Raw genomic sequence first — 121,222 nt, 5'->3', positions numbered from 1 at the left:
GGGCAGGGTGTTCAGTTTAGTGCTCACTACTACCCTGGCACCCACCCTGCCTACTCTGGACCAGGCTTGTGGTTGTCCTTGCAAAGATGTTAGATGGTGTAAAATTAGTTTTCACCTTAAACCTGGATAATTCTCTTTCAGCATCAACTTTAAACACAAAGTTAACCCAAGTATCCATAATCAAATGGAAGAGTTGGGAAGGATACTATTTTCTGGAAGTACTTCAAAGCAGTCTGATAGCTTACACAGTTTTCACAAGTGCTGATGCTTCAAATTCTGTCCTCTGCACCTATTGCATAATATTTGCTTTTTGAAACTAAAAAGATCACCGCCTGATGTTGGTGTTCTAACTCTTTAGTTTGATTTCTTCTGATTCTGTTAGAATTGGCAGGTCACCTCCAGGGCCCGCGTTCGCCCTTGGTGGCTGAGCCATCCAGATTCTACACACTGAAAAGCTGCATTATGTGACCTATATTAATCATGCAAATAGCAATGATTCCTATCTGCATAACTGTCTTTTGACTGTTTTGCAGAACTGATACCCTATAACTTGGTCGATCTGCAAGACACCTTTTGGCTATGGGGAAATTGATGAATAGTGTTGTTTCTAATAAGTTGGTCAGAGTCATCTTTCTCTGTGCCACAGATTGTCCCTTCAGTGCAGGGTGTGCTATTGCACCCCTCCCCCCCTTTCCTGACTGCTGGCCTAACAGATGGCTTCTCAGGGATGATGTTATTGATGCATTTATTAGCAGTGGCCCAATGGGTGGCCCACAGGATGCTTTTATTATTGGTGGTGGTTTTGTTTTGTTAAGGGATAGCAGGTGTTGGACCCTGCACCCTCCCTGCTTTTGGGCTGCTTATGATTAGTTGGAGAGCTAATCTAGTGGAGCAGCTGGCCTGCTGGAGCTGTGAGAATGGAACTTGCCAAGTGTTCACCGCAGCCGTGAGTTCACTGCATTGCCATTGGTAAGTGATCATTCTGCATCTATACCCCTCCTTTCCAGTATGTAGATAATTTTGCCAAAGTGCACTGAGTGCAACACAGTAGGTGTTGGGAGTCTGATGCAGCACAGAACCCTGGTGGGGTAGGATCTGTTAACCACTGGCCTGCTGCAGTCTCAGCACAGATTGGCAATGGAAGTCTCAACTGCAATAGCTTACCTTCCAATGCAAATATCAAGTGGGGCAAAAAAAAAAAAGGCTGTAGTTTGAGACCTTGCCACCAGGTGTGTGTGCCCCACCCCCCCGGTAGCATTATAAAATGGTCCCTTTTGCTTCTATAAGTGAGTGGCTGCCACTTCAAGAAGTAAAGCACAACACTTGGACCAGAACTGTGTTGAAGCTGAAAATGCCCACCTCTCCTAACAACAGGCACCCTAGTCTCTGCTCAGAGGGGTCCCACAAAGCGCAAGTGCAATGTGAGCCAGTGTGGGGTCAGGCTGTCAGACAAGGACTTGGGAGACCAGGGATCACATCCCCACTCAGCCATCAAAATTCACTGGGTGGCTTGGGGCCAGTTACTGTTTCTCAGCCTAACCTACTTTACAGGGTGGTGAGGATAAAATGGGGAGGGCTGTGTATGTCAAGCTTTACAAAAAAGGTGGAATACAAATGTAATAAAAACAATAAGTAATGTAGCTCTTCCTATTGCACCAAAACTTTCCCAAAGTAATCCTTGCAGCAGATGGGGTCTTTCATCAGCATAGATCAGGGGTAGGCAAAGTAAGGCCTGGGGGCCAGATCCGGCCCAATCGCCTTCTAAATCCGGCCCAAGGACGGTCTGGGAATCAGTGTGTTTTTACATGAATAGAATGTGTCCTTTTATTTAAAATGCATCTCTGGGTTATTCGTGGGGCCTGCCTGGTGCTTTTACATGAGTACAATGTGTGCTTTTATTTAAAATGCATCTCTGGGTTATTTGTGGGGCATAGGAATTCGTTGTTGTTCTTTTTTCCCAAAATATAGTCCGGCTCCCCACATGGTCTGAGGGACAGCGGACCGGCCCCCTGCTGAAAAGGTTTGCTGACCCCTGGCATAGATATTATTATTATTTTGATGTATAAAAAGCCGACTCCACTCTGTCTTCCTAGAACACAAGGTCAGACAGGTTGCCTAAGTGTATCCCATGGAGTTCTCTGGACTTTAGTAACTCTTGTCAGCCACTTGGTGCAGGAACAGATTCACACTCAATGATGGACAAGAGACAAGTTTATTTGGGTGGAGTGATCAATTATCTGCACTTCATCTAAGCAAAAGCAGAGCTTTTGTAGTGAACCAGAAGACGTCAGCTGGACAGCAGCACCTACTATTCTTGTCAGAATCAATTATTTAAAAACTTGATCCGATCGAAGATCTGTCAGATGCTTAAAAACAACTGTCTGGAGTGATTTTCTTTATTTTGGGATGCTGGAATGTGAAGCTGCTTTTCTGTATTTGTTTTCCTACATAAACAGCACTAAGAGCTCCCTAAATCCCAAGGGATGCTTTTTGTCTCTCTCTTATCTAATCAGAGGTATTTATGAAGCATCAATCATAGCTGTATCTTTTGCCTCTTTGTGTGGTTGGCGCTTAGCTCTATCAGTATTCAAATATTGAAGGAATGGTAAGAATTTAAATTGCATTGATGGCTGGTGGGAAGTGAAAAATGGTATGCCAGTTATCGCTGCGGGGTCAGCAAAACAAAATGGCTTGTATATTTTTCAGACCTATGTCAGTTTTGCATCTGCTCCGTGGAGATTGTCCAAGAGGATAAGGGACTCGAGAAGACTCTCATCAGTTTCCTGGGATCTTGGTTTGAAGCTTTGGGGCAGGGAAGGGTTAGGACCCATTCAGTCCCACAAGGGCTACAGTTTCTTTTGAGCAACTTTCCAGTGGATCACATGCAAGTGGTGGGCAAGACAAGAGACAAAAGTGTGTGGAGCAAAGAATAGAAATGCTACCTTTGTATAATCGGCCGGTTCACACACACACACGAGAGAGAGAGAGAGAGAGAGAGAGAGAGAGAGAGAGAGAATGAACGAACAGTGAATCCAGGCTGTGTTGCCTTAGATTGTGAGTGCCAGATGAAAGCTGAGTGCATAAGTAACTCATTCCCAAGCTGCATTCCACATTCAGGACAGTTTTTGGATTTTTTAAATACCTCTTCACACAGTACATAGTTGAACTATGGAACTCACTCCCACAGGACCAACTTGGATGGCTTAAAAAGAGGCTTAGGCAAAGGGTTTTTTTGGCTTGTGGTGTTAACCAATGGGGAGAATGGTGATTGTATTATATCAGGCCAACAAACATTGTAACCACCAAGTTTTAATGCAGCTCATCTACAGAAGGATGAAACTTCAGTTTTGTTGTATACCTAGGCAGCGCACATGACAGGAGGACACATGAAGGGTGGGTTGTGTTTGGTGGGTCACCTGGCCTGCACAACTGCCATCCATTTCACTGCTGGGCTTATGTGGAAGGTACTCCTGATTGCCTCTGCTTGTTAGTTTAAATCGGTCCATCCCAATATCCTTGCCTATCTTTTCTGAGCTTTAGAGTCATCACAGAGAAACCCAAGGCTTTCTGAATGCCTCCTTCCGGTGTGGGTTGAGAACTAATAGGTGATGAAGCAACACCTATATAAAATGTCATATTCAGTGGAAATAACAGTGAACTATGGTTGAGTGGGTTGGTGAGTTCAGAATGAGTCAAGTTGCCAGTTGCTAGAGATGTAAAAGAGATGCCATGAGAGTGGAATTGGTGTCACAAAAGTCTCAATGGCTTCCGAAAGCAGAAAGTGTCTGCTGTGCAGTAGTGACCTTTGAGGAGCGGGCTCTGCCAGTCCTCTAAACACAGCCCCTTCCCTCTCCCTCTTCTGGTAGGTAGAACATGCTCCAAGGCAGTTAAGGAGAAGGCAGGCAGAATTGTAGCTGTATAGGATCAAGCAAATTAAATGTCCTTTGGAAGATGAACTATACCCTTGTCTTCCAGAAGAGGGCTTTATTGGATCTGCCTGAATGTGTGAAGTCACATTTCTTTTACTAAATATTGAAGTTCCTCTTGGTCCACAAAAGAAAAAAATATGTAGCGCCGCTGATATCTGAGTTCCAAAGTTTATTCCAAAGCAATAAATAGATCAATATAATTCTATATTAGCATCTAGTGCCAGGAGCTGAAAAACAGGGCTGCTACAGCTGGTGTGGTTTAAAGTAGCCTGAAGGAATAAAAATGCTCTTGAGTATATCTTGCAAGAAGGGATGTCTTCATGCCAGGCCCTAAAATTAAACAAGGGAGCCAGCTGTACCTCCAGAGCAGCGCTGGGCAATCTTCTTTAGCTCAAGGGCCACAATCCCTTCAAGGCTGTCCCCAGCACTGGCTGGGGGTGGGTGGGTGTTGTGGTCCAACACATCTTGGAGGGCACCAGGTTGCTAAAGGCTGCAGACTAAACCGTTCAACACCACCTTCTTTCCACATTCGACTGGCCTTTCTGAACTTTGCTGTTTCTGCTTCTTAAAATGACCCACTTTGTCCAGACCTTTAAAATTATAAAAAAATCTGTATTTACTGAATTAATCATAATTTTCAGAACTCCACTAGTCTTCTATCGTTTCAGCAAGAGACCAAGGCTTCCATTGCATTAACAACAGCAACCCTTGCCTATGAGTCCTGCAGGAAATAAAATGTGTTCTTATACATGGCAGGATGGGAAAGATCGACTGGGCGCTATAATATTTTGGGCTCTGTAGTCTCACACTTCCTGACACATGAGGGTAAAAGAGCAGGACTCTTCATCCAACATCTTTCTCCACTGGGTCCTTGACATTTGTTTGTGACCTCTGGGAGGTTTTAAGCTGTGCTCTTCAAGAGCAAACTCGCATTCAATGTTTAATTAAGAATGATAACAGGATAAAATGTTATTGGCCTGGTACAGGGGTTGGTCTGGCTACACCGTGTGCAGGCAGCTGAGCAGCCAGCAACCAAATGGCACCATTTGTGCAATATCTTGCTCTGAGCGCAGGTGGGAGGAAGGGGTGCAGTCACTTTCTTCACAATTCCATAAGCAAAACCCCCTGCAGTTTGTGTTCAGTAGAAGAATCCAGGTGCTTCAGTCTGGACTTGGGACCAGACTTTTCAACAATCTATGCTTACCTTTTGGCATTTATTGCTTCAAAATAATGTATTATTTCCAAGAGAATTGGAACTTACAAACAGAGTTTATTATTTGCATTAAGAGGAGGCAAATTAATTACTAATATATATCACATTTTTTTTGTTATATTCTTATCCTGTCTTTCCAGCAAACGGAACTCAAGGGAACTAACAGCAATAACATACAAATTTAAAAAGTAATATAATTAAATGCCTTTCACTGCCTGAAACTAATACCCTGAGACGACTTAAACAATGAAATTATAAAACAATAACATTCTTTTAAAGCTCTCAAAATAACAAAGCGGCTGCAATCCTTAGGCTGTAATCTTATAGCCAAGTAGGCTGGGAATAAGTCTCAATTAGCTCCACAGGACTTACTTCTGAATAGACATGTATAGGCTTGTACTGTAACAGCACTATCTTAGGTACATCCATTCAGAACAAAGCCCCACCGAGCTCAGTTTTTAGGATTCCAACCTAAAAACTATATAATATCTGTATCAATTTCAGCAACATTGGGGGATTTATGCTGGAAGTCTTTTGCAACTCAGTTAGCAAAAAAGGGGTTCACATGGGGCTAAAACAGAGTGGGAGACCTCCAGATTCCTAAACTGTCTCTGTATATTTGACCTTAGATCTTTGATCTTAAGACTGACATTCTAAAGTTGCGTCTTCTCCAATGCCCCCCCCCCTCACTTATCTGACCTTGAACCTGAATCTATCCTCCTGACAACAAACAGGCCAGCATGGTTGGCTGCCTTTGTTCAGCTTTGTTAGCTGGCTTGGAACCAGAAACTTTCCTATCTAAGTTATGTACTTCCTATAATAAACAGTTTTGTTATTTTTCTTCAACAAGAGGTTGCAAGTACTCTCTTTAACCAGATCCCCCAACCACTACCCTCCACATTCTGCCCATCAATTCAAGAGGTTTCAGGCAAGTGCTTATTGCCAAGTAAATATGCATATGATGGGAGAACATTGGACTCAGCTGGCAAAAGGACATCTATCTGGGTAGAGGGGGCTGCAAATAGGTTCTCCTCTCAGGTGGGTGCCATCGCCATTCTAAGAGAACAATGGAAGTGTTTGTGGTGAGTTCTGGCACCTCTTTTTCCTAGGCCTAGTGAAAAAACAAAAAAGCTCAGTAGAAATAAACCAGGCCCACATTTATCTGGGAATTAAACCTTTTAAATTTGAAGGGATGGGCCCTGCCTTAGTCATGCTTAGAGTAGACCCACTGAAGTATTGTAAGCATGACTAAGACACGGGTCAGCCCAGCAGGAACATGCCCCAACAGGGACCTGGATTGGGTCCAGGGGCTCGTGAGCACGGCCGGGTTCTAGAAGAGGCAGCCCTATGGGTTGCAGCCCCGCTTGCTCAGTTCACACAATCCTGGGGCTCCTAGGGGCTGGTGTGGGAGTGTGACACGGCTGTGGGTTTCCCTTTGCGAGTATCTGGTTGGCCACTGTGAGACCAAGATGCTGGACCAGGCAGACCCATCCACCTGCTGGGCTCCTCTTACATCTGCAACTCGCAACAGCTGCTTCTTCATGTAGCACATGGTTAAACAATGGAACTTGCTCCCACAGGAGACAATGATGGCCACCAACCTGCGTGGTTTTAAAAGAGGATCAGACAAATTAATGGAGGAGAGAGCTATTGATTACTAGCTGCAATAGCTGTGCTCTGTCAGAGGTAGCAGAGAGCCAGTGTGGTGTAGTGGTTAAGAGCGGTAGACTCGTAATCTGGTGAACCAGGTTCGTGTCTCCACTCCTCCACATGCAGCTGCTGGGTGACCTTGGGCCAGTCACACTTCTTTGAAGTCTCTCAGCCCCACTCACCTCACAGAGCGCTTGTTGTGAGGGAGGAAGGAAAGGAGAATGTTAGCTGCTTTGAGATTCCTTAGGGTAGTGATAAAGCAGGATATCAAATCCAAACTCCTCCTCCTCCTCTTCTGAATGCCAGTTGCTGGAGGCCACGGGAGGGGAGAGGGCTCTTGTGCTTAAACCCTGCTTGCTGGTTTCCTACTGGGGCATCCAGTTGGTCCCTGTGAGAACAGAATATTGGCCTGACCTAGCAGACTCTCTTTTTTTGTTCGTATGAGGTGCTGCTCACAGGAACTGCTAGCTCCACGTGGAGGGTGGTTCATGTGCCTGCAGGACGCAGCACAGTCTTGTGGAGGAATGTGTCCTACCAGATTGAGCACCAGAAATGGAACTTACGTTTTGCCTCCCATACTCAAGGCTTTTTTTCCAGCCAGAACTCAGTTCCGGCCCCTCTCAGGTGGGCACCATTGCCATGATAAGACAACAAGGGTAAATTCCTGCACCTTTTTCTAGAAAAACAGCACTGTGTACACTCAATGCTTTTCTGCGGACCTAGTTCACGCATCCAGCCGCTACTGATCAAGGACATACAACTCAGCACAGATAAAGAAAAGGATGTATCTGTGTGAACTGGGAAGGTTGCTGTTCTCACAAACGGAGCCTCCCATGGGCCCTAACTTGTGTGAGGATAACTTGCTGCCATCTAGAACTGTGGATGCAATGAGAGAGGGATTCCTGGCAGATGCTCAAAGCAGTAAAAAAGGAAACCATGAGACACACCTTCTGAAGACCTGTATGGGGAAGGGGACTTTGGTAGGCCAGGCGTGGCCTTGCAGGTCAGCACAAGTGATGGAGGGAATGGCTGGCAGAAGCGGGCCAGTGTGCTTGGAAGCCCCCTCACCATTCCCTCTCTGACTTTTCCATGGGTCCTCTTGGCACAGGGCACACAGTCAGGGGTGGGTGGGAAAGGCCTTGTCCCATGCCGTGGGGGGGCGGCATTCAATGGGCTCTGGCGAGGCAGCATCCGGGAGCATGGAAGAGTGAGTAGTAGGGCCTTTCCCAAGGTGTGAGCGTGCAGCACAAAGAATCCCCCCCTGCTTTTAAGCGTCCTCCCTCCCTGCTAGAGGAGCGCAGTCACATGAAGGGAATGCGGGGGGGGGGGTGCAGCTCCTCCAGCGGCGGCTCCTCCCGCCCGGCGTCCCCCCCCCCCTCGGGGGCTGACTTGGTTAAAGTCATTGTTTGGCTTCGGCATTAACTACATTCCAGAGGGACGCAGCGCCCCGTCTCCTTCCTCCTCCTCCTCCTCGCATTCCTGCCCCACACAAAGAAGTCCCTCCCTCCCTCGCCGCACAAAGGAGCAGCCCGGCGCTGCCTCGGGCCCTCCCGCCCCGGATCTTGGAGCCCAGCCGGGCGGGGGAGAGCCGAGCCGAGGAGGAGGAGGAGGCCGGCCAGTCAGCCAGCCGGGCAGCCTCGAAGTGCAAATTCCTCCGCCGAGCGCGCCATTGACTGGCCCCAGCAAACTTCGCGCAGGCGGGCGGGGACGCTTCCCCGACAACGCCGCCTCTCCCTCCCGCCCCCACCCACCCGTCGGCCCGCCGGCCGCTCTGCCTGCCTGGCGAGCCTCGGTTCGTGGTGAGAGCCTCGGGGCGGGATGCCCGGGAGGTGACTCTCTTGTAGCCGGAGGCAGCGCTTGCGAGGCGGCACCGGGCGTCGGGCCGCGGCGGCTTCTGCTAAACTTTGCCGTCTGGAGCGCGCGAGGGCGGCGGCGGCGGCGCCTCTCCTCCTCCTCCTCCCGCCGGCATGGAGAGGTACGAGGAGGGCTTGGGGAGAGCCAGCAAGTTGATGGCGGAGCTGGCGCTCTACGACGAGGGGCTCGGCCGCCGCAGGAGAGACGACCAGCCGCCGTCGGAGCTGGACGGGCGGGCCAAGAAGCAGCTGAACGGCGGCGGCGGTTGCACCACGCTGGGCCCGCCGCCGCCGTACCCGTCGGCAGAGGCTCCTCAGTCGTCGTGCCTCCCGCTGCGCTCCCTCAACGGCGGCGCCGAGGACGGCTCGTGTCCGCGCTCCGAGGTAGCGCTGCCTTGCTACAAGCGCTACTCGGCCGAAGGCTACCCGCGCGGCAAAGGAGGCGGCGGCGGGGGAGCCAGCCCGCGGGCCTCGACGTGCTACGGTGGCGGCGGCCCGTTGGCCAGCCCGCGGGGCAGCTTGGTAGCCGGGGCCGTCGAGGCGTCTTCGGTGCTGAGCCCGCGCTCCAGCTACGCCAGCACGGCCAGCGACACGAGCAAGCACTCCAGCCCGCGCGCCAGCCTGACCAGCTCTTCCGACGGCGGCGGGGGTGGCAGCGGGAGCAAGCCGAGCAGCAACCGCACCAGCGGCATCAGCATGGGCTACGACCAGCGGCACATCAGCCCGCGCTCCTCCTTGGCCGGCGCCGTCGAGCTGGAGGTGGCAGCCTCAGCGGCTGGGCGCCACGGATCCGGGCCGGCTACAGCGGCGGCCATGGCGTCGGGGGCCATCGCGGCGGCTCTGGCCAGCCCGCGCTCCAGCATCTCCAGCCACAGCTCGCGCAGCTCCCGGGGCTCGATGGGCGCCTACCCGGAGTTCCAGCTGTCGTCGCCGCGGGCCTCGCTCCTGCCCGAGGAGGGCCTTCTGTTGCTGGCTGAGCAGGCGGCGGCGGATGCCTACCCGAGGCTGCACGCCCAGGCGCCGCCGGTTGCCCTCGGGGGCTCCGACGCCGCCGTCTCCTCGCTGACCTACGGCTCGCCGACCGCCAAAGGCGCGGCGGCCGTCTCTAAGTTCCGGCTCCCCTACCAGGTGACGCCGTCGAGGGAGAGCGGGCCCAGCCAGGTGGAGCGGAGGCTGGAGGCGCTCACGTTGGAGCTGGAGAAGGAGCTGGAGATGCACATGAAAAAGGAGTACTTCGGTGAGTGCCTTTGCGGGACAGGACTGCGGGGGGGGGGGTCTTCTTGCGACGGTGGCATTCAAGAGGAAGCAGACAAGAGGCTCTCCAAAGAGTTACAGCTTTAGGAAGTTATTAGGCCATGTTCCTATATGGAGCCTGTGTTGCCAACACAGACTGGCAGCATCTCTTCAGGGGTTCAGGCAGGAAGTCTCGCCCAGCCCTACCTGGGGACTGAACCTGGCGCCTTCTGCTTATTTCTTAACGTTTAATTCCCACAACAGTCCTGTGAGGTATGTTAGAATGAGAGGCAGTGACTGGCCCAAAGTCACCCAGGGAGCTTCATGGCTGAGTGGGCATTTGAACCCTGGTCTGCCAGGGCTTAGTATTCCAACACATTAACCACTACACCACACCGGTAGGCCTAGATGGCGTCTGTCTTTGGTCCATCAAATTCAGTATTGATCCTCCAGGGTTTTCCAGACAAGGAATTTTTACCAACCACAGCTGGAGATCCCAGGACTTGAACCCTGAACCTTCTGCATACAAAGCTGGTGCTCTAAAGTGTGCTCATTTTTTAAATTTGCTTTTGTGCGTGGGGGTGTAAATCCAGCATAGGGTCTTGCTAGACTCATTTGCAATTCACTCAAATCCTCTTCAATTAAAATAATAAGTGGGTGCCTCCTGAGGGCGGCTTCTGTCGCGCAATCCCAGCCATGTCTAGTCATGGTAATTCTCATTGAGAGCGTGTGGCTGCAAGCATGTTTCTTAATTTCACATTAAGTCAAATGAATCAGTTTGGGGTCATAGTATCATCAGCTGTGTTTGTTCCCTGCCCCATGGTGCTTACAGTCTAGGCTTTGATGCAGCTGGTGTGGGGGAGAGAAGAGAGGAGGATAGCAGAAGGTGAGAGTAAGCAAATGCAAGCTTAGTGCTTAGAAAATGTTTGGAACATGTTGCTCCCATTTCTGACTACCCGCATCCTTGTGTGCCTTGTTCTTGCCCAGGCAAATCTTGCAAGGGCTCCAGAAATTCCTCTTCCTTAATTCTTAGGTGCCGGAAGAAATGACTGTTGCATTCCACTGACTTTCTTCAGGGTTGCTGACTTTATTTTCTTACTTGAAATGTTTCACGTTTGTGTTTTGCTGAACAGAGACTGAAGCTACAACCAGGGGTGCAAATATCTACTTGCATGCTTGTCTTTGGGCAACTAGCAAGCAGATCTTTTGTTAGCTGGATGAGAATTTGTTTCCTCCCCTCCCTTTTTGGAGCTGTTGAGGCATAAACATACAAGAGTAGGTCTGCAAAGGCTAACAACCGGCTTCAAGTAAATAAGTAAATAAGCTGAGGGCTAGGAGCACCCATGATTTATTTGCAAGGCTGTGTGATAAGGGATTTTTCAAAAGAGGTGCTCCTGTCATCTCCAAAGGTTTCAAGTCCTTCTGTGGCCAGATGGAGAGGGGATTTGTGTAAAACCACATTTAGTGGATTCAGGGGTATAGTGGTCATTTCCAAGGAGTGGGAACTCTGCATGACAACCCCCATAGCCGCAGCATAAATTATTATTGGTGGTAATGGTAGGGGTAGTAGAAGTATCCTAAATTTGTCACCTGCCCTTCACCAGTGAGTCATGGGGTGCGGGGGTTGCAACAATTTAAAATTCAGAATTAAAAGCACATAAAACATGCTACATTCTCAAGAATAGGGTCCGACTCCTGGAAGCACACATTTCAGGTGTCAAAGGTCAGGGTTAAAGAAGTGCATCTTCAGCATTTGCTGAAAGCTATATAATAATATAAATAGCTATATAAAGCTATTTGCCATCACCTCCTGGCAAATAGAAGGGGAAGAAATGGAGGCAGTCAGAGATTTTACTTTCTTGGGTTCCATGATCACTGCAGATGGTGACAGCAGTCACAAAATTAAAAGACCCTTGCTTCTTGGGAGAAAAGCAATGACAAACCTAGACAGCATCTTAAAAAGCAGATACATCACCTTGCCGACAAAGGTCTGTATAGTTAATGCTATGGTTTTCCCAGTAGTGATGTATGGAAGTGAGAGCTGGACCATAAAGAAGGCTGATTGCCGAAGAATTGATGCTTTTGAATTATGGTGCTGGAGGAGACTCTTGAGAGTCCCATGGACTGCAAGAAGATCAAACCTATCCATTCTTCAGGAAATCAGCCCTGTGTGCTCATTGGAAGGACACCTCATGAGAAAAGAAGACTCCCTGGAAAAGACCCTGATGATGGGAAAGATTGAGGGCACAAGGAGAAGGGGACGACAGAGGACGAGATGGTTGGACAGTGTTCTCGAAGCTACCAGCATGAGTTTGACCAAACTGTGGGAGGCAGTGGAAGACAGGAGTGGCTGGCGTGCTCTGGTCCATGGGGTCACAAAGAGTTGGACACAACTAAACAACAAATATAGTAAAGGTGCCAGGTGACTTCTGCGGGGAGGGAATTCCACAATCTAAAGGTTGCTTCAAAGAATGCCCTCTCCTGGGCCACCCCCAAATTTTTGAGCGAGATGGAAGAAATGAACTTGTGACCAATGCAGTGAGGCATTCTGGATTCAACACCAAACAAAATCTCCCCTATGACCGCTGCTTAACTTTCAGAACTCTGCCGAAGAACTCTGGTTGGCTCAGAAGCTTGCTCACTATTATAACTATTATAATGTTCTGGTTGGTCATATTGAAACTTTTCAAAGTAAAAGTGATGGTTGGGCCTTTGGCCGTGCATTCCTCTTCTTTTGCTTAGCTTAGTTGGTGGTTTTCTTTCTTGCGTGCAAAAAGCTTACTTATGTGCTGGGCAGGGGATTGGCAAATGGTGATCTAGGCAATGATATTGCTGCCCCTGCTGTGAAATTGGTGGCAGTGCTTTGTCCCTACCCTGCTGCACTGCTGTTTGAGCTGTGCAGGAGCCACTTTTGGCCTCTGAAAAGTTGCAGGGCTTCATGCCTGCCTGGTCTGGTTGCCTGTGCCACTGCTGCTCTGCTAAGTGAAGGGTCCCTAACCTGAAGCAAGGTGAGGCTTGGGGCATTTGAGGTGGATTTTGTACTGTAAGCTAACTACACAGTGAATTCTTCATGAGTGCCTGGAGCTTAGGTCCTATACCGAAAGAGGCGTGTCTAAGCCTCTTGGTGAAGTTTTTACATTTTGCTTTAAAGGGGGTGGGGCAGGGAGATTCTTTAACATTCACCTGCATGTTGTTGTTGTTGTTGTTGTTTAGTCGTTTAGTCTGACTCTTGGTGACCCCATGGACCAGAGCACGGCAGGCACTCCTGTCTTCCACTGCCTCCCGCAGTTTGGTCAAACTCATGCTGGTAGCTTCGAGAACACTGTCCAACCATCTCGTCCTCTGTCGTCCCCTTCTCCTTGTGCCCTCCATCTTTCCCAACATCGGGGTCTTTTCCAGGGAGTCTTGTCTTCTCATGAGGTGGCCAAAGTATGAGTATTATTTGCAGAAACAGATTTAGAGGATGTACCTGATCTCAGATAAACCCACCACAGGAAAGAGGCATCCTGGTTTCTAGGAAGAAAAGGAGGGCAAATGAAGAGAGAATCTAAGGATTAGAAAATGTGACATTAGCAGAGTAGATAAGTACAGGCAACACCCCCCCCACCCCACCCCCATTTACAGGGGTGCTACGTCCCAGGTCATTGTGCACATCTGCAGAGTGTATGTAAGCCCACCACGTTCTGCCCTCTTCAGGGGCCAGACATGGCATGCACAGTGATGCGTGCATTGAATGCTACAAACTGAGAGTTGCCTGTACACTACAGGGGAGAAAAGCACGTCTTTGAAACCCTAGGGATACCAGAGTGTGGTGTCCAAACAACTCCTCTATCAGCTACAGCTCTGACGGCGCTCACTGGCAGGTGGGAGAAGTCAGCCTAGCTCACCTCAACTCACAGAAATTGTTTAGAAGGGTATATGCCCACTTTGCTTCCTTACTTTCCTTCTAGGAGGGCTTAGAGACCTGCCTCTCTCTCTTTTCATATAACCTCAGAGTCTACCCCCCTGCTGGCATGGGTCCTGGTGCAATTGCTGGCAGTCCCTCCGCCTCCCAAGCGCTGAAGCATAAGAGATTTGAAGCTGTGTTTCTCCATGTCCTGCAGCTCTTGAATGAAGATTTCATGCCCTGCCGTTCACAGTGCTAAAGGGGCATAATGCAAGCTTCCCCAACCTAGTGCCCTCCAGGTGTTTTATGATTCATTGACTTGGACCATTTGTCCCCCCCTCTTCAGCAGAAAAAGAGGCTTCTGGAGTGGCTTATATACAGTCAGTACAAGCAAGACAGTCCTTGCATTGAAGCTTACAATTGAAAAAGAAAACAACACACAAGGAGGAAGAGGGGAGGGAATCAAACTCAGGCAACAGTTCTAAAGCAGTTGTTCTTACAGCGACTGGCACAGTTCAAGGGTAGGAGGTGTCTCATGAAACAGCTTCCCATCTCCACCACTGAGGCAGCCTGATGGAATGATAGCTTTGGACTACAAACTCCCGTCATTCCCAGCCATTAAGGCATGTCTGAGAGGAACTGGTAGTCTTTTAATATCTGGAGGGCACCAGAATGAGGAAGGTTAGCCTAAGGTATGGCTGCAAAATCTGTAGAGCTCTCCCTCTTTCGATGAGGAAAGCAACCAAGCAAGGGAAGACTGTCGTGGCCCGGGGGGCCAGAGGCTAGATTAGCTACTCCATGGCAGGTGATGGGGCTGCCTAGACTTGTGCAACATGAGAAGTCATGCAAGGTCATTCAGCCAGGAATTGGGTAGATCGAGGCTTGGGTTGGAAGGTTTTTTCACTGCAGAAAGAGAAGTATTTGCGCATACTGGAAGTATAGGCCTGCTTGCATCTCTTAATGTGGTTCATGCGGTGAAATGAGATGTTGCATCTTCTGTGGAAGAGTCTCCCTCTGAATACCAGCTGTGGAGGGCATCTTGTTGTATAGTTTAGATGCAGGGAGCAGCTAAGCCAAAATTTGGCTTAGTGTGTTGTCCAAACCCGGGATCATGGTTAAGCTCTTTCCTCCTTAACCACGAGCTGTTGTCAAAGTTTGTTCTTGGCTGGGAGCAGCTCTCTGGGAGTATGGCATGGTTTTGTGGTCCTGGTATAGCAAGACTACCAAGGATTACTGTGATGTGGTCACTATGTTACTAATTGTATGAAACAGGTGTTCTTAAAAAATGGATTTTGTTTCTTATGGAAAAATATAGGAGTGGAAAGATTTTCACCCTGTGTTGCTGGATTCTGTGCTGAGAGAGCCAGTTTATGTGCTGCCTCCTGCAGCTTCCTGCTGGCTCTTACAGATTCTTTTCAACTTGTGCAAGCCTAAGGTTCTTGGAGGGAAGTGCATGGCTGACCCATGTGTACAAACTCAGTCCTTGCCAGTTCCAGCTTGTTAGGCTGGCCAGGTCAGAACTGGCAGAGAGGTCAGGGACAAATAGAAGAGGATGCCTTCATCCTGGTACGGCTCCCCTTTATTACATACGTATCCCAACAGGACAACAGCAAGAACCCACCGACAGCATACAAATCAATCAGTGTTAGAAACTGAGATATGAAAGCCAGGAGCTAAATGACACCTTAAATCTAGGTTATTGGCGCAACAACGGAATGTCTAGGCACACTTTTTTTAATAACAAGAATACAAAGCTGAAAATGAATGAGCTAAAACATTATGTTCATTTTTCACATGTTCTAGTCCTTCCCCTGCCCACCCCCCTAATATTCTTAAGGGGGTCTTTTCTCCAGTCTTCAGAGAGTAGATGTAAGCGGGGAGGCAGAAAAAGGTCCTCCTTTCCTTCCGCTCTGCAGTTTTAATCTGAAATCTTAGGTGCAGTACTGCGTCCAGAGCTCAGAAATTGCTCATGCTAATGAAATTCCCTGTCGCAAAATGCACCTAGCACAATGGGAGTTTTGAACACTGAAATCAGTATGGCTAATTTGACCCAACAATCCCCTCCCCCCACAAACAAATCTTAGTGCAGCCAACTAAAGACAACCAGCCATGCCCTGGGCCTCCTCCAACCTCTCTCACCTCCATAAGCAAGGAAGTTCCGCCATCTAGTTTGAAAGCTGAAGTTCATCCTCTGCTTTAAAAAAACAAGTCCTTTCTAGTTCCCACTCCATTGGGGGAAAAATCTTAATTTTATTTATTCATTCAGCTGATCTCCCTCCCTTCCTTTCAAATGGGCAGAAAAGATCAGCCATTATCCATTTTGGGGCAATGTGTATGGACTGTTGACTCAAGTTCAGGATTTTTGGGGTGATGCCAATTCTGTTGACCCATTTCAGTCTGCCATCCAGTCCAGTTTTGGGACTGAAATGGCTTTAGTTACCTTGATGCCAGGAATGGCTCAGAGGCTGGAGCATTGAACCTCTCAGCACCTTTCAGAATTGTAGATCACCCTTTGCCAATTTGATGCCAGCCTGAGGATCTGAACTGCAAATCTTGTCAGACTCTGCTGAGGCAATCTGCGGTAACTTTTTCTGAATTGTCCTGCCAGGCTAAGGGGAACTGTATTACATTGATTTGTTCATAGCAAATGCCTTCCCTTCTCTCCAAGAAACTCAAAAGTTATCCCTCCAAGTATATCCTCACAACAATCCTGTGAGGTAGGATAGGCTGAGAGCTAAGGTCACCCAGTGAACTTTGTGACTGACTGGGAAATTGAATGTGGCTCTCTCAAGTTTTAGCTCTAGTTGGCTGTACTTCTGTGTGGGGCTGCCCTTAGAAGATTGTTCTTTGAGGTCACCTGATGGGTTGGTTTCTGAGGAACTGATTGGAAAGCCAGGGGTGCTTTTCTGCTGTGGTCCCTGATGACAGGACTCGTATATGGAATTCTCCTTTCTGGGAAGTCAAGATGGCCCTTCACTCTGTCAGGGATTCCTCAGTGCGCATATCAGTTGAGAGCAGACAGAATTCCCTGAATGACAGCATCAATTGGCCCCTTCATTATTTGACTAAATGGCCCATGAAACCTAGAATGCCACCTTGTAGGTGGTAGCGTGCGTCTCTTGTACTTCACAGTGGTACCATTTGTGAGGTAAGCTGCTCTTCCTACCCTTTCCCCACATCATTTCTGAGGAGACAGACTATGGGGAGGTGGATGGAAGCCTAGGGCTCGCCAAGGGCCTCCATCTGTTGTCTTGGCTGTGTACCACTTCAGAATGTAGGTAGGGGCTTGTGTGTTGGGAGGGCTGGCCTGCAGGAAAGGAAAACACCTACCTACCTACACACACACACACACACCAAATTAGCAGGTAAAATAGAATTTTCCTCCCTGGCATGCTAGTCTTCCATATGAAAGGATTTTAAATACTATTTGGAGGAGCATTCCATCTTGTGGTTCTCCCCCCACCCCACTTGCTGCCTGAGGTGGTACAGCACAGACACAGGTTTTACCACCTTCACGAGAATTAGGAAATCAAATGTTCCTTCACGTAATATTTTAACAATGTTATAAAATGTAATGGGACTATTAGAAGCAACTTTAATTTTCATTGTTTCACAAGATTGGTTGCTTTTGTGGTGAACATGGGTGCCAAGCTTTGTTGATGATTAAAATACTCCTCCCCCGCCACACATATGGGTAATAGTTTTAAAAATATATGATCAGCTGGATAACTCAGTTGGTTAGAGCATGGTGCTGATAATGCCAGGGTTGCAGGTTGAATCCCTGTTTGGGACAGCTGCATATTCCTGCATTGCAGGGGGTTGGACTAGATTGTGTGACTCTATGACTGGTCAGTTGACCAAATCCTTTATAATTGGCCAAATACCAAGCCCCCCTGCGTGCCCATCACATCTTCCCCTATATTGCTGCAGTTAAAGGAGATTGCTTGGTATTCTAGTTTAGGCTGTAACCCAAGTTCACATGGGGGCAGTGAGGGCATTCAAGAGCATGCATTCCTTGTTTTTGTGTTTCTACCTATTCTTAATTGTTTTATATGTAAATTGCCTTGAGATGGTGGTTTAGAAGGCAATAAACAAAATAATAAGCATTAATAAACGAGTGTGAAGAAGCAAGAGCAGCAACAGCTGGGGTTGATGGCAGCACAGCCATGCTGATGGGAGTTGTAGTCTAAAACCAGAGCACCAGGTTTGATGGTGGCTGATCTTTAGAGAGTGCAGGACTTCATGGCAAACAAGTATCTGGGGAAAGTATGCCCTGGAGCTAAGTAGATTGAATGCCATTGTCCCAGGGCAGGGAGAACCTGTTCTCATAATTGCCTCCACCTTAATCAGACTGCTATAGCTTTAAAGCTGCAGTATAAACCTGCTTGGGTTTTGGCTTTTCATCAGTTGCATGAAGGACACATGTAGGCTTTCTATACCCATTTGCCCTAGGTGTCTCTAAGTAAAATAGTCAAATATTTCCTTGGATGTATATGTCAGCAATACGCAACTGTACTTCCTTCTTCCTGCCTGAGAAGGCAGGAGGTAAGAAAATGGGTGAGGGGGGTCTAGTGTTCCTAATGTTTACTGTAGGGCTCAGTCTGTGTCTTGTAAGTGTGGCCTTTCATGATGGAGAGGAGAAACTCTTGCACATGTAAAGATAGCATGTCAAGGATAATGGGTTCTCCTGGCACGCTAGTCTTCCAGATGAAAGGGCTTTAAATAGGTATTTGGGGGAACATTCCACTATGTAAGTCTCCACTTGCAATCAGAAGTGGTACAGCCCAAACTCTGGCTTACTGCCTTTGTGAACTAGGAAATTAAATGTTATTGGCTGCAGTGATGGTTCACAGAGTGGTTCTGTGGCTTGCAAAGTGTGAACTCTTGGTTAACTCTGAAGAATGACTGGTGCAAAATCGGCAATGGGAGAGAGACTGGCAGCCACACTCCTTGCCCCAGGTAGATCTTGCTTAGCTGGCTAGAAAACAATGACTCTGGCAGGCTTTTGGTTTCATGGCTGGTAACTCAGAGCAGAGCTTGTCAATCTGTGGGCTGGGCTTTGCTAACTGTCTGTTACTGGCTGTGTCTCGGCTGGCTGCGTGTATCACAAGAATATATCTTGCCAGCCTTGGCATGTTGACTCATCTTCCCTGTAGGTCCATCTCCAGAGATTTCAGTGTTTCCAATTACTGTGTTTTGTGGAAGCCATGCAGCTAATTCTGCAATCAAGCAATATACAAACACTGTTAAATAAGAATTATAAAAGCATTCTGGTAGCATTCTGAGTTTTGTGGGATGCTGCTGGTATTCATTCTGTGTCTGGAAGAGTATCTTGGCACCAGCTATCCTTTCCTTTCCCAAGGGAGGAAATTGCTGGGATGGTTTTCATCTTGCTGCTTCGCGTGCCAGTTTTGTGGAGGAAAATGTTGACCTGATGGTGCAAATGATGCTGTCGTTGTGATCTTCCAAAACAAATCGTAGTACTGGAGAGAACGCTCGACAGTTGTGTGTACTAGAGCAAATAAATTAAGTGCAGATCCATGGAAGCATTTACTTAATTATTTTCATTTATTTATTTAGGGTTTTTTGAATACAGCCTTATATCACAGGTAACCTTAAAGCAGCTTACATATATCAGTGCAATCGTAAAACTGCAGACCCAGGGGTGAAAGTAAACCTGTCTTGACCAACCTGCTGCTCCCATCTGCCAGCCAGTACCCTCAGTCAGCCTCACTGGTCTAATTGTTCCAGTTTCATACCTGCTAACACAAGATTTTGGTTACTTTTTAAAGCAAAGGCTGCTTTTGTTGAAGAAAGTATTTTTGTGGGGATCTGACCTTGGTTGACTTGTCTGCGGTAGCCAGTCCTGAGCAGCCGGACTGTTTGTAGGAAAATGAGAACCTGCCCTCTAGGCCCATCTGATCCAAGTATCCTGTTCTCACAGTGGCCACCCAAATGCCTGTAGGAAGCAGGCAAGCAGGACCTGAGCACATGAATGCTCACTCCTCCTGTGGCTTTCTTCCAGCAATGGATTCAGAGCCCTTACTGCCTCTGCCTCTGGATACCCAGCATAGCCATCATGGCTAGCAGCCGTTGATAGCACACTCCTCCATGAATTTATCTAACCCTGTAGAAGCAAATTCCAAAGTTTAACTATGCACTGTGTGAAGAAGAGGTGCTTCCTTTTGTCTGTCCTGAATCTTCCAACATTCAGCTTCATTGGGTATCCACAAATTCTAGCATTATGAGAGAGGGAGAAAAACATTTCTCTGTCCACTTTCTTCGTGCCATGCCTAATTTTATAAACGACTATAACCTCACCTGTTACTCTCCTTTTTTCTAAATTAAGAAGTCCCCAAATGCTGCAACCTTTCTTCCCTATGAAGAAAATCACTGCATCCCCTTAATCATTCTACTTGCTCATTTCTTAACCTTTTCCAACTCTGCAATATCCATGTTGAGGTTTGGTATCCAGAACTCCACACAATAATCTAAATGCTATTGAACCATAAATTTGACATTGGCAGTCTCCCCCCCCCCCCCCAATTCCTTTCCTAATGATCTCTAGCTTGGAGTTTGCCTTTTTCACAGCTGCTGCACATTGAGTTTAAAGGTTTAAGGCAGAGTTAACTTATCACATCTTACACTATCCCGTACCTGTATAAACATCCAAAAGTTGTCTTATGGGGAATTAGTCTAATAATCCATCTAGATCAGACTCGCCCACTCTGACTGGCAGCACCTCTCTAAAGCCTTGGGGGCTTTCTCATGCTCTGCCTGCTTGAGAACTTAAAATGTGGAGATGCTGGGGATTAAACTGGATTATCTGTGTGCAAAGTGTGTGCTCTGCTGTGGAGCTACAGTCTTTCATCACGTTTTCATAATGTGGTCTGCAAACCTGTTTTAGGGGGCTATACTGAAGGTAGGTGTCACTATGGAGAATGCCCTACTCTGCTCCACTATGAGGTGGGTATCTTCAGGCCATGTTAACAGAGCAGAGACTGGTCTGGTCTGGAGAAGGCATTCCCATTGATTCTGAGCTGCTGTCAGTACTTTGGTTGAATTAATTCAATATGCTATGTTAAATACTGGGTGTTGGCCTACTTAGGGGAGGTAATATCCCAAACCTTTCAAGATACAAGACTTGGATCTGGTCCCACTCTCCGTGCTGTCCTTGCACATGAGAGGATCTTCATAAAGCAGCCTTCCAGCCACCTGTCCTGAGGTTTTGGACTTCAACTCCCATTAGCCCCCATCATGGCCAATGGGCAGGGATGGAGAGAGTTGTTGATTTCAGCATCCGAAGGGCACCAGGTTGGGGAAGGCTGCCATAAGCAATAGTACAGCCCTACCACTCCCCTGGGTATGAGTACTTAGAACACCAGGCTGCTCCTGTTACAAGGAATGGCAGGCATGCAGGCTTAGTCATGGCCTGGTGTGTTGAATGCAGGCCTGCTGTGCCCTATGGGATTCCTCTGTGTGCAAGTGCCATGTCTGTGGTGGACTGGCTCAAACCTACAATGTGCATGTGGTGTGGCAGATCGGGCTTCTCCTACTGGAGTGCTTTCTTCCTGCTGATGTCTCATTCCATCTTTTTTAATAATAATAAAAAAATGAATTATGTTAGAATGCATCCAGTAATGGAATTGGTAGTGAGAGCCAGCAAACACTGGGAAAAGATGCTCTAACCCATCAGGAAATTTTTTTAAAAAACACCAAACCGCTAAGCCCAGCCCTATCCCAACAGTCATGTGGTTTCATTTAGCAATCAGCCAAAGCTACTGTGTTTTCTTTGTGTCTTGAAATATCCTTTATCTGAAGAATAACATAACTTGGGATGTTTCAAACATTTGGACTGTCTACAAGGAAACAGGAGGAGGGCATCTCCCAAGAGGATCATCTGACTGTGTCAGGGTTGTTGTTGAGGTTTTTTTATTTTATTTTTGAAAAATAAAAAACCTAAGTGGTTTGCTTTCCTTGACTTGCTGGAGCCAGGAAACATCTCTGTCTCCTGGGAACAGTGTGAAGCAGAGGAAAATACATGGGGTGTAACCCAGTTGGAACCCTATTCCAGGAAGCAGAACAGCTGTCAAAGGATTTTAGAATGGTTAAATTTATGTGGGAGCTGATCTAATATGAGGAGTCTGCCCTAGGAATCTGGGCTCAGACCCCCACCCTAGCAAAGGGGCCGTGGGGCATGTTTGTCATCAGTAGATGGTAACATGCAGCCTCCCCATAGAATATATGATGATGGGCAGCTGTAAACTAATTGTGGTCTCTGTGCATTGGGCATGCCTTGTTTGAGTGAGTAGCTTGCTTACATATCTGTAGTGTCAAATTTAACAAAGGAGGGGGACAAAGATTTTTAAAAAGACAGGAAAAACATCCTACACAGTGTCAGTTAACACTGATAATGCAATAGCCACCTGAAATGATACATGTTAAGGTATAAGCACTCTGGATGTCCAAACAGTATATACACATGAAATTAGTGTTTATACACTGGAATGTAGCAAGGTTGGTGAGGTGCTCAAACCATTGGTGGTGGATATTTATCCTTCCAGGCTTGAAGCACAAGTCTCTTGGCAACCGTAAGGGCTCACAGTGTCCACTTTTGCTGTACTGCTGTTAATCCCCATACCATAGGAACATAGCTTAAAAGTACACAAACATCTGCAAATACCAAATATTTCACTACTACAAAGTTGATACAGCCCCCCCCCCCCCGCCACCATCACAGAGCAAGCAAGTGTTTTATGATAACTCATTGAGGGTTAAAGAAGTAGGAACTTTCATTTGCTGAAATAGTTTGATATTGAGACCATGGGATGTTGTAGTCCCAAAATACAGAAACCAGACTTGGGCCAGCATCTATGCAGCTCTGCTCAGAGTTTCCCCAAGCTGTCTGTGCTCTCATGAATGAGGGAGGGTTCTGTGTCCACTCAGGGTGTCATAATCTCAAATTACACATTGAGAATGGAGTTGGGAAGGGAAGTAGCTTGTGCCAGAATTAGAGGCTCCAAAGCTGGTTTAGATCGTGATCCCTGGTGTGCTGTTCTAACTATAACTTCTTAGCAGTTTGGTGGAGCATGATTATCTGCTTTGAGCTTTTGTGGGGGTTGATGAGGGTAAAGTTGACCAACCTGGGTGGGTGAGTGTAAGTTTGGTAAGACCACCAGCATGGTGTGATTCTCTGCCAGGCAGCTGTTCCATCCCCATCAGCTGTGACTTTCAGAAATCCTATGAGTTGCTGGATTTGTTCCATTCATGTTTATGACTTTCCAACTGCATTATCAAGTGTCTAGTCTTGTCCGGGGCAAGTAGCACAAAAGGAGCTTTGACATTGCCCCTAACACAAAACCAGTGGAGGCTGTTCATGCCTTCACTACCGAGCCAAGCAATGTGGGATGAAGTGACATTCTTGCAGTTACAGAATTGAGTACCGCTGTATGTGAAATGTACTACCAACTTGGATGGTTGTAAAACGAAATTGGACAAATTCATGCAATGTAAGGCCACCATCAATAGCTGCTACTAGCCAGGATGGCTATGCTCTGCCTCCATGGCAATCAGAGGCAGTAATCAGAGAGAGTACAAGTTGCTGGAAGTCACAGGAGAGGAGAGGGCTCTCAAAGTCAGGTCCTGCTTGCAGGTTTTCAACAGGCATCTTGTTGGACACTGTAGGAATAGGATGCTGGCCTGATCCAGAAGGCTCTTCTTATGTGGTGAGGACTAGCAACATGGGTGGTTTTTCTGTGAATTTATGCAGGGTGTGTGTGTTAGTGGCTATTTGCTATGATGGCTCAATCAGGCCCTTGCATTCAGCCAGAGGCCCTGTACCTGCTTACCATATGATGGGCTCAAACAAGATGGCAGCTGCCTTAGTCATCCCCAACTTGTGGGCTTTTCACAGGCATCTCAATGGCCACTGCTGGAGAAAGGATGTGCTGTGCTAGATAGGCCTTTTGGCCTGATTCAGCAGGATACCTCTTATGCCATGAGAATGGGGCCCATAGCCTGCAGGCTAAATGAGGCCCTCCAATCTGGCCCTTGGGACACTCCCTAGGCTACACCCCCCCCAAAGGCCTTGCTGTGCAACTCCCTCGAGTGCCTTTTCCTTTGCTGGAATGTGCCCTTGGCACCCACAACTTCTAGACATTTTGCCCATTCATGCATATAAAGTTAGTGGAGAGATATGTTGCCTCCAGTCCCTGAGCCAGTGTGTGGATGATTTTATTTCATTCCTATGGGGAAGAGCAAGAGGCATCAGTGAGGAAATATGAATTGGGTGGGGAGGTTCATTATCTGGTTAGTGTCCTCTCTATATTTCTTTAGACCTGTTTTAGATCTGGCCTCTTTAGACTCCCTTGAGTAATGGTTTTGTGTGGTGCTTGTGCTGATGGAATGGTGGACATTCTTAGGGCCTTTTCTAGCCTGTGACTCATGGAAATTAATGGACATTATTAACTCGAGTCTGTTAATTTAACTGAGTCTTCTCTAACTTCAGTTAGCATAAGCTACAACCCAGTTATTGGGACTGGGTGGCACTGCGGTCTAAACCACTGATCCTCTTTGGCTTGCTGATCAGAAAGTTGGCAGTTTGAATCTACACAACGGGGTGAGCTCCCATTGCTCTGTCCTCCCTTTTGCCAATCTAGCAGTTCGAAAGCATACCAGTGCAAGTAGATAAATAGGTACCGCTGTGGCGGGAAGGCAAATGGCGTTTCCTTGTGCTCTGTCTTCCGTCACAGTGTTTTGTTGCGCCAGAACCGGTTTAGTCATGCTGGCCACATGACCTGGAAATCTGTCCGTGGACAAACTCCGGCTCCCTCAGCCTGAAGCGAGATGAGCGCTGCACCCCATAGTCGGCTTTGACTGGACTTAACAGTCCAGCGGTGCTTTACCTTCTTTACCTTACAACCCAGTTACAGTCAAAGATGTACTTGTTCTTGAGTAGTATGATCAATCACATACAGCCTGAGAACATCGGCTTCTACCTCAGTTTGAACTGTACTGCACTACGAAGTACCATCCTTTCCTTTAACTGCCGCAATCCTCAGTGGAATGGAGGATTGTGGCCTATAGTCCTGAGATTTAAGGAAGAATTTTAATAGCTCATCCCCAGAAATTCCCAGTTTTCCCAAATCTGGGTCACCCATGAGAAGCTACTGGGTCCCCAAGTCTTTCAGTGTTTTATCTTCTCACCGTCCCTTTATCTCTGTCAGGAATGCAGTGTTGTGTTATTCAGAAGAAGAAACTTAGATTGCTCCTGAAGCAAAGTTAGTGCCGGCTTAATAAGTATGTTAAGACTCAAGAGTCCTATTTAAATTATCAATAAACATTTTATTTATATAACTGTATGTGGTGTTATACAGTATATTGTAGACTTTTAAAAAAGGGCAGGTCCCAGCCACAAGGATTTTACTTTCTTTATCTTGACAGTGTGGGAAGTGGGTTGGGGAGTGGGGAGGCAGAGGAGGAGAGACAAAATAACCAATTTTCTATAAGGGTTATTCATGCAAAATAAGTTAAGACCTTTCTCTGTTTAAGTTCAAAAGCTCTTAACAGGGCCAGACGGTTTCTGCATTAATTCTAAGTTGTAAAAACCTGTTCCCTGGTTCTTTTTTTGTCTAAGTGAGCCTAAATGATTCTGGCAGATTATGCTTTTGTAATAGATTTAGAATAATTTCACATTGACTTCCCATATTGCTTGAAAGATGATGTCCCATTCTTCTGATGAGAGGTATATATGCTTATGAGATTTCAATAGTGCCACTTCTGTCCCTAATTCAGTGGTGGCCCAGTCCATCTATGGCCAAGGGACAGAGGCTGGCATTCTGGGAGGTGAGGGACCTAACAGTCTTCGTTTTTAAAAAAATCTGTTCTATTTCTAGTAGTTTAATCCACATTTTATTCCCCCGCCCCATCTCTGAGCCCTACAGCAGTTGGGAAATCACCTTGGCTTGAAATGTTTTCAAGGCATGGGTTGACTTCTCTTACTCTTTTGTGTTGGGTGGGGGGTGGAGGGAAACCTTTGTATTGCTCCACTCACTTGCTTGGCTAGACTCCCAGTGTGCTTTCCAGTACTGTATAAATTCTCTTCAAAGGGAATACCCAAATTCTTGCACATATAAACTTATTCTATTGTGTGCTCATCTATGTTTTGGTGAGCAGTGTCCAAATAACATTATTTTGGATTCAATATAATTATCTTCTTTGTAATATACTATAATTTTTCTTAAGTAGTTTCTTCACACCTAACCAGGTAAGAGAGATTAACACTAGTTTATCTGCATACATTAAATTCTAAACCTTTCTGCCGTATGTAACAGGTGAGCCCACATCCTCTGTTTCCAGTATATGGACTATGTCATTTATATAATTATTAAACAGGATAATTGCCATTAGGCAACCTTGTTCTATTCTTCTGATAGACTGTTGTTCAATTTCCCCAAAGTTTCCCTAACTCTTAGGTTTCCACATTATATTTGAACTAACAGGATGTTGCACATGTTCATTTCCATGTTATTTGATTCCAGAAAATATCCATTTGCAGTCCTCTTAACCCTGAAAATCATGGGAGTAAAATAGTGAAATTTGAGGTGGTATACCAGCATACAGTTTTTTCCTGCTGTTTTCATGGGTGAACAGAAGAAGCGTGCATGTGTGGAAGGGATGAGAGTGGGTGACGTTTTCCAGTGATGTTCATTATTGTTTCATACCACACCCACTGGTGTGGTGAAATTCAATGTGACATGCTGGCATACTAGTTGAACAGTCCCAGTTTCATATCACAATAGGTACTGCAGTGTGAGAGAAACATTTGTAAACAGGACGACAGAAGTGCAGAGCATTATCATCAGAAAACTAATGCAATATTCCCCACATCTGAATGCACCCTTAATTGATTTAGTAGTAAAAGATCCTTCTGTATAGTTGTTGAACTGACACAAATAATGTTTGGTCTATGGTTGTGCCTTATTCCAAAGACTGCCTCTGTTTACAGTATGAAATGCTGCCCAGAACTAAAAAGCTGGAAAACTGCTGCTGCTGTTGTTAAAGCCTATAACATGAATCAGTGTGAATATACAAGTTCTACAATAACCACCATGAGAGGGTTTTCTAATACCACATTTGAGATTACCGCCACCTGATCACTTAGGGAGGGTGTGCAGCAGGGTGGGCAGTACATCCCTGTTATATTATTTATAATACACCTTGCTTAAGCTACATAATTTTCAACCTGGCAGCTGTTCAGTGCTGTGTTTTTTGGTGAAATGAATTGAAATTCCCAGTGATCTGCTCCCGTTGGACTAATGGCTTTGGAAGCAGGGGTAATGGGCAACAGATCCTCATGCCACAGTGTTTCCCAGGAGAGAGAGCACTGTCAATGAATTTGCAAAAGGATGGGCAGCATCTAGCTGTGTTTGTGAATGAGCTCTCAAAAGGCAAGGAAATGGACTTCTGCCATCTTTGGAATGAGAACAGGAGAATCAAAGGGGTTGTTTCTCCTGGCTTGAAATGTCAGCAGCAGCAGTCAGTCAGTCACTGATGTGCTCAGATTCTGAAAGAGTGCAGATGGCGGCAGCGAGGTGCCAGAGGACTCTAAAAGAGCTGTTTGCATGGCCAAAAATAAACTTAGTTAATAGGGCAAAAACTTCAGCTGAGGCATTGAGCAGTGCTGCTTGTACACTACTGTGCTCCAGTGTAATTGTATGGTGACATTTCCTGGGCTGTTCTACACAGTATGTATTGCATATTCCTCTTTGGGAATTATAAACACCTCCTTTGGAAGATCTCATTTCCATTGCTTCCATTGCTACCTGGGTCTTTAGACATGATGGTAGACATGTGTAATGTAGTATTATTATTTTCTAAAATTGTAGAGTGGGGCAGTTTCTAGCAATACAGTGGTAGCTCGGGTTACAGACGCTTCAGGTTACAGACGCTTCAGGTTACAGACTCCGCTAACCCAGAAATAGTACCTCGGGTTAAGAACTTTGCTTCAGGATGAGAACAGAAATCGCACAGTGGCGCGGCAGCAGTGGGAGGCCCCACTAGCTAAAGTGGTGTTTCAGGTTAAGAACGGACCTCCGGAATGAATTAAGTACGTAACCAGAGGTACCACTGTACTTCAAATACACCACAATGGTGTAACCAGCCAGATAAACTACCAACAACAGCAACATAGGAATACTAAAACCACAGGGTGCTTTTACTATTTTACTCCCAACTTCATGGAACAAGAAGATTATTTTTACTTGATGGTGGAATCCCTTTAGACTCATCACCATCCGTCCTTCCAGGGTTGGGGAAGGACACTCCACAATGTAGAGAAACACAACAGCAAAAGCTCCTGTATGTATCAGTATATGTGCCAGTTGCATGTGCCAAGCTGTAAAGTGGGTTTCAACTGCAGTTTACTGAGTTTATGAACATTCAACTTGTATTGCAGTCAACTGTCAATTACTCTCTTTATAACAAGAGTCCACTTAGGAGCAATGGTGTCAACTGCACAAGTCTTTCACCTCCCACAGAATGGCTAGGGCTGCTGACGCCATACCTGATGGAAACTCCCTAAGGGCTCTTGGGAATCTGTTGGATTCAATTGGCTTCTTGGGATGGGTTGTTTCTAATAAGCCCACCACCCCTACAGAAAGGAACAGAACCAACCAGTGTCTTGGTAGCTTTTCCCAGTCATGCTTTCCCCAATATTTCTACCTTATACTCCTACAAAAGCCCTCCTCTCCTTCAATATTCTGACTCTCCCTTGGTGTCCCTTACGCCTAGAACTTCTCCCAGGACATCCATGTTCTTCCAGCCTTTCTTCAAAGCCACCTCTTCCATCCTTCTTTTGGCTGACTACACCTTTGCCCCTCCACCTCAGCTGAAATGAAGACCAAGCCCTCTTTGCTGCATCTGCTAATTCCGCCAGTGGCCTCTCCTACAGTTGGAATCTCAAGATAGGGCCAGTATGTCTTTGTTTATGTTAGCCTGAAACGCTCCATACATAGATAGATGGTGTTGCAAAATGACACAGCTCTGCCTCAGCCCTACTCCCCCATGTCTGTGGCGTGCAAGTTCTGTTTTGAGCAGATAGGCTGAGCCATGAATCATAGAATTGTAAGGGACTCCAGCCCCCTGCAACTAGATTATATATGCCAGATGGCCATCCAACCTTTGCTTTAAAAACTCCAAGAAAGTAGGGTCCACCACCTCTCATGGGTCCACTGTCAGAACATCTCTTCCCAGCAGAAAGGTCTTCCTGATGTCAGAATCTCCTATTGTGTAACTTGAAGCCATTGTCAACATCCTTCTTAAATTGTGGCACCCAGAATTGGACACAGTATTCCAGGTGTGGTCTGACCAAGGTAGAAGAGAGTGGTACTATTATTTCTTGATCTGGACACTATACTTCTGTTGATGTAGCCTAAAATAGCATTGGCCTTTTTTTGCTGCTGCATCACATGGTTGACTCACGTTAAGCTTGTGGTCTACTAAACCTCTGGATCCTTTTCACATTTACTGTTGGCATGCAAGGTGTCCCCCATCTTATTCTTACATTCGTCCGTATTGCAATTCATTTTGTTAGTTGGGGCCCAGTTCTCCAATTTCTTAAGATCATCTAGAATCCTGATTCTGTTTAGCGGCATTGGCTACCCCTCTCAGAATTCAATTTTTGGAAATTTAGCTTTAGTGTGTGTTGTGTTGACTTTTCTTTTCTTCTTAAGGAACAAGGGGGGGGGAGCAGTTTCTAGCACTTAATAGTTGCAACTTTCCATGCTGAAATACATGACTGAGAGCCTGTGTGGGATAGTGCAGTGTTGGGTCCCCATATGTTGTTGGATTACAACTCCCATAATCTCTGACCACTGGCTAAACTGGCTGGGAATGATAGGAGTTGTAGTCCAACAGCTTGTGGGGACCCAAGGTTGGAGAGCACTCATGTAGTGGTTAGTGTTGGACTAGGACCTGGGAGAAACGGGGTTTCAAATCCCTACTTGGCCATGAAGCACCCTAGGTGACCTTGGGCCTTGGGTCACTGCCTCTTAGCTTAACCTACCTCAAAGGGTTGTTGTGGGGATTAAATGAGGAGGGGGAGAACCATGTTGACCACCTTGAGCTCCTTGGAGAAAAAAGGTGGGATCAAAATGCAATTAAATATATAACTCCTGGCACCTATTGAGCAATAAGAACAACTGGCTTCATGGGTTGGTAGTGCCTGCTGGTTAGGCGTTTGCAGCTGTTAGCTGGATTTCTACTGGGTTCTAATTTTCCTTCTCTCTCTTCTCCATAGGCATTTGTATCAAGTGCGGAAAGGGGGTATACGGGGCCAGCCAGGCTTGCCAGGCCATGGGGAACCTCTACCACACCAACTGCTTTACATGCTGCTCTTGTGGTAAGTCGCGTGCTTTTATGGCCTCTTGCAAAAAAATGCCTTAACTTGTGTCCCTGTTGGATTTTGAGGCCTGCCCCTTGGGGTGCCTTCACTGCGTGCATGGCATTTTGACGAATTGAAGGTCTAAATGTGTAAAATGAAGGCGAAAATTTGGAATACTTGGGGAATCCGCAGGTTATAATGGACTGCAAAAGTAGTGATGCTGTGACTCACCAGAAGTGAGGCGACTGGTGCTCTACTTAACCCATTGTAGAGCAGAATACCTGTGGCGGTCAAATTTCAGCTGGAAAGTGATGCTTCATTTTTATTGCTATGTTTCAAAAGTGTCTGGGCAGGTCTCATTACATGCAGGGGTTACATTCCTGGCTATTCTGTATATAAGCAAAATTGTGCAAAGCCAGAATGACTCCTGGAACTCTATGTGTCTAAAGCCTGCACTGAGCAGGCCTTGCCCCCCATGCAAGACGGGGAGCTTTTTTAAACTGCCCTCCTTGCTTACCAGGAACTGGGAATGGTGTGCAGTAGCAGACTTTGGGCTCTCAAATTTCAGCAGTGCTCTGAGACACCTTAAAATTTGGCTCTCTCCCTGCTCCCGACCCTTTCTCGTGCTCCATGCTACAGCATTGTTGTAGCACCCCCTACAGTGCAGCATTCAGTGCGACTGAACCAATCATGCTACCCTAAAACCACCTCTGAGTTGCATGAGGACTCTGGAAGGTCCTGTAAGGCTCCAACGAGGTCTTGTGAGATTTTGTGAGATCTCAGATGACCCTTCCAGGGGGTTTCCCTGTTCTTCTATCCCATATATTTATTTTCCTGTTATTGGCATAAAGCTGTGATCACGCATATAAAATCAACCTAAGATGAGATCTACCTGCACAGATACTGGAGAATATTTAAGGTGATAAGGGCCTTCTCAGGAGCAGCCTCTCAGTTTTGGAGTACCTTCTGCAGAGGGGTTGTCCCAGCACCTATTTTAATAACTCTTTGACACAAGGAAATTTTTTTATTATTATTTTCACGGGCCTTTTAAACTCCTGTTTTTTAAATCTGTTGCATTTTGCTGGGTGGTTGCTAATATGGTTGTATAACTTTGTAGGACTTGCATGGCTGCTTGTCATGGTTTGTAGACTTCTCTGATTTAAAATGACTATGTATGTATGTATGTATGTATGTATGTATGCATTTATTTATTATATTTCTATCCCTTTTTATGGGAAAAACAATTTCAGAGTGGCATGCAATAAAACAGCATATAAGCATCAAAATCAAATGGCATAAAATAAAGCAGATGTTTTAGTGTTAGTGCTTCTAAAAAAGAATTTTATTTATGAAGATTTGTTGGGGGGGGTTGTTTGGTAAAAAGATTTAAAGAAGTTTTTTACAATTAAAAATCCATCCTCCCCCTTGTCTTGTTGATACAGTTTTACAGTGGTACCTCGATTTACAAACTTAATCCATTCCAGAAGTCCATTCTTAAACCAAAGCCGTTCTTAAACTAAGGCGCGCTTTCCCTAATGAGGCCTCCCACTGCTGGTGCCCTTCTACCGTTCAGCTTCCGTTCATAGACTGAGGTAAAGTTCGCTAACTGGAACACTACTTCCGGTTTTGCAGAGTTTGTATACCGAATAATACGTAAACAGGGCTGTTCTTAAACCGAGGTACCACTGTATATGGATTTTGTGATTTTTAACTTTTTAAAGCATGCTTTTTTCATTAGCCAGATAGCAGTTGTCACTGTGCATGGATAAATGCCTAATGAGTGAGTGAGTGGATGAATAAACGAATTAATAAATTGAGGCCACCTGTGCACATTGCTTCCACCATACACATCTCCCTAGTTTTGATCAGTGTGGCTTTGTGAACCTGGTGCGCTCCAGCTGTTTTGAACTAGAACTTCCATTAGCCCCAGTCACCATGACCATATGATGCTGCGGCTGATGGGAGTTGTAGGACATCTGCACATTCCATGAGCACTGGGCTTACTAGTGTATATTTGGTAAGGGACTTAATCAAAATGTTATTGGAAGTTCTATATATAGTATGTGGAAAAGCCAAAAGAGTGACACACATTCCTCCTAGAGGAAAGAGAAATAAGGAAAGGGGTGAGTTTTCAGATACCTGAACGGTTGGCAGAAGCCAATAGTAGACCAACGGTTTGCCTAAGACGTTTGTGCTAGTGTTGCGTTTTGATTAGAGTATGGGATTTGGACTGGGGAGACTTGAGTTCAAATCCTCCTGGTCTGTCATGAAGCCCGCTAGGTGATCTTGGGCCAGCCACCCTTTCAGCCTAGCCTGCCTCACAGGGTTGTTAGGAGGATAAAATGAGAGGGCATAGGGAGAGCCATGAACACCACCCTAAGCTCCATGGTGGAAGGAGAGGACATAAATTACTACATTTTTAAAGGTCCTGAGCAACCAGGTGGCTGAATTCTGTTTTTTCTTGCTGCAGGGTTTTGTAGTAAAATTAACCTTGAAGTGTTATGACTGCATTTCAACAGAAGCTGTAATCAGTTTATGCTGTCTCTGTTAGAAGGAAATATTTTGCTGTCTTTTATTGATTTTAACTATTGTGTTGCATTTTTGATACCATAATATTTGCGAGCCCCCCAGGGAATGTTTGTCGATGGGCAGTCATATGAAACTTACTACTATATTAATTTGTTACTGGATAGCTACAGAACTTTTTGTTTATAATGCCCTGGCATAGGGTCTGCTTGGGTGTGATTTGTGGCCCTTCTCTCTCCACATCCAGCAATGCTGTGTTAACTATTAATGAAAGGGTAGATGGAAAATACAAAAATTACCCAAGGGATTGCCCCCCCTCCCCCCTAGCATGACCTCCCACTTCCCACTGCCTTGATCATATATTTTTAACATTCCTAGGATGCTTTAAAAAAATAATCCCACATTATGTCAAGCGGTTGTGGGAACTGGAACCGATGTTGGGACATGGCTGCAGCTGAGTGGCTGATCTGAGAGGCTGGCTTGGCGCAAGGCCTGCTCAAACAGCCACCCTTCCGCCTTCTCCATGAGTTAGCCCAAAGTTAGCAGCATGGACTTGCCCATGGGGACCTCTGAAAGAGCACTCCTTGACCCTGGCTTTTGGCCTGAGCTCTGCATAGCAGTGTTTTTACTTCTGTTCATTCTTGAAATCACAAAATGGAACAAATGGTTATTTCCGGTTTAATGTTTCAGAGGGCCACAGTCTCCTTAAGAACATTCATTATACACCTTTAGGCGCCAGGCAAAAATGTTAACTTTTTAAACCAGGCCTTTGGTTGATCTGATTGACATCCTATACTCTTTTAAAATGTGGCTCTTTTGGGGAGGTGTTATTGGGTTATTGTTATTTTATATATTGTGATCTTTTCTGTGAGCCGCCATGAGACCTCTGGGTATAGGGCGATATATAAATTCAATCAATAAGAGAGAGAGAGAGAGAGAGAGAGAGAATTTCAACAGAAAGCTAGTTAGCAGAGACATGATTGTAAAAGCACCACCACTTTCCTTTTGTTTTTAAACTGTGTATCTGTTTGCTACCCTGGACTCCTTGGGGAGGAAGGGTGGGGTATAAATTCAGTAAAAAAAAAGAATTTTAATAAGAGAAATATCTTAAAACAGTGATTTTGCCTCCCCCCTCCCATAACTTTCTAAGGGATGTTTTCCATATATAATTGGGCTGAGGAACCCCAAGTTTCTGTCATGCCATCCCTGCATGTTTTCGAGGCTTCAGGATGCCCACTCAGTTCATGTGGGCCTAGCTAGGCCTTTGGAGCATCACTGGCACTCCATATGAACTGAACAAGTAGCTCCACTATGCTCCAATAGTAGGATTAGCAGTTACAGTCGTACCTCTGCTTACATATCCCTCTGGATACGTAAACTTCGGGATATGAACGCAGCTAACCCGGAAATATTTTTCTGGGTTTTGGTGTGCATGCGCAGAAGCGGTCCTCCGGAATGGATCCCGTTCGCAACCAGAGGTACCACTGTAGTTTCCAGTGTTTGCTGAAAGTGCAGTTTGAGAGTTACCATAGAAGTGGGAGGGATGCAACTGTTGTTTGAGGTCTGTTGGACATGACAGCCTCTCAGTGCAATTGCTCTGTATTCTGTTGCATTCGATCCTCCACCTCAATCCCGGAGATCCTCTGATGGGGCACTTTGGCCCTTGGGGTTCAGTTGGCCTTCGCTAGGGACTGAGTCCTTAGAGTAACAGTCCCTGCTGCCCTGTGGAACTCGCTGCCTGTAGAGATTTGTCAGGAACCATCCCTCCCTTCTTTTTGGAAGGTAAATGGCATTTCCATGCGGCTCCCTTGGCCAGTAAAGCGAGATGAGCGCCACAACCCCAGAGTCGTCCGCAACTGGACCTAATGGTCAGGGGTCCCTTTACCTTTACTACTTAGGCAGGACTTCTCATCATGAACTTTTATTTAAGCCAACCAATATCTACTGATGCTTTACTGATGCTTTTAGTTATGTTTTATAGATATTCATTAACTGATTTTATTGTATCTGGAAGGTCACCTTGGAATATTCTGTACATTTTCAAGTTAATACAGTGGTACCTTGGTTTGCAAACAGTCTGGTTTGCATACATTTTGGATTACAAACACGGCAAACCCAGAAGTGCGTGTCCCAGTTTGCAAACTTCTTTTGGATTACAACCCCCCTTTTTCTTCTTCTTTTTTCTTTTTGGAATACGAACAAAAAAATTTTGGATGCCCCATTAGCAAAAGCGTGCCTTGGGTTTAACCTGTTTTGGTTTACAAACAGACCTCCAGAACGGATTATGGTTGTAAACCAAGGTACCACTGTAAATACATTTTGGGCAGAATCCTGCCCTGTATGTGCTCAGAAAATGTTTCCTATTCAGAGCACTCATATTCAGCCTCCTCGTCCTGCTCAAATACTTTCAAGTGCATTTTCAGAGGTCCAAGATCTAAAAACATGCTTTTCTTAAAATAACAATAAAAATAAATAATAGCTGAGTTTCCCAAGAAGCTAAACTTGGGCCCAAGGCCATATTCTGTTGCCGACATACAGCCCCTGTGCTTGTTGATAGTGTGCAATGCAGCCAACGGATTTCTAAAAGAAATACTAACTGGTCGTACTTTGTCTCATGAATATAGATAAAATATACAGTAAATATAGTACTATTTGAGGTACCTATCTACACATACACAACATGGACACATTTTCCTAAACTCTGAATTGTGAGTGGCATTTCCTTTGTCCTTTTAGGATAATTTCACAAGCCTTTCATATCCTTAATTAAAATATTTGTGTCTTGCTACTGTCATAGGATGCCTCTCTTTAAAATTTAAAACTGTGCATTTAAAATGAAATCTCTCTCTCTGTGTGTGTGTGTGTGTGTGTGTGTGTGTGTGTGTGTACGGGGAGGGGGCTGAAGAGTGGCAGTGCCTCCCTCTCCCATACTTAAATTGTCAGATTCCAGACTGGGGTGAAGTAGAATAGAGTGAGTCAGTGACCTCAGCCAAGAAGAATGTTGCTTATTTACGTAGAGCTCCTGCTATTTTACCAGCGAGCCTTTTATTATGCAAGGACAATGTATGCCAGTTTCTGTATTTATTGGCTAAGTGAAGGCTTGCACATTTTGAGATTTGCATCCTAATAGTTTTAGTAACTAAATATATGCAAGCTCCCTGAAAAATAGCGCTGTGAGATTTTTGTTTTGTATTGCCCCATTTTCTGTGTTAGTCTTTCTTTAAAGGATCTCGTGCAAATATTGGAGACACTCCTTCTACTGCAATAGGGTCTGTTTGAAAGGAAAGAGAGTTACGTGTGTTACGCCCCTCCATTTGTGGGGCTTATGAGGGAAAAACTGTTGGTGAATTGTTCCCAGTCTTTGCAAAATTATTCCTGGGATTCAGCTGCTCTTGGAGCTTTATTTCATTTTGTTTTTAAATAGCGACTTTGCCTCCAGTTCCATCTTTATTAGGCAGCAGCAAAGAATTCTAAAATATTTCAGTGTCTTTTGATGCATTGGGGGGGCGGGGGGGCGGACTAGAATGCAATCAGTTTTAGTCCAGAAAATGTGAGTGTTTGTACAATTTATACTCCAGACATTTTTGCCCTCCATAACAAAAGGTCTTTTCAGCTTTTTCTGGCCTGTTAGTTGAAACTACAATTCCTTTTTAGAAAAAAATAAATAAAGGTATGTTTGTTCTCTCTGGAGTGGAGCCACAGGAACCTTAGCATAACAGAAAATGTATGTTTCGGGATCTGATCCTGCATTCCTCCAAGTCAAAAGGGAGTGCAGGTGCAAAAGGGATTCTGTGTTTGGGATCCCACTACGGAGAATATAAATTGGTGCAGCCAGTCCTGTGGTATCCATTTAGTGATTTGGGTTTCCAACACTGATGCAACGTGTGAATAGCAACTCCTGCCAAGGTGCAGTATCTCATTTTGAGAGGAATTTTGGCACAGAATTAATTCTCTCTCAACCTTTGTTTCTGGTACTGGGAATGTTTTTTGTTTTGTTTTTAAGGGCTGGCAGGGGTGGGGAGTTGAATATGTACAAGGAGGCTTGCTTCCTGCAGATATCTTGGTTGTAGGGCAGACCTCCCTGTTGACTGGTTCCTTCAGCTAGAGCTTAGCTTTCAAACTTCCTTACCTTTTGGAGCTTTTCCACCTTTCCCTGGAATCCCTGCATATTCTAGAACAGCCTCTGCCAACCTGTTGCCCTTCGGATCAGGGGTAGGCATCCTAAGGCCCATGGGGGTCATTTAACTGGCCCACGAGCCACCCCCGAACCGAGCCGCCCGCTCAACAAGTTACCACACTGCGCCAAACCAGTGCAGCGCGGGGACTCGCTTCCGCAGCACCGGAAATCACGTCTGTGCAGGCGCAGATGCCAGAAATCACGGGTGTGTCTGCAATCCAGCCCACGGAGAGATCTCTGCTGGAGTGAACCGGCCCAGGCGAGGTAAACCTTGCCGACCCCTGCTTCAGATGTTTTGAACTGCCATCTGTTCTACAAATCTGCTCAGCTCAAGGCTCAGTAGGCAAGGCATCTCAACAGGGCATTGTGTGTGCTGCCATTCCTCAGGAGCCCAGCAATACAATGAAATTATAGGTGCAGAATTCAGCTTCTGGAGAATCTCTGCTTTCATTGTAATAAGCAAGTTTCTAATCCTTATGGGCTGAAATGATACACAGTGATGTTCTGAGGTATTTTGCTTCCTGCAATGAAACCCCAGTTCTCTAACGACCACCTAAGCCAGGGCTAACAGTTTTTTAAACAAGCAAGCAAGCAAGCAAACCCCGAATTAAGTATAAAAATCTGACAGACATAAGAGAAAGAGGGAGTTTTGCCCTTCCAGACCTCCGACTTTATTACGAGGCAGCGTGCATCTACTGGATGAAAGAATGGATGGAGCTAAGAGATACCAACATTTTAGACTTAGAACGTTTTGATCTATGCTTTGGATGGCATGCATATCTGCATTATGACAAATCAAGGGTGCCCAAAGGTTTCCAAAACCATGTCATAAGTAGAAGTACATACATGGTTTGGCAGAGACACAAAGATCTTTTAGAGAGAAAACCCCCAAGATGGATATCACCAGCTGAGGTGGTTTCAGTGAAAAGGTTGAGCATGGATGAGAAGTGGGCCACCTTACAAGGTTTAGAGGAGGAGAGAGAAGAGATTTTAAATCATACTGTAGATTGATTTCAGTACTTTCAGGTGAACGAGTAATATAAAAGAGACAATAAGGAAAAGGTATTTGCGGAAATGAGTTCAGAATTTGAAAAAATTGCAATAGGAAAGGGTGATAAATTAATCTTGAAAATTTATTAACTGCTACTGGAGTAGGAGACCAAAGATGAGATGGTAAAGGTGTCAATGACAAAATGGGCCATAGATATTGGTTACAACATAGAATTGTCCTCATTGGAAAAATTATGGAGGGAAACCATGAATTTCTCTGCCTGTTATCTTAATAAGGAAAACCTACAAAAGATGATGTACTGGTGGTACTTGACACCCAGCAAATTAGTGAAATTTTTTTTTTAAAAGGTCTAATTTATGCTGGAAGTGCCACGAGGTAGAGGGAACCCTGATTAACATGTGGTGGTTGTGTAAATATGCTAGAGAGTAGCAACTCCTGATTTATCTTCCTGCCCTGTGAAGCCACCCAAAGGAGGTCTCCTCAGCCTTCCAGATCTGGAGAGATGCTTGAAAGGTTCCCTAAAGAAGTCTCAAATGTGGAATGAAGTTGGTTTGATTCTTTGTGTAGGGCATGGAATTTCCTTAGTCATCTTATGAAGCCTGTTAGGGCCGCAGTTTCCTGTCTGGGCTCACCCTGGAGGACCAGAGGCAACACGAGAATCCTCTTACTTTTCTTTCCCACACTCAAAAAATGTTATTCCTGAGGTTAAAGGAGCAAAGAATGCTGGGACTATCCTCCCTATATGAACCATTACTGAAATACTTTGAATTCTGTCTGCATCCTAAAAGGCTTACTCAGACACCCTTAAAATTCATGGGATTGAAAGCAAATACACTTATTTTGGAAGGAGAATGGAGTTTGATTCCCTCCTCCCACTACTTCCATGTTTGGATCTAGAAAGTTGGGAGGAGGAGAGGAAGAGTCAACAGAAACTAAAATTCTTGGTTGGCATCCATCTGTCTTGGGAGACAATGGAGGATTACACCTTTGGAGATGAAGTCAAAGGTTGCTGTGCCTGTAGAGATTGATGTGGGAGAGACATGTTTTGTTGCAGCTTGGGCAAATGAAGGTGACCGGTTGTGCTGCTGCAGATGCACCATGGAAATTCTTCCATCTGTGTTCCTCCCAGCGATCATTCCTCTGTAACCGCTCACTGCTATAGATACACAGCTTGACTGTTTTCAAGCCCTGCGGTTGACTGCAAGGGATTCTCACATGGCGGGGTTGATATTGCCAGCCTTGATGTCATGTTTGCAGGCATCTTTGTATCACGGAGTTGTTCTACCAATGGGCCTGGTGTTCCCTGTGGAGCATTTCCTTGGGGATCCTGCCATCTTCGATTCTGTGAACATTATCAAGCCAGTGTAGACGTCGCTGAAACAAAAGAGTGTGAACATGTTGGGAATGTGGGCTTGGGAGAGCATTTTTTTTTTTTTTGAAATTCTGCCCTGCCATGTGATTCCCAAAATCCTCCTGATGCATGTGGAAGGTGTTGAGGTGTTGCTACCAGACTACCAGTGAGATTCATAGCTGAGTGGGGATTTAACCCTGGGCTCCCAGGTCCTAGTTTGACACTTTAACCAGTACACCACACTAGGGGTACCCTAAGTCATCCTAAAGCTGGGGCCCTTCAGATGTTTTTGCATTTACTACTGCACTGCATCTTGGTGAAAGGAGAGTGGGACTGCTTTGTTGCTGCAGATGTGATTTGGAATGTAGGTCCCTCGGTTGTTCAACAACTGATGAATGCTTCTAACCTTCCAGATGATAAACTCTTGAGCCCCCCACGGGGCAGCTATAACCTTAGTCCCATGCCTGATAATTACACATTTTTGCCTCTTAATAAGCTGTTGTATGTGATGAGCAACTCATGATTTAACAGCACACTGAATGCATTTTTAAAGCACTTCTTAATAGTTCTATAAGGATCCCTCTTTGCCTGTGCCAGTCTTGAATGGAATTTTGCAGCCTGGCATTGCAAAATGAGCTATTGTTCTCCAAGTGCATGGGCAGGTGTGAAATGGAGAGCCACATCCTGGGCATTTCTGAAAACTAGTCCAACCAGGTTGCTGTGCCAGAGGGTTCTATCCAGGTAAAACCACAAGAGGAGGAAGGAAGGAAGGAAGCCTTGTGTTAGGGAAATACTCCTGAGGTGAGGGTCCCAAGAAAATCCTGCTGCAAAGAGTAAGGGAAAATGTATTTTATGTTGTGACACTATATCCTTTGCCAGGAAACTACTGCAGGTTTGTGGTATCTGCTTTATAAAGAGGCAGTTCTGCAGTTGTAGAAATTGTAGAAAGTTGTAGAAATTCCGGGTGAAAATTACCACTTTCACAGAATTCCTGACAGATTTAGGCTCTGAGACCGGCAGGCAGTGTATTGTGACAATGAATTGTTTTGAGATCTTTGAAAATACACTTATAAATACTTGCTCACCTATGATAAGACTCTTGTGGACTCTTTTGTGGACTTGATTCCAGGGCTACTTCAAGTATTGAGACCATCCTGCTGAACATCTTTTATAAAACTGAATTTGACACCTGGAGGCTTTAGGACAGTACGAAGAAAATCTGCGTTAATGTACTTCATATCTGTGTGCTTCATGCAGTTTGCAGATGAATTGCCCTAGCAGCCTTCTATGGAGGGCCATTTTACTTTTCCCCCCAGGTGTAGGAGTTTAGTGGGGATTTCCTGGAAGACACTCAGAAATGTATTGAAGATTATGGAGAAGTGAGGAGAATGGAATCAGGGCAGGATGGTCTAGGAACCCAGGGCATGTATTTAGAAAGCCTGACCACAAAAATTCTCTGTTTTCAGTTGTGCATGGTTTTTTATCAGCAAAAAAACAACAACTTACATTCTCAGATTTTTCTCTGAATCCCATGTGGGTTAGAAACTTGCTTTGTAGGCTGAGAGCGTAAAGAACCTGCCAATTTCCTAAAGAGACTGCATACTTCTTGCTCCACTATACTGATATGGCCTTGGAGATTTCCAGACCCCTTAATCATGGACACCAGAAAATACCTATTTTGCATCTTCTGTTATGGATTAAAATTCTTTTTATTGCCACCATGTAGCTAACTGTACAGTGAATGGAATAGGTGTCTTCAGCTTCAATTCCTAAAGTTTCAAAGTAAAAATCCACTGGCAGAAATACCTGTTCTGTCTTGTTTATTAGATGCCTTAATTTTAGTCAACTGCATGAATTCCTTTTAGGCAAAAGGATTGGCTGAGACAGAATTTGCCAACCTGGTGCCCTCCAGATGTTTTGGAACATCTGGACGGTGGCAGGTTGGCAAGGGCTGGGTTGATTCCCCTTCCTTTACTTTCTCATCAAGGGAGAATGTTCATTCAGAGATTCTGACTGGGTTGTTCTTTTTTTTTTATCCAGAATGTGTGAGCGTGAGTTTCAGTAAATTGAAGCTGAAAGAAGAGAGAATCTCCTTCTACATCCCTGCCCCATTCTTCCTCCGCTTCTGACCAATCCCACCAGGATGTCTCCATGGGGCTCCTGGCAACCACCCCTAGCTAGGCAATTGTAGTCCAAAACATCTGGAGGGTATCAGGTTGGGGAAGGCTGGCATAAGTGTACAAAGATGGGTCTCTGGCTCCAAGGATCTGTTTGAACCCTAATGTCAACGGTGGGAGAGGATGCAAACACTGAGAAGTTTAATTTACTCATCAGAAGTTTAATTTACTCCCTGTGCCAAAGCCCATGCATCTGACAAATGTCTGAATTATCTCTTGATTGTGAAAAGAAAATCTGGGGTGTCCGTGGTTCTTCCAAGTTAATTAATGCCTCATACAAGCATGTCACCTTTGTGCATTAAAAAACAGAACAAAACAGGTTACTCCCCCATCCTACCCCAAAATTTCTTTCTTTCTTTTACCATTGACTTGCAGGTTAGCTCTTGCTCGCTGCTGGCCTCCATTGGGTGTAGATTCTGAACAAGCTAGTACAAGCTGTTCGTGCTGAAGGGCATGGCAGAGCCTGGGAAAAGGAGCCATTTTTAAGTGAGTGAGAGGGATGCCAAAGCCAGCCCTTCCATCTCCCTTCTCCCCCCTGCCCCTGAAAATAGTCTTTGATGTAGCCCAAATTCCAGCGGCTTCTGTGATAGTTGGCAGAGGATTGCAGAGTACAAGATGACAACAAAAGGCTTTTGGAAGCTGTTGCACTTGGATGCAAAATTAGGGCTTCTGTGTCATCTCAAGAAAGGGGGGGGGGAGCCCTCCTTTCCTGCCTCCCTTCCTTGTGGTGGGTGTTGGAGAAAGGGGGCAGTTGCAGGCCCAGAAGCTTTTCTGTGTCTTTCTAAAGTTCAGGCTCAGGAGCAGTTGCATAGATTATAATGTTTTAGATTATGTGCATTTTGGGTTTTAGTTTACACATCCATGGCTTCTGTTGTTTGTCTTGAGATTATTATTTTTTCAATCCAGCAACAAAAATTTACAAAACAACTAATAAAAAAACAAGCCTATCTCCGAGGCACGTGAACAGAAGTGTCCTTGGAAGGTCTTACCTTCGTGTTATGTTGTATTGATCATTAGCATTTGCAGATTACTGAAGTGTCTCTCCAATACCTGAGAAAGATGAAAAGAAAGCATAGATGGAGACCAGGGTCCCCTGTATGTTGACCCTTTCTGCATAATTTGATATCACAGTTGTATTCATCTGGAATTTTTCAAATGTGCAAAATCTTTACCAACCCTTTGTAGGGGCACTCATTTTGAAAGTGTCATGTTTTACATCTTTGAAAAAAGCAGAGTTTGGCTCGGATTGTATTCATTATGCTCTTAAGTCGTTTTGCAAAACAACACATTTTTTTGAGAAATGCAAACCATTTCTGTGGAAAAATGCAGAAGCCCCGCATCATCACTACTAATAACACCAATACAGTGGTACCTCGGGTTAAGTACTTAATTCGTTCTGGAGGTCCATTCTTAACCTGAAACTGTTCTTAACCTGAAGCACCACTTTAGCTAATGGGGCGCTCTGCTGCCGCCGCGCCACCGGAGCACGATTTCTGTTCTCATCCTGAAGCAAAGTTCTTAACCTGAGGTACAATTTCTGGGTTAGTCGAGTCTGTAACCTGAAGCGCATGTAACCTGAGGTACCACTGTATCTTTCAAGGATGTGTTCACACTGAGCGATATCTCTGTGTGACTCTGCAATAAGGGGGTGAGTGAACAGGCTCATTCACTAATGCATTAATCCCCAAATAAGCAGTGATTTAAACCCAAATAAATGGACTTCATCATTTCCTAGATCTGTGGTTCCTAATGTGACCCCCGTGGTCATCCCAATGCCCTCAAGAGCTTGTTACCTGACAAGGGCCCCTGCTGCACCTCAATTTTTATTTCTAAAATTGAGTAAGTGTTTTGCATGTTAGATTGGAAATGTTGTTTTGGAGGTGGGGAGGGGCCTGTTCCCCCCCCCTGTTTTATTTGTAATATGTATATGAATGGTTTTGCCTGGTTTTTCTTTTTGTTTGGTGGTGGTGGTGGGAGGTCTGAGCATTTCCCATTTATTTTCTGTGAAATGGGTACTTTGTTGTGCTCACAAATGGTTCTTCGATGTCAAAATGTGCTCCTGGCCCCTAAAATGTTGGGGAGCCCTGCCCTAGATGAATGGAAGTGCCCCATGGGTACCACTGAAGCAACGGCATTGAATAAATTATCTCTGCAGTTGCACTAATTGGGGCTTTCTTCCTAAGATACTGTAGAGAATGTCATCCATAAAATTGTCACTCACCTCCATTTCTGTTCCTTATTTTTAACAACTTCTAAGTTGGGGTATTATGGCTCTGACTGTGCAATCTTTTTAACAGGAAGAAGATTACGAGGGAAAGCCTTCTACAACGTCAATGGAAAAGTCTACTGTGAAGAAGACTTCCTAGTAAGTAAGATTTTAGGGCTTTCTGTGTCTTTTTTGGCAGTGGGGGAGCAGGGGAGGGAAATGACAAAATATGGCAGCCCTCAGCTCAGACATCTGTGGTTAGGAGGGTGGGTGCCAGTCATAACAAAAGGGGAGGCCTGTGAAACTTCCATTTGTCCGTCATCACTGTGATCCCCAACGGTAGGGAGCTTAGCACAAGCAAAGGAAAATTTGCAGATTGACAGATGAGTAACCGTTTTATTTAAGTAGCAATTATGGTGTATACAGAAAAGCAAACAATAATGACAAGGATTCCAGAATCTTGCGAGTAGGCTGCTCTCAGCAATGATGCAACATCCCCACATCTGCCATCCTGACCTTGGGCTAGTCCAACAACCTCTCCCTTGGAATGTCTTCTCCCTCCATTTCATTCTGGGTTTCTGCATTTTGGGGGCCCTCGGGCACTATATACCGTCAGTGCAAGATGAGAGGCGGGCAGATTATTCTCGTAAGGCTGCACCTGATCTTCTTGAATACTATTTTGCAAAGTGGGAATGGGAGAGCAGTGGGGCCTCTGCTGGTCTTGGAGGGCCCTGGGAAATGCCCAGCCTCGCCACCCTCCGGCACCAGCCCTATTCTCTTTGTAGACCACATGATTAGTGAATATTATCCTTCTCCTGTCATAGAACATGGGCTGAATCAACTGCATGGTAAATAAGACCAATCACCTTTTAGGAGTTGTGTGTTGTACAACCATTAATGGATTTTGTGTTTATAATAATTGCTGCTGCTATTTTGGACTGAATTGTGCTTGTGTCCCTTGTGTCCCTTGGCCTTCTGGTGGATTATTAATGCAGAAACAAACAGATAACTTGGAGCACAAAGATTGTTTGTCTTGCTTCTTGGCTTTGGCGTCTGCAAACAGTCTATGACTGCATGTCGCCCTCATCCTGCTTCCAGCTTTGGGATGGGAATGGGTGATGGCTGTATTAGGGTGCTGCAAAGGTGTTTGAGATATCAGGTGGGCAGTGAAGAGCAGGCCGATGGAAAACAAGCCATGCTTTGCTAAAAGAAACTGCTGTTTCGTTGAATGTGGAACAAGTCATTAGCTTAGTGTTACATATGAACGTGGCTGCTATTGCCTGTTGTGGCTGCTTAGGCAGTTGGACCAGGCCTGGCATTCAGCAAGGGAACCATTCTTTCATTAGAGAGGGAAAAGAATCCCATCTGCCTTTTGCTCTCATAAATAATCCCAACTAGACATTCTTCCTCCATTTTGTCGATAAATTGCAGCGTAATTAGAGGCAAAGGAAATATGGCTTGCTATTTTTAATCAGGAACAACTTGGGTGCTCTCCACCCACTTGCCTTTAAATACCAGGTTAAAGAAAAGCCAAATAACTCACTGTTGATACTGGCAAAAGATTGAGGAGATGTTTTCCACACTGCACTGAAGCAGACAGAGTGTCTGGCAGTGAGGTCCATGGCAGGAGCTGGAGGACTAGAGCTCATTACCAGGCTTTCATGATGCTAGGAATAAAAGCTGCATCTCATTTACATTTTAAGTTGTCAGTACAGTCTGAGAGATGTAGTCAGCCAATTATAAGTTGGACTTGGAAGCTGTGAGATTGGAAATATCTGCAGAATTGGAGCTTCAATAAACTCTCTTGCCATTGGTCCATCACAAGTGGGACCTGCAACAGAATGTTGCAGCATGGACTTCAGGGTGCCAGCCGCGTCCCTTTCCAGGCCACTCCCATTCCCCACCCAATGGTGGGTGTCTCATTGTTTTTTCCCTCTCCTAAAGTTGTGTGTCTGGCAAAATTGGAGTTCCCCAAAGCCTATTGATACATTCCTTCTTCTGTATATTTTGGCTGCCTGTGGATCAGCATTTGGTGAACTGAGTTCTCTGCTACTATGTAGATTGTTCTGTAGTATGCTTTGGTATCCTTGGAGACTCATATATTGCAGTACTTTGTTTTTAAGCAGCTTTCTTAACAGTTTTCTTTATGGTTCTAGAGAAGAGTCAGGAAATACCTGGGGCCACATTGGTTGAAGTCTCAAAAACAAAATAATTTTTTTTGGCATGGCTTCAGGTAGTGTTAAGTAGCTCATGAGTAGGACCTGGGAAACCAGGGTTCAAATTCCCCTCCAGCTGTGAAGCCCACTGAGTCACTTTGGGCCAGCCACTATATCTTAACCTAACCTGCCTCACAGGGTTGTTGTTGTGAGGATAAAATGGAGAGAGGGAGAAGTGTGTTTGCTGCCTAGAGATCTTTGGAGAAAAGATGGGATACCGGTGCAATAATAATAAAGTAAATATATCTCTGTCCAGGAAGTATAAGAAGTGCAGCAAAATTCAACAAGCAGCGTCCACTCCAGCTCTTGGAGGAAGTATGCTAGTATGCTAACATACCTCTTTGGCTTTTTGTAAGTCGCGTCCCAGCTGTGCCGGATTCAGTGTGCTTGGTGGCTGTGCAGCCCACATTGTCTACTTTTTCATAGAGCTGTCATTTGATGACAAAATACACACCTGACCACCAGACAACTTTTTTGAAATGGACCAGAGAATAGTCAGCCCCCCCCCCCCGTCCTAAATAAAAGGCTCAAATCTAAACTTAGCCACCTCTTCCTTGCATCATCCTGTTTTGGATGAGCCTCCATAGCACACCTGTCTCTTTCTCCCAACCTCCATAAGAAACAGCCCCTTTTAAACCTTAAGTGCTGTGTGGTTTCTTTAGAGCCTGCTCTTTCTTATGCCACTTCTTGCCTAAGTACCCTTTGGCCTCCTGCCCTTTTCTTCAACACAAGTCCACTCCTTGCTCCTTGAGTTATAAACTCAAAACAAAAAAGCAGCTGGCCCCTTTGGGCCACCTTCTCCCAGCCATCTTAGCCTTCTGAGGCTCGGGGCAAGTGTACTTGGATTCTCACCCCACCCCACAGGCCTGCCCCCTTGTCTCAGGGGCCTGCTGCGTCTTGGCATCTCTACATCATGGGAGCAATTCCTGGTCTTAGCCTGCCCTTGTGTGAGGTTTTAGCCGCAGTCAAACTGGCAACTTTCCCTTCCCTCACAGAAGTCGGACTGCAAAACACTTAGCTTCATAAGCAACTGAACAATTCATGCCATCCATCCAGCTCAGTGTCAGTCTTCATCGTAAGAACACCTATAGCTAAATTCCACACCAGCAGTTCGCTACTTTCCTGGCTCCTCCGTGTGATCTCAATTCTCTTATACAGTGGTGCCTCGCAAGACGAAATTAATTCGTTCCGCAAGTTTTTTCTTCTTGCGAGTTTTTCGTCTTGCGAAGCACGGTTTCCCATAGGAATGCATTGAAAATCAATTAATGCATTCCTAGGGAAACCGCTTGCCAGGCTGGCGGTGCGGAGAAGGGCTTTTCTCCCCACCGCAAGCCTTCAGCATAGGTACGGGAACAGAGGGGAAGGCGCGCAGCGCTTTCCCTCTGTTCCCGGGGCTTGCGTGGGAGGAGGGTTTTTCCTCCCCACCGCCAACATTCAGAACAGCATTCTGAATGTTGGCGGTGGGAAGGAAAACCCTTCTCCCACCCCAAGTCTTCAGGACAGCCATCCGAAGGCTGGCGCGGGGAGAAGGTCTCTCCACTCCCCCCCCCCACGCCAGGCTTCGGTGCATCCTTCAGAGGCTGCTGCCATAGTCACGCGTCACTTCTCCAGCTGGGAGAGGGTCGCGGGGCTATGGCTTCTTTAGCCCCGCGCGCGCTCTCCCGGCTGGAGAGGTGACGGGCGCCTATGGAGGCTCCTGCCATAGGCCCCCTTCACCTCTCCAGCCTGGAGAGCGCGCGCGGGGCTAAAGAAACCCCCCGCGACCCTCTCCCGGCTGGAGAAGTGACGCGCGCCTATGGCAGGAACCTCCATAGGCGCCCGTCACCTCTCCAGCCGGGAGAGCGCGCACGGGGCTAAACCAGCCCCCCGCGACCCTCTCCCGGCTGGAGAAGTGACACGCGCCTATGGCAGGAACCTCCATAGGCGCCCGTCACCTCTCCAGCCGGGAGAGCGCGCGCGGGGCTAAACCAGCCCCCCGCGACCCTCTCCCGGCTGGAGAAGTGACGCGCGCCTATGGCAGGAACCTCCATAGGCACCCGTCACCTCTCCAGCCGGGAGAGCGCGCGCGGGGCTAAACCAGCCCCCCGCGACCCTCTCCCGGCTGGAGAAGTGACGCGCGCCTATGGCAGGAGCCTCCATAGGCGCCCGTCACCTCTCCAGCCGGGAGAGCGCGCGCGGGGCTAAAGAAATCCCCCGCGACCCTCTCCTGGCTGGAGAAGTGACGCGCGCCTATGGCAGGAGCCTCCATAGGCGCCCGTCACCTCTCCAGCCAGGAGAGCGCGCGCAGGGCTAAAGAAACCCCCCGCGACCCTCTCCCGGCTGGAGAAGTGACGCGCGCCTATGGAGGCTCCTGCCATAGGCACGCGTCACTTCTCCAGCCGGGAGAGGGTCGCGGCAGGCTGCTTTAGCTTCTTTAGCTTCGGAGCATCCTTCCGAAGCCTGGCGGCAGGAAGAGGTGTCCCCGCCCCGCTGCCAGGCTTCGGAGGAGGTCCGAGGACAGCGGGGAAGACGCGCTGCGCTTCCCCGCTGTCCCGGAGATTTCCCTATGGGCTTTCGTCTTGCGAAGCAAGCCCATAGGGAAATTCGTTTTGCGAAGCGCCTCCAAAACGGAAAACCCTTTCGTCTAGCGGGTTTTCCGTCTTGCGAGGCGTTCGTCTTGCGGGGTACCACTGTAGTTATATTAGGATTTATGGTAAGGAGCTCCAGGCAAATAGCAGCCACACCCCTCTTAACATCATCATCATCATTAATCAATTGCTTCAAGACAATAAATATATCAAAAGCAATTAAAATCCAGAAAGGTAGCTGATGCATTTAAAACAATACAAAACACAAACTCATGCAAAAACCTCTACTCTTCATCCTTACATACGTCAACATTCCTTTTAAAGTTCTAGTGGATGCAGGAAAGAACATGCTTGTTGAGGTTGTGGCTTTCTGAATATACAGTGCACAGATCAGGTCCAACTTTACCTGTTGGCCACAGAAATACGTAATTCAACATTATGTTAAATGCTGTTGGGTGACAGAGAAAAGGCGGAACTACTCAACACCTTCTCTGTCTTCACCCAAAAGGAAAGTGATGCCCAATCTCAGGCTTCCTCAAACTCGGCCCTCCAGATGTTTTTGGCCTACTACTCCCATGATCGCTAGCTAGCAGGACCAGTGGTCAGGGATGATGGGAATTGTAATCTCAAAACATCTGGAGGGCCAAGTTTGAGGAAGCCTGCCCAACCTGGTGATAACAGAATGAATGACGTACGGTGGGAGCTGCAGCCCAAGATAGGAAAAGAGGTAGTAAGGGAACACCTAGCTACTTTAAATGGATTCAAATCTCCAGGGCCTGATGAGCAGCATCCAAGGGTACTAAAGGAGTTTGTGGATGTAATTTCAGAGCCTTTGTCTATTATCTTTGAGAATTCTTGGAGAACAGGTGAGGTCCCTACAGATTGGAGGTGGACAAATGTTGTCCCCATCTTCAAAAAAGGGAAAAGGGAAGACCCAGGTAACTACCAACCGGTGAGCTTGACATCGATACCAGGGAAGGTCCTAGAACAGATAATTCAACTGTCGGTCTGTGAGCATTTAGCAAATGATGCTGTGATTACTAAAACCCAGCATAGGTTTCTCAAAAACAAGTCATTCCAGACCAATCTGATTTCTTTTTTTTTTTTTTGATGGAATTACAAACTTGGTGGTTCAGGGAAATGCTGTGGACATAGTGTATCTTGATTTCAGTAAGGCTTTTGACAAAGTCCCCCATGATATTCTCACAAGGATGCTGGTAAAATGTGGGTTGAACGAGGTAAATGTCACGTGGATTTGTAGCTGGTTGACTGACGGAACCCAAAGAGAACTCATTAATGGTTCCTCGTCATCCTGGGAAAAAGTGGCAAGTGGGGTGCTGCAAGATCCTGTCCTGGGCCCGTTGTTGTTTAACGTCTTTATAAATGACTGAAGGAATTGATGGGATGCTTATCAAATTTACAGATGACACCAAACTGGGAGGGGTAGCTAATGCCATAGAAGACAGAATCAGAATTCAAAATGACCTTAACAGATTGAAGAACTGGGCGCAAGCTAACAAAATGAATTTCAGTAGGGACAAATGTAAGGTTCTGCACTTAGGCAGGAAGAACCAGGTGCACAAATTAGGATGGGGGACACCTGGCTTACTAGCAGTACATGTGAAAAGGATCTAGGGGTCTTGGTGGGCCACAAGCTTAACATGAGTCAGCAGTGTGATGCAGCAGCAAAAATAGCTAATGCTATTCTAGGCTGCATCAACAGAAGTACAGTGGTACCTCGGGTTAAATACTTAATTCGTTCCGGAGGTCCGTTCTTAACCTGCAACTATTCTTAACCTGGAGCACCACTTTAGCCGCCAGAGCATGATTTCTGTTCTCATCCTGAAGCAAAGTCTTAACCCAAGGTACTATTTCTGGGTTAGTGGAGTCTGTAACCTGAAGCGTACGTAACCTGAGGTACCACTGTATAGTGTCCAGATCAAGGGAAGTACAGTGGTACCTCGGGTTACATACGCTTCAGGTTACATACGCTTCAGGTTACAGACTCCGCTAACCCAGAAATAGTACCTTGGGTTTCAGGTTAAGAACAGACCTCCGGAACGAATTAAATACTTAACCCGAGGTACCACTGTAATAGTAGCACTCTCTTCTACCTTAGTCAGACCACACCTGGAATACTATGTCCAATTCTGGGCACCATAGTTTAAGAAGGATGTTGACAAGCTGGAACGTGTGCAGAGGAGGGCAACCAAGATGATCAAGGGTCTGGAAACTAAGCCTTGTGAGGAGTGCTTGAAGGAACTGGGTATGTTTAGCCTGGAAAAGAGGAGACTGAGAGGAGATATATATGATAGCCCTTTTCAAATACCGTAACTTACGGGCTGTCACATGGAGGAGGGAGCATGCTTATTTTCTCCTGCTCTGGAGGGTAGGACTTGAACCAATGGCTTTATGCTGCAAGAAAAGAGATTTTGACTCAACATTCGGAAAAACTTTCTGACAGTAAGAGCTGTTGGCAGTGGAACAGACTCCCACAAGAGGTGGTGGACTCTCCTTCCTTGGAGGTTTTTAACAGAGGTTGGATGGCCATCTGTCATGAATGCTTTAGCTGAGATTCCTGCATTGCATTGGGGTTGGACTAGATGACCCTTGGGATCCCTTCCAACTCTTAAGATTCTACGTATTCTTTCCCCTTCTTTGGGACTACTTAATTTTCATTTTATTTTTACATTGCTATGTTCCATTTAACAAGAATGCCTCATAGGGTGTAAAACAGTGTTAAGGAGAAAGAGAAGTGAGCTCATCTGCAAAAAGAAAAGCAAAAGAAATGAAACTGCAAGAGATCAGATGGGGAGGCACCCTGTGGCTGGAGTAGATAACAGAAGAGCAGCCAGCCATGTAGTCAGTTTTTAGATTTTCAGTTCCTTTAGCCTCTGGGCAAAACTGGGAGGTCTGCCTATCAAAGAGTTTTTTAAAAAAGCATAAAGGGGGAATTTCCAGTCACAGAGGAGCTTGCCGATGACTTGTGCAGTGTTAAATCAGCCTAATTTTTTCCCCTGTACTGCAAAAACAAAACAAAAAGTCCAAGTGGGAAAAAGTAATGATGGAGGGCTGTGTACTGTAAGAATGCAGAAAACACATGAAGGAAAAGGTAGACTGTCCTGAAAAAGATGGGAGTTGTTTCTCTTTATGATGAAGGATTTATACTCAAAGCTGTGATTATTTTAGCAGAGCCTTTTGCAGATTGGACCAAACAATCCTTTATAAAACTGAGGTCCAAACACAGGGTGAAATGCTGATAAATGTAAGCTGGCTGAGGGGATGCTGCCTCTCTGTATTCTCTGGAGCAAAGTCTCGTTGGAGATTTCTGCTCAACAGTGAGACAGTCATGGGGTTTTCTTGTGAGAAGTTCTGAATTGTAAAGCACTTTGCATGTGCAAGCCTGCATTATCTGAATCATTATCCCAGGCTAGGTGTGTGGTGGTGTCATTATGGGTTTTGTCAAAGGTCTTTTAAATGCTGACAAAGCCATTCAAATAAATAGTGGTTATGCTGCGTCGAGCCTCAGAAGGGTTTATTGTTTGCACTCTGCATTTCACTTCACAATTCATAGACGTGGGATATGTTTGGGGTTGGGTGGGTTTATACAAGCCATCACACACAGAGTGAGGGAGAGCATTTTAGGCTTAGGTCTCTAGATCATGGGTAGACAAACTAAGGCCAGGAGCTGGAGCTGGCCCAATCGTCTTCGCAAACTGGCCCACGGATGGTCCGGGAATCAGCATGTTTTTACATGAGTAGAATGTGTCCTTTTATTTAAAATGCACCTCTGTGTTATTTGTGGGGCATAGGAATTTGTCATGTCCCCAAATATAGTCTGGCCCCCCACAAGCTCTGAGAGACAGTGGACCAGCCCCCTGCTGAAAAAGTTTGCTGACCCCTGGTCTAGATCATCTTCCCCAGCCTGGTGCCCTCCAGCTCTTTTGAACTACTCCTCCCATCAACTTCAGCATCACGGCTATTCCGGCTGGAGCTGTAGGCAGTTGTAGTCCAAATTGGTAGTTCTGGCCTAGGGAGTTGCAGTTCAGAATATCTACAGGGCACCTGGCTGGGGTGGGGGCTGATCTAGAACCCCAGGCAAGGAGGTAGAAAGGTTGCATGATAATGAACTGAAAAGGTGTTCTAGAGCATTTTCTCAGAGGAAATCCTGAGGTTAAGATACTTCCCTTTCTAGCCTCTGCCTTTTCTGTTCTTTACTAAATGTATGAAAATCCATGATTGTGTTCTCTCCTTTGTTTTGTTTTTAAAATAAACTTTATCCAACAATCAACATTAACTTACACAACAACCCACTCCAATATATACTATACAACAATACACAACAATGCAGTATATACATCACCAATCACAAATTTTCCTATGTATGCTTTACAGAAAGAAAAAGAAAAAGAAAAAGAAGAGAAAAAGAAGAGATTGTGTTCTCCCCTTTGAATACATGAATAATTCAATTTAAAAAACAAAAACAAAACACCATAAACAATTCATTCACAAAATGTAGAGGGAAGGAGTATGTCTTCTGTGTATTTTATTGAGTCTGTTTTAATATTAGACGATTAGATGCCCTGTGTTCATTTCACGTATAAACTCTATCAGATTATTTTTAGTTTGTTTAAAATACAGTGTGTTCAAAATTAGTACGTATATATTCAGGGCTAAATTTCAAAACAGTGATAGGAAATCCATCCATCCATCCATCCATCCATCAGATTTGTATAATGTTGCTCAGTAACATTGTTGCCTGAGTGGCTTACAGCCTAACACAGCAATCCAAAGCGCCCCCCCCCCTTATGCTAGGCTATTCAGAGTTTGTTTGATTGGAGGTGTCCTTCCAGTCAGCTCTGACAGCTGAGCCTTCTTCTGGCCACTAAATGGGTATACAGCAGGGAGATAGGTGTTAAATCCAGAACGCGGCAGAAAATCCCAAAGCAGTTGTTGAATTTGTGGCTATTTTCTTAAGTGGGAAAATCATCTCTTACAAACAACTTCCCCCCCTTCCCCCTCCTTTTACAAACTCAATTATTCCATTAAACACAAAATATGGGCTTAATGCAGTTGGTTTAGTCACATAGAAAATAGATTTTGTATCAGCTTCCCTCTTTTCTCCACTAAATAGCATAATTTATGGCCATCGAGGGACCATAAATGATTTCAACCTGCCTCCAAGGCCATTCGATTCTTCAGGAGTTCTGTCCTCTATTAATCAATAAATGGTCCTTTGCCTTTCTTATCAAATGACAGCCAGATGGTTCAGTTAAATTCACAGTGACAGGCCTGGAGAATTAGCTAGGCTTACACCATTGATAATCCTTTGCCGTCTGCCCTTCCCCACCTGTTTCTCTTCAGCCCTGAGGTCATGGCCTCATGAAACATGCTGGCCAGATGGTCACCGCTATAGCCAGAAGCCCATGCCTTCTGGAGGCTATTGCTTCATTTTCCTGGTGGGATAAAAGGAGGAGAGCAAAGCAAGAAGGGAAGACAGCAGAGAAGATCTTGATGATTCCTTAAAAGTGTAGGACAGCTGTGCGTTATTGCTTTCAATTTTTCAGGGAAACCTTTTCAATGGACTCATCTGCTGAAGGGCCCCAGAGCACCCTGGGTACTCAGTTCATGCTGGGCTATGGGAAAGTCTGTTGGGCCTCACCTGCCGATAGGCACCCCACAGCTGCCAGGCATGCTCTTCCCACCCCCGGATATTGGATTTGAGTTAAATCCCTGCTCACTGCAGTCTTGAATTCTAGCGCATTTTTCAAAAAGAACAGCTTCCCTGGCTAACTTGCAAAGATGTCATGAGGCCAAACACTCCCAGGTTCCTCAGTAGGAAGAGGACTACATCCATTTTAGCATGTTAGACTAAATAGATCTGGTCAAGATCTGTCTTTGTTTTTAAATCCATTCTCCATAACAAGGCTGCATATATAAGAGTTACAGCCACAGTTATGTATCTAGAATAAGCAAGCAGGCATTCAAAACTACTTGCTTAATTTACTTTTGATAACATAATTTGGGATTAGTTCATGGAATTGTAGACTCCAGCCCCCTGTAATTCAGGAATCTCAGCTAAAGCATCCATGACAGATGGTCACCCAGCCTCTGCTTAAAAACCTCCAAGGAAGGAGAGTCAACCACCTCCCAATAGAGTCTACTTCACTGTTGAATAGCTCTTATTGTCATAAAGTTCTTCCTGATGTTTATTCAGAATCTCCTTTCTTGTCATTGGTTTGGGTTCTAGCCTCCAGAGCAGGAGACAACAACCTTGCTTGATCTTCCATGTGACAGCCCTTTAGATATTTGAAGATGGCTGGAATATCTCCTCTCAGTTTCCTCTTTTCCAGGCTGAACATATCCAACTCCTTCAACCATTCCTCATAAGTCTTGCTTTCAGAAATAGGTGAGGGCATGTTTAGCCTGGTGCAGCGTGTGCAAAAAAACAAAATGGCACAGAATACAGTGCAGAGAAGCAACAGAGTAATAAAGAATAAAAATGGATAATAAGGAATAATTATTCCCTTGAAAACCCTTGTAGAATCTTGGATCCAAAATCAGCTTTAGGTCAAAAGCAATTTTGATTTGCTGCAATTTTTAAAAGATTTGTGGGGGCTTTAAGTGAATTTGTTTATTGAAACCCAGCTTGTTGTAGTTTATTTTAAAGTAGCTGCTCTTCTTTTGCATTCACCTCCTGCATTTTTGTATGTGTTAGTGTGTGCATGCAAGCACCTAGACCCACACACCTCTGTATGCACACTGACTGGACGCTTGGCCTCACACCCCTGCCTCCACCATGCTTTCAAGGCCATTTGATGTGGTCTAGACAAGTTCACCTCTTTTCCTGCCCTTGTACTGTGTTCCATGTCTTATCTACAGGATACACTTCAACACCCACACCCCACAGAAGTGATCCCTGCAATAGCCCCAAATTGGTTCAAATAATCAAATGCTGAACTAAGCAGTGGCTTAAGTCAGACCAGTGCATTGTTGAAAGGGTAGTGCTGTGCCAATAGTGGAGCACCCCTTTTGCATGGGAGAAGAGGGCAGTCGTGTGGCATTATATTTACATTGGACTGAAGGAAGGTGAGGTAAAGTCCATCCCCTAGCAAATAAGTGTTTAAAGATTAGCTGGCTGGAATTTCACAGAGGTTGTGGTGGCTCGGTCATTTTGGTGTTCAAAGCACTTGTCTGGCACACTCTGCTTACAAATGTATGTTTACATTTTGAGGCTGAGAAAACGTGATCTCTCGTCTTTAACTAGCCTCTCTCATTTTCTGCAACTAAACACCATTTCAATTGCAACAAAACATATCCTCTCCCCATATGGGAAGTACTCCTGTTTGGGGTTCCAGGCAACCTGGAAAGGAGCCTGATGATGCCAGACAAGCCTTCCAAAGATGGGGAGAGTGTTCAAGGGAAGGGAAGGGGCCCCTGTTTTCTTCTCCACCTCAAGGCCTTCCTGCACTATGTGGCAAGAGGGATCAGGCTTTGCTACCTGCCACTCAACATACCTGGTACTTGCTATTGTAAAATTGTGGGAGTGCAAAAGCAAAAATGGTTAATCCCACCCTCTTTCCCTTAGCTGGAAACATTATTAAGTGACATAAGGGGGGGGGTTAATAAAAAGAAAAATACCAGGGACCTGATACTCTTCCTCTTCCTCCTCCAAGATGCTTACTGTAAGTTGTCAGAGACATCAGCAAGCTAATCCCTTGGCCAAAAGTCAACATTCTGTATCTCCTGCAAGCTTCTTGTTGGGCTGTTTGTCTCTTTTTAAAATCTTTCTCATTCCTTTTTCTCAAAAAGATTTGAGAAAATACACTTACAACTATTGTTTGTCTGTCTGTCTGTCTGTCTGTCTGTCTGTCTGTCTGTCTGTCTAATGATAATCTGATTGTGAAATCTGCCCTGGAACAACGGCCATGGCAAGGATGCAACCATAAACAGTTATTAGGTACAGTTAGACCAGCCACTGTTTTTGTTTCACCACCACCATTTTACTCTGCTGAACTTAACTCAAAGATGCTCAGTTTTATTAGTTCATTATATGTTACTGTCAGTCTATCCTTCTTCTTTTTGCGTGCAATGTATTTATTATGTATAATCTGTTATTGTAAAAGTGTTGCTGCCCATCTCTTCTTCATTTCCAAGCTATATCAGCTACCTTTGGATTTACCTCCTGTGTGTTTTCAAAGAAACCCCCTGAGCAAAAGTCACCAAAAACTTGCTTTTTCAATATCATAATTCTGCATTAAGGGTCAGTTTCAGCTTGCAGAATCTCAGAATAATTATTCTCCCCCTGAAGATGAGTGTTTAGAGGGCTTTAGAGTGTTTAGAGCCAGTGTGGTGTAGTGGTTAAGAGCAGTAGACTCGTAATCTGGTGAACCGGGTTCGCGACTCCGCTCCTCCACATGCAGCTGCTGGGTGACCTTGGGCTAGTCACGCTTCTTTGAAGTCTCTCAGCCCCACTCACCTCACAGAGTGTTTGTTGTGGGGGAGGAAGGGAAAGGAGAATGTTAGCCGCTTTGAGACTCCTTCAGGTAGTGATAAAACAGGATATCAAATCCAAACTCTTCTTCTTCTTCTTTTGCGTCCATGTTTCCAGATTGGCAGTTGCCCTTCAAGATTTGGCCGGCTTACCTTATTGTTGGATTCGGAAGCTTTGGGAGGTAAAACAAAACAAGCAAGAGAGAGGAAGGAAGCAAGTAACCATCTTTCCTTTTCTCTCCCTTTCTTTCTTGAACAGTATTCAGGTTTTCAGCAAACTGCAGACAAGTGCTTCATTTGTGGACACCTCATAATGGAAATGGTAAGAGGAGAGGCTTCTAAAATGTGCAATATATTAGGCGGGTGGTGGTGGTTTCTATTCCCCTCTTTTACTTCCCCTCCACCCAAACATGTACACACACCTTAAGAAGTTTCCTTTCCTTTCTGAAATGCCAACAATACTTCAAGATAGAGTAAGGTGCCTTCATGTTGTTGGGATTTTTGCGGAGGCGGTGAGAGGAGAGACTTCACATATTAAGTGATGGAGTCTTAGCTTGCAGTAACTGACTAGAACAGAGACCTTGGGGTCACTGTGAAGAGCTCAATGAAAGCAGGGGAACAACACAGCAAGCTGCCTTTATACTGAATCAGACCATTGGTCTAACTCAGTATTGCCAACACTGGCTGGCAGTGACTTAGTTAGACAGGGAACACCACCAGCTCTACCTGGTAATGTCAGGGACTGAACCTAGGATCTTCTGCATACTAAGCAGATGTTTCACCACTGTGTTGCTGCTCTTCCCCCAAATGCCAACCCATTTTGTAGTAGCTGTTATGTAGGTAATATACCTCCAAGGGGATGAGAATTGATTTTGGGGCTGTCTTTGTTTCTTTTCCAGATTTTGCAGGCCTTGGGGAAGTCCTACCATCCTGGCTGTTTCCGCTGTGTGGTCTGCAATGAATGTCTAGATGGCGTCCCCTTCACTGTAGATGTGGAGAACAATATTTACTGTGTGAAAGACTATCACACGTGAGAACGCAGAACCTTGTATGTTGGGGGGGACGAGGAAGAGGGGGGACGGACTGTGCATGAGATGAGGAAGGGCTGGTTGTTGCTTTCAGGTATTGCAAAACGGCACCGAGAAGAAAGCATCATCCAGTCTTAAATCGAATTCAAATACCAGAGAGTAAATGGGGCGAAGGGAGAGAAGCCTTGCAATAATTTTGCACATTCCAGCTGGCATTAAACAAGGAGGTGTCCTGAGCCTTGAGTGCACCCTTTTCAATTAGGGAGAGCCAACATGATATCCTCCAGATGTTATTGGACTACAATGCCCATCCACCACAGACACCATGGCCCAGTGGTCAGGGATGATGGGAGTTGTAGTCCAATAGCATCTGGCTGCTCCAGTTTTAAAGGGCTTTTTTACAGTGCCAAAGAGGAGGCAAAGCATCAGTGGTCTTTGAAGGGCTTGATGCATCAGACCTCCAAAGTTGGGGCTCCCTGGGGGGCTTTGTACAATCTCCTTTCAGTCTCTGCTCAGAAAGAACACATGCAATGTCAGTTGCGGGGCAGGTTTTGTGTGGTTTGGGGGAAACTGCCAAACACCAGGTGAGCCAAGTTTACCCCTTCCAAACCAAAGGTTTCCCTACCTCTTCCAATGTGTGTGCATTAATTAAAATATTTGGGGCTTTTTAGTTTAGAGAAAAGGCACGTAAGAGAAGGCATGCTAGAGGTGTATAATAATATGTGTGGTGCAGAGAAAGTGGTTAGAGAAAGTTTTTTTCTCTCTCTCTCTCTCTCACAACACTAGAACTTTTGAGAATGCCCAACGAAGCAGAGTGTTGGAAGACTCGGGAAACATAAAATGAAACATTGGCTCATATAATACGTAGTTAAAATATGAAATCCCACCCCTATTCCCTCAAAATGCAGTGATGGCCATCAACTTGAATAGCTTTTAAAAGAGGACTGGCCAATTAATGGAGGTTAAGGCTACTGGTGGCTGGGTCCTGGTTGACCACTCCAAAAACAGCCTGATCCAGCAGTCTGTTACGTTCCTAGCCAGCCTACTCTAAGTTGGAGTCCTCCAGATGTTTTAGAGTGTAACTCTCATCAGCCCCAGCTAGTATGGCCATACAGTGCTGGGGCTGATGGGTGTTGTAGTCAAAAGCATCTTGGTTGGGGGAGGCCAGTTTAAACTATTGAACCCAGTACCTCATAAAAGTTTAGAATGCCAGCCCCTGAAACAGGTGTGGGGAACCTCTGACCCTCCAGGTGTTACTGAACTACAACCTCCATCTTCCTTGCCCATTGGCCATGCTTGCAGGGGCTGATGGGAGTTGTACTTCAACAACATCTGGCGGGGCCAACACCTGCTTACAGGCTGAGAAATTCTGCTTGCTCTTAGTGATGATACATTGTGAATTTACCAATAAGGGAAAGGGTGCCTCCTCAACCAGGTATTTGGGACTTGAGCCAAAAGAGAAGACTGCTTGAGCAAGACTTCTGCTATAGGGACCCCAAACTTTAGCTGTAGTTAAAATGCTGTCATATTCTCCCATCCTTCTCTTAAATTTATTTTGCTTTCTTTATTAAACAAGAGTGTGACATACTTTCTCTTTTCATGCTAGGGTTTTTGCACCAAAATGTGCTTCCTGTAACCAGCCCATTTTACCAGCACAGGTATGGTATTCCATTTGCATATACTTTGCAGCCTTCCCTATGTCTCCTTAAATTTACCAAGAAGGCGACACTTTAAAAGTGTTGTTTGAACTCTGCTGACATAGAATTAAGATGCTTGCACACATACAATGAAGATGATGAGATCATTCTAGGGCTACTTTGAAGCAAGCGACATGTGGTTGTCTCAAATGCAGGTTCTTCCACACCCCCTTCTCTGACTCACTCAAAGGTAGGTTAGCAAGGTTTCTAGTAAAATCCATCTGCCTGTTCACGGCAGAGATTATACAGCCTTTTAAGGTGGATCTGCTCCCTTCTGGACTGCAAAGAAAATATGTTGTTTACAGACCTGATGTTCTAACCACATCTCAACTCAGGCTGACTTTGGAACTGATTGGCAGGGGTCTGTTCTTTAAACAAAAAAGGCGCCCTCTTCCTCCATGAGATTTATCAAATTGTCCATAAGCATATCAAATTGTCTGAAGCATAAAGCCCCCAGCTACAACTGACAGCCAGAGAGTATTTGTTGAGTTTCTTTTTGTTTATTGCGTGGTTTATTACAATGTGCTGAACAGAATTGCTTATTGTTGGTGATGTGGAATGTGTTGACTACAAGGTCCTGACATGCTTTCCTGGGTACCAGTAAATGTGTGCAGCCTAAGTAAGTGCACCTGGCTAGCAGTCAACCACATCAACATCCGTTCCATTTTTCTCTAAAAGCCACTCCTGGGTCATTGGCGAAGAGGCAGCAACGTACTGGACACAAACTGTTAGGTGGTTCTCTTAGGTGAGACTTGTGAAACAGTATGATAACCTTTCCCTAGACCAACAGATAAAATATCTGCATGGCACAGAGCTCCTCTCCCCACTCACCCCGAGACTCTAGTATTTGCTCCTGTCCAGATGTGTGTAGCTGTAGGTCCCATTTTCTTTACAACCTGCAGGTGTATGGGGCCCTCCCTTCTTCCCTCTTGAGTGCCCCAACAAAGCTCTAATTCTGCGGGGGGGGGGATCTGCACCTCAGCCTTAAGTTGTACACTGTATTTTGCAAGGAATTATCCTTGCCTGACAGAAGAATGGAATAAAATGGAACAATTCTGCTTCCACTAGAGCCAGCCTCCAGAAACCCCCTCCCCAAATGAAGCAAAGAGTGGGTGAAGTGGAGAGACATTTTCTTGTTAAGTTGCAAAAATAAAAATGGGGATGGGATTCACTGAGGGCGTATGTTCATTGAGGGAGAAATTATAGAATTCTGCCATACCTTACTTGTTACCTTCCTCAAATCAGGGTTCCGAGGAGACCATCCGGGTGGTGTCGATGGACAGGGATTACCACGTGGAGTGTTACCATTGTGAGGTAAACCTTGGAGCTTCTCCGATGCTGAGTAAGGCAGGCTCTTTGGCCTTGGTCGAAGCCAGCCTTCTCCAACTTGGCGCTTGTGCCTTACCCGCCCGCCATTTTTATTTTTACAGTATTTTGATTAGAAAACATGTCAGGGTGCTTTACAATAGCTCCTAAAACACAATTAAACAGTAATCTATATCAGGAAAACACTTTACAGCAGTAAAATGCAACACTGGAAGCAGCAGCAAAAATTCATCAAAGGATAAAAGGCTGAGGAAATGAAATGGGCAGCTTTGCCAGTCACTTAAACATTAAGATAGGGCCAGGTGAGCTTCCCTGGAGAGAGTTCCAGAAGCTGGGAGCCACCACTGAAAAGGTTCTGTGCACTGCTTCCACCCTTTAGGTGGCAGGAAAATCTGGAGAAGGGACTATGAGATAGAGCTTGGTGTATGGTTGATGTGGGAGAAGACATCCCCTCAAGTATCCATGCCACAAGCCGGCAAGGGTTGTTGGGAGTTGTAGTCCAAAACACCTGGAGAGCCACCAGGTTGGTGAGGGCTGCCTAAATGTGATTCTTTTCATTAGGAGTTTTCCCCAGCTGTCTAACATGTGCATACTCTTGTTCCTCTTAGGACTGTGGACTCCAGCTCAATGACGAAGAAGGCCGCCGTTGTTATCCTTTAGAGGGGCACTTGCTTTGCCATGGTTGTCACATCAGGCGCCTCAGTATGACAGTGCCACCCCACCCTCCCCCTGGATACCCAATGCACATTACAGAACTCTGAGGTGTTTCGCGCCCCATCAAATTGCAACCAGGAGGGAGGCTGTTGTTGGCGGGAGAAGATTTCCACAGATGACTTGTCAGTTCTTCTTTTAAGAGACAAAGCAGCCAAGTTTATTTATTGCTTCTGAGACTGAAAAGAGAGGTGCGCCTCTCAGAGTGTGTGCCTAAATAATTCCTCCCAAGACACTGGGTACTTGAAAAATGATGCACCACGTGGATGTAACTGTAAAAGTGCAGCGAGAAGTGTTGTTTTCTGTGCTATGCTAGGCAGGGCCATCTGTTCGACATAGTTTTGTCCCATTGTAGTTTGGGTCCCTGCAAGAATCTTAACCGCTTGCAGCAGTGCTGCAGGAGAAAGCGGATAAATGCTACATTTTTATGCTGGGTCTCATTGCATCTTGGCTTGAGGCGTTTTGAGAAATGACCTCACAATATGAGGGTCTGGGTGGTTGTTGCAGGAGAGGATTGGGTTTTGTTTTGTTTTGTTTTTTAGTCATGGTCAGATTTAAACATGACTTAAGAGAAAGAAGTTGTTCTGTGGGGGAGAAATTCATTGTCTTAGCCCATGGTGCTTTCATACAGTGCCAACAAGAGAGATGTGGAAGAAGCTCTTTGTAGAATATTATATGAACTGAACCCACTGAGGAATCATCAATGCAACAAGCATTTTTGCAGGGGGTTTCTTAGATGTTTGGGATCCCTTGTGTGGGAGTTCTGGTGCCCATTATTTTACCAGTTTAGGGATGCAGGCCGGATCCAGTTACAACATAGACTCCAGGGCAAGTTGAAACCTCATAGCCTCCTTGAGCTGGCAGGCAGCTATATAGTTATGGGCATAGTTGCTTATAATAGTACTATTGGTGTGCTGGCAGGGACTAATGGGAGCTGTAGTCTAAAACGTCTGGGAGGAAGGCTGGTGTGATGGGATGCAGAAACCCGAAAGGCTGCCTAAGAGCTGAGATGTTCCCGCCCTGCCTTGTGATGCTCCCTTGCTCATTGGAGCCTAATAAGAGGCAACCAAGGAATGAGAGTCTCCTGTTTTAACATGTCTTTCCTCACAGTGACTTGGCCCTGGCACTCTGGACATCACTGCCTGCTTACCAGTGGCAGATAAACAGCCACTAGGGGTGGCTTCCCAGGTCCTCAAATTCTGGTGTATGTTTTTTGTTTTTGTTTTGGCTTTTACACCAATTTCAGCTAATAACTTCAGTCCTCCTGACTATGCAAAATTCTACTTGTTTTGCAATTGTACTAGATTATATGTTGCCTTTGTTGTGTGTGTGTGGTTTTTTAAGGGCAGCAGATTTATGGTGTGGTTTCAGTTGCAAGTGGCAGACATGCTTTTTCCAGAGAAGTCCTTTTGAATTGGTTTGCTCCATGCTGGATTTTTACAGCTTGCCTCTTGAGAAGCTCAACTCTGGAGGTCAAATTATTAATGATTGAATCCCCAGCATTTTCAAACTGATTTCAGGTTATTAGGAAACAAGTGGCCCTTGACAAACACATAGCAGTTTTCCAAGGAGGCCCTGATGGGCATTTGCTCCATCTCTCCCCTCACCCCACCCGACTGTTTTTTCAGGCTGAAGTGGGGGTCATGCCACATTCAATAAAGGCCATTTAAACATCGTGTAATCGCCTAGAATGTCTGGCAAGAGCAGCTTGTTTGGACAGTTCAGTAACAAGAACCAATCACCCTGGAAAACAGGGTGGCAGAAGATGGGAGTCACTGATAGATTTGCCAGTGGCACGCTGAAATTTTCATTTTCACCAAATCCACCTTGAAAGTCTTTACCCATCGCCTCTCCAGAGACAATTTTATGATGTGCAGACCTACTTGGAGATGTCCTTGGAGGCCAAGCGGAAGTAAAAACGATACTTAATAACAAACACAAAGAGTTCCTTGAAATGTGCATATTTTCCTGTTTTGCCTGAGCTCCTACAAAACACCCAGAACTCTGTAGACTCATAAGACTTTATCGACCTTAAGCATGTTTTAACTGGTTTTAAGTTTTACATGCGGGGGCCAGATTTCTGTCTGCTGTAAACAGTTGTATGCTCCAGTAATTTCAGCAAAACTAAGAATGTGATCCTTTCGTTTTCAAGCTGTCAGCCACAACAGCCAACAGAACATCAGTGTTATACGTTGAAAGCAAACCAAACCAAATCCCTCAAAGCAGGCTTCACACACCACGTCTGCTCTGACTGGAGTTGACGGAAGTTCTAGTCCACAAAACCTAAAAGGCATCAGTCAAGGAAGGTTGCCAAACTGTTTTGTTGGAATTATACAGGGGGGGGGGGAATGGCAAAGGAACAGTTTTGAGATTTTGCCCCCTTTTTATATTATAAAATATAATGGATTAAAAATATACCTGTTCTCTCTCCAGCAAGGAAGAAATGCCACCTTTTTGAACTGATGCAGGATAATGCTTGGGCCCTCTTGGTGTTGGAAGCAACAGTCTTGATCCAGTGGGCCCAGCTTGTTTCATGGGGTGTGGAGTCTAGTACATGCCACAACCTGGAGTGATGGATGCTCGTCGTATTTGGATCCCTTGTACAGCATGCTTTGTTTCTCAGAACATCAGAGGTAGCCATTGAAGTACCTTCAGATGTTGTTGGACTGCAACTCTCATCATCCCTGAACATTGGCCATACTAACCTGAGCTGGTGTGAATTGTAGTCCAACAGCATTTGTGTTGGTTATCCCTGCTGAACGCTCAACATTGTGCATGCTTTTCTCCTGTGATTCTCTGGATTGGGGCCAGTCCACCTAAAACCAACCTCCTTCCATCATTTAAGTTTAACTGTCTTCCTCTCTTCCCACCCTATAACCACAATGGGAGTTGCAGTCCAGAACATCTGAAGGCCGCCAAGTCAGGGAAGTTTGTATTACCCAGTGCCTTGACCATTAGTGGCAAACCTTTTAATTCATATTCCTGCCTTAATTTTCAGTGAATAGCACAACATCCACACTATGTACATACACTACTGTTTTTACTGTTCTAAACTGACATCCGTTGGAATGGAGTATTTAATTTCACTTCTTAAAAATGTTTCAGGTCTTTTTTTTCTTTTCTTTTTTTTTACGCAGTTCCGTATTGTTATATAGATGCTGAACCTTTTTATTTCTAGCAAGACCAAGTTTGCCCTGTCCAGAATGCAGTCATTTTCCATAAACTGTTTTTCCACAGAAAGCGGAATTTGATCACGGCTCAGTGGGTTGTGTCTTGCCAACTTTTTTCTTTCCGTTTTGAAAAACAGAGCTTGTTTAGATTTCCTTAATTATTTTTTGTTAAGAAGAAAGCATCCAGAAAGCTTCCCACAGCGACTCTGAAATGGTGTGCACTGAAATTAGAGTGAAACGTTTTACCTCTTTTCCTTGGAAAGTATAAAAAGAAACTCCCTTCAAGTTGTTTTTTTTGGGGGTGCGCATAGCTCAGTGTGCAGGCAGTCCCAGACTTCTCCAGTTGAAAGGAACAGGTAGCAAGTGATGCAAAAGGCCTGTGTCTCTGGAGAATTCCTGCCAGTCAGGAAGCAACACTGAACTAGAATAGCCTTTGCCAACCTGGTGCCCTTCAGATAGGAGTTATGGTCCAACATCTGGAGGGCACCAGAAGGCTGGATTAGAGGGACAAAGAGTTTGAGGCAGCTTTTTATGTTTGCTTCGAGAGAATTCTTATTTAACAGGGATGGAACACTTCTTTCATTTGTGCCATAATATTTATTGGTGATTTTTCCTATTCTTTCTACTTTCAGTTTCATTGCTTAGTCTTTGCATTAATGAAAAAAGCAGGAATTTTGCCTTCCACATTTCTCTGTTGTTGGAAAATGCAAAAGAACAGCCTACTTGGAAGTTCCACCATATCCCTTAAAATTATAAGGTTCCAAAGGAAAGACCAAAGTAGTTTTGAATTTGAATGAAAAGAGAATTGCTTAAAAATAGAGGGTGCACATTCTGAAATTCAGAATTTCAAGAAGTCCAAGAATTTAAACCAAAGCTCGAAGAAGGCACACAAAAGCTGCTTTCTCATGCCCTGAGGAAAGTTTGATTCATCATGCAACTAATGCCATAACTAGAGTATATAATTTGACTTAAATTAAGTTTTTTTCTTAAGAATTATTTTCATTTTCTTTAAAAGAATATAGTTTTTTTTCCAAGAACTTGGACCAATGTTGATTTTTATTTTGTAGGAAATATATTAAATGCCCAATTTGTATATTGTGTCTAGTTTACATGCTGCAAATATGTTAGTTTAACCTTGTTTGTATATATCATTCTAAAACCTTCGGCCTTTTAGTTAGTACATAGATTGACTTGCCGGGTTTTTGTCTTGTCATTTGGTTTCCTTGATTGTTGAAGAATTAAAGTTGGGAAATGTAGATTTATTTATCTAAAGAAGCTGCTTGCTATCGTCCTAAGTTATTTTAATATTAAAAGTCAGAATTTCATTTAACCTTAGATGTTATAATCTGCTTTTTTTCCCAATAAAGACATTTTGTAGTTACTTCTGATTTTATAGTGTGTTACCTAGAAGGAATTGATTGGTTATGGGAACAAACTGCGTGTTTCATGCCATGCTGCTCCAACACCTTTTTATTTTGTCATTTAACTTTTTATTTTTTTAAAAGCAAATAAATGGCAAAGCTGCATCAGAAAGCAGAAAAGATGGTACAAGCCTTTTCTCGCCCACAAATCCACACACACCCCTCCAACAGCTGTCCTTTGTACACTTTTAAATGTGCCAGTGGTTTGTGGTTTTTTTAAGGGTTACAGTGGCCACTTTCCAGTCCTCACTTATGTAAGCTGATCTTGGAGAGAAATTTTATATTTGTGTTAGAAGATCAGAATTTTCACATCTTGCGGTCTTTTAAGAACTTTCTGGTAGATGCCACCTGGACCTGGTGATTTGTTAATTTTTAATTTGTCAAAAAGATCTGCAGCTTCATCTCTTGTTACCACTATTTATCTCAGTTCTCCAGCTTCCTTCCTGGGATGATTGAATCAGCAATTTTACTGCTGGCAACTGCTTTTTGAAAGTTGGGAAGAAGAGAGGTTCACCCCACAGGAGACAAAATTGTAACGAGGCCCATTTTTAAGGTGTGGTGTTATGCACCTAAAGACAGAAGTCTATCAAGTATTCTTAAAAAATAAAATAAAAGTTAAATCCAGAATTCATTATCTGAACGGATTCAGAGCTTAAACTGCTAAGCTAGTTATACTGCTTTGACTTTCCTGCATACATCAAAGTCTTCTGTGGAAACCTGGGACTTTAAAAAAAATAAAATCTGGTAGTCATGGTTTAAAATCTACTAAAAGCAGCAGCAGCTTATCCCTAAATCCTCCCTTTTACCTTTATTATCAAAGTGATGCATCTCTGTGGGTGGTATTATTTTGACCCACCTCTGCAAATATCGGTGGGGGAGAGAGGAAATGAGATCATTGCTAGTCATGTAGAGGTGGTGAAGAAAGAGGATTTATTTTTCTGGCTTTAGAAAAGACGCCCTCATTTATAAGAGACTGGAATCTCCAGATCAGCAGGTGATCAGCTAGACTTTTCATCTTTTTTTTCTCCTAGCAATATTGGGTGTGCCCCTTCTGCAAAAGCTTTTCTGGCATTCAAGCCCCCTGATCAATATTTGCTCCAATGGCCTTTGCCGTGCATGAAGTGCTATTGTTCTTTGTGTTTGGAAATGCAGCAATTGCTCAGCTGCTTTTAAAAGTAGCCAAGGAGCAAAAGGAGGAATGTGAAGCAGGAAAAACAACTCCTAGAGATGCCTTAAACAAGCAAAGACTTCACAATAATTGGCCCAAAAGGTGCTTTCCCCCCTTCTTTTTCTTTTGGCAAAAACTCAGGAACAATGAAGTGTCTCCTAATCAAACAACACGATCCGTTAACAGCCCAGGGTTCACAAATAGATGCTCCAGATATTTTTGGACCGATAAAAAGGATGCAGGTAAGGTTAAAGATTACATTTAAATGCTGCTTACAATGCCGGCTGGGATATTCTGCAAGACTTGGGACACAATCCAGTGAGAAGTCGTGAAATGCACAGCAGCTGTGGCAAACCAAGTGCTTCTGGTTCACTTCAGCGACACTTGTCTTTTTAGAATTTGAAGCAAAGTTTAGATCAGGTTCTTTTTGTTTGCACTTCAAAATAATATATCCTGATTTCATTTTCTTTCCTGCAGAATCCAGTGTCGCAGGTATCTTCTGTTACCTACACCCAGCGTACAGGAGCACCCTAACAGGATTGTGAGAGACTTTCCCACTGGAAAGGCAAGGTAAGAGCAGTAACAAGTGGTCTTGTTCGGTGACTTTTTATTATTATTTTTATAAGATATTTATTAAGATTTTCAAAGTATTACAGAATAAAAATTAAAAAATAAAAAATATAAAAAATGCTTAAAATCAACTCCATCTTTCCATTACTTATTTTTCATTAGCTTATTTCCCGGACCTCCTCACGCCTCCCTTTTTTGCATTCCAATTCGGTTTGTTGGTTCAGCAAATCCCTACCCTCTTTGTGTATCCTAGTCTTTAATTTTAAAATATTATGACATTAAGTTTTTACCTAAATAATCCATTTTTCATATTCCCTTATAATATTACAGCTGAAAACCACTTAATTTCTATCCAACATCATTCTAACATTCATCAATTTTACAATATTTCTGTAGATAGTCTTTAAATTTCTTCCAATCTTCTTCCACCGACTCTTCTCCCTGGTCTCAGATTCTGCCAGTCATTTCCGCCAGTTCCATATAGTCCATCACCTTCATCTGCGATTCTTCCAGAGTGGGTAGCTCTTGTGTCTTCCAGTACTTTGCAATAAGTATTCTTGCTGCTGTTGTGGCATACATTTGTTCGGTGACTTTTCAAATCCCTGTCCTCAAACACCTTCAGAATCTCCTCCACTAGGATCTCTTAGCAGAACCACCAGCCCTGCCTTTGCCAAGTTGATGGATGTTGCAGCCCAAATCGCACCAAGGGCCTTAGATAAGGAAGGTGGTACAGTGGTACCTTGGGTTACATACACTTCAGGTTACATACGCTTCAAGTTACAGACTCTGCTAACCCAGAAATAGTACCTTGGATTAAGAACTTTGCTTCAGGATGAGAACAGAAATCGTGCTCAGGCGGCGCGGCAGCAGCAGGAGGCCCCATTAGCTAAAGTGGTGCTTCAGGTTAAGAACAGTTTCAGGTTAAGGACGGACCTCCGGAACAAATTAAGTACTTAACCCGAGGTACCACTGTATTTGAGTCATGAGGAGCTGATACTATGCCCCACTGTGACAAATTTGTGTTTGCTCCCCTCTCACCCCCCCCCGGCCACCAGTTGTTTGATCTTACCTGGCAGCATCTGGTGCCCAACCTTCTATGCCTCACATGCTGCCCAGCATTGAGAGCTGCTGCCTGGACTTGCCTGCTGAATGCGTGTCTCTCTTTCTTTCCAACATTGACAGACGGCATGATGAGTCGTCTGTGGTAACCCAACCCACCTTCTTCTTAAATGATGTTATTGTTCACAATTATCTTAATTATATGGTAGTTTACTCTAATAACCTTTTTGCTTTAAGCCCTGCCTCGGCGATCTGAGGTTTCTTGGCTGTAGGGAAAAAATGTGGGTCCCTAAGGAAGCAGTAAAGCACATGGTTCTAGAAGCTTCTATTAAGAATAAGATGGCTGGATCTCTTATTTATTGTGTGGTGCATTCCATCAAACTCCTACTCTTGAGACCTGGGAGGTTTTGCCACCATCTTCTTTCTCACTATCCCTTTCTCATTCTTTAGCTGCCTGTTTCTTCTGTTCTCTTCACTTACCTTTAAAGCCCTATACGGCCTAGGACCGTAAAGAGTGTCACTCACCCCAAACATCCACTCCAGTAGAATACGGTGGTTAATGGTACCAAATGCTGCTGAGAGATCATGGGGAAATAGCGGGGCATGTTCCCTCTGTCCTCCTCCTGACAGAGGTCAGCATACCTATTTACATACAAAGACCACAGGGGCCATCTTAGAGCACTTCTTCCATCTTGCTTCCAAAAAAAGGACAGCCTTGCATCTGTCTCCTATATTGTGTGGCTGCATCATATTAAAATCAAATAAATCCCCCCTCCTAAATGATTGATTATGCATATACATATTTATGAAGGTTTAATAGATTAATTAATTTCAAGTAATTTAATTTCAATGATACTCCTATTTTTAAAAATAGAAGCATGTGGTAGCTTCAGCTATTACTTTGTCTCTGAAAATAACTTCAGGTGCCTTGTTGGTTCCAAATAATGAACACTGTCTTGTACAACGTATTATTGCGAGTTTAGGGTGAGTGGTTAGGCTGTCTGAGTCCCTTCTAATTCCTGGATCCAGCAAGGGTTAAAATCATTGGATTCCATTGTTAGCTGGCCAGTTGTCTGATGAAGCTGAATGTTGGAAGATTCAGGACAGATAAAGTCCTTCCTCACGCAGGGCATAGCTAAACTACAGAACTCTCTCCCACAGTAGGCAGCAATGGCTGCCAACTTTGAATGGCTTTAAAAGAAGATTAGACAAATTTGTGGAGGCTATATAGGAGCCATGATTGCTATGCTCTGCCTGCACAGCTGGAGGCAGTAATGCTTCTGAATATCAGTTTCTAAAAACCACAGGAAGGACAAATGCTCCTTGCACTCATGTACAGTGGTGCCTCGCAAGACGAAATTAATTCGTTCCGCAATTCTCTTCGTCTTGCGGGTTTTTCGTCTTGCGATGCACGGTTTCCCATAGGAATGCATTGAAAATCAATTAATGCGTTCCTAGGGAAACCACCTTCAGGCCAGGTCCGGGGACAGTCTGTCCCCGGACCTCTTCTGAAGGCTGGGGGGGGGGGGGGGACAAGGGCTTTTCTTCCCACCCCCAGCATTTTAAAAAACCCTGGGACAGCGGAGGACTTCTCCGCTGTGCGGGGCTATCTTAAAATGCTGGCGGGCGGCATTTTAAAATCGCCCCGGACAGCGGAGGACTTCTCCGCTGTCCGGGGCGATTTAAAAGCCCCTGGGAAGGCAGGCAGGGGGGACAAAGACTTTCGCCCCCTGCCCGCCTTCAGAAGGTGTTCCCGCCCCCCTTCGGAACATCGTTCCGAAGTGGGGCGGCTGGGGCAGCTGTTCCCGCCCCCCGCCCCACTTCGGAACAGCTTTCCGAAGTGGGGTGGATGGGACAGGTGTCCCCGCCCCCCCCCGCCCCACTTCGGAAAGCTGTTCCGAAGTGGGGCGGCGGCGGCAGGTGTCCCCGCCCCCCGCCCCACTTCGGAACAGCTTTCCGAAGTGGGGCGGCGGCGGCAGCTGTTCCCGCCCCACCTCCCCACTTCGGAACATCGTTCCGAAGTGGGGCGGCTGGGGCAGCTGTTCCCGCCCCACCTCCCCCCTTCGGAACATCGTTCCGAAGTGGGGCGGATGGGGCAGCTGTTCCCGCCCCACCTCCCCCCTTCGGAACATCGTTCCGAAGGGGGGCGGATGGGGCAGCTGTTCCCGACCCACCTCCCCCCTTCGGAACATCGTTCCGAAGGGGGGCGGCTGGGGCAGCTGTTCCCGACCCACCTCCCCCCTTCGGAACATCGTTCCGAAGGGGGGCGGCTGGGGCAGCTGTTCCCGACCCACCTCCCCCCTTCGGAACATCGTTCCGAAGGGGGGCGGCTGGGGCAGCTGTTCCCGACCCACCTCCCCCCTTCGGAACATCGTTCCGAAGGGGGGCGGCTGGGGCAGCTGTTCCCGACCCACCTCCCCCCTTCGGAACATCGTTCCGAAGTGGGGCGGATGGGGCAGCTGTTCCCGACCCACCTCCCCCCTTCGGAACATCGTTCCGAAGGGGGGCGGATGGGGCAGCTGTTCCCGACCCACCTCCCCCCTTCGGAACATCGTTCCGAAGGGGGGCGGATGGGGCAGGTGTCCCCGCCCCCCTCCCCCCTTCGGAACATCGTTCCGAAGTGGGGCGGATGGGGCAGCTGTTCCCGACCCACCTCCCCCCTTCGGAACATCGTTCCGAAGTGGGGCGGATGGGGCAGCTGTTCCCGACCCACCTCCCCCCTTCGGAACATCGTTCCGAAGTGGGGCGGCTGGGGCAGCTGTTCCCGACCCACCTCCCCCCTTCGGAACATCGTTCCGAAGGGGGGCGGATGGGGCAGGTGTCCCCGCCCCCCTCCCCCCTTCGGAACATCGTTCCGAAGTGGGGCGGATGGGGCAGCTGTTCCCGACCCACCTCCCCCCTTCGGAACATCGTTCCGAAGTGGGGCGGATGGGGCAGCTGTTCCCGACCCACCTCCCCCCTTCGGAACATCGTTCCGAAGTGGGGCGGATGGGGCAGCTGTTCCCGACCCACCTCCCCCCTTCGGAACATCGTTCCGAAGTGGGGCGGCTGGGGCAGCTGTTCCCGACCCACCTCCCCCCTTCGGAACATCGTTCCGAAGGGGGGCGGATGGGGCAGGTGTCCCCGCCCCCCTCCCCCCTTCGGAACATCGTTCCGAAGGGGGGCGGATGGGGCAGCTGTTCCCGACCCACCTCCCCCCTTCGGAACATCGTTCCGAAGTGGGGCGGCTGGGGCAGCTGTTCCCGACCCACCTCCCCCCTTCGGAACATCGTTCCGAAGTGGGGCGGATGGGGCAGCTGTTCCCGACCCACCTCCCCCCTTCGGAACATCGTTCCGAAGTGGGGCGGATGGGGCAGGTGTCCCCGCCCCCCTCCCCCCTTCGGAACATCGTTCCGAAGTGGGGCGGATGGGGCAGCTGTTCCCGACCCACCTCCCCCCTTCGGAACATCGTTCCGAAGTGGGGCGGATGGGGCAGCTGTTCCCGACCCACCTCCCCCCTTCGGAACATCGTTCCGAAGTGGGGCGGATGGGGCAGCTGTTCCCGACCCACCTCCCCCCTTCGGAACATCGTTCCGAAGTGGGGCGGATGGGGCAGCTGTTCCCGCCCCACCTCCCCACTTCGGAACATCGTTCCGAAGTGGGGCGGCTGGGGCAGCTGTTCCCGCCCCCCGCTTCGGAACAGCGTTTTAAAATGCTGGGGGTCGGCAGCGAACGCTCCCGACCCCCAGCATTTTAAAATCTCCCCGGGACAGAGACTTCTCTGCTGTCCCTTGGAGATTTTAAAATGCTGGGGGTCGGCAGCGAACGCTTCGCTCCCGCCCGCCAGCATTTTAAGATCACCCGGGGCAGGCGGGGGGGAGGCAGGCGGGGGGGAGCAAAGACTTTTGCCCCCCGCCGTCCTTCAGAAGAGGTCCTCTTCTGAAGGCCGGCTGTGGGCGAAAGTCTTTGCTCCCGACCGCCAGCATTTCCCTATGGGCTTTCGTCTTGCGATGCAAGCCCATAGGGAAATTCGTCTTGCGAAGCGCCTCCAAAACAGAAAACCCTTTCGTCTTGCGGGTTTTCCGTCTTGCGAGGCATTCGTCTTGCGGGGTACCACTGTACTTGCAAGTTTCTTGTGGGCATCTGGTCAGCTGCTGTGAGAAGAGAACGCTGGCCTAGATGGGCCACTGGTCTTATGTTCTCATGTTTCTTGATAGCTTGCTTTGCCCCAACGAAAGGCAGCCCAGCAGTTTGCCTTGCGGTTGCCTCTTCCCTATGCTTGTGGCATCCGTCAGTCTCCCAGTCCTTTTCTTCACTGTCTCTGGGTGACCCCTACTGGAACGATCAGTTAACTCCCATGCAGCAGATACATCCTGCAGCTCTATCTCCCTTCTGCATTTAACGCTTTCCCCCTTGGAATGCTCCTCCTTGTGGCAGGCAGTGGCCTTGTGTAGCTATTAAGCAAGTGTATCCTGTAGGCCAGGGGTAGGCAACCTAGGGCCCGTGGGCCAGATGTGGCCCAATCACCTTCTCAATCCGGCCCGCGGACAGTTCGGGAATCAACGTGTTTTTACATGAGTAGAATGTGTGCTTTTATTTAAAATGCATCTCTGAGGTATTTGTGGGGCCTGCCTGGTATTTTTACATGAGTAGAATGTGTGCTTTTATTTAAAATGCACCTCTGGATTATTTGTGGGGCATAGGAATTCATTCATTTTTATTTTTCAAAATATAGTCCGGCCCCTCACAGCCCATGGCTGAAAACAGTACTGCTGTAGGCTGTACTGTTCTTGGCCCACTGAGATGACTGCAGAACACTGGCCACATACAGTTGCTCAGGGCTGGCCTAAGACGTTTTGCCGCCTGAGGTGAACCACCCAGCCAGGGAACAATGGGAGAATAAGGATTTGCATCGGAGAGGTGGGGGAAGGAAATCAAAGCAACTTTACCTGACGATTGAAGTGGGACTCAGAAGGAAACAGGCCTGCTCTGAATCAAACCAGGTAGGTGCAGAACCCAGGGGACCCAAAGGAAAGCCCCCATTTCCTCCCTGGGAGTGGAAGACCAGCAGTGCCTTCTATTCGTCAAGAGGCTTCTGTACAGGAGGCATTGGGGGGGGGGGGGAGCCGAGGAGGCAGCAAATCTGGCCTTCAAGGAGTGTGCAGCAGCCATCACACTCGCAGCAGCAGCAAATGCATTCCTTGGAGGCCAGATCTTCTGCTCCATGGATCTGCCCCCTGAGGCAATCGTATCACTTAGCCTCATGGCCTGCAGTCACCCATGCCACCAAGGGCAGGCCACAATTAATCAAGGACCTTCATGTGGTTTTTACCCCGTGTTTTGGGTTCTGTGGGACTATATTTTTCTTCTCAGCAGAAAGGGGGATGGCTGGCCAACTAGGGATGTTAAAGAACCTTCTCTGTAACGGACCAAAAACTGTACAACTCCGTGTCCTATAGATGCATGCCCACTGTCATCTCGTTTGCTTGTTTGTTTGTTTATTGCCTTCCCTTCAGCCTAAGGTCTCAGGTGAGGGGTTTATAGTATTAAAACACCATATTCAAAATGGTTTAAAACACCTTACAACCATAAAAATAAGATGGGTCCTAAAAACAAGTGTCAAAAGCCAGGGTAAAGAGGTTTGTACCAGAAGCTGTATAATGAAGGTGCTGGGTGCACCTCTGTGGGGAGGGGGCTTCACAGCTTAGGGGCCGCCACAGAGAAAGCAGCCAATTACCCAAATTCTAAGCCTCAGAATTGCTTGCAAAGTCCCAGAGCATGCCTGTCTGCTAGCCAAGTTATTATCCAAGTAGTTTTTGTTTAATAATTAAAAATAATGACGATTCAATTTATTTGTAGTACAAAACATTTGTTGTACAGTGGTACCTTGGGTTAAGAACTTAATTCGTTCTGGAGGTCTGTTCTTAACCTGAAACTGTTCTTAACCTGAAGCACCACTTTAGCTAATGGGGCCTTCCGCTGCCACTGCGCCACCGGAGCACGATTTCTGTTCCCATCCTGAAGCAAAGTTCTTAACCTGAGGTATTATTTCTGGGTTAGCGGAGTCTGTAACCTGAAGTGTATGTAACCCGAGGTACCACTGTAGTTCACATTCTTCAGGGAAATTTCAACAATCCTACGATGCTCCAATTTGATATACAGGTAAGGGAAGACTAATAACTAAAGACTACAGCAGCCCAGCCCTCCAGATGCTGTAAACTACAACTCCCATCAGCAAGCATGGCCACGTTGGCTGAAGCTGATGGAAGTTGTAGTCCAAAACAGCTACCGGGTGCTAAGTTGGGAAAGGTGGCCTTTGTTCTAGGGTATTACTACTTTACATATAAGCCAATTCAGTGGAAATGTCTATAAATTTGAGAGCAGGGCATAAATGGCCACTTTTAAATGGCTTTAAAAGGGGACTGGATAACTTCACTGACAAATGGCTTTCAATGGCTACTATCAAAGATGGCTATTTTCTGCCTCCATGGTCAAATGCAGTAATGCTTATACCAGTTGCTGGAAACCACGGGAAGGGGAGGGCACTTGTACCTGAATCCTTCTTGCTGGTTTTCCACAGCCACCTCATTGGTCAGTGTGAGGCCAGGATGCTAAACCAGATAGGCCAGGGGTGGCCAACTCCCAAGAGTCTGTGATCTACTCACTGAATTAAAAACTGGCAGTGATCTACCCCTTTTTGGGGGTTCAGATCAAAGTTGTTGAGCTTTTTTTAAAACAAGGAAGGCCATTGGCCATCTGATCCAGCAAGGCATTTTTTATGTTCTTATCTGTAACTCAGAATTAGCTTTTCCTCCATAATATCCATCGTCGTTTCACTGATAGCGAAATCAAATGAGCAAACACATATTTTCGTAAGTTAGCAGCATATACTCCTATAGTACGGTAAACGATGCTGTTTTAGGACTATCAGGAATATACAAGTCAGGAGGTATAAAACAAGCCACTGAATCAGGCTCAGTCATGGCAAGCCAACAACTGTCAGCTGCTCCCTTTGATCTGGTCCGATCTTTCTTCAGTTCGCTGAAATCTTTCTAATCATTTGTCTTTGATCCCTTTGTAGAATTCTTCAAAGGGCTTCCAAATTAACTAACACATAAGCAACCCCTACACACACAGAAATTGCATCTAGCCTTCGCACATACTTTTATTTTCACAGTGCCAGTGGGCAGCTATAATGCTTATCTTAGATGAAAATTTGGGGCAGGGAGACTTTAATGGTGCAGATGCAGCACAGCTGGGATAGGGAGAAAGATTTTTCTGACCTTTTATTGTGCACACGTTATGTACTGAAAGGTGCCAAAGAGGAATGTTTTAATTTCATTTGGGGAGGGCATTGAGGACCACCAAGGCTGTTAAAACTTAAACTGACCACTTTAAGGTCCTGTTAAGGTACTAGGTCATGGGCATAAATCATCCTTCATAGAAAGGGAATATCAATATCGCTTAGGAAGGACAAAATGAGATTTTGAGTGGAAGGGCTGGTTCAATTTTGCCCTTTGTTCCTTAGCAGTCACTTCAAGCCATATTCTTTTATTTGCTTACCATTCTAGTCCTGATTTAGGGTACAACCCTATATACCCTTACCTGGGAGTAAGTTGCACTGAACACAGTGGACCTTACTTCTGAACAGCACTACAGCTCCAGCAAGGATGAATGGTCAGATGTTGGGCGTTTTAGTTCAGCAACATATGGGGGGCTAGGTGCTCTTTTTCCTACAAAGTTGATGTCACCAATCAATTTTTGTCGATAATTTTAATTGCTATTTTAAATGGTCCTGCATTGAGATTTTGGTTTTAATGTTTTGTGCTGGCTCCTTGGGCTTTGAAACAAAAACCTCTACATTTTTCTTTCATGCATCTGAAGTGGGCTCTAGTCCACAAAAGCATATGCCATAAAGAGTATTTGAAATTTTAAACCTATTGTTGTATAGGTTGGAAGGACTCTCAATTTAACAGCCTCCAGGTGGATCTTTGTTCAAGCTTCACCACACTGAATGCCTGCAAAACCACTTGTCTGACTGAACCAAGTGTTTAAATGAGCTTTGTACATCTGTTTGTATTGAGCAGTAAAACTGCCTCACCATCCTTGAGCTGCGGTGTTTGTATAACGCACCCCTTAATCTCCAGCTCTCATCTCTGCAATTAATTCACGATAGGGGAATGGAGCGTGTCAAATGGAGAAAGAGCTTTTCGAGCAGCTATTCTGGAAGAAAAGCAACTTAGATGTGGCTCAAGTCATTTTGAGAAGCTACAAAAAGGAAGAGGAAGGGGCCCAGAAGCCAGCTTTCTCCAACCTGGTACCCTTGAGATGATTTGAACTACAGCTCCCATCATTCATAGCTGTTAGTCCTGCTACCTGGGGCTGATGGGAGATTTAGTCCAACACATCTGGAGGCCACCAGGTTGCAGAGAAGACTATCTGACCTGCTTTTGCCTCCTCAGCACTTCTGTTGCCTTCAGAAAGGAATTACAAGACCATGTGAGTCAATACACACAAAAATAGCAGAAGTAAATGGCTGGCTCTCCATGAGGTGCAGGCCCCCGTGAGAACAGGATGCTGGAGAAGATGTGCCTCCTTTGGCCTGATCCAGCTGCTGCAGGGCTCTTCTCATGTTCTTAATGGCACCCCTTTAATAAAATGACAGAATGGGCCTGAGGGATTCTCCCCCCAGCCCCGCTGCAGAATGAGGGCCCATCAAGCAGGACCATGCAACTTTAAACAGTTGTAGTTTGTTAAGGGTGCTGAAAGTTGTTAGGAGACCCCTCTTTGAGTTACAATTAGCAGAGAGTAGTGCAGAGCTGGAAGAGCTTCAGAAAATGGGAACCCAAACAACCAGAGGACTGGAGCAACTGCCCAATGAAGAACAATCATGACACGTGGTGTTTAATTAAGAGAAAAGAGGCATGGCAGGTATGTAAGGCAAGGAAAAAGTGGATAGTTAAGTTTTCTCCCCCTCTCATGATAGGAGAACTCATAGGCCTCCAAGGAAGCCAGATGCTGGAAGATTCAGAACAGTGCAGTGTGTGCTCCCACAAATCTGCTTGGCTTTAAAAAGAGGATTAGACAATTTCACAAAGGTTAAAGACTACTGATGGCTGTGTGTATGAGAACCTTCATATATGTATCATGTATATATTCAGCTCAGGATGAAACCAAAAGGTTAACTATGTCATGGGAAAGAGCCAACAAAACCATTAAGTGCTCAGACACCACATTCACACCTCAAAATAAAAGGAGAAAAACACAAAGCAGCCATGTTTAGTTAACTGTGGTATAATCTTGTACAAGTTGGGGTGGGGTGTCTCACAATGGCACCAGCTTCACAAGATACAGTGCAGGCAAAGGGGTTTTTTGCTGCTGCCTGTTGTGCAGCTTCCATCTAGGCAATACAGAGTGGAGCTGGAGCGGGGAGTGAGTGGGTGGGGGAACAGTACCCAACAGTTACAATTCAGCTGCCACGAACAGCAACTAACCAGCATTTTCCAGGTGTCACAAGATTAAAAAAGGTTTTGTTTGCAACAACGCTCAAAAAAGCAACAAGGCTAACCGTTAACAGCTAACAAGTGAAGAGAGGCCAGAACTGGTGAAAAAAGTGCTATTCCGGTTAAGAGTGGTTAATGAAGCACAGACTACAACATCGAACTGGGTGTTTGGCGGTTGGATTGTCGTCGGCACGCAGCCCTCCTGCCCTCAGATCAGGCCCGGTGTTTCTTGATGAAGCTGATCAGCCCGTTGGTGGAGGAATCGTGAGATGTCACCGGCGCATCAGATTCCAGTTCTGGCTCAATTTTCTTGGCCAGCTGCTTTCCAAGCTCAACGCTGGTTTTTACATACAAAGGGAAGGAAAAGGATGGATTTAGGCTAGAGGCCAAAGGCCTGGCTTAGACACTGGTTATAACCTGGTTTTCCTCCAAGAAGCTTAGGGCAGCATGGGTGCAAATCAGCAAGGCCTGCAACCACACAATCGGTGGTAGGCAGTACAACCTAAGGTGAACAAGGCAGGCTTTGTGGCTGAGCAGAGGATTGATCCGAGGTCTTCCCAGTCCAAATACATGCTAGCTAGCTGTTGAGCCACACTGGCAGGAACAGTTTTACTGGCTGAGAAGAAGCAATCCAGAATGTGTATTTTCATGGTTACTAATCTTGATGGATATTGCTTTGCCTTCAATTTGGAGGCAGTAATGTTCCTGAATGCGAGTTGCTGGAAACCATAGGAAGGGAAGAGGGTTTCTTGGGCTCAAATTCTGCTTGCACATTTCCCACAGGTGCCTGGGTGGCCACTGTGAGAACAGAATGTTAGACTGGATGAACCCCCTTTGGCCTGATCCAGCAAGGCTCTTCATAATAAAGGTGGGATCATTCCCCTTAATAAAGGGGAATAATGTATTCCCTTCAGTATATGTTTCCAACTATGTACGTTTAACTTTTGCTTTTTTAGGTGTTTTTATTTACAAAAGCATAACCAAAAAAAGCAGGAGGCTTTTCAGTAACTAAGTGCAGCTTGGTTGTCTAAAGGGGAAACTTCTCACACAATTGATGGCAATGAAGATCAGTCCAACCTGTCAAGAACATTACCTGCTGATCCTTTAGCAAAGTTGCTACAGCAATAGGCCAAGGTGCAAATAGCTTATTCTTCCACTATGAAACAAGTTTGACCTAGACTGATCTTCAAGTTAAGTGGGAGTCCAACCCCTAGGAAAGAGACTCATTTTGCAAGGAAAGCCCCTCCCCCCATATACATGAAAGTGACTTACCCCCACTGGTCATAACTGTTGATATCCCATACAACTCCTTGAACAAAGATCTTATGTTCATACATCGCTGTAACAGATTAAAGAAAAGAAGACAGGCAGGATGAGTAGTGAGTCTTATAGAAGACAAAGCAGCCTATGAATACAAAGACTCAAGAGTAAGATGTTTACCAATTAAGGCTCCAAGAATGAATGGGTTAAGCTTAGTAAACACAATGGAATTGGTTGGGCGGTTTCCTTCAAAGACCTATAAAGGAAACACAAGAGATAAACATTTATTATTACACTCTACTCTTCAGACACCTGTCAATAATGCATCTTATTTTTTCACAGCCAAATCATCAGTGAAAAACCATAACAGCTACAGGGTGTGCCACTTCTTCAAATCCTCCCTTGAACAAGCTTGTGTCTGAACATTTGGGTCCTTCCGGCTCATAAAAGCAAAAGCTCAAGCACCCATACTCATCCCTTGTTTGGTGCCTGGCTGTCACGGACAGGCTTAGATTTGTAGTGTCCTTGGAGCAGGGACCTGTCTTCCCCTGTAAGACCCTAAAGACAATAAATACTTCGATACCACTTCAAAACAGATGACTGTTCAGGCCACAGTATTTGTTTCTTTTCTTTTTTTAAGTGAAAGCTTTCATTTATATGAAAGTATTTAATTTATACAGGCAGGGTCAAATGAGTCTTTGCCTGTAGGTGGCTCAGTATCGTAAGAACATTAGAACAGCCAGCAGGATCAGACCAATGCCCCACTTAGTTCAGCATCCTGTTCTCAGAGTGGCCAACCAGATGCCTGTCAAAAACCAGCAAGCAAGAAGAGTGTTCTCCCCTGCTCTGGTTTCCAGCAACTGGTATTCAGAAACATAACTGCCTCTGACAGCTAATAGCCACTGACTGCCTTTTCTATTAATTTGTCCAAAACTGTTTTTTAAAGCCATCCAAGCTGCTGGCCACCACTGCCTTCTGTGGCAGCAAGTTCCACACTTTAACTCTGAGCTGTGTGAAGAAGTCCTTTCTTTAGGGAAGTTTTTAATCTTTGATGTTTTATCGTGTTTTTAATATTCTGTTGGGAGCTGCCCAGAGTGGCTGGGGAAAGCCAGCCAGATGGGCAGAGTATAAATAAATTATTATTATTATTTCTTTACTGTCCTGAATCTTCCAACATTCTGCTTCATTGGATGGCCTTGAGTTCTAGGGTTATTGGGGGACAGGACTTTTCTCTACCCATTTTCTCCACGGTAGCCATAATTTCATCAACTTCTATCATGCCACCTCTTGCTCACCTTTCCTCTAAGAGGCCCCTAACACAGCAACCTTTCCTCACAGGGGAGTCACCCTGGTTGGCCTTCAGTTTATCCAGTTGCAAACCACGGTGCAATGCCTGTGACCCACCCAGGTGCTTGAAACGGTACCTTGTGTGGAAGAATCTTCTCCAGGGCATCCCCGCTCAGCCCAGAAGCCTGCAGCTCTTTACGAGCTTCGTCTGTGGTCTTCCCTTTCATTAAGGCCTCAGTCTGGGCAAGGAAATTGGCCAGAAGGATCTAGCAGGAAAGGAGAGAGAGAGGCCTGTGTCATTTTCTGTGGTGACCAGGATTAGGACAGAGATACCCTGCTGCTGATTTTCTCCATCCTTTTTTAATACATAATAAAATAGATTTGCATATCACAACTGTTCATATTAATATTTTTATTTCTGTTGCCAAGGACTGGAATACCACATGGGCAAAATTTCCCTACAAAGCAATCCCAGCTTCATTTAAGGAAACTGCACTGAAAGCACTCCAGAAATGGCATCTTACTCCTCTATACCTGGCGAATATCAATCCAATTCATACTCCATGGTGTTGGAGGGGTGCAAAATGAAGGCGTACTTCTTGCACATGTGGTAGGAATGCAATGAAGTTGCCACATTTTGGGATTCCAGCTTTACAAAGATCCACAAAATTATTGGCCAACACCTAAAAAAAAGGCAAGTGAGCTAGCTCTGTTGAATTGATTTCAACTTAAATTCTCATCTTAAACTATTAATTGGGTATTTACTGGTAGTGCCAAGGTTGGCAATTGCCAGATTTTGGAAGGTGCCAGTTTCAGTTACTATTAAAATATAAATGGTTAGGGCAGGATTGCAAATACTATGATCGAAGGAAGTGAAATCCAAAAAGGAACAGATGAGGATAACTGCCTTTTTAACTGTGATTATTCACCCAACTCCACCCCACCGCCCACTTCCCCAAAACCAATAATTGATAGCACACCCTAGAACTGGTAAGCTGCTAAAAAACATGTATCTCTTGCTGGAGGCCTGTTGCCAAGTCCCTTTGCTAGCCACTGCCTCCCTTTAAAGCAAGGAAGATGGAACCTATTCACTTCTGATAGCACATGCTGAAATCTCAGAACCCAGAGACTGGGCTTCATTTCTTACAATGCTCATCAAAGCAAGTAGCTGAGCCAAGCCAGCTATGCTACACAAGGTAAAATATATACACATGTATATATACATATGTATGTATGTATACATATGTGTATATATTTTACCTTGTGTAGCATATCATAGAATTATGCCGAATAGCAATTTTGTTCAATGTACTTGTTTTATACACAGCTTTGCTTCAAAACCCTGTGCTGGCAGGAGCTGGGCTGGGCTCAACAGACATACAAACTGATTCAGTACAGTAGAACTTTGACTTACCACTGCCCCTATTCGTGAACAATTCGACTCACGACCGCGGCAAACCCGGAAGTAAATACTGGGTTTGCCACAATTCGTGCATGCGCAGAAGCAGCTGCCACCTTCTGCATATGCGCAGAATGACACAGCCGCCAAATGCGCATGCGCAGAACGCCGCTTCTCCCAGCGACCCAGATCGCCTCACGAACGGACCTCCGGAACGGATTCCGTACATGAGTAGAGGTTCCACTGTATAAGGGAACGTCTTGAGTTTGTATGAAAGCATCTCCAAAGAAGAATCTCTTGCAAGGATCTGCTTTCTCTGTGGTATGCAAGTTTTCCCACATGCAAGAAACTGCTTTGAAAACAAGCTATTCGTTGTTGGCCATTCACCTTGTGATGCAGCCCTTTCCTGATAGGATTCTGCGTCTGGACTGGGATGAGGAAGTCACACGGGATCATACGAGTTCCTACCAAAAAGGAAAGAAAAAGAAAGAGATTTTATGAGAGTCTCACTTTGATGCAGTTAGGTTTCATTAAGAAAACTTGTTCGACAAGGTTAACCGTAGGAAACTAGTTCTAATTTGCTGCTTTATTTTTAAGTGACCTGACCTCTCCGCTGCTGTAACACACTGACAGTGGCTTACGCAGATGCTTACTTCACATCAAACTGGAGCACTATTACAGTGGTCAGATTAATAAGTGCCTGAGATACATCAACTTGCTCTCTGCTACGCCAAAGGACAGAACGTGAACCAATGTGGTATGCTGGTGGAGGTTACAAAGTCTGGTCAGGACCTGGGAGACCAGGGTTCCGATCCCCAAATAAGCTGTGAAGCTCATTACATCACCTTGGGCCAGTCAACCCCCTCTCAGGCTAACCTACCTCACAGGGTTGTTGTGAGGGTAATACAGGGAGAGGGAGGAGAACTGTGCATGACACCTTGAGCTTCTCAAACGAAATGTGGGATGTAAGCAAAAACAAAACAAAACAAAACCCAAATAAATTTTAAATATGTGGAATTTGCAGATTTCAGCTGAACACGAGAAGACGATCTTTGCTGGGAGTCCTATATGACCTGCTCCCTGCTTTAACTGGTCTATTACCACCTGGTCACGGGGGGGGGGGGTGTATGTGGCTGACTGGCTCCTACTACAGAAGCTGGTGCTCAGATTTTTGTTGGGGGTCAAGATTTAATTTTGGAGATGTTTCATACTTGTGTATTTTTATTGTTAGACCTTATTACGACTCATGTGGGGATTGTTTAATTGTATACCTGCTGAGATGTTTTCATTTATTGATCATGACTACATAATCTGTGTGTGTGTACACACACACACACCTTTTGATGTTGTAAGCCACCTTGAGCTAGGTTTAACTATGGAAAGCAGGCATGGAACTCAACAACACTGAAGAAGTTGTTTGACAGTGGCATAGGCTGTCTGGATATGTGGGTTGCTCTCCTTTGGTGAAAGTTATTAGGTGCAGCCTGGCCAGGCACCTGCCTGGTCGTCCTATATTGTCCTTCCTGGATGAGACACCGCCTCCAAGGCCCCTTCCAACTCTGGGATAACTGGCTCTACTAAAATGCTCAGAATATGGGATCCACTTTTCAACATACCTTGATGGATCAGCTGATAGAAAGCGTGCTGCCCATTGGTTCCAGGCTCACCCCACACAATTGGCCCAGTATTGTAATCCACACGAGTGCCCTTCTTGGTGATGTATTTCCCATTGGATTCCATGTCTCCCTAAATGACAGCGGAGGTTCAAACTTAATACATAAATCACCACCAATTCAATTTATTAGTCACTTTAGAAGTCTCCAAGATACAGTGGTACCCCTCGGGTTAAGTACTTAATTTGTTCTGGAGGTCTGTTCTTAACCTGAAACTATTCTTAACCTGAAGCACCACTTTAGCTAATGGGGCCTTCCGCTGCCACTGCGCCACCGGAGCACGGTTTCTGTTCTCATCCTGAAGCAAAGTTCTTAACCTGAGGTACTTTTTCTGGGTTAGTGGAGTCTGTAACCTGAAGCGTATGTAACCTGAAGCGTATGTAACCCGAGGTAACACTGTACTTGCAAAAGTGTAACAAAGAAATAATAATCAGGAAATAAAACTCATTTCAATAAAAGACATACAGTAAAACAGCAGCAATGAAACCATATATAGTACTAGAATCAGCCAGAACAGAGGAGACACACACAGCTAATTGTGCACCACCAGGAGGGTTGGACAGTGGCCTGCACTCCGTGCAGCATTGGCAGCCTGTGACCCAGCAAGCCACAACTCTTATTTGGTGGAACTACCCACAGACTGCAATTAACGTGGATGCTTCCCTGCACCCAATGTGCCCAGTGGGCATTCACAGATCCTCATTCCGCTCCTAAGATTGCAAGCCCGGATTCAGAGAGCAGACCAACCGATAAGGAGCACAAGGGAATGACTCCAAGGACGACAACTCCTTACCTGCTGGAAGTATGCTGCAAAGCGGTGCATGTACTGGTCGTAGGGCAGAAGCGCATGGGTCTCAGTCCCGAAGCAGTTGATATACCAGACCCCTAGCATTGCCAGCAACACAGGCACGTTCTTCTCCAGAGGAGTGGTGCGGAAGTGATTGTCCTGTTAGGGAAATGGATGTAAAACACACCCATGTTCTAAAAACCAAACCTACAGCACACTTGGGCCATCCTGGACCCAATGTCAAACATACTCATGAAACTCCAGCTTCTTTAGAACAATGCAGAGCTGGCTTCTAGCAGTAGAAAGCAGACGTTTTTACTTTGTGAAAGCCAATAGTGCACTGGGCAGAGGGGAGGATAATACTAGAACCTCTGAACATACTGGAAAATAAGAACCCATTCAGACAGTGGTGCTTCTACCAGTTCCTATAACTGTGAATGGGAGTTGCATGGATTTTAACTGTGTATGACCAATGCTTGTGATCTACCAAGCCAGAGAGATGACTGATTAAGAATTGGGGGGGGGGGTGTTTCTTGCTTGCCCTACATAACCCCAACTAACAACCAGGTTAAAACCGTAAGAAGAGCCCTTCTGATCAGGCTGATGACCCATCTAGTCCAGCATCCTGTTCTCATAGTGGCCATTCTGAGGTCTTCATGGAAAGCTCTCTTGAAGGACCTGAGTTCAAGAGCAGCACTCTTCTCCTCCTGAGGTTCCCAGTGACTGGTGTTCAGAAGCATTACTGCTTCGGGTGCAAAGCATATCAGTATTGGCTAGTAGCTACTGATAGCCCTCTCCTCCATGACTTTGTCCAATCCTAGTTTAAAGTCACCAAATAGGTGGAGACACAGACACAATCATCTGTGAAGAATAACCAAATACTCACCATCCAATGGGCTCCAGCAAGCAGCTTCTCGAAGTTATCGTAACCTAAATAGATTTTTTTTTAAAAGCAAACACCAGTATTATTAAGTGGAAACGCCAGTTTGCAAACCACACAACTGCAAAATTCTATTCCTCATTGTTTCATTTGCTTGCTAGGTTTGTCAAACTCAAAAGCAGTTTGTGGTTTGGATTTTGATGATCCGAACCCAACGTGCTTGTACAATTTAACCCTACTGAGTCAACACAGCATTCAACTTGGAAAGAAGAGAAGGAGGCTGCTCCCTGCCCCCATTTTTATTAGATTTCTATTCTAGTTTTGAGAACCAGAAACAGCTATCTGTAAAGTTATGAGCCACTCAATTTTTTTAATAATAAAAAAAATAGTTAGCTTTTTAAAAGGTACTTGATCTTTTTTTTTTAAGCCCCCAAAACCAAAGGTATCAGCCCAGCATAGTAGCAGTAGAAGATATCATGCCAACAACTCTGGATACGTACCAATATGTAGAGCAATGGAGAGGCCAATGGCAGACCACAATGAATAACGGCCACCAACCCACTGCAAACAGAAAAGAGGGTAGGGTGAGAGGAAAGTCATTTGAGAAGATCAAGGTATTCTAGGCACAAACCACCAGGTACTCCTCTGCAAAGCACTCCAGCACAGAACCCCCAATTCACTTCAACTGGGTGCTCTCCAGATATTTTGAACTACAACTCTCCTTTAGCCCAACAGCCAGAGTCACTGATGGGGGATTTTCTAGCCCAAAATGTCTGGAGAGCAAAGGTGGCTGTAGATTGAATCCATGGCAAAAGCAGGCACTGTAACATCTCTATATCACTTGCGGGGGGGGGGGAGAGTTTACAGAAAAAGTCAGTCAAGTATTTTTATATATATATACTGCTTGATGTAATATATTATAATGTTTTATAAAATAAAACATTAGTTACTGATAGAAAACAGGTATTAAAAATTTCCAAAAGATGCAAAAAGTAGCAAAATAAAAATAAAACATGCAAGTTCTGAATGTCTGTATAGGTTTGCCTCAACAAAGTTGTTTTAACAGGCACCGAAAACACCTGCCTCAAATCAAGAGGCAAGGAGTTCCAAAGTGCCTGTTATTGTTTGTCACCAGTGGCCATTACAACAGAAATCACAAAACAGATGTTTAAAGCAAAATAATGTGGGTTGTAGCTACTCAGAGCAGATCACTGAAATTAATGCACCCACGTTAGTCATGCAAACAAATTTCAATAGGTCTACTATGAGTAGAATGAGCACTAGCTTTTGGATTCTTAGGACTTAGAAAAGAGGGATAAGGGGAAGTTTGACCCACCAAACTAGGGGGAAATGAGGCACCAGATGAAAGGGAGCAAGTGGGCATTCCCAGTGCCAGGGTATGCATCCCTCTCAGGGTATGCATTTGGGGCAGAGCTTTGCCACCTGAGCTTGGGCACCTTAAGGAGGAATCTGGCACGTGGGAAAGGGACACCTTTCTATGGCAGGAGGATGAGGTAAGGAAAAGGTGCAGCCAAATCCTTGGACGGTCATGAACTTTGGATTCTTCACTGCCAGTCAGTTTATGATAAGCTCAAAGATCGAAGTTCAGCCCCTGCACCACTTTCAAGATCTCAAGCAAGGCTGACATTTGACCTTTTTACTGACCTAGATTATATACAGTAGGCTCCCATCAGGCAAAATGTCACAGCTTATAATAACTCATGAAGTCCAGAAGTTGGGAGCAGCAAACTATCTCCTATTACCCAGCAGCTGTCTAGACTGAAATGTGTTCAGAGGCCTCCTAGCTTGACCTTTGACAAGTTCCTTAGCAAAAGAGCCAAAGAGGCCAGACTTTCTGCAGTGTATTCATGGTGGTGACCCCCAAAATCTGCCCTTCATCAAAGCTCCCCGGCACTGCAAATATTAGCAAAGGAGAGGGGGGTCAGCACATCGCTGCTGCTGCGGAACGGACTTTAATTCTATCCCAAACTCAGGAGGGAGGTTCACACCTGGAAGGCATATACAGTTCCTAGGAATTATCAGGTCCTGAGGCACTGATGCCTACCAACCTGTATGGCTTTAAAGATTGGGCAAAATCATGGAAGCTTTCATTCCCCCACTTGGTTAACACAAGAAGAAGAAGAGTTTGGATTTGATATCCTGCTTTATCACTACCCGAAGGAGTCTCAAAGCGGCTAACATTCTCCTTTCCCTTCCTCCCCCAAAACAAACACTCTGTGAGGTGTGTGGGGCTGAGAGACTTCAAAGAAGTGTGACTGGCCCAAGGTCACCCAGCAGCTGCATGTGGAGGAGTGGAGACGTGAACCCGGTTCCCCAGATTACGAGTCTACCGCTCTTAACCACTACACCACACTGGCTCTGGATGTTTAGGAGAAGACTCTGATCCGTTGGTGTGTATCTGTCTGTGTACATGCTAACGTATGTTTGAGCATTAATGGTTTGTTGTTTTAGTAAAAAAACAACAACTAAGAATGTAAGAAGAGCTGTCTGGATCAGGCAGATCCAGCTTCCTATTTAGTCCAGCTTCCTATTCTCACAGTTGTCAACCGGACGCCTCTTCTGGGAAGCCCACAAGCAGGAGCCAAGCACAAGACCTCTCCCCCACCCCGTGTTGCTTCCAGCAACTGGTATTCAGAAGCCTTGCTGTCTCACAACAGGTTCCTGGGTGCAGATGTAGGCTGCATGCAATGATTCCCTGTGTATCCAGAGGAAAATGTGTCTGTGGGGAGCCTGAATTCTAGAAGAGTGAGAAGCACTGTCCTATTGTCCAATGATGGACTTGCATAGCATGTTTTACTTACGTCCCAAAACTCGAACATGTTCTGAGTGTCAATTCCAAAGTCTTTAACTTTAGGCTAAAAAGAGGGAAAGTTGGGGGGGGGGGGAGAGAGAGATAGAGAAAGCAACAGTTAGAGATCAGATTGGTGCTAGGCAGAGAAGCCTGCAAAAATTACTAGGGCTGTGGCTCAATGGTGGAGCAGCTGCTTTGCATACAGAAGACCCCACATTCAACCCTCAGTGGCATCTCCAGTTACGGTTGGGAAAATACATATTCAAAACGCATTCAGTGGCTGAGAAGCCGTAGTAGGAATGTTTATCAAAGCAGAGCTTTCTTGGGAAAGCCTGAGCAACACTATTTACATCTATAGAGCAACCAATATATTATTGTGGCTGTATTTCTTAAAGAGAAGGAAGAATAAGGCCACATTCACACTATACACTTAAAGCATTATACCACTTTAAACAGCCAATGACATCCGCCAAAGAATTCTGGGAGCTGTAGTTTGTTAAGGGTGCTGCTGAGTGTTGTTAGGACACCCCACCCGCTTCAGCAAGGAGTGCCATTTTGGCAAGTTAAGAACCAGCACATGTAGCATCAATTCACTAAGTACAGTATGTAGAATATTTCAAGAGATTCCAATAGTATTGCTTTCTATTTCCACCATATATTTTCAGCTGTGAGCCAAACCAGAAGTGCCATGGGAGATTTAGGAATGGCAATGGAGGGGAGGGGTTCACTCTTTCCTTCCCGCCATGCAATTTCCTCAAATATGCTACAAACTCGGGAGGGGAAGACCTAAAGTCATCAAAATGTTCCCACATCTTCAAGGCAACAGCTGTTTTGTAAAACAACAAAAGCAACAGGAGACTTGGCATCACTGATCTCCGCATCACATTACTTTGATCCCAACACTGCTATTAAATTGTTCTAGAAGGGCAAAAAACTACAGAAACTTATAAACTGAAATACTCACCCCGTTGGTAGACAAGGCAGCAAAGTGCTTGGCCACAGCCGCAGGCTTGAAAGAAAAGGAAGGAAGGAAGATTGTTGGGTAACAAAACAATCAATATATTCTGAACTGCCATGACAGCCCTGGAAATCATAACTAAAGTTCAGAGACCACCACTGCTGCTCCGCCTCCCCAACCCAAGGCTAAATAGGTGTCCTATCAGGTTTGTTTGTTTTTTACCTTCATGGAACCTTTATTCAGCAAAAGCATACATCATTTTAAAAACACCAACAAAATTTAACTCATCATAAAGCCAGCAGTCTCAAAAAAAGGAAGTCCTTAATTCCTAAAGTTACTACCACAATAAACATTACTGAAACCACCAGGTGAAAGAAGAGGTTAAAACCTAACATACTAAAAACTGTTGCTACCACAAAAATTGGTTTTATGCCTGTTTGTTTTTACAGATTGTCACAGGAATCAATGATATCCTGTACCCTACAAAAGGATTCCTGCTATGCTTTACGTGATAGGCCTTGTCCAAAGGGATGCCAGACAGGCTGCCAAGTGTTACCAAGAGCCGGACTAATGAACTGAGTTTGCACTTCAGAGCGTTCCCAACACCAAAGGTGCAGCCAGGAGGGAAATAAGGTAGGAGGTGGGCAAACTGCCTTTTGGGAGGGAGAGCATGTCAGTCATTACTGAGCTTCTTATCAAGGAACATCAATACACTGAGGAAAGTCAATGTTTCTGAAAACACAACATGAAAGCCACTCCCTCAATTAAGAAATATTCAATTAAGATAAATATCCTGCGATAAACATCAACTCAGGTATGTATTCCCTTGGGACAGCATTTGCTGACTGTTCTCCAGAGTAGCTAAGCTTGCTTTAAATATTATTATTAACTGCCCAACAAAGTAGACTTGAGCTCCAGTTTATACATAGCAGGGGTACCCAACATGGTACCCCCTCCCCAAGTCTCTGGACAACAACTCCCATCACTCCTGACCTCTGGGGGCTGGAGGGGGTGGGTTGTACTCCAGCAAACCTGGAGGGAACTGTTCTTGCTGCAGAAATGAATTTGTCTGTGGAATGAGCACAACCAACTTCCTCCTCAAGACATTACAGCTCACCGCCATGCAGTGATGGCATAAGCACAAGGAGTACTTTTTACCAGCTGCAGCTCATACACCGGTTACAAAAGCACAGCGTTGGATCAAACCAACCTGGCATTTAACAGCAACACCACCAGACTTGTTGGACACAGTGGCAGAGCATCAAGCAATGCCAAGGATCCCCTCCTGGGCATTAAACAGTGTACTGTATCAATTAAACAGTGGTATATGGTATTCTATCACTCTAGAAAGCAAGTTTAGGGGTTGAAGATAGTTACACTTGTTTTAAAAAGCACAAAATGGTTTGGTGTGTTTTGTATGCTTATATTGGGAGTAGTATAAATAAAAATATTATAGTGTACCTACTGTAGTGTACCCACAGCTTGCACACTAAGCTTGCCTTGCTTTCAGTCCCCCAGAAGTGCTGGATCTAGCCCTGAACTTTCTGCCTTACTTGCCATGATGATTATTCCAACCCAGATTATGGCCCTCCAGATTCCACCCTATTGGAGCTGGGGTTTTTTTTGGGGGGGTGTCCTGGTTTCTTCCTAGCGATTTCATCATTTTTAGAATTGTAATGTGGTGGGGAGGCATTTTGCAAGAGCAACATGTGCCAGTATGAAAAGGCTGTTTAACTGCCCCATACCATGCAGCTATTAACAACCTCTCAACCCCAGCTTCTTCTGCAGTTCAGTGTCTGCACAGTGTCTTTTTTAGACTCCATTAAACAGGCAATTCTGCCCCTCCATCAGGATAAAGATAGTTATAGCAAAGAAGCAGCACATCCTTTTAGAAGTTGCTGGAGAACGCAGGGCTCCACTTCAGGGAACTTATTCATAGTTCAGGCATCTGCCTTTGAAAAGGCCAAGTCCTGTCTCAAGTACAACCTGGTTTCAGGCTGCAAAGGAGTTGCCAAATATCAAAGGGGCACTCGCTAGCTTGCCTTTACTCTCAGGTTTCCTTGCAGCCCAACTGGCTCCAAAACTTTCCCAGGGAGGAGTCTGCTAAGACACCTCAGGCCTGCGCAGATGGAACACAGGCTCTCCCTGCAACAACATTTGCAGGCCTGGAGTCTGCCTGAGGGGCATGTGCTCCCTTCTCATGACACAGGAAACTGCCTGCCCTCCATTCCTTCCCCACATTCAGTCATGTCCACCAACAGTCACCTGGCTCCCTCATAAACCAGACTACGAGGCAATGCTTTGAGATGCATTTGCAAACCATGGCTGTGGAGGTAACTGTGGTTAGTATTGCTGCAGAGGACCGTAGCTAAATGCCAACTAGGAAGGAAGGATGGGCAAACACATTCTGAAGACTGGCTCCCAGTTTGCAGTTTCAGCTGGAACTTTTGTAGAGGATTCCAGCTACAGTTCTATGACCACCTGGGTGAAAGCATGTAGCAGTTCCTAGCAGGAATTAAGACAGCAGAAACGGCACCCAACACTCTTGCACCAAAAATGTTTTAGAGATGGAGAAGGCTTGCCAACCACAAGTAAAAATTTGCTTCTAAGGGACAAGGCAGGAAATGTTCACTGAAGCTGACTCCAGTCTCTTTCCGGGCTACCTTTATATCTACATTAGTCATTTGCCCCTTTACAGATTAATTTATTTACACAACTGAGCACATAACCAAGGAACTTTCACTTACATCTTTAGCAGCATTTAGGAACCACTCTTTGGCTGTTTCAGCATTGGTAATAGTTTCTTGGGTGGTAAAAGTCTGTGCACCAAGAGAAGAGGGGGAAAACAGTTAAAGACTTAGACAAGCCACTTAGGCAACTTTTAAGGAACAGAAAGCACAATGAGGAAACTACAGGCAAAGTCCAAGGTGCTCCCATCTGCACACCTAGAGCTGCCTTGGCTCACACATTTTAGCAGTTTCTAGTTCTTACACACTTCTTCATAAAATATAATTATTTGTATTATCTTTACCTACATTATTATTTCTAGATCTGTATTTTGAAAAGTTTTTTGTCCGCCCATCCACATTCAGATAAAGATATCATAACCAAATCTAGCATGATTCCTGTGATTGAGAAGTGGGTTTTCATCTTACGTTTGGATCCAATTGGGTGCCATTTTGAAACAAGATGGCGGACAGAACCTTTAAAAACTCCACCAATTTTTTGGTTTCTTCAAATTCCCAAGCAATGCCAGCTACATAGCTTGCTAGTACCAACACAAACCATCTTGTGCACTTCTTTGCCTTTTTGACTTAATGTTCTCAAGAAGCTGAATTCCATCACATCTGCACTTTCCCCTCAAAATTGCAGCACACACAATCCTAATGACTACTTTTGATAATTTAAAAGTCATTTAGAACTCTCACACACTTTGGGTAATAGCCATCAGGACAACGACCTGTGCAAGCCCCATTCATTACAAAGAGGGCATGCACTGGAGAACATTCAGATTGATGGGGCCCTTCTTCTGATTGCTAATTTTAAACTTGCAGGAAGATTTGAAATCACTCAAGCCAATAATTGCTCTGACTGATCTGCTGTGGATCTAAACATGGGGCCCTTTGTTCCCCTTGATTTTCCAGACTGTCCCAATTTGCTCATCAGCAAAAAAATATTTCCCTCTTTATGAAACACGTTGACATGGCCAGTCATGCAGTTCCGTCAGTATCACCCTGCTCTATTGGAGTTTATTCAACCATTAAAATGTAGCTTTAAGGACCAACATCACGTCCTCCTCCTCTCCCATCCATCTCCAAAAAATTCTTTCATTATATAACAAAAGACTAGTTTATAAAGCAAGCTTTTTTAAAAAATGCTATTCATCCCTTTCCAAACCTAACCAATTGTCTAAAGGCATCCAGGCAAATGAGAGCCATGAGATGCTAGTCTTCTCAACAGCATTCAGGCAGGAAACCTGGATTTATTTCTTTTTCAATAATTCTTATACCACACTTTTACCCAAAAGCCGATTTCAGGGTAGTGTGCATAAATACTTAAAACCAACAATACAATATTAAATGCATCAAAAAAATTATTAAACATAAACCATTGCATAAACATACAACAAAATTCAGAGGAACTGGGGAGTTCCAGTTCACAAAACAAAGCCTATAGGTTGAAGTTCTCTTCCCACTTAAGCTTCCTAAACTCTTGCCTGCCTTTTCTTGCATTGCAGGGGGTTGGACTGCATGACCCTTTGGGTCCCTTCCAACTCTATGGTTTCTCAGATAAAATACTGAGGAACCCTAGCAAAGTACAGCTTGCATAAAAAGCCAAGCATCTGAAAAATCAGTGCATCATCTATTGTATTTTTCTCCTAGTTCAGCTAAGCCCAAAGCCAGCAGGCTTAACTAAAGCTACTGGCTAACAAATACTTCAATAAACCAAGGGCAACCTGCTCCCCCTGCCTAGTCACCAAGGCTGGCATGAGCAAAGGCAATGTGCAGCAGCCTTCCCAACCTGGTGCCCACAATTTGACAATGGTTACCATCAACCCCAGGCCATACGATGCTAGGGCAGACTGGGGTAAGCCTGGTCTAGAGAGGTCACCTTAGCATATTTAATCCTCTACTTAGCATGAGCTGCTGATGGATTAAAGGACTTGCAACGTACCTTGGATGCAATGATGAAGAGTGTAGTCTCGGGGTTCAGCTCAGCCAAGGTTTTGGCCATGTGGGTACCGTCGATGTTGGAGACAAACCAAACACGAGGACCGCCCTTGGAATATGGCTTGAGGGCTTCTGTCACCATGAGGGGCCCCTAAAGACAAAAGGCTGTCAGAGCAGCTAAACATTTAGACCAAGTGCTTCCTTTGCAAAGAGAAGTCACGCAGCAGAACAGCTCACCAAATCTGATCCGCCAATGCCAACGTTGACCACATCAGTGATGGCTTTTCCCGTGTAGCCTTTCCAGTCACCGCTGCGAACTTTCTGCAAGTACAAAGATGGCCTTTATACAGTGCTTTCCAGTAATTCCAGTGGTTAGAATGTAGGACTAGGACCTGGGAGACTAAATCCCCACTCAGCCATGAAGATGGGACAATCGTTGCCTCTCAGCCTAACCTACCACACAGGGTTACTGTGTGGACACATGGTGAGGAACTGGGTGTTAGATTTCAATTGCTTGGTGGACCACTTGCTTAGCTTAGTGGGGAGGATTCCAGGAAAGAGGGGAACAGGTGAAGACCATCTTGCAACCCGTGTCAGCTGGGTTATTCCTCTCCCACTTACCAGGCCATCTACCAACTGCCCTGTGGGAAGGAGCTGGGTGACTTTTTAATAAGTTAATATTGTTTGTTTAAAGTTAAAAAATTAAATTTAATACTACTTGTTTTCTGCCTTGGAAGGAATTGTACCCTAGAAGGCAGCATATAAGTAACTGTAATAAACAAAAAATAGCAGAGCATTCCAATTCTATTTAAAGTGGCGTTTTCCAACCTTGGTCCCCTCCAGATGTTTTGGACTACAAAGCAGTGTTGGCTGGGGTTCATGGGAGTTGTAGTCTAAAACATCTGGAGGGGAACAGATGATCAGGAACGCTGATCACATTCCTGAATACGAAGCCCAGTTATATGGACTGTGATCTCATACAACCTTTGTTATTTAAATCTATGGAGTTTTGTGTATACAGTATATGACAGTATAGAATCTATATTTAAAAAGTTGTTCTCTCAACCATACAGAGCATGCCAAAGAGTCTACAGCAAGGAATATTTTGCAGAGAGACAGAACTGGGCTATTTAGGACAGTACTACAGCTCCCATCATTCCTATAGGCCATCCAATGATCAGGGATCATGGGAGTTGGGATCCAAAAACAGCTGGGGAACCAAGAGTGAAGAGCACTGTTATATAGTATATATACCTATATATATGTTATATAGAAGACAATATTTTTGCTACACAATGAACATTGATTTGTTCCAACAGAAATATGTAAACAGCTGAGGGACTACTAGTCCGCATGACAGCCGACATGATACCTGCCTTATCCACAGAGCACAACCAGCAAATACTTGGATACCTGGCAGAAATTCTTCATTTTCTCCAAAACTTTGTTCACTTCTGGGACTACATCTTTGCCATCAACTAGTATTGGAGTATTTGAGCGATTCCGCAAAGCAATATGGAGCACAGCTCGGTTCTAAAACGAGAAGAGACGACAAGACAGTTATGGATAGTGCCAAGCAACAACTACTTACCAAAACCAAGAATCTCAGCAGAACTGATTGGCACTGATCTGAAGGAGCAAGACAAACTATTTTCTGTTCTCTTTCTGCTGGTTTTCTTCTATAGTTTGGGACACAACCCACTAGGAACTGCTTCTTCCGGTAGACCACAGTGAATGGGAACTCTGCAATGACCATAAGAGTCTGGCTACTGGATCAGGCCAGTGGCCCATCTAGTCCAGCATCCTGTTCTCAGAGTGGCCAACCAGATGCTCATTATGGGAAACCCACAAACTAGACCCAAGCACAAGGACACTCTCCCCTCCTGCAGTTTCCAGAAACTTCACAAGTACTGTTTGGTGGCACATATGAGCCGCTCAGGCAAAGGATGTTGGGCACTGAGTCTCTTTTCTAAACCAAAAGGTGCTTGGGCCAAGAGGACCAGAGGAATTTAGATTGCAGCAGCCAGGAAGGAGAAGGAAATGAGACCACTAGTTGCTGATTGCCTTTGGAACCAAGAAGACCCTCCTGTCCTTCACTCAGCCACTCAAACATCTTGTGCATTCACTTGTTTTATATCTCTCAAAGCAGTTTCACAGTAAGGAGTTGAAAACTGTAAAATAATGAAAAATCAAGTACTATAAAACATGCAAATAATATACAGGTGATATAAATGATCTTTTTTTAATATTTTGTGTGTGTGTGTGTGTGTGTGTGTGTGTGTGTGTGTGTAAAAACTAAAATAAGCAGTAACAACCACAACTGGGTCAGATGCCATAGACTAGAGTGTAGTCTGGGGTTTCCAAAAAGGCTTCACTGGGCAGAAGTAGGGGTGAGGGAAACAGACATTTTTAAACAGCCAAGAATCAATTTGGCGAATGACGGGAGCAAGAAACAGACTGTAGAAATTATTGTTAAAGGTCAAAAATTATGACAGACTTGCATGTTTACTTCCTACAATTCTTTATTTGTATTGCTTTTCAAAGAAACTACAGAGTCTGGGAAGTATGTGTTTTAGAATACAAAACCCGCTTCTTTGAATGTATGTTCAATTAGTGAGATGAGATGGGTAGCTTGCCCTAACACAGGTAGGCCGTTAAGCTGGGGCTTATTACTAAACAGCGATGACAAACCTATTTATAACAATCTGATGTTCAACAACAGCAGACAGAGTGGGAGGAAGTGATGGCAGCCCCTTACCCACAGGAAGGGACACACAAGAAATCAAGGTTGTTTGGCTAGATGGTCCAGCCACAGGATGCTGGGCTAGATGAACCACTGGCCTGATCCAGCTGCAGGCTCTTCTGATGCTCTTAAGGGCCAGCCTAGGGAAGAAATTTATTCTGCCACCTGGGGGCAGGGAAGACAGGAAGAGTGATGCTGGAAAGCACTCTGGCACAGCAGTGGCACGGAAGACCAAGTTACACTCAAGCCCTGTGGGTAGCCCCCCTACACTGTTCCCTGTGTGTGGGTGGTGCAGGATTTACTTGTTATGTCCCTGCAGCAGCTTACAAATACAGGAAAAGGAAATCTAAACACATACACATCGCCACAATTTACCAACACAGGAATTTTCTGTTGCAGCAACAGCTCCAGAAGAGCAACAAAAGCAGAAACTGCCAATAGCGTTGCAAAAAGCAACAAACAAAACACTCCTTTCTTTCCACCCGATTACACGCACTACTTGAGTGCCACTGAGGAAAATGGCAGCATGCCCCTCACTTTTGCGTTCTGCGTGTCACAGGGCAAATGGACATGCGAAGGGGCTTCTGGTAATCTTGGTACACAGCAGAGGCCATCCTTCAGATAGCATTGTGCACCAAAATAATGAACACCAAAACCACAGAAGGGGAGCTTCAGTTGCCATGAAGAGGAAGTGGCTTCTACACACTTGACACATCTCAGAGAAGTTCCTTAACATTTAATGTGAAGCAATTATAAAATTCCAACAAAAACTTGCGGCATTTCTGCTTTGCAGTGGCAAAGAATGTGTGTTGAGAATAATACTTAGTGCCCAGTATGCAACACGCTTCATGTTATGGGTTATTATATTATAACCAATAAAATACAGAGCTGATTCAGGAATTACTGAGACAGCAATCCTTCTATCAAGCTCTGCATTATATTGTGGATTTTAGATCCACATGGAGGTGATGGCGGGACTGTCAGAAAGGAGGTTTCTCCAAGGTCAATCAGCAAAGACAGAGATCCATAGGGGACTTCCTGGTTCATTTCACATCCTGTTCACATCAGGTCAGCTTGATCTGTAACAACTATAAGGCTACTATTAGCCCAGAAAGGGGGAGAGAAGATATGAAACCCGTTCAAGATCATAGAAGAGGCATGTCCCCATAGAGATGCAATACACTTTTTGACAGAATGAGACTATTCACACATTTAGCTTCATGTGAAGTTAAAAAAAACTAACACAAAAACAAACCAGATATATTGGAAAAACTATACAATTTATTCATGAATCTGGCAACTGAAAACCAGTCTAATATTTAATCCTTGGACTACATAGCAAAATATCTAGAGGATGGTGGCCAGATCATTGCCTTTATACCCCCCAAACCACAAAAACCCAAGCATACACTCTCTGACTCTATTTTCCAGAAACCCTATACAGCTGCTTGAAACCCAAAGAAGTCCAAAGGTAACTGCTTTGTGTGCTGAAAACACCTCCTCCCTGTTACTGAGCAGGAACCCACAGACAAAATTAAAAAGTAGGTATACCTCAGTGAAGTTGATCTTTTCTCCAGTGAACATTTGCTCCCTTGCTTTCTCAACGCCCCTTGATTTTGCCTGAAAGTAAAAGTTGATCTTTTAGTAAATACGACCATCAGCTTTCCAAATCCACCAGTCACTTAAGAGATGACCCCCTCCCTCGCTAACCCCCTCCAGTATGCCAGTAGCTTCCTTTTACACACACACAATGTCATTCTTCTCTGCCTGTTCCTAAAAGATCCTCTAAATCAGGAATGGAGAGCCTCAGCCCCAGGACTAAATGTGGCCCTCCAGGCCCCCCTGAATTCTTTCGCAGCCACACCACTTACTGGCCCAGCTCCTCCCACCCCCCAGTTCAAGTCTGGAATATGTCCTTCCAACTCTGTGGATGCCCTCTTGGCTTACTTGAATGGAAGCTAGAAAGGGGTGTGTGAATGTGTGTACAAAGTAGTCTATACAAGTGTAAAATCACTTGCTGCTCTGCCATTCCTCCCCACCCCTGGCCCAGCCCACCCCTAGCACGTGGCCCCTGGAAGCTTGCCCAGGTTGCTTCAAATCACCTTCAACCTGGAACCCTCCAAATGTTTTTGAACTACACCTTCCATCAGTACTGGTTAAGCCTGGGCTAATGGGAGCAGATATTCTAAGCATTTGGAGGGCATTAGCTTTGGTATAACATTTGGTGAAGCCCCCCGTCCAACTGGACTGCAGTTTTCAAGCGCGGGGACAAGACGGTTGCCCCTTACATTTGTTGTCAGGGCAGCTGGGCTCTGTGTAAGCATGCAGGGAGATCCTGGGCTTTATGAAACCACAGCAAACCAAGGCCATGATGTGAAATTGGAAATACACCTTTGCTCACAAACACTATCTTGTACTGACAGACATTTGTGGGCAAGAGTCCACTGTTGTTCTGGAGCTTGGTTTGCTTCAGGTGTTCTGTAAAGCTTCATGTACATTGAAAGTGGCAGACTACCAGCTGCACTACGCTTTTCCTGATTATTAAAAACATATTTATTTACATACCCAGTTTTAATGTTCTTGGTTAGGGCAATAACAAGATTTTGTTTTTCTCAATACATTATATTACTATATCAGCTTCACTGCTGTAAACAGCTTTGGACTTTCTGTAACCAGAAGCTCTAAATAAATAGGATTCGTGTTCAAGGTGAATTACCAGTTCTATCAGCATCTTCATCACTTCCTCTGTAACCAAGTTCTTTGAATAGTCCACCAAGATATCCCCATGGTCACTCTTCAAGGTCAAGCTGCCAAAAGAATTAAAAGCAAGCCATCATGTTATGTGAACATTTTCAGAAACACTGCACCACCACATGGGTGATTTTAAAAAACAAGATTTACTGGATATTAGCCAACATTGCTTGTTTGTATTCACATGCCCCAGGTCACAAGAGCATGATAAACATTCAAGGCAAAGAGCACCAAGAGACTTCCTCAGCTCACTTCTTGGGCTTCTGGGTAAGATCAAGTGTGGCATCAACCTGCAGTTTCCACTTTGCAACAGAGTCTGCTCGTTCCAGCATAATTTTTGCACCTTTTCATTTCTCCTACTCTCTCCACTTTCTGCTTCTGTAACATCTTCCCTGAAGAAGAGTTCCAAAAAACTCAAAAGCTTGCCATTATTTTGTGACACTTTGGTTGTTCCTAATAAAAGTGTTGTCCAACTCTGGACTTTGGAGCTGCAACTGTAGTGTGTGCCCCTCCCAAAAGATTTTTATCAATGCACCCACCCAGGTGAAGAGTCACATCTAATGCTAATCGCAGCACAGAAACATGCATGAATATTAATAGGGCAATGGATTTTAATTGCTTTTTAATATTTATTTTGTGTGGTTTTTAGTTGCATCTTTTATTATTTATGCTGTGAGCTACCTTGGGTGAGCTACTGGGAGAAAGGGCTGATATAAATTAATAAAGTAATGTAAATAATGATTTGTGAAGGAAGCATGTGGAATAGTAGGGTTTATATTTTTAAGGCAAAGGTAATTCATGGAGAAAGAAGAGTTCATCCCTTCTGCTTATTTACATACTAATCCTATTTGGGAGTTGTATAATCTAATCCTCAACTGTCTCCAAAATATGTGGGCTTAGCTAGCCAGCCAGCCCAAACATGCCCGTACTGCATCAGAGGCTGGAGAGTTCAGAGTAATATAAGAGAGTTAGCCCTTCCCACAGTGTGTACACACATTTGCAGATTTACAGTGTTCAAAGCTAGCCAGAGAGCTCAGGAAAACACCAATGGCAATGGCTACAACCCCACATTCTAACACTAGCCTTGGATTGCTGCAATACACAGGTAGGAAGGAATTGCTAATTAAGAAAACGCAAAGTTGACTCTCAGTGGGGCAGGCTGGAAACAAGACACTGGCCATTCAGGAACACAGGTAGGGAGAGGATGCCCCAGTTTTATTTCCACAGCTGGCTTTGCAGAACCTCCAAGATGTTTTCTGAAGCCTCCCTTGACAGAGCACCTTCTGCTTGAGCGCCCATCCTGCAGTGCAGCATCCAAGAATATACAGAGCAGCTACTCAGGTGGAAAGAGATGAGTCACGCAGGCAGCAGCCATGAGTCCACAGAAGCATAGACTTGGGCCAAGTTCTTGTGTATATTTTGCCTCCCCTGATATGACCAGAACCCTTGTCGCCACAGTTTGAGGGAAAGTAAGAAACACCTTTATGGTGCATTCGGATATGGGCCACAACCCACTGCAGGAATTTCCTACACACAGAGAGAGAGCCTAGGAGAAGTGAAAGATTCTGCCACACCAAGCTAAAAAAGTCCAAATGGCACACACACTCTGAACAGAACTTTCTGTTCATCCTCTTTCACAAGCCCTATTTCAGCTTCCCAGTGGATCATGTCCCTTCTCCCACATGCTACTTTTAATGGGGCTCAAAATCCACTATTTAGCTCCATCTCAGTTCTGCAGAGCTTGCACTGAAATGAATGGAGCCGCACAACTTATTTCAGAGTTGTGTGCAGCAGTGGCAGAGGTTGCTAGAATAAGGCTGTATGTCAGACATTTGGAGACACACACACACACACACACACACACACACAGCCAGATGCCAGGCCAGTTGGATTTACTAATTTATTAAAACGCTCAAAATCTATCAACCAGAGTCATATGCAAAAGGGCACACTGTTAGAATTAAATAAGCACGTTCTGAACTTAGGAATTCCTTTTCTGAACTTGTTCAGACGCTCGACACAACAGTCTGATCCTGGTTAGCCATATTTATGTCAACAGCCTGATTTAGGTGGGGGAAAACTGGTTTGTGGTTGCTACTGCTGAACAATTGGGGAGTCAGAAAGCCTATAGCAAAACAGCCAGAGATCTACCTTCTGCCCACTCCTATCTAAAAAAGTAGAATGTCATGCCTGCTACTGCCAATCAGTTGACAGGACTAGGCTAGACTGACTGTAAGTCTGACCCAGTACAAGAAATGATGCTCTTGAGCAGGGTGCTTAGGAACCTGTAATATTTTTCTAGCTTTTACAGTAAAATGTTTACATATCACAGAGCATTTTTTTAAAAAAATGATTTCCACCTGCAGTCTAAAGTGATAGTCTATTTTTTTTATTTTTCACACACACACAAAATTTCACAAAATAGCATGTATGTGGTTTACAATAAAAATTGTATAACTGTATTTTAACAAGCAGTTTACAATAATACATAAAGCCATACAATAAAAACAATGCCAATCAAAATAAGACATCAATCAACTCAGTGGAAAGATGAATTCTGAACTGCCCACATATAGTGGAATAGTGAAGTTTTCAGTGTTGCAACTGTTCTGAGGAGTGCAACACAGACAACGAACGAGGGTTAAAAAGTAGAGAAAAGCGTGCCATGTAAGAAGCCACAATCAGTGGTATCTAATCCCAAGGACGGCTTAGCTGGTCACATCTGTCAGCAGCTAAAAGTTCATGACAGCCATTTAGAAAGGCCATGATAGCTACAGTAGGAAAAGGGAAGTGCAATTAATTTCGTTTTGTTAGGACATCCTTGCTATGCTGAAAAAGAGAAGCAGCACATTGAAAATGGTCTCTGTCTAAAACTAGAGCACCATCATGCTGGCCTACCTCTGGTGAACCACTAAATGCAAGTCCAAAATAGGAAAGAAACAAGACCCAACAAGAAACAAATTTTTGATTTTGAGCAAATGGGGTTTGGGGACAGGGGAACATAACACACTCATGCACACGAAAGCTCATACCAAGAACTAACTTAGTTGGTCTTTAAGGTGCTATTGGAAGGAATTTTTTTATTTTCTCTGCACGAAGGTTGCTCTGGGAAGTCCCTGCTCCAAAAGCTTTCTCTGTAGACTAGTATCCATTAAGAGTAAGGCCATTTCAGTAGTTGCTGTTTCCTGAAGGCAGGCCATGGGGACTTAGCTTTTCAATGAGTTTAAGCAAGCAGAGAAAGGCTAGAATATCAAACAAGGCCTTTGAGACGCCTAGGGCATGTGTGTGTTCTGCATGCCCACACAGCTAAGAAAAGTAAACTACAGGTGGAATATAAGAGGAAATCAATCTTTTAGTGTGGCAGCTTCACACTTTGTTTAGACAAGCCTACCCAGATATTTAGAATGTTAACATGTGCTTGACTCTACTTTTAGCTTCTCGTGGATTTAAATTATTTTTCAACAGTAACTGTTTTTACATTTTTACTTATTTTATTGTTTTATTCTTGTTGCAAACAGCTTTGGAGGTTTCTTTAAGTGGTGTAACAAATTATGTGAAATACCAGCAGGTTGACATCACTCAAACCATCCTTCCCTAACCTAGTGCCCTCCAGATGTTTTGGATTACAATTCCCATCATGGCTGGGATGTGGAACATTTGGTGGCCACCAGGTTAGGGAAGGCAGCTGACTTAAAACAAAAGCCCTATACTGGCACTAATGGGTCACCAGAAGGGATAGCAATTCAGTGTGGTTTGAAGATTAAACTGTTTTGGTTTATTTTTCAATTATTCCAGAATGTATCAACTGCTCTATATAAGCCTCAAATGGTGCAGAAGGTGGCTTGAAGACAGGGCATCCTATAAAGCTTTTTCAGCTTCTAGGCAAGTTTCTAGCTCAGCTAGCCACCAATATCACTTTAGCAGCCCAGCTTCTTGCATGATGTTCAGCAGCATTTTATTGGTTCCCCAAAAACACCACACCCTGGAGGCAGTTGAGAATAATTCCAGGGATGGGCTCATTTCAGCCTTGCAGAGTCTATTTTTACTATCATCCCCACGGTGCACTGATGCGTTGTGACAGTTGAAAAGGAAGAATGCATACTCAAAGCCTCTTTAACATAACAAATCTGAATTAAGAGATCCCATGAATGCCCACCTCGCCCAAGAGCACAGATCCCTTCCAGACCAGACAAAGCTCCATCTAGTCTTTGCAAGAATCAGGGCAACCAGCCAGACAACCAGGTGATCTTAATACTGGGATGGGCAGGAAGCAGAACATGACCCACCTGCTACCTTTCAATGAACAGGATTATTGCACACAAGGCCCCAGAATTCGCAAGAGAGAAATGCCTCCATGGGTGTCTCAGAATGAAGCACTCACACAACATGGACTGATACACATTGGCACTCAAGCTTCCAACAGGTACCAAACAGTTACCTGATTAAATCCATTGCAATTCACCACCCATCTGCTTGTCTGCAGGAAATAGCCATAGTCTCCTCACCCCGTGCAGAAAACAAGCCAGTGGCAACTACAAAGCTACCAAGGGCTAGTAAACCTGATGGACATGCTCTGCCTACACAATCAGAGGCAGTAATGCTTCTGAACACCGCTTGCTGGAAACTGCAGGAGGGGAGAATGCTCTTGTGCTTGAGAGTTTCCCACCAACATCTCAGTGGCCACTGTGAGAACGGGATGCTGGACTAGATGGGCCATTGGCCTGATCCTGCCAGGGCTCTTCTTGTGTTCTTAAGGCACAGAATCACGGGCTACTAGATTCCGACAGTATTTTTTTCCCTTTTTAGATCTAAATGAAGGTAAATTACACTTTTGACTAGTCCTGCCTTAAAATATTTACAAGTAACCCCCCCAAAATAAAAATCAAAGTAAACATTTTCGACTTTGTTGACGTGTAACATTTAGGCAACACCAAGTCCACTTTATTGAGTTTTGTCCCTGATCAAGCATTTTTGTTAACTACTTTTTTTAATTTATTAAAGTTTCACAAATTTTATCAGACACAACAATACAAACAAAAACGAAAAAAAAGAAAAAGTATAATTTCAAAACCTTATTTTCTTAAGACTTACTTCACCGACCTCCTCATACCTCCCCTTTCTGCATTCCCATTTCAAATATTATGTTCAGCAAATCCTCACCCTTAATTTTATCTAATTGTCAACCTTTCTTTTCTTTTAACTTAATCTTTACAGCTGTACACTTAATTTCTAAAACCACATCATTCTAGCACTCATAAATTTTGCAATATTTCTTAAGATAATTCTTGAATTTCTTCCAATCTTCTTCCGCCGTCTCTTTTCCCTGGTCTCAGATTCTGCCAGTCATTTCTGCCAGTCCCATATAGTCTATCACCTTCATCTGCCATTCTTCCAAGGTGGGTAGGTCTTGTGTCTTCCAATACTTTGCGATGAGTATTCTTGCTGTTGTTGTAGCATACATAAAGAATGTTCTGTCTTTCTCTGGCACCAATTGGCCGACAATGCCCAGGAGAAAGGCCTCTGGCTTCTTAAGGAAGGTATACTTAAATACCTTTTTCATTTCATTATATATCATTTCCCAGAAAGCCTTAATCTTTGGGCATGTCCACCAAAGGTGAAAAAAGTACCTTCAGTTTCTTTACATTTCCAACATTTATTATCTGGCAAGTGGTAAATTTTTGCAAGCTTGACTGGGGTCATGTACCACTTATAAATCATTTTCATAATATTTTCCTTTAAGGCATTACATGCCGTAAATTTCATACCGGTGGTCCACAACTGTTCCCAGTCAGCAAACATAATGTTATGACCAATATCTTGTGCCTACTTTATCATAGCTGATTTCACTGTTTCATCTTGTGTATTCCATTTCAACAGCAAGTTATACATTCTTGACAAGTTCTTAGTATTGGGTTCTATCAGTTCTGTTTCTAGTTTTGATTTTTCCACCTGGAAGCCAATTTTCATTTTTGTTAACTACTTTTGGCACCTAGAGAAGTTATATGGCATGCATAAAAAGTCAGCTGAATAATATGTTACATTAGATTGCTACCAATTTATTGCAGCAGAATATTTCATGAGGATTCAAAAAATTTCCACAAGACTCCACCCCAATCACAGTTCCTTACTCTCGGCAAAACTGAGGCACAAAAAATCACCCATATTTCCATTTTACAGATGAAGAAACTCATCTGAAATCAAACGTTCTAGCTACCATTAAGCAGGCATTAGGGAACAATGTGGGGCACTGGGTGGTTGGAATGTTTCTTTAGAACAGACACATGAGAGATGAGATCAAAAATTGATCTGATGCTCAGACGTGTTCACTTTGCAGGGAACTCTACAATAGGAGGAATAATGGCCAGTCTGCCCGCTATCTGCTCTTCAGGTGCTCTGAACAAAATGGAATGGAGTCAGGCCACTAAACAAAAGGTTCCCTGGATAGGTGAGCCTGGGAAAAATCAACCAGCCATTAAAAAGAAATTATTTCCTTCCATTATTTTTAAGTAAACTGCGTCAGTTCAGTGGTTCCCAAAATTTTCCTTGAATGGGATTGCACATTCCCAGATTGTGGTTATGAGTACTGGACTACCTGGGAGGCTAGAGTTCAAAGCCCTGCCAAGTCCTGAAGCTCACTGAGTGACCTTGGGTCTGTCACTGACTCTCAGTCCCTAATCTACTCCACAGAGTTGCTGAAAGGATCGGAGGGGAGAACTATATTGTACACCTTAAGCTTCCTAGAAGAAGCAGAGGGAAATGAATGTAATAAACTATGTTTCACAGAACAGTATAGATCAGAAAATTACCCTTGTCTATTGACCAGTAGGAGGTAAATGTTTTGGTGCAACTGTAAAACCTACCCAAAGGTTTTTCTTTTTAAACTGTTAGGTAACTCTTGCAACAAATTCCAGCCTTATGAAACTTATTATGAACACACTCAGGGTAACCAAGATATTGATTTGCAAGTCATTTTACTGCTAAGATTTTACAAAAGTTTAATATGAAAGCTGCCTCATGTGTGAGAGACAAAGTGATGATGCTTTAAGTTACAAAAGCGTTATATTATGGAGGCTAGGAATTAAAGGCCAATCGCAGGAGGTGCCTATGATACCAGTTATCACATGCATGATATGTACATCTGTGACACCAATGCAGACATATGTATTTCAGTGCATCCACATGTGGAGAAAAGCAAGCAATGGTGTAAATGCAATTTCAAACAGCACAGCAATATCCATGCAGCCAGTCATGTGTGAAGCATCCTTAGGTCATGATAGAGCTAGCCATTCAGAGGCAAAAGGCTCATTTAATCAGGCCTCTTCATCTAGATCCGGGATCTCCTACCTTCTTAGGCCTGTGGACACATTTGGCTTTTTGAGCAAGTGTCACTGACTCCACACCCTTCCATCATTTTTCACCCTCCTCACCTGGATCAGCCTCTCTGCAGAGAGGCAAAAAGCATGTGCACACACGGAGGGCCATCTATACTGGTATTACTAATATAGTACTTGTGACTATGAGTGTCACGATAAATCAAGAGGTAGAAAGAAATAAAGCTTATTTGCCTGTTATACTTCAATGTATATTAGCACTATGATGTTTGAGCCTCGTTCCTCTTTGTTTATGGAGTGGAGAAATCATCTACTTCAATTAATTGCTAAGAAATATGGAACCTCTGGGGTTGGGAATATTCCTCTATGTGCAGATTTTATTTGCCTTTTTAATCTGCCCTTGTATTTCATTCTTTATAGCTTTTATTGTGTTGTTAAACGGCGTTCCGTGTGCTGCGCTGGCTCGCCAGATGCAGCTTGTCACGCTGGCCACGTGACCCGGAAGTGTCTGCGGACAGCGCTGGCTCCCAACCTCTAGAGTGAGATGAGCGCACAACCCTAGAGTCTGTCAAGACTGGCCCGTACGGGCAGGGGTACCTTTACCTTTACCTTGCATTGAAAACTCCAATAAAAATTATTAAACAAACAAAGTGTGTGCGCGCACACACAGTCTTTGCTTTTTCAAAGGATCTGGGTAAATGTCAGATCCAGTAAAATTTGGCTGATACTTCAGAAGCACATACAAGCACATAGAGCTGAAAAGGAAAGCGGGAAAGAGCACCAGGCTCCCCTCCCATATGCTATAAATTAAGGAACATGACCTCTGGATGCCACTGGGGTCACAGATGACCTGTTTATTGAGCTGCCTTCCATATTTGCAGGGGCATTAGACAATGCGGGTCATTTGTGGATTTGTCTGAAGGAGGCTGGACAATGTTAATACAAGTGTCATTCCGCAATTTTCTTATAGCAAGAAGTCCCTTATTTGTTGTGCAAAAGATCCAAATCAGCTTTATTTCCACAACCTGATATTTGCCAGGATGCGACTGAATCCCACCTGAATACAGGGAGTCTGGAAGTGCCCTCAGATAAGGAGGCAAAATTTCCACATTAGAGAAAGATGAGGCACTCATATATGCTCTATGTCAGGAATAGGCAGCAATCAGATGGAAACCAGGAGTCACACCACTTAATTTCCATTTTAAAGCACAATCATCACCTAGTCCTCAAGATATAAAGGCAGAAATTCAACCTCAAGAGGAAACATTTACTGATCATTTCACTGTCCTTAGCCATATGGCTAAACTTAGGGCAGATTCCACAATGTGCAAAATGTCATCTAATGGTCTGCCACTTATACACAGGTAGCATTATTACTGCCACATTCCTAAAACATTTCCTGGTAATGGGGCTTGCTTAGATAGGATTGTGCTGTATATAAAGGAGTAGAAGCTGAAACAAGGTGACAATGGACAAGAATTTGCTCCCTGTTTTTAAAGAGGAAATGGAAACTAGAAATAATTCTAGTTGCTTGGAAACTATGGCAATGCAACTGACTCTGGTTTTCAACCCACTCCCCAACTCCAAAAAAACCCCCAATTGCTAAGTTTCCCTTTGCATTTATTTTGCACATGACAGAATCAGTCTCCTAATTTGGGCTTCATTTGTGGACAAATTGTGAAGCAACCTTGGTTGTGTGCTGCAGCCGTCTTCTGTTACACCAGCCACAGCTCAGCAATGGAGAGCCCATGCTTCCTATGCAAAAGGCCCCAAGTCCAACCCTTTTCAGTAAATTGTCAGAGAGCAAGTACGCCAGCCTTCCCCAACCTGGCGCCCTTTCCAACTGTTTTGGACTACAACCCACATCAGCACTGGTATCAAATAGGTGTCCTGGCTGGGGCCAATGGGAATTGCAGTCCAAAAGATCTAGAGGAGGTTATCTGGCTGAAGGCCTTTTTCTGGCTAAGACTTGATTGCTCAAGAGGGGGGGGGGTGGCGACTTACTTTGCCCATAAGTCAAACACATAACAATTTGAAATGAAGCCAAGTAGTTCACCAATCAGTTTCTATTCTTTCCATACCAACCTGCAAAATCTGGCGCTGCAGCATCTTAAGTTTCGAGTAATTACTAAATCACAAAGTGGATTCTTTCAGAGCCACACCAAAAAATCTTAAGGTGATTTGTCACAATTTGTTTAGAACCAAATTTCTTAGCTGTCTTTTATTATCGAGAGCTGGACAAAATAATAGCTGTAACCTGGAATTATTTTTTTATGGCAATGCTCATCACTTCCCCAGCCCCACTCCCCTTCAATGTCATCCATCATCATTCCAGCTCCTGGCTCCTCAGTATGGAAAAAAAAGGTGGAGGAGCCCAATTCTGAGCAACAATCTGGAGCAGGCGAGAAAGACCCGAAAGGTCCACGTGCAGAGCAGAGAGCCGTTTGAGATGCTGAATAAATCTGTTGCACGAGTCAAGCTATAGCACAGACGACGGGCAATGAATGACACGTCCCGTTCCCCACTTCCCCTCCGTGCATTATAATGGGGGTTGGAGCAGTGGGGAAGTTAGGGAGACCAGCATCAAGTGCCAATACTTAACGATCCTAGACTCTGTCCCCAACCTGCTCTTTGCTCAGCTCCATTCGGGCGCCTCTGAGGCGGAGTAATGGGGCAGGCAAAGCCAGCCCTATGGCTGGTTGTTAAGTAAGCAAAAAGGCAACCGGGCAAGCAGGTGGGTGGGGGGCTAGCCGAGGTCGGTGGGGCAGTGCCCCCCTAGGCCTGGCCTCCCCGGAGTTGGTGGAGGAAGAGGCGAGGCGGCTCGCCGTGACTCAGCAAGAGAAGCCTCCCGCGCGAACGGCCCACAATGCCCCTCTCGCTCTGCCGGCAGCCGCGGCTGTGCCTGTCCGCACGTAGCGCGTTGCAAGGAGGAGTCAAGGGCAAGCAGGCGGGCGGCCACCGGAGCGGCCCCGACGGCGCGCCCGTCCTGCCTCGGGGCTACAGAAGATCAGGCGAGCCCGGAGCTGCTTTTGCAGCGCGTCCTGCGACTCGGGGCCCGCTTGCAAGCCGCCGCTTCGCAGGCGGAGCTGCCCGGCCATCGCAGGTGCCCCTGCCCCGCGATGGCCGTCGAGAGACAAGTCCCGGCGCGGCCAGAGAGGAGCAGCAGCAGCCCGCCCGTCGGGCCCCGCCGCGTGCGCGTTCGCGGGACCGACCTGAACTTGCTGAAGCGCTCCGGGTCGGCCTGGAAGAGCTGTCGGAGGACGAGCTGGGCGCCGTGGGCCTTGTGCCAGGCGGCCAGTTTCTGGAAGGCGGCGTCGGCAGAAAGAGCCATGATGCCGAGTGGCGGAGCGGCGGTGGCGGCTTAGCGAGCGGGAGATGCGGGCGCGGAGAGGGAAGCGGAGGCGGAGCAGGAGGAGGCGAGGCGGGCGGAGCAGGCGCTTTTGAGCAGGAGGCGCGGAGGGCGGGCGGACCGGCCCCCTGCTCAGCAGGCTCCGCCCCGTGGCGAGCCGGCCGAGGAGGCCCCGCCTTCGGGAGAAGAGGAGGCTGCCGGGCGCGTCTCTGATGGAGTGCCCACCCGGGCAGCTCCACCTGCCTGCCTGCCTCTGCGGGGAAGGGGCGAGTCGCAGGCAGTCCAGAAGACATCCTTCCACAGTGGCTGATTTCTGATTTTAACTTTTTAACGTATGGTTTTTAGGTACAAGTGTTGTAAACCACTCTGATGTTTTGTCTGAAGAGCAGCACGCATATATATATATACACACACACACACACACACACACACACAAAAATAAAATAAAATAACACTGATTCTCAGGGTAGTTGGAGCAGGTGGGCAGGGGGAAGCTTGACCACCAGCCTGGTGGCATCTCTGCAGGAGTTGCTCCAAAAATACGCACACAAAAATACATACAGTCACATTCTACAGCTACGCACCCACCCACCTCTAGCCAAATCTGCTCCAGTCTTCAACAAAACACACAGGTTCCTAGGTATTAAGTAAAGAGGAACTAGAGATCGCTTCCTACTAGGGAAAGGTTTTAGGGTGGGCACACGCCTTCGTTTCCAATCAGTGCATGCCCTGAAATTTCCTGCTGAAATTCTGCATTTTCCAGGCTGTGACTCCCGAAAAACATGCTCCCGGCCTTACTGGCCCTTTCCCCCCTGTCCTGGTAGGGTGGGGCCCTGACAGGCTGCTGAAGAGGTCAAAGACCACCTTGGCTGTCTCTTAGTGCAGACCCAGGTCATCAAGCCTGAGCTTCCACAGCCGCCGGCTGCCATAAGCCACCATTGGCAGGATTGGCAGCAACAGCAACAGAGATGTTCTATTTTTATTATAATATTTTGTTCTCTTGCTAATTATGCTGTTTTAAATGTGCATTTTATATTTGACTTCCTTTAGTAATATTTTCTCTTGAAATGTTTAAGATAAGCTTGTTGTACACTTTGCTATCTTAGATGTGCATTCTGTAGTTGACCCCCTTTGCAGTTGACCTCCTTTGTAATGTTTTAATTTGAAATCTTTAAGATAGTATTTTAGTTTCCTGTTAATTACCTTGCTTTGAATGTTTAGATTTGACTTTCTTCAGTAATGTTTTATTCTGGATTGTTTTATTTGAAGTTTTAATGTAGATTGTGAACTGCCTTGAGATTATTTTTTTCCTAAAAAATATAAAGTGGTAAAGAAATGACATTAAGAATAATAAGTTAATACCACAAATGTTCCATATTTTTTACTTTTTTGTGCTGCAGTGCAAGAGTGTTCCTCCAGATGGGAACATAGGGAAGCATTGCAGGACAACTAATAAAACAGAATGATGTGTGGACAGTCCGGTATAAATCCATCACTAATGCACTATTATTGCGTCAATGACATACTGTATTGCTGAATACACACACATGCACACATAGATCCCACCGGCCTGGTGGAGTTGCTCTCAGGTCCCGCTTGTGCGTTTCCCATAAGCATCTGGTTGGCCACTGTGAAAACAGGACCCTTTGGTCTCATTCAGCAGGACTCTTAAGTTCTTATGACTGAAGCTGTGAAAATCAAGTGTCATGGAAACCTGTTTGCTGCCACCTGCTGGATCTGCTTTACTGCAACACCCTCAATTCTTGGATCTTGGCAAGTACCAGTGGTACCTCAGGTTACATACACTTCAGGTTACAGACTCCACTAACCCAGAAATAGTACCTCGGTTTAAGAACTTTGCTTCAGGATGAGAACAGAAATTGTGCTCCGGCAGTGCATCAGCAGCAGGAGGCCCATTAGCTAAAGTGGTGCTTCAGGTTAAGCACAGTTTCAGGTTAAGTACGGACCTCCAGAACGAATTAAGTACTTAACCTGAGGTACCACTGTACTGTAAAGCAAAGTGTGTTTATCCAAGTAAAGGATTGTCTCCTGGAGTTACCTGTGAGTGAAGACCAGAGGATGTGGACTTGCATTTACACATCTAGACATTAGGAGGAAGTGGGGAGTTTTGAACATCATGGTATATGTGTGCTGTTATTTTTGTTTCTTTATTCCAATAAATACTGCTGTTTGGTACATCTCATGTGTGGGTAACCTGAGTATCCACAATGAGGTCCCAGATTTACCTAGGTGGTGGCTTGACTCAGAATGAAGCAAAAGAAAGGCTTGTAATCTTTAGATTCCCACTAAAACAGCGACAGATTTATGGCCCATGGGACCTTCTGCACAGCTCTTTTGGGGGTCCCTATTTGTTTTCCTAAATAAATGTGACTATGTCAAAAAATGTCAAAAAAAATGACAGATGCATAAGAATGAGTTCATTACTAACAAGCCTTTTCTTTATTTTTCCTTTTTACCAGAACACAGTGGTACCTCAGGTTAAGTACTTAATTCGTTCCGGAGGTCCGTTCTTAACCTGAAACTGTTCTTAACCTGAAGCACCACTTTTGAAACTGTTCTTAACCTGAAGCACCACTTTAGCTAATGAGGCCTCCTGCTGCCGCTGCACCGTCGCTGCACGATTTCTGTTCTCATCCTGAAGCAAAGTTCTTAACCCAAGGTAATATTTCTGGGTTAGTGGAGTCTGTAACCTGAAGCGTATGTAACCCGAGGTACCACTGTATTATTAAACAGCACTTTTTTGTTTCTAATTAACTATACAGAGAGAAGTAAAAAGAAAACACTCCCCTTGATCCAAAAACAAACTTTATTTAAAGGCCCAACATGAATGAAAATTCCAAGATTATTGTAAAATGATCATAGATGTCAAATACTTTTGAATTATGGTAGAACAGAGGTGTTTATTTATTTTATTCTTGTAAGGGTGCCGGCAATATTGTGCCCTAAGGAGTTAAAATTGAGACATGATTCAGAATTATGAGCCTCATAATGGCGTGAGCATGCAGAGAGCGAATGTAGCTACCTCCCCAATGAGGGATCTCTCTTTGCATTTGATAAGATGATTTCACAACAGTAACTTCAGTCTGGAATATAGACTGCTCAGAGGGCAGGAATCAACTAAACAGTTATGCTAGTGGGAGCCAGGGCAACAAGTCATTCTAGCACAATCGGGCTTTCTGCCTTCTTCCCCTGCGCCCTCCAATGGCTGCAGCAGCGTAGGTAGGGTGTATTGAAAACTCCCAGAACAGTTTGTGGCACGGGGAGAGATTGATCCATTTGGCAAGCAGAAATGCTTGTGCTGATGGGATGGTGGTATTAGCAGGACACTGAATTCTACCTATAGGGCTGTAGCTAGTCCTATTCATGAGTAGATAAGTGAATGAGCATGACTAACTTAGGTCCATTAATTTCAATTGAATGCAACCCTTCATTGCCAGTCAGGTATGTGATGCATGGAATCAAAGCTATTTTATGAAAATACCAAGGAGGAGGAGGAGGAAGAAGTGGCTTTAGCACTAATGGGGGGCATTTTAAAAACAATAATTTGTCGAGCCATTAAAAAGAAGTAATTTTTTAAAAAAAAACTAATTTATTTTACAAACATGAGGCTCACAGTGCAGGGACGCCGACTTCCCCCATCCCTCCTGCAATTTTACTGTGATTAAGTGACATCAGGGTTTTATTTGCTTTACTTCAATAAAAAAAATGGGGGAAATAAGCATAATGCATGCCACAGCTGCACACATAATGGGTAGTATTTCCCCCCTCCCTCCCTCTCTATGTATACCATTTTTACTATTATCAAGTGACATCAGGGTAGCAACATTGCATGACGCGGTTGGTGCGAGGATTTTACAGGTGCAGAATTTGCTGCATGCAATATTCTGTTTTGGCCAGCAGATGCCAGTGCAGACTTTGTATCAATACAAAAAAACTCCAACGTGCAAATTTTGTTTTGTACATGTTCTCCGCATATCGTAATCTTGTCTGTCTAATGCAGACAATGCAGCCTGTCTAATGGTGTAAGCCTTCTGAATAAATATTCAGTTTTATGTTCTGTACAGGTTTCAGCACACAGGTGGCTAAACAGGTAAGATTTTTAATTTCCACAATTAAAACAATATACAGTAGTTGTAACTCAAGTCTGATTAGAAAATAATTAATAATACTAATAATGATTTGGGGGGGGTGTTACTGGAGTCTATGAAGGGTCATGGGCTGCATGTGGGTGCCTAATGGCTTTGAGGCAACCAAGTCTAACATATGCCCACTGACATTATTATGCTCTGCAAGACCTTGGAGCTGCCATAGCCCATCCCAGCATAGATCAGAATCTGCCTCTTGCCTTTTGTTACTCTCAAAGAGTCATTATGGGGTTGGGGAAGGCCTTGAGGCCTCTAGGTCTGGCTGAGGGTCAGGGCTGGGCTAGGACATTGCACCACCCTAGGCCAAACTGAAAATGCCACCGTCCACCACCTGCCCAAAGCAGCCCAGGGAGTAGGAGGTGTGCGACAACAGGCAAATCTGTTTCCTGAGGTGAGTGTCTCATCCTGCCTCGTGGACAGGCCAGCTCTGCTGAGGGTCCTCCTAATAACCTGGTCCCAAACGATTTGCAAGATGAGCACCAGGAGGCTGGGGTACTGGCAGCCACACTCGTACTGTTTCCTAACAGCAAACTATCAGGGCCCAAACGGCAAACACATATGCAACGAGACAATGGCCATGTTGGCTGGGGATGATGGAGGCACCAGGTAGTGGAAGGCTTCTCTAAGTCGGTACATTAAAAGCCCCCAAGGATAAAAGAACACATCATAGTGAGGCATCAGGCATAAGCCTGCATTTTATTAATGTTTGATCAGGACTTGTATATTAGAGAGAGCCTAAAAGATTTTCAAATGTTTCAATGCCAGGCAGAGAAAACCTTGGCCATTCTCCTAAGACAAGGGGCCCCTTTTGATTTATAGCAGAAAGCAATTCTCAAAGTCGTAAAAGCTGAAATTACAGACTGAGTAATGACACTGAACAAAGGCAGAGATAAATATAATTAGGAATGGGCAAATAGTAAAATGATACCATGGGCCTCTCTTAAACCTTGAGCTGTATTTTCTAAGGCCAGAGGCAAATGGGAGAAAAAAGCATCTAGCTGGGAAGTCTTTTTAAAGCATCTAGCTGGGAAGTCTTTTTAAAGCTGTTTCTTCCTTAAACAGATAATGGGAAAAGCAGCTTGCTGAAGGGGAGGAGGCTTCTTCTGAAACTGTTTTAAACTGAGTCCTTTTCTTTCTTTCTCTCTCTACTTTAAAAAGGCCTTATTCCTTTTAAGAGGCTATCTGTGTTGTGTATTAAATATGTTGGCTTAAATGTAATTATGCAAAGGATTTAACAAATGCTAGAAGAGTTGTATTTATCTTGAAATTAAGTCAGCCACCAGTCCAGCCTCTTGCCAGACAAGAAGACGCCATCAAATGCTGTCCTGATATATTAGCTGTCAGACATTTGTTTAGAAACCTTCAAATGAAGGATATCTTTCAATGTTGATGTGAAACTCAAGATCCTTGACATATGTTTAAGATAAAAATTTAAGATTAACCATTTGTTTTAGAAGGCAATAGGGCAAGGAGGGCAAGAGGTGAGCTGGTAATTAAGATTCCTTGTTGAGACACATGTAAGATATATTACTACTTATTTGTCATTTATAGATGTAACAATATATAGCTGTTTGTCTTCCATATAAGGACAGAAGGATATGGGTGTATCTTTTTGTGATTGGTTCTAGCAGTCAGCCAATAGGAAATCCAACCAGGCTGATTGGACAGAGGCAGCCACAGGAGGAGCAAAGGGGGCTGGATTAAGGGAATATAAGGGCTGGCCATAATGGCAGGAGCCAGGCCAGAGCTTGGTAACCATATACCACTGTGCCTCTCATTTATTTGTCTGACAAATAAATAATTATTTTAAATTCTCTATTGCTGCGTTGAATATTTCATTCCAGCTAAGCGTTAACCACAAGCAGGGTGCTACATTTTATGGTGCCGTGACTCGGATAAGTGGTCTGCTGGAACGCAGCCCCTTCGCTCTACTGAGCAGGGTACAAGAGAGAGGATCTCTAAACTGCTTACCCAAGCGCGCACTGGTAAATTTTTCCAGGGGGAACGCAGAAGTCTCGTCTGTCTGATACCCTGCTCACTGGCGGCGACGGACCGGGGGGAAACGGAACCAACCAGGGGTAAGTGCACAAAGGGATTTTTGGCCCTCCAATTAATTGGGAGGAAGAGAAGTCTTGATCAAACTTCTGCGTCTCAGTAAGTGGGAACTGAGTACGCTAGGTGGTTGGGTATATCAGATGGTGGTCTGGTGGGGGAAAAGGGAAAGTTGGGAGGTAGTGTGTGGTGAAGTATCCAGCGCATTGTATGTGTGAGAAAGTACAGAGCAATCTGTAGCTGACCTGAGTGTGGAGTGGGTAGTACTTCGGTTCCCAGTGAGGCGACTCCATCTGGGCAAGAAACCCCACGAAGCGTGTGTGTGAGTGACTGAGTGGATACTTCACAGGGCCATACAATGGGAGTTGGGGGTTCAAAAGGGGAAAATACACCTCTTGAATGTATGTTAAATAATTTTAAGAAAGCCTTCTCAGGGGCATATGGAGTCAAAATGACGCCAGAGCGCCTGAGAACGTTATGTGAATTAGAGTGGCCGAAGCAAAATACTGGATGGCCATCTCAGGGAACTTTTGATATAAATTTAGTAAGCAAACTTTGGTCTAACATCGCCAAAGAAATTGGAGGGTGCCCAGAACAATTTTCATATATAGATTCCTGGCTGAGCACATTAAATAAAAATCCTCCATGGATAAGGGAATGCAAAGTCCAACGATGCAAATTATTGGCTGTAAAAGCCGAAGCTAGAAAAGGAATCTTGCCAAATAAACTCAAACCCATTTTTGAGGGACCAGAGGAAGAGCTGCTTCCACCTCCACCCTATGCTCCACATCGAAGGGAGCCTAATCCAAACACTCCACCAGTTGTAACCCCAAGGCAAGAAAGTGGAATGAATAATGGGGCTGGAGTCACAGAACTTGATTCCTTGATAGATTATGATAAATATCTTCAGGAGGCATTGGAGGCCTATAATAAAGCCCAAGCAGAAGTGGTTATTCCATCTGTGAGTCCCAGTAGAACTCCATCTACAGTCTCTTTTAGTGGAACAACTGATTGCCTACCCCAAACTCCTGTACATCCAAATCCTAGAGAATTATTACAGAAGTTACAGGGAGACCTTAATCGGTCAGCAAGCAATACAGCCAGGCGTATAAAGCTGCTAAAAGAACGCCTTGGGACAAATACCATCCCCTATGATTTAAGGCCCCTAGAGCAAAGCGAAGAGAAAGATCACGTAGTAGCCCCTCTCAGAAGAGTATTTGATGCACTTGAGGAGCCTGTGCTGGTTAACGGGCTACCTGGACCAAGGCCACCTCGAACTTCGACCCTGCAATATATTCCATTCACGACTACAGATCTGATGAATTGGAAAACACACACCCCATCTTTCGCAGAAAAACCTCAGGCTATGATGGACTTGGTGACTTCAATAATAAATACTCATAGTCCTACTTGGACAGATTGCCGCCAGCTCCTGAATACTCTGTTCACCACTGAGGAAAGGAGAGACATAATTGAAAAGGCACAGATATATTTGCGTGAGCAGGCCAGAGTGGGAAATATTTTTAATATTGACCGTCATCTCCAAGACAACTTTCCCTTGGAAGATCCTAATTGGGATCCAAACAATGTAATTCACCTGGCCAGGCTTACCACCTATCGCCAGACGCTTGTGCAAGGTATCCGCAGGGCATGCCAGAAGCCCACTAATATGTCTAAAGTCTCAGAAGTAGAACAGAAACCAAATGAGAGTCCAGGAGACTTTTTAGAGAGGCTGCAAGAAGCCTATCGTATATGGACTCCTTTTGACCCTGAAGCCCCTGAAAACAGCAGAATGATTACTGCTACATTTGTGGCCCAGTGCGCTTCTGACATTCGTAAGAAAATTCAGAAATCAGAAGGATGGGAAGGGATGCTGATGAGCCAAATTATGGCCATTGCACGCCGAGTTTATCGGAATAGGGATGAGGCTGAGAAACAAGAGAAGAAGAAGTGGCAGAAGGAAAAGATGGTAATGCTAGCCACAGCAGTGAAGCAAGACTACCGCCCCTTAAATGGAGGAAGAGGGCGGGGAAGGAATCCACCACTGGGAAGGAATCAATGTGCAAATTGCAAGAAGGAGGGTCATTGGAAGCGGGAGTGTCCTGAACCCCTGAGGTTGGAAGAAGTACGCCCAGGCCCAGGTCCAGGCCCAGGCTCCGGCCCAAGAAATCAGGGACGGGGAGGGGAATGATTCGAGATGGAAGATATCAGAGACCTGGACAAGGACGGAGTAGGGACAATGTCATTGGACTGGCAGAGGAGGATTTTACCCAAGACTAGGAAAGACCGGACTCCATAAAGTTAGGCTTCCAGGAGCCCACGGTCACGATCCAATTAGGAAGCCATTTAATAGACTTTATGATTGATACTGGGGCTGAATACTCAGTACTCCCAGAACTATTGCAGAAAAAGGCATCCAAAAGTGTAGTCATTAAAAGTGCCACTGGTCAGTCAGCTAAGAGGTCTTTCCTCCAACCTTTGGAATGCCAGATTGGGGGACATCGTTTAACCCATCAGTTTTTGTATATACCTGAGTGTCCAATACCTCTCTTAGGTAGAGATATGCTGTCCAAATTGCAGGCCCAAATCACCTTCACTCCTCGAGGTCCAGAAATGAAATTGCCATCAAAGGCAGCAGGAATAATTTCCCTCTCAGTACCTAAGGAACAATCATGGCGCCTAATGTCAGCCCTGCAAGTCCAACCTACATTGGATACAGAGTTAAACAAGCTCCTCCGAACTCTACAGGTGCCACCAGGAGTATGGGCCGAAAATAGCCCACCAGGAATGGCCAAGAATATAGCTCCAATTGTAGTAACCTTAAAACCTATGGCTACCCCTGTATCTGTAAAGCAATATCCTTTACCCCGGCGAGCAGCAGAGGGCATCCAGAAACATTTGGACCGCCTATTAAAATATGGTCTGCTTAAGCCCTGCCAATCAGAATGGAACACACCCCTTTTGCCTGTTCGAAAACCTGGGACAGATGAATACAGGCCAGTGCAGGACTTGAGGCTCGTAAACCAGGCTATCGAGACCTTGCACCCAAATGTACCAAACCCATACACCCTGCTGAGTTTGATCCCACCAGAAGCAACATTTTTTACTGTATTGGACTTGAAAGATGCATTCTTCTGTTGCCGGCTGGCACCACAGAGCCAACCTATATTTGCCTTCCAGTGGGAAGACCCTTTAACAGGAACAAAAGGCCAGCTAACTTGGACAAGATTGCCCCAGGGATTCAAAAATTCCCCAACTTTATTTGGCACTGCCTTGGCGAAGGATCTAACAAGTTACCCCTCAATACCTGGAGAAAAGGTGGTTCTGCAATATGTAGATGACCTTATACTAGCAGCAAAGGATTTTGAGACCTGTAAAGAAGGTACAGAGGAACTGCTCCACTTGCTCTGGCAAGCTGGCTACCGAGTTTCCCAGAAAAAGGCACAGTTATGTTTAGAAAAGGTCAAATATTTGGGCTTTGACATCTCACACCAACAACGAGCATTGAGGCCAGAGAGGAAAGAAGCTATTTGCCTTATCAAGGAACCTACCACAAGGAAACAACTCAGAGGATTCCTGGGAACAGCAGGGTTTTGTAGACTATGGATACCTGATTTCAGCAGTCTGGCCAAGCCCTTACATGAAAGCACTCGAGGTGCAGAAAAGGACCCATTCGTATGGGGACCTGAGCAGCAACAAGCCTTTTTAGTTATCAAACAACGACTTATGGAGGCCCCAGCCCTTGGACTGCCTAATTCGGAAAAACCCTTTCAGCTGTATGTACATGAACAGAATGGGATTGCAGCGGCAGTCCTGACCCAGAGATTAGGAAGTTGGAATCGTCCAGTAGCTTATTTGTCAAAACAATTGGACTCAGTAGCAAAAGGATGGCCTCCATGCCTAAGGGCAGTAGCGGCCACTGCAAGCCTTGTCAAAGAAGCTGATAAATTTACCTTCGGCCAGACAATGTATGTGAATGTACCTCATGCTGTTCTGACACTCATGGAATATAAGGGTAGTTATTGGCTAACGAACCCAAGGATGGCTAGGTACCAAGGCCTATTGTGTGAAAATCCCAGGATTCATCTACGAGTAGTGAATATGCTCAATCCAGCGACTTTGCTGCCCCTACCAGAGGTAGATGATGAAGAATCACATGATTGTCTCCAAATAATGGATGAAGTTTATTCCAGTAGACCCGATCTGAAAGATGTACCATTGAAAAATCCAGATGTTGTATATTATACTGATGGTAGCAGTTACCTGCATGAAGGTGCCAGACGAGCAGGATATGCTGTGGTCACCAATGAGGAAGTTGTGGAAGCTGAAGCTTTGCCTGCTGGCACCTCAGCACAAAAAGCTGAACTTATAGGTTTAACTAGAGCTCTGCAATTGGCAGCCGGATGTAAGGCAAACATCTATACTGATTCTAAATATGCCTTCTTAACCCTGCATGCACATGGTGCTCTATGGAAAGAAAGAGGTCTAATAGGAGCCCACGGGAAGGCCTTGAAATATGGACCTGAAGTAGAAATCCTGTTAGAAGCAGTATGGGCTCCAGAACAGATTGCTGTAATGCACTGCAAAGGTCATGGACGAGGA

The 121,222-nt window shown here is 45.1% G+C and overlaps 2 protein-coding genes and 1 long non-coding RNA gene across 4 annotated transcripts; 1 reads left to right on the top strand and 2 right to left on the bottom strand.

Annotated features, from left to right (window-relative positions):
* The first annotated feature begins 8,218 nt into the window (after positions 1 to 8,218).
* WTIP (WT1 interacting protein) lies at positions 8,219 to 66,183 on the top strand. Of its 2 annotated transcripts, none has more exons than XM_083515191.1 (8): positions 8,219 to 9,882; positions 30,062 to 30,163; positions 43,686 to 43,753; positions 57,130 to 57,192; positions 57,770 to 57,900; positions 59,505 to 59,556; positions 60,841 to 60,909; positions 61,530 to 66,183. In XM_083515191.1, the coding sequence occupies exons 1-8, from the start codon at positions 8,760 to 8,762 to the stop codon at positions 61,680 to 61,682; spliced, it is 1,761 nt and encodes a 586-aa protein (XP_083371317.1). In that variant the 5' UTR covers positions 8,219 to 8,759; the 3' UTR covers positions 61,683 to 66,183. The 2 variants fall into 2 exon arrangements, 1 of the variants encoding a protein (XP_083371317.1); XR_014528841.1 differs by having other exon boundaries at positions 8,295 to 9,882; positions 43,686 to 43,757.
* On the bottom strand, positions 38,659 to 46,538 carry LOC310712314. Its single transcript, XR_014528850.1, has 4 exons — positions 45,138 to 46,538; positions 42,378 to 42,438; positions 41,751 to 41,851; positions 38,659 to 39,234 (listed from the first exon to the last, which is right to left on the bottom strand). It is a non-coding gene; the product is annotated as an uncharacterized lncRNA (long non-coding RNA).
* Positions 66,184 to 78,277: 12,094 nt separating the features above from the next.
* On the bottom strand, positions 78,278 to 110,578 carry GPI (glucose-6-phosphate isomerase). Its single transcript, XM_083515192.1, has 18 exons — positions 110,266 to 110,578; positions 99,688 to 99,778; positions 98,523 to 98,591; positions 95,642 to 95,761; positions 94,466 to 94,549; positions 94,233 to 94,379; positions 92,306 to 92,377; positions 89,565 to 89,609; positions 88,611 to 88,664; positions 86,289 to 86,349; positions 85,795 to 85,838; positions 84,915 to 85,067; positions 84,065 to 84,194; positions 82,836 to 82,912; positions 81,187 to 81,315; positions 79,943 to 80,018; positions 79,775 to 79,841; positions 78,278 to 78,839 (listed from the first exon to the last, which is right to left on the bottom strand). Exons 1-18 carry the CDS (start codon positions 110,382 to 110,384, stop codon positions 78,716 to 78,718), a joined length of 1,662 nt encoding a protein of 553 aa, XP_083371318.1. The 5' UTR covers positions 110,385 to 110,578; the 3' UTR covers positions 78,278 to 78,715.
* Positions 110,579 to 121,222: the final 10,644 nt, after the last annotated feature.

Source organism: Podarcis liolepis (genome assembly GCF_965112155.1).
Source record: "Podarcis liolepis genome assembly, chromosome: 7".
Lineage (NCBI taxonomy): Eukaryota > Metazoa > Chordata > Lepidosauria > Squamata > Lacertidae > Podarcis > Podarcis liolepis.
Note: the sequence above shows the minus strand (reverse complement) of the source record. Positions and strands in the feature narration are given on the sequence as shown.

Coding starts and splice junctions, on each gene's coding strand:
- WTIP (XM_083515191.1), top strand. CDS start 8,760: ATGGAGAGGTACGAGGAGGGCTTGGGGAGAGCCAGCAAGTTGATGGCG. Junction 57,193..57,769: donor GACACCTCATAATGGAAATG/GTAAGAGGAGAG, acceptor TTTCTTTTCCAG/ATTTTGCAGGCCTTGGGGAA. Junction 57,901..59,504: donor TGTGTGAAAGACTATCACAC/GTGAGAACGCAG, acceptor TTTTCATGCTAG/GGTTTTTGCACCAAAATGTG.
- GPI (XM_083515192.1), bottom strand. CDS start 110,384: ATGGCTCTTTCTGCCGACGCCGCCTTCCAGAAACTGGCCGCCTGGCAC. Junction 85,068..85,794: donor TTGCTGGAGCCCATTGGATG/GTGAGTATTTGG, acceptor TTTCCCTAACAG/GACAATCACTTCCGCACCAC. Junction 79,842..79,942: donor CATTCTTGGAGCCTTAATTG/GTAAACATCTTA, acceptor AATCTGTTACAG/CGATGTATGAACATAAGATC.